We start from the raw sequence: 144,179 nt of genomic DNA on the forward strand, positions 1-144,179 counted from the left end.
TGTCCAAGCAATTTCAATTACGTACGGGCTATTCGTGGATGCAAAATCACTACCTTGAATGAATGTAAATATCCTTTCCTTATTTTTGTGAGATATACATTGACTTGTTTGGTAAGACCCAAGTCAAAGGAGCTTATTTTTTCAAAATTAATTACATTTTCAAAACCTAAAGTTAGAGGTTTACTTGTCCAATATCTCTGATTACTACTGTTCTAAAAATTCCATCTCTGACCAGGAAAACATTTCAGAGATCTCTTAACACAAGCTGATTTTGGGGTAAAGTGAACAGGATCACATTTAGCCTGTCAATAAAAGCAAATAAACACTTTGGCAGAGAATAACTCTGTGCTGAAAATTGTGAGTGGCAGTGCTGTTATTGAAAATAAAATAATGTGAAATCTGATTTCACTTGTGTGTCAACTGTGTTTCTATATTTATATCACAGTATTTTTTTTTCCCTAAGCCAATTTAAAATACTTTGGATTTCATTATAATGGAACTTTCTTATTTTTCACATTTCTAGTATCTTCCAAAGAAACAAATAATTCAGTTGGAGTTTGGAGTATGCATTTTAAAATGGTATTTGAAATGGAAAGTAGGGTATATATTTATTTAGATTCATGAGTAAATGTCCAAATACCATGTTATTTGAATTGTTGCCAAGATAATTTTGTTTTAATTATATAATAAAGTTAAAGAGATATTTAATGAGATAATAGATAATTTTTTTTAAATCTCTGTTTTCTCACTGTAGCTTAAGCTTAGAAAACGTATTATCTGCTTTTTAACTACCTCTAATGGTAGATTAAAAGCATGAATAATTTTCCTTCATGATGGTTTTATTTAGTTTAAGGAGTATTTCCATTTCTTCTTCTTTTCTTTTCTTTCTTTTTTTTTTTGTGTCTCCTTAAAGGAAAGACAATTATATAATTACCCAATTATATATATTTTTAAAAGCTAATTAAATATTTCATACTTCTGGGGCGCCTGGGTGGCACAGCGGTTAAGCGTCTGCCTTCGGCTCAGGGTGTGATCCCAGCGTTATGGGATCGAGCCCCACATCAGGCTCCTCCGCTATGAGCCTGCTTCTTCCTCTCCCACTCCCCCTACTTGTGTTCCCTCTCTCGCTGGCTGTCTCTATCTCTGTCAAATAAATAAATAAAATCTTTAAAAAAAATATTTCATACTTCTATTTCAAATGACACAAAAATGATATTTTACTTTCTTTTTTAATAACTTCAACATGTTTGCAAAAGAAAAGCATGAGAGAGAAAGAAATTAAAACTCCCATATATTTAAATCTCACATGTTAGTAAAGTCTTTTTAGATGGAAAAAGTAATTTTATTTTTATAGACATGAACTGATGAAGAACACTGAAATGAAAAAACGGAAATGAACAGATTTGCTGCAAAAATTTTAGAACAAACATTTTCCCTGTTGGGGGAAAAGAAAGATAGCGTTCTTTACTTCGTAAATACAACTTTTTTTTCTTAATTATCTACCTGTCGAATTTATATGTTGAAATATTTATTTCATTAGATGGAAGAGATTATTTGATCATCATATCCTGATGCCTCCACTGAAGTAAGCATGAAATAATCATTTGTTTCTTTGAACTCAAACAGTGAATCCCTCTGTGAACCAAGTCAATTCTTCTTAGTAGATTACTGTAAATTACTTTTAACTGTGCACATCTATTGAATTATAAGGCAATGATTCAGAGAAAATGAGCATTTTAAAAAGTTTTATGATGTTTGTTACAAACATTTTCAGAATTCATCGTTTGGCATGATAAAATAAATTTTTACTGAAAATGTTGTATTTTCCTATCAGCCTTTTAATTATAAAGTAATTCCAGTGAGAAAAATAATTTAAAGGCAACTCACTTATTCAGGACACACAATCCTTCTCAGTCCTGTTGCCTCAATTATCTTACTTTAGTACCTTCAATATGGAAATTTTTTCTACTTATTTGCTTTAAGTTGCCTCCCCCAGAAGAATGTAAGCATCTAAGTGTTGACAGGAAATGTTCTTAATTCAACACTTTATTACCATCACCTTGTTAGGTTCCTAGAACACAGTGGGTTGTCAATAATGTGTTTCATTTTTTAAAAATGGATGAACAAGTGAATGAATGAATGAATGAATGAATGAATGAAAGATTATATGAGAATAGTCGTTGATAGTCCTTATGTCTGACTTAAGAAATTCAAGAAGACTTCTCAGCTAACATAAAATTAAGGGCCCAGAAATTAAGATTTTTGAGAGGAAGAGAGTTTCATTTGGTCTTACAATGAAGATGTTTCCCTCATCTTAGTATTATCAAGAGATATGTGCATATGGAATTATGAGCTACTTTCTTAGCCCATTTTTGAAGCATATTATTTATCTCATTTTCCTATATGCTACTGTGATACTTGCTCCAATCAGGAAAAAAAAAAAAAAAAAAACCTGACGGACAGAAGGTCTGACTGTTATTTATCTCAATACCTTTCTTGCCAATCCTCAACTCTCATCAACCTCAACTCTAAGGATTAGATGGTGACAAAAGGAGCTTCCCTGAATAGGTTTTCAGCATAATTTGTATAATTTGTTCTGTCACTAAGCATTATTTTAAACCTCAGGTCCTGGTTTGTGAGTATAAAAGGGGATTATTTCTCTTTCTGATTTTGAGACACGACCAATGCTGAAAGATTGGTTGGAGCAAAATGCTATTACCCCTGCCATGAAATAAAATGGTATCTGGAAGCACCTCCTGATTCAGAAGAGCTTGCTGGGTGTTTTATGTCCTCTCCTAAAATTCATGTAAATCCTTAAAATCCTTTCTTTTAAAAGAATACAACTGGTACATGTTAGTAAAACAGTAATGTCTTCGGTCTTAAACTGTCTTATACAGAAAAATGGGCCCAAAAGGTGTCCTGCTGGAAAAATATAACCAAATCCCAAAGGTCTAATGGTTAGGCAAAAGTATAAGTTAATTTTAAAGTATTTGCAATTGTCTCACATGGAACAAACTGGAATTCCACGTTAAATATATCCAATATATTTCATCCATGGCATATTCATGAAGAAAAAAAATCTAGTTAAAGAGCTATTCCTCCATCCATTCAATTCACAGATGTTTTATTGGATGCCTCTTATGTATGATGTACACTTCAGAACACAGAGAAAGAATGTTGAATAAAATATACACATTTTTACCTCTCTTCAAACTTACAATCAAGCTGAGGAGACAGATAATTAATAAAGGGGGAAAAAAAACTACAAGGAATTTTCCATGCAGTCATTAGTTCTACAATGAACCTAAAAATATGGGATATGGTAACTGCAAGGTGGAAAGACTTCTCTTAGGTGGTGATATTTATCAGAGACCAACATAATAAAGAGTTATCTACGAAAATATGTGGGGGAGGTACATTCCTAGATGAGGTTACAGCTAGTGCAAAAAAACCTTACCGCAGAAATCAGTTTTTCTCTTTCTGGAAGGGAATGGAGTAAATATGCTGGAATACACTAGTGAGTGAGAAGAAAAGTAGTAGAAGGTAAGTCTGGAAAAATAATCAGGGAGCAAATGGCTCTATGTGTGACAGAAGCACTTCTAATAACTCAGGAAGCCTAGCTGCTCAATCCTGCCAAGAGTGAAAAACTGTTCGGTTTTCTTTATCTCTCATTTCAAGGAAAGCATGGCTTTCTGGGAGAATCTGGCTGGGGAGTACTAGTTTGAGAACCAAGAGAAAGAAAATGATTACAGCTAATTGTCCTTATTCATACCATCTCTGAGGAGAGTGGTTGGGGACCAAACCTATGGTAACATGGAGAGTCAGTCTGAATTGGAACACTTGCTGTATTCTGAAGTTTTTCTATATTGGAAGAATCATAACCTGACAGGAATTCTGACACTTTTAGGAACTACCTTATTCCATAGTTTTAGGTAAAACTGGGGACTCCATTCTCTTGTGTTTTGTTTGAGTAATGAGTGCAAAATAAACAAGCATGTGTTTTAAATTTGAATGTCAGAACTGTTCAATTTTTACAGCCTACAAGGTCAGATAAAATTTTCCTCTGTCATTTGGTTATGAAGGAAAGCAGGATATGTCACTCCAATATTTGCCTGTTTGACATAAAACTTATTTTGAGCTGAATGCAATTAAGGAGCAGTAAATGCAGAGAAAGCTCCTTCTTTTCTGCCTAAAGGCAGGAAATAAATTCTCCTTTTCCTGGAGACAGACTCTTATCAGCCCGGAGCCTGCACCGGAGGAATCTCCAAACAAACCTTGTTAGACTAACCTTTATCTCTCTAGTTACTTCACCATTTACTACCCCAGCCCAAACTTCTTTGTCTTGTCAATTCTTCAAAAATTTATTGTCTCTTTGTGTAAGAGGCATAAAAGCTTCCTGATCTGGTCATTTCTCCAGGTCTTCATTATCTTGTGATGTACATGTAAAAATTTAATAAAATCTGTATGCTTTTCTTCTGTTAATCTGTCTTTATCAGATTAATGTTCAGATGCAGCCAGGGACCCTAAGAGGGCTGAGGAAAACTTCTTCTGCCCCTACAGATACTGGGTCCTTTTACTGAATTCTGTACAAAACCTGATTGAATCCCTTTGCAATCTCATGAAGGGGCCAGTCCATAGAATACCAGAGCCAAATTGTACACCAATGAGAGAGATGCATTTTTCCTATGACTCCTATATTAGTATCTGAATAATTTGAGATAGGAAGGGATCCAGTAAAATGTTCTATATTTCCACCATTCTTTACTGAAATTCATGTAAATCAGTGTAACAATATGCATTAAAAAGTTTGTAGTCAGGTTGGCTGAGAAGCAAACAAGAATAAGTACTTACTCTCTCTGTAAATTAGAACTTCAGTTTTCACTTCATGGCAGCAGCAGGGTAAATTAAATGAGTTAATATCTAGATATCTAAAATATTTAGACTATGTTCTATTACATAAAAAAATGCTAAAATGTTTGCTTTGAAAATAGCATCAAATTGGAAAAACATCACTACGTGAGTTATCAGAATACCATGTAGAAATTTCAAAGTAGGATTCCAAAGGCTTTTAATTTACAAAGAGATAATAAATTAATCAAGTGTGTAGAGATTGAGAAAAGGTTTTGTAAGAAGGGTGTCTTTGGGGAAACACTGTGCTATGATTCCCAATCTATACGGGGAGGGAGTAATTACCTCTAATAAAGCACTATCCTCCTTTCAGACTTAGTGAGTGGGGCATTAAAGACCACTGGAAAGAATCATTTATATCCCTCCTAAAATTTGGGCATGTATCTGCCTTGAAATTTGGGAGGACAAGCTTTGGAGTGGTGTTTGGTACATAGTTGACTTCTAACCAAGAGACAATGTAAAGTTGCCTATGATAGCATAACATAAGGGGCTTATAATATGGGCTAGACTGCACGATTTTGAGAGCTGGTTAAGCAGTTAATGTACTACTCATGTTTTGCAATGGTGTCAGGTCGAGAGAGGAAAGCTACGAGAACAACCGCAACCAGTGAGGACAAATAGAATCTTCATCTGGCTCTCATGACGTCTCTAATTTCTACATGATAAACTGGAGCTCCTCCCTACGAAACTGCAAGAATGCTGGCTGAGGATTTCAAGTTGTTGAAGGAGGACGTCTACTGGCGCTAAAGGAGCTGCAATTTGAGATGCTAGCCCAAGCCAATAGAGTGAGTTTCTAGATCAGGACAACAAATGCAAGTTGCAACAATGTCTGTTCTTACTTCAACCTTCACAGCATAATAATGGATGCTATTTCACCTCTGTCATCCAAATGTCAAGAACATTTATCTTATAGTCAACCCCAGCCCAGAACTATACAGGGAAAGATATTTTTGAAAATCAAATTTCAAGTTAATTAAGCTGACATGGTACAAAGCCATCATAGGACCTGCACTAGTGCATAAGGCTGAACTCCCTTTTAACGGTGGGTCAGAGCATTTGCTTCTTGGAGTATTATCACCCTTCTCATTTGCTTTGGTTTTTAGTGAAAATTTCCTAGTGAGAGAGGAACTACAGAGCTAAAGGAAAATCTGCCACACTTCACTCAGTGAAAGCAGATGAAAACATTTGAGCCATGGGCTGTTTGGGAAATTGTGGGTGTCACTTTTTGAATGCAAATTGATGTCTCAATTACGAGATTGGACACATATAATCAGCAAATTGATGCTGTGTGTTTGAACTACAACGTGACCATTATTATTAAAACTTTATTATTACTTTAGAATAATGAAAAATTTATGGGAATGTCCAAATTCTTCATTAAGCTAGAGGGAAGTTATCATTCCCTCCCAAAAAAAAATTTAAAGGCAGCATGAAGTCAAAAATAAAGTTTCTCCTGTATTACATTTAAATAAAGCATACTTAATGCAAACATTTTATCTGAATAAAAATTAAATAATGTTAGCATTATATTTTCTAACTCACCATTTGCTACTGACCAATATCTAGATTATCAATAACCATTTCAGGCTTTCAAACAATTTTAGAATGAATATTGAAGACTCACAATTGCTTCCCTTACTTCAACCATTGGTGTAGTCTTCTTCACTTTTGAGTGCATTGAAAGACTGGTAGAGAAGCTTCCAAAACCTACAGATTACCTGTTGCTAACAGAGGATATTTACAATTCTATCTTCCGTTTTGAACCTCCTTAGCTGAGGTTATTATTGGATCTGCAAGCAGTGAATTGCAGATAAAAGAGACAATTTTTACATAAAAAAGATGACAAAAAAGAACTTACTTTTCTAATACCTGGATTATCAAAAATTGGTGGTTATTTTAAAAATACTCTAAATTAATTAAGGACTAGTAAAATATCTAAAGCCTTAAACAACTTAGAACACAGGTTTTTTTTTTTTTCCACTTTGTAAAGTATATATCCAATAAAGTTCTGAGGTTAGAACTGCTATTCTGGCAATAAAGACTGATTCTGGAATAAAACTACTTGATAATTAAATCTGGAGAATTATGTTGTAAAGGTTTAGCTAATTACTAAGAAATGTATTTTTCCCTCTACATAGCAAGTTTAGTGGATTTTTTTTAACTGAGACCCAACAAAGTCTCTCCTCCTCATAACAGATACTAAAACCTATGCTAAACAGATGCTTATAAGATACTAAGAAGAAACACAGAATAATGCAATCCCACTTTCATTAATATGATCTCCTTTATAACTGTTTAGAAGTAGTAATTTATCCTGTTATTTAATAAGTCTAAGTCTTTGTTCTGCTTAATTTTGTAACCATGTTTTATTGGATAATTTTTCCAAGATAACACAAAGGTTTGGGTTGTCAAATATAACTCAACGTAAATAATAGATTTTACCCAGCACCAAATTCCAATAATAATTCAAGAAGTCAAGGGATTTGTTGTAGACTTTATAAGCAAATGCCATTTGAAGATGAAATTTTTTTTTCCCTTCTTTGAGAAGTCCAAGCCCATCAGACGAAAGCCCATAAAATGCCCTTTCCTTCTACAATAGGATGCATTTGGTTTTGGATTTACCTTATAAGTTTCTTTCTATAAAAATATGGGAATCACTAAAGAGCCATTTCAGTTATTAGGCATCTCTGCTTTATAACCCATTTGTTAGTTTGCATGACTAGCCCCCATTCCCTAGCCACCTATGTCCTCTATAATTCCAATTCCACATATATTTAAACAAGCAGTCTTAACATACTTTATGTATATATTGCTAAAAACATCATAAGATAAGAATTTTCCACTCATTAATATCATTAGTAAGTTTACCGGAAGGTCTAGCAGTAGCATGTTTGTAAGGAAGTCTGATTAGAACTTTCATTTTTCTAAGGCATTCCATAGAGCAAATTTTTGTCATTTTTTTGCTTAAGTGAAAATTTGATATTTGCAAGTTATCACACATGCTTAAACAGAGTTCTTCCAGCATAGATCTTATTTATTCATTTGTTTGCTTTATTATGGTGAAATCACATAAGATAACATTTACCATTTTAATAAATTTTAAGTGTACAGTTCAGAGGCATTAAATATATTCTCATTACTATGCAACCACTAACATCGTCCATCTCTAGAACTCTTTTCATCTCTCAAAGCTGAAACTCTATGCATTAAACAATAACTTCCCATTGTCCCTTCTCTCTCATTCTTCTCCACCTCCGGCAACCACCATCCTACTTTCTGTCTCTATGAGTTTGTCTCTTCTGTTTATTCTGGTAGCCCAAATAGGTAGAATCGTAACACATTTTCCCTTCAGTGTTTGGCTTATCTCACTTAGCATTATGTCCTTAAGTTTCATCCATGTTTTAGCACAGATCAGAATTTCATTCCTTTTTAAGGCTGAATATTGTTCACCATATGCAAATACCACATTTTGCTTATTTATTCATATGTCTATGGACATCTGGGCTGTTTCCACATTTTGACTATTTTGAATAATGATGCTATGAATTTGGGTGTACACATATCTGTTCAAGTCTCTGCTTTCAATTCTTTTGAGTATATACCCAGAAGTTGAACTGATTGACCATATGATAATTTTATGTTTAATTTTTTAAGGAACCATCACATTGTTTTTCCTCAGTGGCTGCACTATTTTATTTTCTTTCTTTATTTATTTTTAAGATTTTATTTATTTATTTGAGAGAGAGAGAAAGAGAGAGCATGAGAGGGGGGAGGGTCAGAGGGATAAGCAGACTCCCTGCTGAGCACAGAGCCCGATGTGGAACTCGATCCTGGGACTCCAGGATCATGACCCAAGCTGAAGGCAGTCTCTTAACTGACTGACCCACCCAGGCATCCCGTGCACTACTTTATTTTCCACTAGCAGGGCAAAGTTTTAATTTCTCCACATTCTTTCCAACATTTGTTAGTTTCTCAGGTTTTTTTGTTTGCTTGTTTTGCTTTTTTTTTTTTTTTTTATAATTGCCATTCTAAGTAGTATCTCCGTGTACTTTTGGTTTGTAATTTCTTAATGATTAGTGATGTTGAGCATCTTTTGATCTGTTTCATGGCCATTCATGTATCTTCTCTGAAGAAATATCTACTCGATATCTTTACCCATTTTTAACTGGGTCATTTCTTCATTGTTGAGTTGTAGGAGTGTTCACATATTCTAGATATGTAAAGATATTCTGGGTACCTAAAATCCTTCATCAGAGAGATGATTTGTAAATATTTTCTCCAATAGGTTGCCTTTTTCTCTGATGCACAAAACCTTTTAATTTTGATGTAATCCAACTTCTCTGTTTTTCTCTTGTTGCCTGTACTTTGAATATCACATCCTAGAAATCATTGCCAAATCCAATGTCATGAAGCTTTTAGACCACAATTTGGATAAGCTAACAGGAGTAACATATTCAATTATTTTTCAATATTATTACATTTACAGAAGCCATGGATTTCTTCAGACAAGAATTGTTAATGAGCAAATTTTAATACTGAATATACCTACAGACAGTGATGTCTGTGGAGATCTTCACTATAATACCATCAGGAAAGGCAATATTAATAGTAATAGGCTCTTGTTAGATTGTTTTAAAGGTGTTATGTGGTAGCATAAGGATGTATTCTTTTTTTTAAAAAAAAAGGTTTTATTTATTTATTTGAGAGAGAGAGAATGAGAGAGAGATAGAGAGCATGGGGGGGGAGGGTCAGAGGAAGAAGCAGACTCCTCGCTGAGCAGGGAGTCTGATGCAGAACTCGATCCCAGGACTCAATCCCAGGACTCCAGGATCATAACCTGAGGTGAATGCAGTTGCTTAACCAACTGAGCCACCCAGGCGCCCAGATGTATTCTTTATTATCTTCAACAAACCTACATTTGTCTAGCATCCTTCTAAATTATTTGCTAAATTCACATATGCCATGGCTTTATTTCCTTGAACAGGAATTAACTTGAATAAAATGTAATTACAAACCTAATTTGAGTGACATTCTACAAAATACCCGGCCATTACTCCTCAAAACTTTCAAGGTCATAAAAAACAAGTAAATTTTGGGAACCTCTCATATACCAGATTAGAGTAAGGAGACATGATAATTAAATGTAATGTGATATTCTGCATGGAATCTTGGAACAGAAAAAACAAAACAAAACAAAACAAAAAAACATTTGTGGAGAAGATAGTGAAATCCAAATAAAATCTGGATTTCTCTCAGTAATAATGTACCAAAGCTGGTTTCTTTGTTGTTGTGCACCGTGATTATGTTAGATGTTAACAAGGGAAAATGAGGGAAGGGTATATGGAAACTCTCTCTATTACCTTTGCCACTTTTCTGTAAATCTAAAACTATAATCAAAGACAAGTTTATTATTTTTAAACCTTTACATATATATACTTTATTGATGCTTATATAATCATAAAAAATTAAACATTTTAGTAAAATTATTATTAATTTTGGCAGAGGTTTCTTCCCCATTGTGTGTTTGAAAATACCAGTCCATATAACTAGTTATCTCAATTGCTCAGCTTGGCATAGAGTCCATAAATGGTTTATCTTGTAGAATATATAAGCAATATTATTTAAAGCTAGACATTCTAAAATATATTGTTGAAACTTTATTTTGAATGAGGAACATTTAGATTGAAAATTAGCTTGAACCTTTTTCTATTATGAAGTGTAATGTTACTGGGGCTCTGCGATATGAGGCAAGGTTTTTGTGGCTTCTGTGGTTGAATGCTTGCTTGCTCAAGCAGATCAAAGGCAATATATTCTGAGAAATCTTTTGAGTAGAGGAAGGATTAATTTCCTTACAGGCACATACATCTGTTAAACAACTCAACTTTCACAGAATGCTATCATCCCACCTTCACCAACTTCAGTTCTGTAATTCATTCAAGGGTTCTTACCTGTCTTCAAGTAACAATATAGTATAGGTGCACCAAGCCCAAAAGCTATCTGTACATCATTTTCTAGACTAAATACTGATTAATCAAACTCCAATAAGTAACGCAGGACATACATCACATAGATATACATATACATAGACATTTTTTTTCTATACAAGAGGTTGTACACAATAAGATTATCTAGAACTAAATTAAAAATAGAAGGGGATGGGTGTTGCTAAAAGTTCAGTGGTGGAGGAAACAACTCTATTTAGGAAGGAATGATTGGATGACCTACCATTTTCCCCCATTTGTGTATGTACTTAGTACGCTGCTGGTTTATGTTAGGTTAGTAGAGAAATACTCATGCAGGCTGAATTTTACACCCAGCCTCTATATATGCATATCCCTTGCCTCCCAGATTTCCTTTTCTGTTTTTGTTTTTGTTTTCTGAGTGGCATTTGATGCAATGTTATTAGCAATGAAAGTAACCACTGCATATTTCATAAGAATTTTGTCGAAGATTGTTTTATCTGTCAGGGTATTGTTTATGAATAGTTGTAGTTTGTAATGTCTTTGTACTTATCCACTGGTCATTACGACTGTGTATGTAGCTAAACAGGTTTGTTTTTGTTGTTGTTGTTTTGCACAACATCACATGAAGCTAAATTGCATCCCATTCAATAAAATCACATTGTGCATTTCAATCCTTCTCCAACCTGCAGTTTATATCTCGACTTTACCTTTTCAACTTATTTCCTCTCATTTTTAAATTTTGTTATCCTGTTTTGCATTTATTTTCCTGCTTCAAAATAACCCTAGGCTCAGTCTGAATCTTTTCTAAGAGAAATGCAGGTTTTTAATTAAGCTTAAACAGTATAAACTCTAGAGATCCGACATCTTCCCTCCTTGTGAAAGCATCTTTTCCCACGTAGTTGTTAAAAGGCTTCTGTTATCTGAATAAATCAAGAAACCTATAGAGGTTCATGAAATGTTTATGAAAACAAGAGCATTTATATATAGACTCACGCAAAGCTGTCAATTTTGTTCTTTTTTAAAAAATAGCACGTTTTAACCTTTGAATGAGAGGTAACAATTTTAGGATTTTCTAAGCAGATGTAGTCTAGTAAGTATTACCTCTCAAAGCAGAGGTAAATTTTTTGAGTGTAGGGATGAACATGGAAATGTCTCTTCTTTGGTAGACTTTGGCCCAAGAGTTAGCACAGTTAGCTAGCTAGTGTCAGAGTTAGTAGCCTTCTTAAAGACAGAAACCATGGATCTGATAGAATTGAGCTTTTCATAAGCCAGTCAAAAATGGCTAGCCTTACTCACAGCCTAATTATTCTGTTTATGTTTATTTGTTTTGTTGTTTTGTGTGTGTGGTGTTGCGTATGTTTATTTTGAGCTTGATATTGAAGAGCATGGCTAGATATTTTCAAAAATCCCTAAGATAACCTAAAACTCTGATTACAAGAACAGATAACACTTTTTACCTAAGAGTTCTATGCTCTGATGCACTACTTCTTAATGTCAGAAAGAGGGATTAGTTTCAGATTGATCATTTCTATTGTGGGGCCTTGTGCAGAGAATATTCTCAGATATTCATTTTGTTAATCCTCTGACTTTTTGTCTTTAAGAGCTCTTTGTTATTTATATTGATCTTATAAATCTTTCTATGACATTCGCTTAAAAATACTCAAAATGAATTTATTGTTCCAACCTTGTACATTGCAGAGATTTAAGAGGTTCTCAACATTTCATTAAAACTGCTTACCACATACTTATATCTGACATATCCATAATTTAAAATAATAAAAGAATACAATTGTTAGCCATAAATAGTATAAATTCTGGGGCACATCAGAAAAGGTGATTATTTTTTCTAGATCATTTTGTCTATGACTTTTGGCATTTCCCTTAAAATTTATTCTAGATAAGAGAAATCATATGAAAGAAAACACGTGTTACTATAATCCAGAAGTCATAACTGAATTCTGATTGGTTAGATAAGTGCTCATGGATTTACAGATGTGTCTGGTCTGGTTCTAGTAAGATATCCTATGTATACTTGGGTAAAAAAAGGAAAGGAGTTTAATTTCTATCAGGAGGGGAAGATTTTTAAAAAAACATGGACACTACAAGAGATAATAAATGAACTGCCTGATTAGGATAGAAGGTACCAGGCAGGCGAGCTAACTAACCATAAAACTTTATGCAAATAGACACTGCATGAAAAAGTTCACAAGGCTCACTATCTAGATTCTGACCTCAGGCTCCTCTCAGCCCTTCAGAATATATGTCAACATAAAAGGAGCATGAATATTAATTTCGTATGGATTCCTTCAGGTCATTGACACAGAGCAAGAATAACATTACACGTTTTCTCCCAAGAAGCAGTGTTGAACTACTATTCATGCTATCCTCAATATTAAATGTCTGGGTTGGAGAGAATACAAATATACAAAAATGTGATTGGAGAGGTTGGCAATATCTTTTCAGTGATTTAACTTTCTTTTATTTCACTTGTCTATTTTCTTTCTTTCACAGATCACTCATAGAAATGAGTAATAAGGGCAATGAGCAAGAATTTGGGGTGACTGTCAACATGGAAACTCGGACGCTATATCTCCTGAGGTTTCCTGATTTTTTCTTTCCTATTAATACTTATCCAAATATAAGTTTCTTTTGATATTTTATCTCCCCAAAGTTGATTTTCTTCTTCATATTTCTCTTAGGAAACTGTGTGGGATATAACTGGCCCTCAAACTCCCTAGTTCTTGCATCTCAGAATGTGCGATATTAACAATTTTTGGGTCTCTGATTTGGAGTTCGACTCTAGAAAAAACAGGAAATATTCCATCCAGTAGCCTACAATAATAGAAATATGGGAGGTAAAATGCAGAAATTTAAATGTAGTAACTATAAGGATTATATTCTGCTGAATATTCAGCTGCTTCTATTGAAAACATTGAGTTGTGAAAAATCACTTGGACAATTCTATGAAATAATATCCTACTACAGTTTTATTGACATATAATTTTTTAAATTTATTTATTTATTTATTTATTTATTTATTTGAGAAAGAGAGAGAGCTAAGGGGAGGAGCAGAGGGGGAGAAGTAGAGGGAGAAAGAATCCCAAGCAGAGTCTGCACTGAGCACAAAGTCCCATGAGCACCCGATCTTACAACCCTGAGACCGTGACCTGAGCCAAGACCATGACCTGAGGTGAAACCAAGAGTTGGATGCTTAATGAACTGAGCCACCCAGGCACCCTGACATATAATTTCTTAATCTAAAAAGAATGTCATATATTTTTTCATACATTTTTGTCTTAGGATATGTCTCAAAAATGAATTATGAGATTTGATACTATCATTTCTTCACTGCTCTGTCTAAAAACAAAGACAAAGGCTTACTGTAGGCACAATAAAAACTGGATGAATTCGAGAATGAATGAGTGAATGAATGACCACCATCCCATAGTGTGAAGTCTGCAGGAAGCAGATGAATAACTAGGCAAATGCAATTTTGTGTTACACATGTACACACTTAGTAAGTTGAGGGTTCTGTGGGAGTAAAGGAGGACAATTAATGCACACTATCAGATTAAAGAATATTAGTTAGTAATACAGGTGAAAAAAGAGTGTGTTTGGGAGGACAGGTGCTTTCAAGACAGAGATCTTTGCAAAAGTACTTAAGTGAGTTAATTTAAAACATTTTCTAGAAACTAAGCATTGACAAAGAGTGTTAAAAAAAGAAACTAAAAAATAAACAGGATCTAGGACATCATGACACCTTTCTATGCAATCTTCACCAGCTCATTGAACATATGTTGATGTTCCTTGGGTGTGATTAGAAGTTTATAGGAAAGCCAGAAGAACATGATGTCATGTTAAAAGATGGGATGTTGAGTACTTCTGAGAGGTGAATTAAGGACTGATGGTGATCATTATACACATCCACAGACTTTTAATAGCCTTCAAAGTAATTTTCCAGTGTCTTAATGGTGTGCCATTAAGATGTCCACACTTATATGGTAGTGAATTGAGATTAAGTATGTGGAAAGTAAGTGAAAACAGCTCATGCATGCATGTTTCAAAAAGTTTTAGTGGGACAGAGATAAAAGAACAAGCAGAGAACAGAAACAAACATAAGATCAAAGGACAGCTATCTTGTTTTTCTATTAGTTGGTTTTACAAAAGAGATGTGAACTGTTCATGTTTAAAATAATATTGGAAAGAGTCCTTAGAGATGGCAAATGGTACCATAAAACAAAGACAGAGAAATAGAAGCAAGTAGGAACATGATCCAATTAAGAGTTATTTGGATTAGACTGAGAGAAACCACCTGTTCTATTGTGAAAATAGTATCAGTGAGAAGTACCCAAACATGGGCAGGTAAGCTCATCAGTAAGTAGGTTGGTAGTAAAAATGGGTATGCCTGTCTGTGTCTGTGTTGCTTTTATATAGCTTCTCCTTTTGTTTTGAGGAAAAAATGCAAAGTTGCTGCTGAAAGATAAATATGGGGCGGGAGAGGTTTGGGTGAAATAAAAGATGTACAATAACCTGTGTGGAGCATAAGAGAGATGAGCACACTGAGTGATTTTCTCTAACAATTCTCTGCAGGTTGGGCGTAGGTAAGGGAATGTGATAAAGAGTTAACATCCAAAATAGATAATGAACTTATACAACTCAACACCAAAAAAATCTGATTAAAAATGGGCAACCTGGGGGCGCCTGTGTGGCACAGCGGTTAAGCGTCTGCCTCCGGCTCAGGGCGTGATCCCGGCATTCTGGGATCGAGCCCCACATCAGGCTCCTCCGCTATGAGCCTGCTTCTTCCTCTCCCACTCCCCCTGCCTGTGTTCCCTCTCTCGCTGGCTCTCTCTATCTCTGTCGAATAAATAAATAAAATCTTTAAAAAAAAAATGGGCAACTTGAATAGACATTTTTCCAAGAAAGATATACAGATGGGCAACAAACACACGAAAAGATGCTCAACACCGCTCACTGTCAGGGAAATGCAAATCAAAACCACAATGAGATATCATCTTAAAACTTCAGAATGACTAAAATCAAAAACACAAGAAATAACAAGTGTTGGCAAGGATGTGGTGAAGAAAGGACCATTGCTCATTGTTGGTGGGAGTGCAAATTGCTACAGCCATTGTGGAAAAGAGTGTGGAGGTTCCTCAAAAAATTAAAAATAGAATTATCATATGATCTAATAATTCTGCTATTAGGTATTTATCTAAAGAAAATGAAAATACTAATTCAAAAAGATACATGCACTCCTATGTTTATTGCAAGGGCTAATTACAAGAGCCAAGATATGGAAGCAACCCAAGTGTCCATCCATGGATAAATGAAGAAGTGGTATATATATCCAATGGGATATTATTCAGCCATAAAAAAGAATGAGATCTTGCCATTTGCAACAAAGTAGGTAGATTTGTAATTGGAATATTGCCAAAAAGGTAGAAAAACAGTAGTGCAAGTTGGTTTCAAGAAAGAGATTAGCTAGAATTTGGCTGGAAAATAATCTGATAGAGGAAAACAAAATTGTCAAGGGAAGGAGACTGGTAAAGGAACAGATCATTCCCAGGCAATTAAAAAAATTGATGAGGTGGGTCCAATGAGAGAGAGTAAATGTATGTGCAATTTCTGTGGAAGAGTTTATGTGGTAAAATTTAGTGTCTCTGAGGATAATGTATTGAGTCATCACACGTATCAAAAATAATGAGGTTAAATATCAATTACCCATGTGGCTGCTGAAGGGACCCTGAGTTTGAGATATGAATAGTATAGTGTGTCATCTTTTAAAAGTTGTGGATGTATAAGGAATTAGTAGTGGAAATCCAGCTTATGGTGGAGAGAGTATAACCACTATGGGGTGAGAGGTGGGAAACATGTTTAACCAGGAAAAATTTTGATTTGGTCAGTGAACAAGAGATAGAGGGAGATTTACTTGATTTTATCTTTACATCTTGTACAGTGATTTCAAACAATAGGGAACGTGTCTTCTGAAAAAGATTTTATTTAAATTCATAATACCGAATACACTATTGTTAAAGATATATTTTTAGAAAGCAAATAAGTGATTACTTTTTAAATTTTTATGCATACAAGTTTTTGCATAGTTAACTCTCTACTGTATCACACAGTGTAGAATAGGAAGAAGCGTTTGAAATACAAGTAATGGTGTTGATCCCAGTAAGGATTTTAGTATCTCACAGACTAAAATAAAATAGCAGAATTTGGAGTAAAAGAGACATTAAGAAAGGATTGTTTCATTTACTCTTTCTCTATCAGGTATAAATCCGATTTAGAATTCTTAGTTGTTGATGCCTAAAGTAATATGCCTGCTAGGTATCCTGGGAATCAATCAAAGTTTCTACTGTCCTTGGAAAGATAATGACCCAACTATGAATATTTAAAAGATAACAGAAGTCAATATACCTGTCTTTAATTCTTTTTCTTTTTAAATCTGCACATTTTTTTCATGCTTAGAGAAAAACTGGAAAATCTGAGTGTAACTTATGTAAAACATTCTAAATTCTAGCATATTTTTGCTTTCAAAGTTTTGTACCAAACCAACTAACTGCTAGACAGGTGAAAACTGTATTTGGCAATGAAGAAAATTTACACTTAAGAAGATATGTGTTGACATTATCATTTTATGAACAATGCATTTTTATTTCCAGGTTTTGAATCACATTCACAGTACATTCATGTTTTTGTTTTGTATACTTTTTTTTTAATCTAGAGAATATTTGGTATGTTTTCAAAAATAATATTTTACTTTATCTTCAACCACTTAAACTAATGTGAGACACCTTATTCCTTTATTCATTTTGTGGAAACTGCTACATATTCCTACTGTATTGCTTTGCTCACCTGAACACAATAAATTATTAATATTGTAGAGAAAAGTTCTCTCCATTACATTCTATTGAATTATATGGAAAATCATGAAATTATAATTATGAAAATATTGTGAAATCAAAAACTATTGATTTAGATTAAAATTCATAATCTAAAGTAGCATGTATAAATATTTTAATAATGTATTATTCTTTTCAGTATAGTGTTTTAATGTTTCATAAATAACAGTAAATTTTGGTTAAATCACAAGCATACCATTTTTTGACATCTTTAAAAGTAGGGAATTATCTGCAGAAATTCATGCTTCTCTTATATGAATAAAGCAAGATGGTTAGGTCAAAATGCCAGGTAAAATTCAGTTTATTTGACCATATGAGAAGGCAGTTATATTTAGCTTTAGGTATTCTGCCAGTTGATTTTCTGTGGCTGTGTTTTTCCCTTCAGCTGTACATTTGTGGATGTAACAAGGGCAATTTGGGAGGGTAGGCAGCTAATGAAAAAAAACACCCACATATCTTATCTTTCTGAAGTTAAACTAGCAAACTGATTTTTTCTCACTTTCATTTTAATTCAAATTATATAATAAAATATTTTGAATTCTCTGTCACAAATCATGAAATATATGGCAGCTTGATTTAGGGATACCACAAACACAGTAGCTGAGGTCTTTCCATGTCAGACAGAGGAAAGGTCTATACCTCCCTCTTCTCTTTCAATCCATTTGGTATACATATGCAGATAAACACAGGAATTAAAACATACAGTTTCTATTAAGGATCTTGACCTTGTTAACCGAGTGGCAAACCTAGAAGATGGCGTAGAGTAGAGCTAAACCGGTAAGCTCTGAACATTGACAGCCAGGCAGTTCCAACAGTTCTGAACTAAGAACCGTGGGCACGTTTTTTAACCACCTGGTACTTTATCTGTAAAATGGATGGAATCTTACTTGAACTTTCCTCAAAAAGGTGATATGAGGATGAAACAATTCATATGTTATTTATAACAGTACCTGACATATAAGAAGCAGTTGCTGACAGTGAGTGATTATTATTTTCTTAATTAGCTAGCTTGATGTAGAAAGTAAAGTACCACTGTCAGGCCTCAATGTGAATCAGAATCGCATATGATTTCAGAACTACCATTTTTAGTTAACTGTAACTCTTATTCACAGGAGGCTGAAGTGAACTCATCAGTTAGATCAAATGAGGAAATCGGTAAATTCATTCAAAAGGGAAAAAAATTAGTTGAAACTTATGTGGTGTTCCAAAGTCATAAAAAAGTTACTTCACTTTACTTCTTTTGGTTCTTTTTTTTAGAGAGGGAGAGGGGGGTGGGAGAGACAGAGGGAGAGAGGGTCTTAAGCAGACTCTGCGCCGAGCTTGATCTCACAACCCTGCAATCATGACCCAAGCCGAAATCAAGAGTCGGACACTTAACCAACTGAGTCACCCAGGCACTCCCTTTCCTCTACTTCTTGAAAGCTATGTAGACTCTTTGAAAAGATATCCTAGGTCACTAAATTTTATTCATTTTTTAAATCCCAAATAGGTAAAAAAATGTAAATAATTTACAAGTTAACAGCACAAGCAGAAAAAAAGGTCAGCTTCAAAATACTACTTCTCTATCATTATAATACAGAGTATTTCCTGAAAGTCCAAAATTAGAGACAAAAGAAGAAAAAAAGATAAAAGCATAAGTTCTTAATATTCTTGTCTAAACTATACGTCTGTGTGTGTATGAATTTGACATGTTTTACCAATATTTCCTATAAAAATAACATATGTCCAATGAAATAAATAATTCCATTGTTCATTCTATTTTAACAGAAATTCCAGGAAGTACATCACTGTACCCTGAAACTAATCCTCTCCTATATAATCTGGTTCCTTTGCCTGCATATAATCCCACTTGATATTTTCAATTTTTTCTTTGCAAAATGTTTACCCTATTTCTTTTCTAATATGTATAGGTGTGCTGTCTTAAAAAATCAATGTGTGTGTGTGTGTGTGTGTGTGTGTGTGTGTGTGTTTAAATATATATATTCACCTGCCTTTGGTAGCCTCTAGTTACCATCCTACTTATTTGTCATCATTCAAAATCAAATTCCTGAGAGTGTGTAACTGTAACTGCTGCTTCTACTTCTTAAGAGCCTGTCAGTGTCACATCAGGGATCTATGATCACTAATCAGCAATTTTATCAAATCCAACAATATTATATAAGCCTTTCCTCCCTCAACTCCTCATAGCACTTTACTTGATTATTTAGAATTCAGTATTTAAGAGGCTGACTTTGGCAGATAATAGTCTTTAACTTACACTCTGTGCAAATTTAGGAATGTTACACAGTCACTCAAGATACACACCCATCATTTCTAAAGAAAAAATAATTCATACCACATAGAGTTTTAAGAAATAATGAAAATTTTCCAATTACTGGAAAACATTAAATGCTTAATAAATTGAAGCCATTATAATTATTGTGGTTATTGTTAATGTTATTATTGACCATATCATTTACCTTTGAAATTTTTCCTTTGGCTTTTGTGATGCTATTTTCCCCTCAACTCTTAATTTATAGTTTTCTCAGAACAATCTTTATGCCTATCACACTATGTCTGTGCTAGATATTTTCTTGTGATCTTTCCAGATTCATTCTTGATTATTCTTGAATCAGCTCTGTGGCCTGGAGCTCTGACTTTAATTGATAGCCTCAATGGTCTCCCTGACATCTGGCTATTAATTGGGTTTAAGTAGGTTAGGATATTTATTCTTTTGCTTGCCCCACACCCATCAGATGACTACATGTTTACTGTGTCCCTCCTGCTACCAAAGGTCAAGCTTGATGGGCAGCCCTATTCCCAAAGAAACTTCTTCCCTTTTTTCTTCAGGTCTATGGCAGCAGAATTCCCTACTATTAATTATTGTCCCGGGGGAATTATTTCTTGTAGTTTTCATAGTTCTCCCTACACTTTTAAATGCCTCCTTTCTTAAGCAATCCTGTTAACTATTTAATGTGTTCTTTCCATGAGAACTCTGACACATCGGAAAATTGGTACCAGAATGGCATAGAAAATAGACCTCCAGACGAAGTGTTGGATCAGTCGTCTGGGAGTGCCATCTATAATCTACAGTTGGCTGATTTCATGCGTAAATTCATGGCTGTCTGGAGTAAGGGAGGTTGGATGCTGGAATCATTTTGCCTTTTCTTAGGGAAAGAAGTAAAAGACTTAGATGAAAATGTTGGGGCATCTGGCTGGCTCAGTTAGTGAAGTATGCAACTCTTGATCCCAGGGTTGTGAGCTCAAAAGCCCCATGTTGGGTGTAAAGTTACTTATAAGTAAAATCTTAAAAAAAAAAAAAAAGGAAACGTTGAAATGGAACTATGATACTACCTCCTAATATAACCTCCGGATGGCCTGGTGGTTATACTCTCTACTTTTTGTTAAGGAATTCATTGGAGAGGTAGCTACCAACTTTGCTGGAGAGATCTATGGTGGAAGGTATTCTAAAGGTGGAAGGTATTCAGAAGGTATTCAGAAATGAAGGTGGATGAATCCACAGAAAGGTTGTATTCCCAATTTTAATGGAAATATTGGGATTGGGGTCGAAGCCAGGTTTTATGCTTACCCAGCAAAGATATGGGAACTTAATTATAGCAAATGAGAGAATAAAAGTAGTTCTCATAGTGTTTTAGGTAGCAGGGATCTGATAATGGCTATTTAATAATGGAGACCGTATGAGTGAAATGAATGGGCAGCCAAGATCTTGTCTGATATACATGATCAGAAAGTTTCTAAGTCTGGAGAGCAGAAAACAATAGGACATCATGCACTGGATATAATCTGACCTATCCAATCATAAGGCTGAACATGTGGAGCATTTCTATTATAAAACAGACTTGGCAAAAATTAAACCAGACTTTAAGACAAATTCTATGAGCAAAGGTTAAAACGAGTACTGTGCTGGTAGTGTTCAATAACTAGTTTCCCAGCTGGAGGTGGTGAGAAGCCCTAACTAATAGTATTTGTTAATTTCCATAAGAGAATACTTGTATTTGGTCAATACTTGGAGACAAGAAGGGATGTACAGAATTGCTCCAAGGAAGCCTGTGCAAGGCAGCTCCAGCCTATCACTTGATCAGATTCATATCATGCATGCTAAACTTGGCCTTTTGGTGGTTTCCCATTACCAGTTAACAGAGGACTAGCTTACAGAGTGATGGAAGTGTTCAATAATCAAATATATCAGGGGTTGGCAAACTACGGCCTGTGGACTAAATCTGCTATACCATCTGTTTGTGTAAATTAGGTTTTATTGGAACATGGCCACATTTGTTTAGATAATCTTTATGGCTGCTTTTGTGCTCAGACCCACAGAGATAGGTAGTTGCAGAGAAACCATATGAACCACAAAGCTTAAAATACTATCTGGCCCCTTACAGAAAAGATTTGCTAATTCCCAAAGTAGGTTAAAAACAAAACGAAACAAAACAGAATTGTTTTAAAGTTTTGTAGATGACATTCAGCCTTTTTATCCTGCTGCTTCAGCCTTGACCAAAGGTTCTATGGACAAATTTGTCATCTTGGCAGAAATGGAGCTATGCATGTGTTGGTCAAGATCTTGCTGAGTGTCCAGTTGCCCTAAAACATTGGCTAACACTTAGCCCCTCGTGTCACACTATTCCTAAAGCGCCTGGACGATAGATGGATTATGCTGGATCATGAACAGGGCAGCAGTTTGTCCTCCAAAACCTCCTGACTTTGGATGCAGATTTGCCTCCCTTGCCTGCAGTGTGTCTGTCATCACCACCATCATTTTTGGAATTATAAAATACCAACCGAAGATCTTTTTTATGGAGACGGTAGTGGGACAAGGTACTCAAGCATAAGGATTTAATTTTTCTCATCACTATAAAGCAGTTGGTTTGATAGAAGAGCAGAATGTTCTACTAAAGGTTTTATTATTGTCTCATTTAAAAGACACCTGGAAAGCTTTCACTGTGTGCCTGAAACCATAGGCCAGTATGTGTTGTCATAGCTCCATGGTCAGACTGCACGGGTGTGAACCATGAAGTGAATTTGAGAGTGGCTGTCCTCATTAGGACACCAAATAATCCACTGAATAAATGTTTGCTTCCTGCCCCACAACCTTTGGTTCAGTAGATGTGAAGATCTTATTATAAAGGGAAGAATGCAACTATTAGCCCATACATATTGCTTTGTTTTCCTGTTACATTGGATCTTAACTCTGTTTTCTAACTTCAAACAACAAATAGAAAGTTCGTTACCAAATGATAGATCCCAATTTCCAAGGAGAGTTTAATTGATCTCGTGTATAAAAGTAAGGAGGACTAAGTCTGAAAGCCAGATTATTCAGTGAGAAACCTCTGAAGAGTCACTAGTCTAACAGTCCTAGTTAAAGTGCAGCTATCCAAGAAACACAAGATGCTGAAGTTTCAGATCTCACAGAAATAAAGGATTAAGTCACAACTTCTCCTATTCCATTCTGCTAAAGTACTGGCAGAATTTAAGGAGAGATAGAAAGGAAGAAGTTATCATTATCAATTTATACTTTGTGTCCAGATACAGAAACAGGTACCAGGACAGCTCTATTTCATTTATTTCCTTTTCCTCTCTTGTCTCCAATGGTTTATGTGAACATCACTGGCGATGAACATTTTAAGACTGAAGAGTGAGTGTGAATTGATCGATATCACCATGCAACATCTGAGTCTGTACATGCTCTGTATTAGGGGAAAAATGGTTTACCTTGGCACAGCACAATAACTGGTAGAACTCACCCATGCTGGATTATTTCCATTTGAATCTTCATAATGATGCTCCAGTTTTCTTTCCTCCAACTGCTATGTCCAGGAAAGGTAAGTTTTCTGGATTTCATCGATGAGTTTCCATGCCCCCTAGTTTCCATGTGAGTTTGCCCAATATAATTATTGGCAGATCAGAAAGTGGAAAGAAAATAAGACTGCTACAATCTTCTCTATGCCAGATTGTTATGCATTGAGAGACCCAATTTTGTAATGTTTCCAAATTCTTGTAATTTCTCTCTCCCTGATAGAGCTAACAGAATTCTGCTTTTGACAGCTTCTTAGTTTCCTTTAGTTACATAAGATATGTCAAAGGGCTAGAAAAAAATTTTAGGTAAATAAAAAAGGATATTTTAATATAAATTGTATAGCTCTACTTTGTTTCAGATACTATGGAAATTCTTATGGTGGCCATCAGTGACAAAATTGTCATAGTTCCTGCCCTCACTGATCTGACCAGCTATTACACAAGACAGACTTTAAATAAGTCAAAACCATGCTATGTGAGGAGCTGATTACATAGAATAAACATGGAGTTAGAGACCTAGTTATGAGGTCACTGCAATAGTCCCAGCAAGAATTTTTGTGTAAAAAAACAAGCATACTGGCTAATATTGGTATTGTTTTACAATGTCCTGGAAAGTGCAATAAGATAAAAAATGTATAAATATTGAAAATGAGACAGAGTTATTATATTCAGGTGATATGCTTGGCTACAAAGAAAATATTAAAATTGAATTCAGTAAGGAAGTCAGTTACTATCTGAATAACTTTCTTTTTTATGGAAAACAAAGAGGTACTACAGTTACAATGTACTATTCACCACAGCAAAGATGGATGCAGGACAAAGGAAAGGGAGCTCTGCTCTGGTGAGAAGGGCTGCATAAGGCTGAAGCCTTTACAGGAACAGCTATGGTCTAAACTGTGGGCTTGCGTAGGAAAAGCAGGAGTGAGGATTTTGTATGTTTTACTTAGAGGAAATGGCATATATAGGAGAACCACTTGACTCAATAATAATAAAAAAAAAAGTTCTCTGATTAGAATTTCCATTATAAATGATTAATTCTTCTCAAATGATTTTGTAAGTGAAATCATATTTAGATCGAAATCTCTAACCCAGGTCAATCACCTTCCATAGTTATATTGATTTAGGTTAAAATATCAGTTAAGCTATTTGCCCTTGGGCATTTGACTAAATTCTCTGATCCAATCTCCTACATGGTATCTTATCACCTTTTGTGGTGATTAGAAATGTGAAGTGTAAATAAGAGTACTTACATAGAATAGCTAGCATAGTGTTAGAAATTCACAAAGTGCTTTCTATATGTTTATTTCATCTTTTCCTTCATAAGCTTCATGAAGAGACCTAAATGAGAGACCTAAATGCCCACCAAAGCCTGTGCTTTTCATCACAGTGTTTCTCCAGAATGCAATTACTCAACCAGCAACTATGTTCCCCAGATCTTCTTCCATCTAGTTGGAGCCATGTTAGAAGTGCTTGCCAGTGGAATATTGACATACCACTGCATGGAAATGCTATTCTATACAGGCATGCTAAAAATCAGTATGCTGAGCTTCCAGTTTTAGCTCCAACATGTTGGATCTTGGAAGTTGTCATTCCTGGACTCACAACAACAGCAACAAAAAAGATGAACAAACTCAAATCAATGACTTTTCTTGGATCCCCTAGAGAATTGTGGTCACAAAGCACATGGAAATCCCAAAATCTGGAGAGAGAGGTGAATTCAGATAATTGCAGCCAGACTATTCTTGCCAAGAACGGAAGATGTTGGAGCCACAAACTAGAACAAATGCTTGAACAATAACACTGATAAATTCTAGAAGTGGAATGTAGACTATTAGGAGATTGGGGAGCTCTGGGGATCACAGTTTTAAAGATTCCCACACTTCTACAGGTTTATTTCCAAGAACTCAACAAAGTTCTCAAGATGAATCCCCAAGAAAAACCCTATTAATTTCTGGCAGGGTGATGGAAAAGTAACTGCTTTGGAATTGCCTAGAGCATTCTGTATAAAAGAGACATAATCAGGGGCGCCTGGGTGGCACAGTGGTTAAGCGTCTGCCTTTGGCTCAGGGCGTGATCCTGGCGTTATGGGATCAAGCCCCACATCAGGCTCCTCTGCTATGAGCCTGCTTCTTCCTCTCCCACTCCTCCTGCTTGTGTTCCCTCTCTTGCTGGCTGTCTCTATCTCTGTCGAATAAATAAATAAAATCTTTAAAAAAAAAAAAAAGAGAGAGACCTAATCAGTCAGGAAAAATACTCAGAGGCTTATCGGAGTTAGCAAAGGAGAAATTACCCAACTCTGCTCCCTCTAAACTTTTTGTCTCACCCAAGGTAGGGAGGCAGGGTAAGTTGCTTCTGAAGGTCACACACAGGAACAAAGCCCCACTAAAATACTGCAACGTAATCATAACATTACAGAATGCTTCTATGTCCCCTACACCTTACTACCAAATCAACAAAGTTCAACTTTAATAATGGAAAAAGATGCAAGGCACTGACTTCATTTAAGGAGGCGTTCTTAGGAAAGCCCTAGACAAGAAAGGAGACAAACAAAGGACATTAGAGGAATTTTGAAGCCTCTGGCATCTACAGCTAGAGCAAACATTAACCCCAGGCATACTCCTAGTCAGATAAACTTAAAACCTTATGCTAAAAAGTCTTTAACCTCAATTGCTATTAGCAAAATACATTATGCTCAACTTTAAACAAAAATTTATAAGGCAGTCCAAAAGACAAAAAAAAAAAAAAAGATCTGAAGAGAAAAGGAATCATATTCATATGTGGCATATGTTTTGGGATTATTGGATAGGAAATTTTAGATAACTCTAATTAATATGTTAAGGATTTTAATGGAAAAATTATCCAACATGTAAGAGTATGTGGATAATGTAAGCTGTTAAGGGAATGAAAAAAGCCACAGACTGGGAGAAAAATCATTAAAACACATATAAAATAAAGGACTTGTATCCAAACCAAAGAACTCTTAAAACTCAACAATAAAACAATAAACAAAAACTTAAAAGTTCTGAAGAAGACAAAGATTTAAAAAGATATGAACCAAAGAAGATACGCAGATGGCAAATGGACATTCAAAAAGATGTATGATATTTTTCATTAGCAAAATACAGATTAGAACAACAACAGAGATACTACTATACACCTAACAGAAAGGCTGAACTAGAAAAGCTGACAATACCAAATGAGAGTAAGTATGCAGAGCAACAGTAACTTGTTTCCTGGAGGCAGGAATACAAAATGGTACATCCACTTCAGAAAGTAATTCAGTGATTTTTTTACAAAGTATATAGTTTTGCCATAGGATCCATCAACCATAATGCTTGGCATTAACCCAACTGATTTTAAAAATTATGTCTATACAAAAACCTGCATGTCAATATTTTTCACAATTGCAATTTATTCACAATTGCCAAAAACTACACACAATCAAGGTGTGCTTCCATAGGTGAATGGATGAGCAAACTATGATTACTTCCATGCAATGGAATATTTTTCTGTAATGAAAAGAATTGATTTATGAAGTCACATAAAGACATGGATGGACCTTAAACGTATATTGTTAGATGAAAGAAACCAGTCTGAAAAAAGGTCAGTGAAGAGAAGTAAAAAGGTCACACAGTAAAAAGGTCAGTGAAGAGAAGGGAGTTGATTATGTGAAACACAGGGGATTTTTAGCATGGTGAAACTATTCTGTGTAATAATGTAATTGTGGATAAATTATACCACATGTTTGTCAAAGCTCTAGGTCTTTACAACACAAAGTATAAACCTTAATAAATGCACATAAAAAATCATTTTGGAAGTTGTATGATCTCAGAATAGAAAGCAAAACAATCTAACTCTATTACAGATATACAGAACAATCTCCTGAACGGAGTGGGCAAGAGGCAGGAAGGTGCTAACTGGCAGACCTAAGAAACTTTAAAAAAGAATGGATTCTGTAAGACTGAGGAAAAATAAATCAATCAATAGCAATAAAAAAGTGCATAAGCACGGTCCTTTTCTTGATAAAGTTGCTTCTTGTCAGGGTGCAGGTGAACAGGTCTAGTACTGGTACACATGTGTACTGAAAGTGAACAGTCCAATAAGTACATGGGAGCCAGATTTCTTACTGTTGACGTGGAAGTTCACAGACAAACATAAGAAGGAGGCTTGAAAGATCAATGTGGTAATGGAGTAAAATTGAGAGACCAGTATACACTCGTTTTTAGCTTACTTAGACACAGTTATAGAAATATATTTAAATATGTGTTTATACAGAGGCTAAATGCATGTACATTTCCTTGCTTTGTCAGTTCACAGGGTCTAAAAGCAAGATCCTAGTAGCAATCGGCACACCTAGAATCAAAATCTTGGTTTCTAATGCTATTCTCCAATAAAACAAACAAGCAAGCCAACAAGCAACCCACTGCTCTTAGGAGAAATGACCAATACTAAGACAGGCAGGAAATATACAAGAAGAACCTAAATATTTGGCACTACAAGTATTGTTTATAGTGCCAGAAAGCAACAAAGTGCTAAATAAATAAATAAACAAAAATAAATACAAAACTTACTTGATGGAAATATATAAAAGGGACACAGCAGGAGTCTGCTAAAAGAACACCCAATGGCCAAAGCTGGAAAATTTGAGTAACAAAATTAATAAAGAAGTAATGGATTAGGGGCGCCTGGGTGGCACAGCGGGTAGGCGTCTGCCTTCGGCTCAGGGCGTGATCCCGGCGTTATGGGATCGAGCCCCACATCAGGCTCCTCCGCTATGAGCCTGCTTCTTCCTCTCCCACTCCCCCTGCTTGTGTTCCCTCTCTCGCTGGCTGTCTCTATCTCTGTCAAATAAATAAATAAAATCTTAAAAAAAAAAAAGAAGTAATGGATTATTACCCAAAGGATAAGATAAATATCCATTAGTTCATATTGATATATAAATAATTGGATAAATATATGTGGGAGAACAGACAAATCTCTTTCATGCAGAAGAATTATAAATAATTTATGTAGATATCCTGTCTTCAAGAAGAACAAATATAAACCTCCATTCCATAAATGTGAGCTGCACTAAGTTACTTCCCTCCAAAGAGTAAAAATGGAAAAGGAAAAACAGGGTAACTTCACAGTGGAGAAACCTGACAAATATTACCTCAGCCAGGAGATTAAGGTCAATATAAGCAGTGATAAATCATGTTGATAGTAGATACTCCTGATAGGACATGATGAGATAGACTTTTACCTCTCTGGTCTTACACCTTAAAATCCATAACCTCAGTCTAATCAGAAGAACAACATCATCTAAATTACAATAAAGTAATATTCTATAAAATACCTGACTAGTCAAGGTCATCAAACACAAGATCCTGAGAGACCGTCAGAGCCAAGAACAGCCTAAAGAAAACACGCATATAAATGTAATGTCGTCTCCTGTGTGGGAACAGAAAAAAAGACATTAGATAACCTGAATAAAGTATGACTTTGGTTTATAATAATGTATCAGTATTGGTTCATTAGTTGTAACAAATCCCATACTAACATGAAGTGTTGGTAGAGGAAACTGGGCACCGGGTATATGGGAACCCTCTGTACTATCAATTTTTCTGTAAAACTAAAACTCTTCTAAAGGTAAATGTACTTAAAACAACAACAGAAACAGTGTGTCTAATGCTGTTAACCCTGTTAGTTAAAAGAGATCTTCGAAGGTCTGTGAATCGCAAAACAGAAGGAACCTCAGTCCCTGAATCACCGTACAGGCATCCTGCAGGAATCTTTTTTGCAAACGTGTAATGAAACATTGTATTATTACATCAACATGAAATAATGTCTATTGTGTTATGCCATGACAATCTGGGAATTTATTTGTTCTAGCAGCTAAAATCACCCTATGAGATACAATCTTATTATGATGTTCACTTTAATATATCTGGCTTCCTGCATGTCTGGTTTTAGGCTGCAGATACTAAAAGGCAAGAATATATCCAATAACTGAGTAAATGTATCTGGATGTAAAAGATAAAAATATAAATTTGGGATTTATTTGATCTTTCAAAAAATAAAATTGAGCCAGTTTTCTAAATTTGGTTGGCACTGTGTGCTAGTCACTGAGGATATAGTGATGAACAGAGAAAATATCTGCTCTTACCATTAGTATAGCAAAGTCATCTGGAAAAAGGGAAAAGAATATGGGGCCAGAGGGAAAGGAAAAGAGGAAAAGGAGGAGAGAACTGATGTTGGAAAAGAGAACAAGGGCCCCAGGGGAATCTTATCATGGGTAATCCTTGAACAGGAGAAAGTACGAAAGTAAAATCTAAAAGACCCTTTTCATCGTATTTCTTCCACAAACTCCCTGCGTCAATTTCAAAATGCAAAAACAATGATGTTCTGAAGTAGAAAAGCTTTAAATAAAATCAAGGAATATTTAAATATTTATTTCCTTAAGATTTTTTGCACATGTTGGCATATCTATAACTTCTAGAAGGAAGATATATGTTGAATGGTAGTATACGAGGCGAAAGGAGGAAAATAATAATTCATCTTTAATTTACATGGGTGGGTCTCCCATAACATAGGCTTTAAATACCTGTGTCCAAAAGACGAATAGTGAAATACCTCCTAGGAAGAATATGACATGTTTTCACAATCATTTTAAGTAGGTACATATCAGGGAAAGAAAATAGACACCATTTCTACACAGTTGTGGGGTTTTTTCAGCTAATAGGGAAAAAAACCTAATTTCTTCTAACTAGAGCCATATTTCATATTAGGCAAACATGTAAAACAATTTGTCTGTAATATCTCATTAATTGATAAAGGTTAGTTTTTTTAAGGAAATCACACTGTGACCAATAACTAACTTGAAAATTAAATAAAATAGAATATATTAGTATATGAGGAAAATGAGATATGATAGGATGATTAAGCCACATGTGAAAAATGAACTTTAACCCCCTTCCTATGTGAGCTTTTGTTCTTCATGACAGGTGACTACATAAGAAAGGCTGTTTGTTTATAAAGACACATTTTTATGCAGTCTTTGTTATACTTAATCTCTTAAGAGATACTTTAAAAATGGGAATCCTTATGTTATCGGAGACTATTCATGGAGCTGTTAAAGTAAAACAAGAAAATACTACTTAAGTTCAGATTTCTTAGGAACTTGTTTTAAGGAGAAAATAACTGAGTGAACTTTTTTTTAATTGCTTTCGTGAGCCTTTCATACAGACAGTGTCTCTGAGTAAGTTCAGATAAATTTCCCAGAAAAAGAGAAGAATGACCTTACACAATCAAGAAAATGAATAATTTTAAAAATTTATAAGCTAAAATATGACAGTAATTTTCTCAAGCAGTCAGGCACATTGCCCTCTTATATTACCGGGCCCAATGAATTATGAATGTTGGCTGAATAAAAAGCCGGAGGGTGACAACAGCGCCACGTTTTGTCATTTGCACTTACAGAATGTCTACGGCCATAGCAGGATTTCCAAATCTTACCATTACCACCGGCTGCTAAGGACATTGGGAAATATATGACGCGTACTTCGGGGGTGGGGAAGATGAAATACTAATTGCTAACTATGATAATGAGTCTAAAACATGTAGACAAGTTAGTTTTTTGAACTACACGAGCAGCCAAGCTCCTCAAACACCCACTGTCTTAACCTATCTGAACACAGAAGCAAAAATCAAAATGAAAAGGCACTTTTCAGCATACATCTCAGCTGCAGGAATTATGAGTGGGAAGAACAGGTGTTCTGAGAGATTCTACAATGCTTCTGTTGCTAAGGAGACCACTTTCATCAGTTCAGAAAGGCTGATAACCTGGACTTTTGCTGCCAAATTGGTATCAACAAAGGTTGGAACTGATATAAACATGCATGCACAGATGAAAAGGACATAGGTAGTTTTAAAAATAACTCAATGATAAGGTTGCATTGAGAGATAACTGGTAAAATATTTGTACATTAAATGAGGATAGTTGCATAATTGCTAAATAATTTGAAGCAGATTAATCTGAGCACATAATTCCAAAGTAAAAGTATAAAAATAGAGAAAATGCATTTATGTCCATGATCTCAGTGGAAACAGTGTTAATGGAACTAATGACATGTATGTCTTAATAATTACACAATAAAGCTCAAGTTATTTTTTACATGAAGTTATATAAAATAGAGAAAAGTGAATACTAGATAATTTTATCAGACATTAATAAATACTAATTATAATTTCTTGTGCACGTGGTATATGAGACAAAGATGCATCTATCAATGATGTGATATAACTGGTACTGTAAGGAGAAAATATGATTAATATGGCAATGACTCCCACAAAGATTTTATGCAAATATAATGTTTATAAAAGTATTACAATCATCTTTGTTGGACCATTGAACTGTTGCTTGAATGATGCAGCTTTGCACTTTTCTTTATAGCACCAAGTAACACAAAATGTATCAGAAATTAGAAAAAAACAGAAAGTAGCAAGTATGAGAGAAAAAAAATCTTTCCTCCTCAGGTTTGACTAGTGCAAGATTTACCCTTAAAATATCAAGGAATATTATCAAAATTTTAATATTTGGAGTCTAATAGCAAAGTATGATTATATTGTATTATATTGGATTGTAATGTACTATATTATATCATCTTTTTTGTAGAAAGAGACATTGCATTTTTTACTTTGTGCTATTTTTATCATAAAGTCATTTGTTTTAGAAAATAGTTATATAACTTTGGCAAAGTTTGACAGAGCTGGCACATCTGCAGACAATGGTATGATTTGATATTTATAAAGTATCAAATTTTCTAGAAATATATGTTTCTAGTTTCCATGGAAATTGAGTAATCACTAGAGCTGATTTTTATTTATCTTCTTTTACTGGAATCGAATGATGTTATTTATAGGGCTGTTTTTTTAAAAGTCCGTGACAGTTAACTCTTCAATTAACCGTTTTATAAAACTAAAAGCCCTTTGACCATTTATAAAGTCAACACATATATTTTAAGCCTATATCTGCAAAAAAATAAAAAATCCCATATTTAATTTAAATGCTCAAGTGTAAAGGCACCTGGGTGGCTCAGTCGTTAAGCGTCTGCCTTTGGCTCAGGGTGTGATCCCAGAGTCCTGGGATCGAGCCCCACATCGGGCTCCCTGCTCTGCTGGGAGCCTGCTTCTTCCTCACCCACTCCCCCTGCTTGTGTTCCCTTTCTCTCTGGCTGTCTCTCTCTCTGTCAAATAAATAAATAAAATCTTTAAAAAAAAAGAAACCAACGTAAAATATTTACAATTAGATGAAGGAATTTGAGGAATATAAGTGAACTCTTTGTATAATTTTTATAAGCCTAAATTACTTTTAAGTAAAGTTTTAAAACATTGATGTTGACTGCAAAGAGCTCTCCAAAACTTTAGACATAAAACGAGAGGGTAACTGGATGAACTTTACAAAATCTTACTGGGGTGTACAAACAGACACAGGCAAGAATAATTTGCTCCCTGGAAAAATGTATCTCTGATTTGTTATTTGTTTTTAAATAACATTTCAGACACTGAAATCATTTGATAATTTTGAAATTACCTAATAGAAAATATAATCTGAAATATTACAGTGTATTACAAATAATGCATTAATGAGGTTTGTATCTATTACCAAGTTCATTTCAGCATGCCTTTGACTGACTGATGATAAAGGTTACACCCTCAACTTCTGCTTTAGACAAGCTTCACTACCAAACTGATTCTCTAATAAATGAGTCCATCTTTGACACATGCTCATCCTATCTTTATTTTTTATACTCATGGTCTTAATTTTTTGAAAATTAGATCTTAATGTAATAAATCTTTCATTAGTTAAGTCACTGTAAACCCATTTTAAGTCTTATCTTTTTTATACATATTTTGACTAAGGAAGAAATTATCATTGAAAATACAGTATTTCAATCTTCATTGATGTGTTACGAATACCTTCAAAGTGGGGCAACAGGAGTGCTGAATTTTTAAAATTAATTTACTTGCCTTTTTCATTCCTCCTCAACTGTTGTCAAAGGATGAAATGCAACTGATGAAGAGGTCTTTGTGAGCCAATAATATCTGTAAGAAATATTGAAGAAAATGTGCTTTTATATCATACAGACCCAGTGTTATGTCAACCTATAGTTGAAATAGATTTCAAAAGTACAATGGTCTTCATGGGGATGCATATTAATGCATTTATTTTAATTGAAACCTTATAAATATTCTCCCCCAAATTTCCTCTCCTGAGAAACTATTACAACTCTGTCAAGGTGCCATGTATTCTTCCTTACTGTAGTATGCCTAATAAACTTACTTTTATTTGTGTATTGTATTTTCTGGTGGAGTTTTGGAGAGTCAATGCGTGACATTCTCTGGAGGTCCCATTGAGATCCAGTCAAGATCTCCTTACTGCCATCATTTCAAAAGGATCTGTTGTTCCTCAGACAGTGCAGATGAAGTGGAATGAAAGTCACACATTGGGTTTCATTTGCAATATGGAATTCCAAAATGCTTAGTTCCTTTTATCTCCTAGGAAATAGGAACTTTTAAAATAATTATTTGATTCAATGACCATACTTAAAAATTTTTTATGCTGGGAAAAATCTACCTTGTTTCTAACAATACTACCATCTGTCTGCTTTTTCTAATCATTTTCTTTTTTTTTTTTTAAGATTTTATTTATTTATTTGACAGAGACAGCCAGTGAGAGAGGGACACAAGCAGGGGGAGTGGGAAACGAAGAAGCAGGCTCACAGCAGAGGAGCCTGATGTGGGGCTCGATCCCATAACGCCGGGATCATGCCCTGAGCCGAAGGCAGACGTTTAACTGCTGTGCCACCCAGGCACCCCTCTAATCGTTTTCTGTTATGAGTTTAGGAGGACAGAAATGGGAGGAGGATCAGCAGAGGGCTGGCAGTCCATCCTTGGACCATCCCCAAGCACTGCTGAGATCCTAAGATCTCTTTGGATCAGTATTCTTTGTACAAACTTTGCTTTGAATCAACATTTCAAAAACATATAGACACTTTCTTTAGTGGTATCACTTATTTCCATGAGAACTGCTTTATGTAGTTTCCCCGGCCCAGCTCCAGAGTTCATTGGATGCTCTGTGTGCAATGACATCTTTAGCCAGATTCTGGAGACATGAGGTTGCACAAGCACACTTCTCTTTAATAATATCACAGTTCTGGTATGCATACCTTTCTGATAGGCATAATTCCACCAGGCAAAATCTGAAAATGCAATGGATATTTGGGGGGAATTTTTTATTTTTCATTCGAGAGATGACTTAGAACTGAGAAAATGGGATAAAACTCTCTTAAGATCCTCTTTATCCACTCTAAAACAGAGACCACATTGATCAACATAAGAAATGTCCTCTTTTTTTTTTTTCATTTCTTTACCTTGGAATACATTTCTGTACCTTTGTTTTCTATTAATCATACAGCTGATGAAACTGTAAAGGCACATGCTATTGTTTAAACCAGCTGTAATTTCTTTATCTCTCTCATTTTTTAATTATTTGCCAATTTTAGTTTTGTCATCTTCACTGAGAAATAACTGAAATGTGATGTAACTTTAAGATGTGCAACATGCTGATTTTATATATTTGTGTATTGCCAAATGACTACCAACATAGCATAAGCTCTCTCTTTCATCTTATCACACAATTACTAATTCTTTTTTTTATGAGAACATTTAAATCTACTCTCTTAACAAGTTTCAAATATATAATACAGTGTTGTTAGCTATAATTACCATGCCGTACATTAGACTTGTTAATATTATAACTGGAAGTTGATACACTTTGGCCAATATCTCCCCATGTCTCCCTCAGTCCTCACTAAGTACTCTATTCTCTGTTTCTCTGATTTTGGCTTTTTAAGCTTCTGTATATAAGTGATATCACATAGTATTTGCCCTCACGACTTATTTCACCCACCATAATGCCTTCAAGTTTCATTCAAGTTGTTGCAAATGACAGGATTTCCTTCTTTCTCATGGTTAAATATGTGTGTGTGTGTGTGTGTGTGTGTGTGTGTGTGTGTGTGTGGCAGCTTTTTCATTAATTCATCCATTGGCAGACACTTAGGATGTCACCATTGGTCATTGTAAATAATGCTACTATATGGGGATGCAGATATCTCTCTGAGATTCTGTTTTTATTTCTTATGAATATACCAAAAAGTGGAATTGCTGGGTCATATGATAGTTCTATTTTTCATTTTTTTGAGGAATCTCCATACTTTTTTCCATAATAAATGAAATAATTTACATTCCCACCAAAAGGGCACAAGTTTTCCTTTTCTCCACACCCTCATCAACACTTGTTATCTCTTGTCTTTTTGATGATAGCCATTCTAATAGAAGTGAGGTGACATCTCATTGTGGTTTTGATTTGCATGTACCTGATGATTAGTGATATTCAGTGTCTTTTCACATATCTTTTATATGTCTTCTCTGGAAAAATGTCTATTAAGTTTCATTGCCCATTTTTAATCAGGTTGTTGGGGGGGGCTTTGCTACTGAGTTGTATGAGTTCTTTACATATTTTAGATATTAACCCCTTATCAGATATATAATGTACAAATATTTTCCTCCATTCCATAAATTGTCTTTTCATTTTGTTCATTATTTCTCTTGATGTATAGAAGCTTTTCAGTGTGATGTAGTCCTCCCCCCCCCTTTTTTTTTTTGCTTTCATTGCTTTTGTCTTTGATGTCATATCCAGGAAATCAATCCCAAGACCAATGTCAAGTAGCTTTGCTCCTATGTTTTCTTCTAGGAGTTTTACAGTTGCAGGTTTATATTTAAGTCTTTAATCTATTTCAATTTCATTTTTGTGAGTTGTGTAAGATAAGAGTACAATTTAATTCTGCATATGGTTGTACATTTTTTCCCAGCACCATTTATTGAAGAGATTATATTTTCCTCATTGAATATGCTTGGCTCCCATTGTAAAATATCAGTTGACTGTATATGTAAGGGTTTATTTCTGGGCTCTTGATCTGTTCTATTGGTCTATGTGTCTCTTTTATGCCAGTACTATATTGTTTTGGTTACTGTAGCTTTGTAATGTAGTTTGAAACCTGGAAGTACGATGCCTTCAGCTTCATCAGGATTATTTTAGCTTTGAGATGTTTTGTGGCTCCATAAAAATTTTAGGATTTTTTTTTCTATTTCTATAAAAAATGTCATTTGAATTTTGATAAGGATTGCACTGACTCTAAAAGTGGCTTTGGGTAATATGGCTGTTTTCACCAAAGTCTTATAGTTTTCAGTATAAATTTTACACTTCCAAACACACTTTATACCCCAGGGAACTAAAAGAAGAAAAACAAACTAAGCCCAATGTTAGCAAAAGGAAGAGAATAACAAATATCAGAGTAGAAATGAATGAAATAGAGATCATAGACATAACAGAAAAGATCAATGAAACAAAGAACTCATTTTTTGAAAAGATTATCAAAATTGAAAAAACCCTTATTAGACTGAGGAAAAAAGGGAGAGGACTCAAATAAATAAAATCAGAAATGAAGAGAAAAGAGGAGAAATTACACATGATACCACAAAAATACAAAGCATCCTGAAAGACTACTATGAACAATCATATGCCAACAAACTGGATAACCTAGAAGAAAGGGATAAATTTGTAGAAACATACAACCTACCAAGACTGAATCATGAAGAAATAGAAAATCCAAACAGAAAAACAGTAAAAGGATAGATCAGTAATTGACAACCTTCCAACACAGCAAAGTCCAGATTTCACGAGTGAATTCTACCAAACATCTAAAGAATTAATTCCAATATTTTTCCAAATTCCTGTAAAAAAATGAAGATGAGGGAATACTCCCAGTATCATTTTACGAGGCCAGCATTACCCTGATACTAAAGCCTGACAAGGACACCATTTGAAAAGAAAATTATAGGCCAATATCCCTGATAAATACAGATGAAAAATTATCAACAGAATATTAGCAAACTGAATTGAACAGCACAAAGCAAGGATCATACATCATGATCAGTGGGATTTATCCACAAATTAATAAATGTGATGCACCACATTAATAGAATGAAAGACAATTATATAGTCATCTAAATAGAGGCAGAAAATGCATTTAACAAAATACAACATCCTTTTATGATTAAAAAAGAAAAAAACACTTAACAAATTGAGTACAGAAGTAACATACCTCAACACAATAAAAGCCATATATGACACACTCACAGCCAAAATCATATTCTACTCAATAGTGAAAGATTAAAAGCTTTTCCTCTATGGTCAGGAACAAGACAAGGACACCCATTCTCACCACTTCTATACAGCATAGTACTGGAAATCCTAGCCAGAGTAATAAAGCAAGAAAATGAAATAAAATGCAACCGAATAGAAAAGAAAGTACTAAAATTTTCTTTGTTTGCAGATGATATGATCTTATATAGAGAAAATATTAAAGACTGCACAAAAACTGCTAGAACAAATTAACAAATTTGGTAAGGTGGTGGGATACAAAATCAACACACAGAAAACTGTTGTTTTTCCATATACTAAGAGCAAAACATTAGAAAAAGAAAAAAGAAAACAAAGTCATCCACAGTAACATCAAAAACAGTAATACTTACAATTAAATTTAACCAAGGAAGTGTAAAATCTAGTTCTGTGTTGCCAAAATGCATCCTTCTAAAAAAAAAGCCCTCTCCCTTGATTGCACAGGGAATTAGCTTTTCACGGTGGTAATTTTATATATGTCTAAACTAAATTCCAGATACTTCTTCCTTGTTTTTTTGCAATTCTTTTCTTTTTATTTTGGTTTCTTTTGAGAAACTTTGGAGATTAAATAACATAAAAATATTTTTCCATCATTATATGCATACTTTGGGAATATCTAGTGTGGATAAACAATCTATATTTTCTAAAAAGTTTAAAAAGCAATTTTTCCATCATTTTCCCTTTTGGAACCATACCTTAGAAGAAAAATGTTCTTAATAAAGAATTGGTAATGGGCTTTTTTCCTAGGTAAGAAGAAAAAGTAGATGCATAGAGCATTTGGTATGAATTAAAGAATTTTAAGAATTCTTGATATAAGAATATGGAGTTTTATTTTTGTTAAGAGTCCAGTCAGTATTTCTGATAGACAATTTTTCTAACAAATTTGAATAATTTAATTTTAGTTTTAAAATGTTTCATGTCTTCTAATAAATTATAGTCATTTAGAATTATTTTAATTTCATTGTATGCACATATTTGATAAAGCAGAAGCAAATATTTTAACTTATTTTATCTAGTATAATCATAGTTACAGATCTGTGCACATCTAAACAAACACCACACCCATACACACACTGGCATGTTAAGGTTAAATAGCATATTAAAATTAAAACAAAGACAATAACTAGTAAAAAATAATTTAAATATATGAATTTGAAGTCACAATGCAAATGTTAAATGTTAGATAAAATCATCTATACTTGCCTAGGTTTATCTTGCTTTCAAATAATGGATTCAAGAGAAATAGTAAATTACCTTTTTAAAAATAAAATTAGTTTAATGTTAATGGATTATTCACATAAAGAAAGCTTATGAAAATTGCAGATTATTACAGGGAAGAATCCAAAAAGTAAATTTAAAATTTGTATTGTTACAAATGATCAAGGTTTTCGTGCTCAAAAACAGCAATTTATTTTAATCACTAAATTATTCTGTTAGTGCTCCAAACACCTGGCATACTCCTGATTTATTTAGACCAAAATTTCCTTATTAAAAAACCTTGCTAATTATTATTTTTGCTAGTTTCTGTTTATATTTGAAATTTGCCAGGAACTATTTCTTGCCCTTAGGTATGAAAAAATAAAGTTATTTTTCAACTTTTAATGTTTGTAGCCTCCTGGGAAGCTATACATTATCATTTACCAAGGCCAAAATGAATCAGCAAAACCTAGAAGTATTGGTTCTATTTCTGACCCAGGCACAAATTGTACAACTGCTTCATTAAAAAACAAACAAACAAACAAACAAACAAAAAACCAAAATGGAGCATTCCAAATACAAAGATAAGGAAAGGAAAAAACCTCCCTGGTTCCCATAAGCTTAAAATCATACAGCTCTGCATACACTAGAAGCCTAAGATAAGGTCTACAACTTTCTGAAATGTCCTAATGATTTGTACCTTTTGATGCAAAAAATGTGTATAACCATACACCGAATGTTCCTTTGCCTGAGCACTTTGTGAAGATTGTGTATTCTGGGCAGCTTTCCTAAACTGAGCTGGAATAAAACTTCCTTTCTTTTAGAAGTTCTAAAAGGTTCGTTCAGTTGGTATCAACAGGTACTTTGCCATTTGTTCTGATCTTGTCTCCTCACAGGCCTTCTTGACTTTGCCTATGACAAATTAATTCCCTAGATTTTGAATAATTAAATATTTATTGACTACTGATTCCACTCCAGATCGAATAAGCCCACTACCGCCCATCTTTCTTGCTGATTATAACTAAAATCTCTGGACAAAATTTAAATAACTCCATGAAAATTTATAAAAGTAAGCCTAAGTCAGCAGATGGGGAGGAGGATGAAAACTTAAAGAAGTAACTCCTACAGAGGGGAGTATCTGGTTTTAGTTTGTTTCCACTTTGGTTTTGTTACTTATTTTCCCAGCACTCTGGGGTAAGATTGTAGCAGGGCTGTGTTGCACAGCAAAGCCCAAAGGAAACATTGATTTTGGCCAGGGAACTAAGGAAACTGCTGCTGTGCTCTGGACAGTTTATGGAGAATCTCCCTTTTTTTTTTTTTCTTTTAAATTTAAATCATGTTGGGATTTCCTGGATTTGTCACCATTCTATATAAAGAGAGATTCCTTCACTTTTTGAAAGGAAGAATAAAAGAAGTAATTGTTCAGCATTCTCCAAATTTTAATTAACTCAAATTTAATGTGGTGCTCTTTCATTCTTCAAATTTAAGGAAAAAATTATCAATATATTTAAATGACTGTCATTTTTAGAAACGTAGTCATATTCATGTGCAAGAAGCAATACAAGGAATTTGCTTGGATGCCTGCAAAGCTGATCACTTCCAAAAAGTTGTCTCAGTTGAAGCCACTAAACCTGAGGTTACTGTGTCTGATCCCACAAACTCCTGAGGATGATGGCTTTGCTTTCAACTGTGACATCTTACTCGGCTGAAACTTTCTTTCACTGGCAGATTTTAACCCGAAGTCAAACAGGGGAGGGAAATCTGAGAAATATAGTTCTCTGCTTTAGATGAAAGTGATTATGATTCTCTATTCTAATTTATTTAAACATTAAGAGTAATATAGTACATCAGTGCTTCACCAGGGAAAGCCCTTCCACCAAAGATGACTTCCCATTAGTTGGAATTTATCATGAACAAGCTGATGACTTCCTTAAAAATAATTCAAGGCAATTAAATTTTTATGGTATTTTTATCCATTGTAGGTATGTATTACACCAAAAATGAAACTATTATGCAACAATTTCATACAACTGGTGAGCTAGAAATATGACTAAACAAAACAAGCTTTTTTTTTTCTAAAAACAGATTAGTTCTTAACTCTTCTGCATTGTAATTCATTAAAACCACAACTATAATTTTAATAATTATATTGTTACTTAAATCAAACTATAATTTAAACATTTAGGATTGTCACTGAAATATACATATATTATATTACATTATATATATGTATTTCCTCCAAAATGTATATGCATATATTATACACATATATTACATATACACATATATTACATATATACTACATATTCCTCCAAATCAAGTCCTTAGGCACAAGAATTGGTAAGCCTCCATAACTGGTTATTTTCTCTTTTCCCTTTTATTTAAATGAGATACATATGTATATTTTATATATATATATGTAAATACATACATATATAATATAGTCTTTGCACTTTTCAAAACAGTAATATAATTTGACTATCTCTGTAAGTCAGTACATATAGACATACCAAAATTCTTGAATGTCAAAATCTGTATTCAGTATTCTATTACTAACATATTTGAATTAATGGAACTAATCCTTTTTTGGATAGGCACTGGGGTTGATTTGTTCTTTTTTTTAAATGTTATAGAGTACATACTGATAAATACATCTATATGTATTTGGCTTAATTTACAGATTACTAATGAATAAAATTTTTCATTGAATGGAGTCTCAAATTAAGGCAAACTATGGAATTTAAATGTGAGCACATTTCTAATAGTTATATATTTACCTTGCACTCTATAAATAGAGAAACCAGGAACGTAAACAAATATAAGACTTAGCAAAGATAGAATAAAAATAAAAATAAACATAAAAACTAAGAGCTAACATTTTTATTGTGCTCACTCAATGACTAATATTCTCTAGGTGCTTACATCTTTACATATATCAGCTCAATTAATTCTCACAAGAAACCTATAAAATAGGCATGTTATTATTATCTTCAATTATAGAGGACAAAACCGAGGTACAGAGTGAAGCTGAACCAAATACTAGTCATGGTAGCATTACTTATAGTCACAGTTATGGCAGCAGCTGACAATTATACCGTACTTATGTGCCAGGCATTGTTTTGATAACTTCACTCAGTTACTCAATAACAGACAATCTGTTCAGTTAATCAGAATCACTGAGATGAAAATGATTATTATGATTACATTACAGGGAAATAACTGAGGCCCCATCCTACACATGCTTTTAGGTGATATCTACCAGGATATGGATCAATTACCATGTATTACTCACATCATCAGCATTATCATTCAGAGAAGACATATATTCACTCATTTATTTAATAAATATTTCCTAAACACTTACAGTACATGTAACCATTTTTGGGTGGGACTTTTGAACTACTTTCTCTTCATTCTATATAAAAAGTTTGTAGGAAGGTGTATTAAAATTTTATACCAATTTAATCACTTCTATGTAGATTATATACAACTTTAGAAGTCTATATATTTTTTAAATTATCCATATTACTTTATTTATAGATATGTATATTAATTATGCAGTTGTGTGTGTGTATATATATATGCAGTTTATTGTGTAATATAAAAATCACAACTATCAGTGCTATAGATTCTTTCTTTCTGAAATATATAAGGCTAAAAGAGATATAATTTTCTCAATTTCAGTTCTTTCTCTTTTATCAGTCTTATAGAAATTCCTTATGAAGAGATACACAATATACCTTACGTTTGAATCCACTAATTTAATCTATTCTGGAAAAGAGGAAAAATGGCTTGGTTATCTATGTTGTGAATACATTAGAATATTTTTATCACTAGGCAAAATCAGACTAAGGAAAATTCATAGTAAAATGAATTTTGTTGATCTCAATGGTAAATTATCTTACATAGGATTAGGTTTTCTTAAAAGCAAATGCTAAATTTGTGTCAAAGAAATTAATTTATTTGAGAAGAAAAAGATAGTCAAGGTATTTATGACATGAAAATGTGATAAAATAATAACAGACTGATGTGTAAAAGAGAATTTAGGCATACAAAGAAAGTATCTTCAACCATATGTTTGTGTAAAGAAGCCAGAATATCATTCAAATTATTTTAAATATGAGGAAGGTATTATATTTAAAACAAGGATTTCATATTTCCATTACATTTAATTCAATAAACTTTTTATTACTATTTACCAAATATTATGAGTTACTTGGTGAATAAAAAATTATACCTATTTAAGATGCTTAAATCTAGAGAAAAATATGATTACATGAGAAAATTACAAGATAATTTCAATGCAATTGTGTAAATTTTAAGAAAGTAAAAGGAATAAAATAGCTAGAGAAGATGTAACTCACCCAACTTGCTGTGTTGTTTTATTTTCTTTTTTTTTTTAATTTTAATTTCAGTATAGTTAACATAACAGTGTCATATTAGTTTCAGGTGTACAGTATAGTGACTGAGCAAGCATTGGTTTTAATAGCTAACAGGTAGATGTTTGTCATATGCCATATGGTTAGATGAACTGCCTATACTCTTTTCTTGTCCAATGTGAATCCTCCTGTGAATCGTTGTTACTATTATGATTGCTATTTTGTAATATCCTTATTTTGTAGAGAGGACTATAAGGATTTCCTGGCTTGATGTCTTTTCCACAATTTCACAGCCTGTGAATAGTGGGGCAGGGATTTTAAACAGTCATCAAACCACAGATATTGTAGAGATGACACCTGACCCAAATCTGAAGAATGAATAATAATTACTTAGTGTGCAGAGTGGTAGAATTGTTGGTTCTGTTGATTGTGTTGATGGTGATGCTGACAGTGTATTGTGGGTGTAATAAAGATAGCACATAGAGAATAAAATAGAGAGAAATTTCAGGAAATGGATAAAGATAAATTAGCAAAGCATGTGCAACAAAGTAAACACATTTTTTACTTGAACATGAAATTACTGTAAGAAGATCAGGTTAGAAAGCTGAGCAGTTAGTAGATAAGGTAGATAATCTTTGATACGGAGAGCAGAGAAGGCTCCAGTATAAATTCTAAGAAACTTGATATTTTCCTGAAAAATACGGGAAATAACTAAAGAGCATGAAGAAAAGTAGTGGAACAGTCATATCTGTGATATTTACAGCTCATTCTGATCACCATATGAAGAACAGGTATTTAATTTATTGAGATATAATTTACACACATTAAAATGCATCTGAATGTAGAAACTTGCATAACTAACTCCATAACCCTAAATGTTTCCGCATGTTCCTTTGTAATCCAACTTACCCATCTTCAGCCTCAAATTATCAATTATTTCCCTTAAAAGGAGCAAGATAAATGCATCTGCATGATCTTGGAACATCTGTCATTTTGGTGCCCATTGTGGAATGCCAGGGGGACATGTCAATTGTTTTCACCAACTTAGAGAGACCGTAGAACTCTGGTGTTTCTACTGAGATCAGAAAAGAAGAAAGGAAAGGAAAGGAAAGAAAAAAGAAAAGAAAAGAAAAGAAAAGAAAAGAAAAGAAAAGAAAAGAAAAGAAAAGAAAAGAAAGAAGGAAAGAAAGAAAGAAAGAAAGAAAGAAAGAAAGAAAGAAAGAAAGGAAGGAAGGAAGGAAGGAAGGAAGGAAGGAAGGAAGGAAGGAAGGGAGGAAGGGAGGAAGGAAGGAAGAAAGAAAAAGAAAAGAAAGAGAAAAAAGAAAAGACACAAAAGTGAAATTTTGGAATTATTAAAGATCAAGGAAAAATTAACTCTAAATTTCAGATGCTTAATTTATAGAGATGTTTTCAAAATGTAAGAACATAACTAGTGAGATTAGCTTTATGAACCAATTTGGAGCTGAAAAAAGCACACATGTATATATGATAGAATCTGTAATTTATTGTATTGGTTTCTTAATTTATTATACTTGACTCATTGAAATTTAATAGGCAAAATTTAGTTATTTATTATTTCAGTTATTTATTATTTCAAGAACTAGTGATAAAAAGAAGTGCCTCTAATGCCTTCATCAGATGGTCTACCTAGGTCAATATACACATTGCACGGGAACTTCAAAATGCTCAAGTTTAGTTAAATATCAGCAATGAATAATTTCATAGGCAATGATCAACTTGCTAATTGTTCCCTTATAATTCCATCTAAATTATTCTGTTCTGAAAGAAATTATGTAGAATCAACTACTTGTAAATCTTGTTCTCATTTATGAATTTCTTTTGTTTTCCTATAATGGAATAGAGTAAAGCTATGAAGTCATAGGTGTTTAATTTTAATATACATTAAAATTTTATAGCACATGATGGCATTCTTCTTATGTATTTTTACATTTCCCAGAAATGACTCAGTGGTATTATTTTTAGTGTGCCCATAAATATCTAATGAACACATTCGATGAACCATTAAGAAAAAAGTATTTATGTCCTGCTGCCCCAATAGCTTTTTATCAAAAAATAATGAAATGAAAAATTGATAGTCCAATAGGAGTTGATACAAAATTAGAATGCACAATACACTGTCAATTCACATGAAAAAAATAATAATTAATGTAAAATGCCACTACATGACAATTTGATTGCATTGATCCTATTCATATGACTACTAGTCTAAAAGCCCAGAAATGACAGTTATGCTTTGTAAAAGGTGAATATATTCTAAATCAAATCTCAGAACATGAAGAAACATCATAGATCAATGTTGTTTCAGAGAAACTCCTTTGATGATAGAAATGTGCTGTAATTCTGGATTGTCTAACATGATAGGCACTAGTTATAGGTGGCTATTGAGCATTTAAAGTGTGATTACCATGACTAAGGAATTGGCTTCTAAATTTGAATTAAGTAAAATTCAACTTTAAATAGTTGCGTGTGGCTAGTGGCTACTGTATTGGACAGAACAGTCTTAGACTGATAATAGGAGTTATTTCCACATTGCAAAATTATCCATAGCAGGGATTAATAACTGTGATGAGGGCCAAATTAATAGGATTTTTCATTTGACACAAGATAATGATCTGATTCCTCTTAACTTAAGCACCCAAGAGAAACTTGGAAAATATTTTACAGAGATTTTTTACAAGTCTTTGTAATTCATTCATATGACGAGAAATTTTCCTTTTTGAAAATGATATTGAAATTACTTGCATTAATATAATTGCCTAGCAATCTTAACTGAGAACTGAACCCACCCTTCCTACCACTTTGACTCCTCTTGACTTTTTCCCTAGACATTCTTGGTCAAGAATAAGGATAAAGACCAGAAATTAGATTTTGTATTTGATTCAGGGGAAATTCTGTAAGCCAATATACTTTGCCCATTTTGGCAAATAGCTCTCCTAAAAGGAAAAGTTTTGCTCACCTGAGCAAGCAGTTTGATTATCAGAAAACTCAAGACCATTTCCTGTCTTTGCCTATAATCCTAAACTTTTATGTCAAAATGTTTCTAGACCCAGTCAGTATCTCACATTGAAAGACTTGTTTTAAACCAGCTGGACGGGAGCAGACCCTAAAAGTTCTGCAAATATCTTTTGCTGACCTCCCCCTTCTGAGATTTACTAAGCTCTGTCAAGGCCTTTTTCATCATACCTGTGTTGGACCAATAATTGGTTTGTTTGATCAAGAACCTTTCTGGTTACCTTTACAGGGAGTCACCATTGCACAGAGATCTTCATAGGAATTCCTAGTTAAGAACAGTTAAAATTCACACTTTGTTCTTTCTGGAAAGGAATAGAGAGAAGTTGCTAAAGCCCAAATTCAAAGTTAGCCTCCTTTTATTTTGCTTTCCTTCTCTGTAAAATGAGAATATTCATAGTACCAATACCACATGGTTGTTACCAGTTTTGAATAAATTGATTCATAAGGTTCACTTAATTTCCTCCCATATAGGTCCCCCTCAAGAGACATTGATCACTTTTAGTATTTATGCCAAGAAAGAAATAGCTTATGAAATTTTAATATTCTCCCAATAGAATAAAAAATATTATTAAATGTTCTGATGAAGCAGGGTTTATATATTACAATATAATATAAATTTATATATTATAATAAATATATAATAATATAATAATTATATTTATATAATATAAACTCAAAGTTAAATAGAACCTTTCTATTCCTAGGAATAGAAAGACTACTTAACTCTGCGTTTCAGCTCTGTGCTCCAGTCCAGATAACCAGAAAACTATGCATTTGTGACTTTAGACACTGGCCCAGTGCATAGTAATGGCCCTAGGGAATTCACGGGAGGAGAGGTAGTTGGAATAATGCAGGATTAAACATGGCACCTTAGTCCCACAATGACAAAACTCTTCCTTTTTCAGAAAATTATTGCATGTACCATGTATCACAGGGTTCTTCCATCAGAGAAGAATAGTATTGGCCAATACCACATTCAAATTCATATATAGGTTATTAGTAAAATGTTGAAAATAAATGGGGAAAACTGTGGAATGAACATGCTAAAGACTGGAACTGATTATCTATACTGACAAATGAGAATACATTTTAGTTAACATTTGCCAATTATGGGAAACCCAAATTCAACTTACTCAACACCTATATTAAATCCTTTAAGCCTATAAATTAGCTCCCTGGGACACATGATTCCAGGAAAGTTTAACAGAAGCATCTATAATTGATGTGTTAGCAGCCTCGGTATGCCAGAGAGTACATTTAGGTGTCACTGGGCTGTTTGAGCACTGCTGGCGATGAACAAATTAACCAGCTGCAGATCCTATGGAGTTTCACAGAGTCTATTTTAAGTTTTCATATACTTTGAGAAGACTTAGGAAGAATGTATGAGATTAAGAAATTATACAGATAATGGTAACACATTTTATAATGCAAGAAACACCATCACTTATTCAACTATTTTTATCTATCGATATAAGCTCTTTGTCACCATAGAAACTCATAATAACATTAATCATTTTAAGCTTAGCAATTGCCTACATAATAACAGATATTAACAACAGACTCTAACTCGACTTAATATTATTAGAGCGGCAAAATATTTAATTTTTCAGGAATAGGTAGTCTCTAGTTTGGATACAAACATAATGCAGATTAAATATAAGCACTATGGAAAGGTAAATGAACCCAGAATAAATTAATCCAAAGCTTATGCACTTATACTTGCTTTTTCACAAATTAACATATAGAGGCCTTATTATTATTGCAGTACTGAAATATATTTATCATGGTCTAAAGAAAAAATCTTACCTAGCTAACATGAACATGAAAACAATATAATTCTAACAGTTCACTATTAGAGGTAATTTTGTAAAAACATTGCTTCTGTTAATCTTTGGAACTGATGAAGAATTTTTCACAGATGAAAGAAATTTTTTTAAAAATTGATTTATTATATTTCCAGAAAATATCAACTGCAAAAAAATACTGACAGTGTTTGAAGAAAAAGCAACAGAACGGCAAGATATACTTCTCTTTAAATTAAAATAGTTGAACTATAATCAATGAAGCCTCTCAAAACCCTAAATATTGTATCTTCCATCCCTGTAATTATTCCATAAAACATTGCATCAATTGGAAAATTTCAATATTTATTAAAAACTTTATCTCTGAATATTTTCATATTACTTTCAGGGAATAATCCCTAGCAATTTGTTTTACCAAATATATATTTTTATAGAATGTTAATTTTTTTAAATAAGTAGAAAACAAACAAATTTAATAAACATACATTTTAATATATTAAATAACAATCAAACCTATTTGGGTGCCTTTGTTAGATGTCCACTTGGCTTGACCAAACTGCATTTCCCAGAAATCTCTTTCTTGCTAATTTCCCATGGGAATGGGTCATAGGAGAGATTCTTGTGCATGGTATTTGGAAGACAAGTGAAGCAACAGCCATTTTGTAGATCCGATATATTGCTACTTATCTACTTGTTTATTTTATTAGCATGACACAGCTACTGGCCCTGCAAGTAGACCACCTTTTCCGGGATCTGCCTTCAGTTTCTTTTCGCCCAGCTATGTGTGTCAGCTCTATGGTTGATACAAGACACCCCATAAATCAAGGCAAGATGCAATGAACTGACATCAGTGTCAGCTTGTCCCTATGGGCTCCAGCTCCTGTTTGTGGGCTCAGACTTGTTCTTGCTCTTATTTACTGTGGCTAGGGCTAGAGTGTGGCAAATGAGGCACATAGGGCACACAATTTAAGGACACATTCACTGTCAGGGTCACATAAGTGCAGGTGTAATATTTCTTTCAAATATTTCTTTCCAAATATGGTCTCTAATAAAAAATAAAATTTATCAAATTAAATGAAGCAGCATGTAACATTATGATGATAAACTGGGTGAAATGATATACCACAATATAATAAAATATTGTTGACTTATTCTAGATTTGAAATGTTGAGAATGCTATTAACACTTACTTGTTTTTAAATTCAACATATTAATGATAGTAAGTGATCAATGTATTATACCTAATAAATAAAACTTCATGTTTTTATTAAATTATATCCATGGAAGACCTCTGACCATTTAAATGAAAATTACTGCACTTTCTTAACAGTATTTTAATTTTGGGGGGGTAGGTAGTTTTATCTGACACTATTGCCAAAGCCCACCAATAAAAAGCAATCAAGTGTGAAAGATCCCAATTTTGCTGTGAGTGCTCAGATCCTGCAAGAGCCTAAACCCATATCATTGTACTGTTTGACATACTGCACAGGATTATTACAAGAGCTGGTGTGAGGAACAACATTCTCTTATTTAATTCTTTCCACCATGAATCTCAGACCTATTTTGCTTCAGAATTTGAAGAATACTGGGCCTGTTTAGCTATAGACTTAAATGAGTTAAGCCCCACACCCCAAACTGTATTTGGAAATAGGGCCTGTGATCAGGTGATAAAGGTTAAATGAGGTCATAAAATTGGAGCCCTAATCCTATAGGGACAGTGCCCTTATAAGAAGAAAAAGGGACACCAGAACACTCTCTCTTCACCATATGAGGACACAGTAAGAAAGCAGCCATTTGCATGCCAGGAAGAGGATCTTCATCATGAAAAGAATCTGTCAGTACTCGGATCTTGGGCCACCCAGTCTCCAGAATTGTGAAAAATAAGTATTAAATCACCCAGTCTAGGTATTCCATCACAGCAGCCTGAGCAGACTAAGACAGTCCCCTTATCTCCCTTTCCTTAAAACACTTATTTAACGTTAACTTGTAATTGCAAATTCATTCTCAGCTCTTCTAAAATGTAGTAACTCCTTCTAGAAGTCACTTGCCAGTTTTAAGCCGAGGGAATGTCTTTCTCAAGAATCTGGGAAACATCTCTTTGAAATGTAAACATTGTAGGAGATAGCTTCCCTATCTTCCAGTCTCCTTAGAAGGGCGGAGTCTAATTTCAGTGTGCAACTTGCTCCCAGTTGTAAAACCACCTCCTGTCATGAAGATATTGAAAGTTTACTTTACTGCTTGGGAAGGGTCAATGAGCATACACAGGTTGTCTACAATTTCCCCCATCCCAGCTCTTAAAATTCTCCAGTGTTTTGTTTCATTGGCGTTGAGTTCACTCCCTCTCCCCAATTTCAATAATCTCTTGAGTATAGCCTTTCTTGCCTGTTTGACTTTGTGTCAAGTGTTATTCCTAACAATACTGTTGGACAAAGTCATGAAGAGGACATGACCACTAAATGACACAAGAGTAGGACCCAAACAATGGAAGGCTCCTCACTCCTTTCCTTGTCCTTGGAATTTTTGTTCTGTCCACTGTTCCCAGAGTGGGAGCTATTTTCCAAATGCAGCCTTAGGGGACCAAACATGTTTCGAGAGCATCTGGATGGTATACATGACTGAAGCCCATTAAAGTCTCTATATAAACTTTTTAAATTCTCATGGGCAGGTGTGAAGATCTACTCATCTTGCAGCTGCCCAACACAAGCCTGGCATGGAAGTTCTGTTGCTTTTTAAACCTGCCATGTACCAATCTGGAATGGCCTGTCCATATCTTCGTCTCTACTTGCTCTCCACGTCCAGGGGCCAGTCTCAGCTTTTACCTGGGAAAATCCTGAGGTTTTAAACCAACAATTGTCTAAAAGTATTTTTCAAGTAATTTCTGAAGTCTCTAATGACTCCCTGACTTCATTGTGTGTAAGTCTCAATTTATGTCCAATTAAGATTTGTGAAATCTCCTATCCTTTAGGCTATTTAAAATCCATTCTCAGATCTGAGATATCCAGGAAGTTTCAATCCTTCCTCAGACATTTCCTCCCCCAGTCACTGTCTCTATCCAAGTTTTGGCTATTAAATGACCATCTAAATGATGTTCTCTCGATTTTATAAATTCAGAAGACCAGGATTACAAACTCCCAGGAGAATTCAGCATTCGTCTGACTTTTTTCCCCTTTAGTCTCATGAGTTTGAAAGTTTTTTTGGCAATATATTTCAAATCTTCCTGTGACAAGGTGTTGAAGTCAGCATACCATAAATCATTGACCTTAAAAACGTATGCTGGGGATAGAAAGAGGATTATTATTTTGAATTAAAATTCCATCCTGGAGGTAGGAGTAAACGTGGGGGAAAAGCTGGTCCTTAGAGATGGCAGTTTCTAAGAATAGAGCTGTCTGAATTTTTTTTGTTTGTTTTCATATGTTTCACTAGTCTGCACCAGAAAAAAATCATTTAGAAAAGGCATTTTGGAGTCTAATTAGGTTTTGATTTTTCCACATACCAATCAAAAAAGGCTGACTGTTAAATGTTAGATATTTTGTTGCCTTTTTGTTCTAAGGCATCTATTAGACAGTCTAAGTCATATCAGAAGTTCCTCAAAATGGCATCGCAGCGCTAAGTTATTGTTGGTAAAAGTGTGCAATTTCAAAAGATAGAAAAGCTATTTAGGACGATGATGAGAGTATATGTATAAAGATGAGTTTGCCTCGGTAGGGGTGAGGACTCAACCGAGAAAACCCTGTGAAAACTGAGACAGTTGGAAAAAGATATGTTGCTTTTATATCTCGTGTGTCTCTATCCTAACCAAATACCAGCTGCCACCATCAGTGAGCCTTACTCACTGCCACTTCATAGGAGATGGAATAATCAAATCAATTCTCAGGGAAACAACAAGAAGAAAAAAAGAGTCCATATAAGGTCCTGAGTAGTGACCCAAAGCAAATTTGTCTAAGGCACACAAGTATATTGAGACAGTCTACATATTGGTCTTTGGGGCTATTTCACATTCTTAGACTTATTAAGCATATTCTCCTACCAGTTGTCGCTTTCCCATTTTAGCAACAACATAAAATTCACAAATATAAAAGGGAAACAATAATAGATAATAAAGATATATAGGCAGATGTCATTAAGAAATACATAAGAATCTGATTATATTTCTAAATTATATGCTTAATCTAAGGAATAAAAATAACAAGGTTATTTTATATTTTAACATTATATAAACATAAAATATTATATATTTTAACAAGGTTAAAGAAAAACTTAAAAACTCAATACTTTCTGGCCATAGCAGGCTGGATTTGTTGCACATAACTATCATAGAAAAAAGTGAAATATAAGAAAAATTAGTGATTATTATTTCACAACATTTAAAAGTTAACAAATTGGGGATGAACAAATTGGGGTGCTCAGTCCATACAGCATGCAACTCTTGATCTCAGGGTGGTGAGTTTGAGCCCCATGTTGGGTATTGAAGTTACTTAAAAATAAAATCTTAAAAAAATAATTATAAAAAAAAGATCAGCAAATCTAATGATAATTTTGTTACATTTGCTCTTTAATGGTAACTTACACCCACCAATGGGTCATTTAATTTTTGGTGATTTTAAAAAGAATAATATATACCTTCCAAAGTATATTTAAAAGTTTCCAAAGCTTTTGCCTGAAGCTTGGGCTAGAGCTGAAATTTGAGCACATTTAGCTTGTCTTTTAACTCACGAGACAGTTGAAGAATTCCTAAAAATTTTCCTCTACCCTTAGAACACTATTTTGGTTACTGGATGATAAGAAGAAATCTATAAAAACGAGGAGGTTGGATTCATATCTAATCTTCAGATATCTGGGCAGTCACATATCATCTCTAGTATAAGATTGGGTGGAGCCAATAGAAATGATATGTAGATTGGGAACGTTCCTCATCCCATTTCTGGCAAACCTCGGTTACTGATTATTTCAACAAGGAAAAGGACAAATCTTATTCACTACAATGTGATTCTTTGTCTTTTAGAAATTGTGAGTGCACCATCACATTAATAAATCCTCAGTTCAAGCAACATAAACTCCCAACACTGCTTTATATGATTTCCTACTATATTTTTGTCCAACTATTACTAAGGATAAAAATCAAAGTAGATAACTGAAGTATACAAAATTTCACACCAAAATCTCATTTTTACATTAATTTTGAGATAATCATAAATTATCTAAAAGAAAATTATTAAGAATGTGAAATTGTCTCTGGAAACAGTTTTTTTTGATGTGCCATCTAAACAAATTAAGATCATTGTCCTTGTATCTTCAGCACATTTGATATCTTTAGGGAAAACTGATAATTTCAAAAATAATGTGTGCATTAATTGATTACATAGTTTGACAGACTTAAAAATATTGGAGATCTTCAGAGAGAAAATTTTTGCAGGCAGTCGTTACATGAAATATTTGGAATTTAATTTTGGGTTTTTTATTATTGTTGCTTTTTTTTTTTTTTTTACATTTTGGAAGCCAAACATAATTATATTAATTGTTATAAGTAGAGAGTTTTCTTAGTGTAGTAATGTACCATTTTATTGTCCCTTTGATGATGTTTTTATACTTTATAATTTTAGCAAATTTTGCATATTCATTAGTACTTACCTTAAAATACTCTGGTACTATAGTAACATTTTATCTGCCCTTTCTGTGTTACTGTTAATTCTATAGTAGTAAACGATTCAGAAATAATACTTTAATTCATGATTTATTTGTGAACAATTATTAGATAATATTGTTATTTTTACTATCGCTACTACCTTCTATGTGAAAAGCCTTCATTGGACAATAATTGTTAGGTCTTTAAGTGTGAAATACTAAACATAAATACATTGATTGGATTTAATAGCTTGAAGTGATATCCTAGAGAAAGATAGTGTTAAAGCAAAAATTATTTTTACAAGTCTCCATTAACTTATTATGTTTAAACTTAACAAGTGTAAATAAAATAGGTCTTTTAGTAATATCTAATATTTAAGGCATGCTAGATGGAAAGGCACTATTGACTGTCCTTCTCTGTGCCCAGGGAAACGTGATACATAGATCTGCTTAGGTGTGTGCTGTGTATGTGTATAGGGTTGGTCAAACGGCTTGTGAACTTTGTTTGGCTTAAGCTTGAAATGGGTTTTATTTTCCCCAAGTGCTGAAAACTGGTTATTTACAGTAACATGTGCCACTATCATCTGTTTTATCATACATATGATAAATATCATATATATGTGATATCTGTCTATATTTCTACGTATATATTTATTATCTACCGATTGATCTATCTACCATCATCTGTCTATAGGGAGGAATGTCCTAAATTGAGCTCTTGATATCATCTCATCACTGATCCTGGGATTTATTCATGAATTAATAATATATAAATTCACATTTTTTTCTTTCTTAACTATTTTCCTAGTTAATTGTCAATTTTACCTTCTCCACACCTCTCCATTTTGTTCTCTAACAGTTATTGCCAAGTTTACCATCTTAATTAACCTCATCATCTCAAGTTGAGGCTCTTTTTATAATCTGCTAACAAGTCAACTTGCAATACTCTTACCTTTAATCTATTTTTCACATTACCAACAGAGGTCTATTTTTGCATCATGTATCAATGATAAAGCTTAAAACTCTTAGTGTGCTTACATGGATATATAATGTCAGGTCCCATTTGATCCCATATTTCCTTAATTTCACATTTTATGCTCTAGTCACATTACTTATCTTTTTTTGCTAATATAACATTTCTCTAAAGCTAGTGAATAAATTCAGCAGGGCCCCACTACTTCTATTTTTAATGTGCTATGTAGTTTCACACTTCTGTATCTTGGCTTATGCTATTTCATGTGGCTTGGATAGCTTTATCCACTGGTATTCCCTCTTGAACAAAAATCCTATAAATTCAAGCTGTGAAAATATTTGAATATCTCGACAGTATTTGATCTTCTGTACATCCACTACACTGTGTTCTATTCCCAATTGTGGCATTCCCTACTGCATTTTACTTGCTAATTTCTTGTTGCCTCCATTTTCTGAGATACCTTAGAGTTGGTAGGTAAGTTTAATCCATCATTACAGGTGCACATCCTAGACACTTATATACTAAATACCCAAATATATGTTTTCTTAAGTATAAAAATTAGACAATTGTTGAACAAGAATACATTCACGTACAAATTATTTCACATAACCATATATGACGCACCTCTGGAATATAACCCTTTTAAACTAACAGTGTAGTTGAATGTATAAAGTATATCATTGTAGTTATACTTCTTTTTATAAGGGCTTCGTATTTAACAGCAAGATGGAAAGTGCTCCTTCCTACTTTCTGATTCTATATACAATATTTCTATAAATTCCTCTTCTCTCATTAAACTGCTTAATAAACTATAAACCGATTGGCAGAAAGAAGAAATTGATTAGCCGTATGACTATATATATCTTCATGTTCAAGAAGTTAGTATCACAAAAAACAAACAAATAAAAAAAGAAATTAGTATTACTATGTTAAATCTTTTTTTCCCACTTTTTAATATTGCTAAAATTGTCTAACAGTCAATGGCCTTTGAAACTGCTATCAGCTCACTGTGTGCCAGCTTAGCTGTTATTCTTGGTGGTGTAACTGCCCAACTTAAGTTCCAAACAATTTAGTCAACAAACTAAGAAACAGTGAAAGCAGATACATGAGTCCTAGTTGTTGTGTGAAAACATTCACTTGCCGGAAACATGGATTAAGCAGAACAAGTATCAAAACATAAAAATGGATGTCAACAGCTTGGAAAAATATTGAAGATTTTGGAAGAAAATCCTCAAACAGAAAACACTCCTTTAAAAAAAAATCTGTATTCTCAGAACCTTTTATTGGAAAGAGATAATACTGAGTGGAAAGAAATATGTATTATCTATTGCTTTGATTTAAAAAAGTGATTTGGAAAATTTAGACCCTGTCAAGGAGTTTTAAAAACACCTTAACCAGATTATTTTTTGTTATCCATACCTCACATTTTAAAATGATATATTTTCAATACTTATAGCTAAATAAACCAAAAATACCTTCTTAATATGAATAATTATTTTTATATGAATATTTGTTTAAATCAATGATATTTTGCGATGGATAATATATGGTGACAGTACCAAAAGCTTATTAAGCACTTATGCTATTCATTGTGGCTATAGTCCGGACTATAATTGACACTACTAATAGTTACTTAAGCTTAAAGTCACATATTTTTTTACTACAAGTAATATATAAAACACACACTTGCACAAACCAACACACACACACACACACACACACACACACACACACACACATAATTTAAACCTTATTTTGGAAAGGATTTGGTTGAAGATGATAGTTTTTTATTGCAGTTTTATACCTATCTCTTTGTTCTTTAATTTCCAGAATTAATATTTACCCTTAAAAAATTGCCCTTCAGACTCAATGTTTATTCTCATAATTGTCTTTCCAAATTCTAATAGCAAAATCAAATATTTTGGGTAGTTTGATTTTCATTTTTCCCAATTTTAGTGACACATGACAGGTTTTGTGTGTTTTTTTACTATTTTTTTTTAAATCCCTATTGATTCCCATGTGTTTTTGGAAGATTTTTTTTTTTTTTCAAAGATTCCATCCATTCATTCGACAGAGACAGAGACAGCCAGCGAGGGAGGGAGCACAAGCAGGGGGAGTGGGAGAGGAAGAAGCAGGCTCATAGCGGAGGAGCCTGATGTGGGGCTCGATTCCAGAACGCCAGGATCACGCCCTGAGCCGAAAGCAGACGCTTAACCCCTGTGCCACCCAGGCGCCCCTGGAAGATTTTCTTTTTAATCAGAATCTATCTCATGACTTTTCTTTTTTTTTTTTCTGTTCACTTGTAGGTAGAAATACTACCTACAAAATTTCGGCATATACTATCAGGTAAATGCCATGACCACTTATGATAGACTTTCATGAGTATTTTGGGTTTTTTATAGCAGTTCATCTATTTATATATATTGGCAAATTTTTGTAAAATAGGTCTCTATTTGAATGAATATATCATAGAAAAATATATACTTTATAGTAAATAAATGAGAACCTCCATTTTACAAGTGAGAAATATTAATTTGGGGATGCCTGGTTGGCTCAGTTGGTTATGTGTCTGCTTTTGTCTCAGGTCATGGGATCGAGCCCCACATCAAACTCCCTACTTGGTGGGGAGTCTGCTTCTGCCTCTCCCTCTGCCTGCTGCTCCCCCTGCTTGTGCTCTCTCTCTCTTTCTCTGTCAAATAAATAAATAAAATCTTTAAAAAAAAAAAGAAAAGAAAAGAAAAAAGAAATATTAATTTAAAATTTTAACTTAAAATTTTAATGTTTTATATCATTATCTTCAGCTAATGCAGTATATCATGCCCACAGATTTCAGAGGAAACCCTCTGGTATTTTTTACCTCAGTTTTTTTTTTTATTTTTTTTATTGCTTCAAAATTAGCAGCAGTTCACTCCTCAGTTGCAGCAGAGACTGCCTATTTGTTCTCCAATCCACTTTTTAAGAAACATCAGGACAGAGCCAGATTTTATTTCCTTCTGTCCCTGAAGGTAGCTGTGGGCTGTGACTAGGTTGTGGCAAACAGAATGTTACCAGAAATCTGCACAGGTTACTTCTAGGTCTACACCTAAATACTTCCCATACATGATTGTCCATCTTTTTTTTTTTTTTTTTTTTTTTTTTTTACCCAACATACTGGCTGAACTCAGAGGATTCAGAGTTCTAAAGCAGGGCCTGGGTTTCTGAATAGCCATTTGCAAAGCCATCCACTCACCAGGAAAACCCATTTTGGACCTCACATAAGTAAGAAGAAAAGAAACTCTTGTTACACTAAATCGATGGATTTGGGGGTTAAATTATTTTAAAAAAATATTTTTTTTTCCTAACATAAATAGTACATTGTCATCCTAAATTTTTCACCCTTACAGAATTATGTGTCCCTTCAATCTTCCCCTTGTTTCTTGCCGCTCACCAAACGTATGGCAAAGAAATAAGCTAATTCAGTTTGGACTCATTCAACAGGGACTCTAATAGGAAACTAAAGGGCAACAAATCTAGAATAAATTTAAAATGCAATATTTAAAATTATGCTACTTTATGAAATTTTAAAATATATGACATTTATAGTCTGGCTCTAGACTCCTTAGCTGGTATAATTCCCCAGTCACATGGGTAGTTCTATGTAACATGGATGGTTAAGTCTAAATAACAATGTCATTCAATCATGGTCAAATGAAAGTCAAGTAGCACTGTTCTTTTATTTAGTCGTATTGTCAGGCTCTCCAAGAACTTCATTTCTTGTCTTCTCGTTGACCATGAGGACATTACTGATTTTTCTTCTGGCTCGTGGTAGAGCTGTATTTCTGCTCAGCCACTGACATTCTTTGCCGAATTATTTTCTGACCTTCTTCACAACTGATTCCAGCTATAGTCATACTAAATTTTACATGACCTGGAGATTCTTCCCCCAGATTTTTAAATGTGACCTGAATATTATAATTGCAATAATTAGAGCATTTTTATACAAAGCAGAACCCTTACATATACCATGTAAATGCAACAATGGGCACATTGTGATGGCTAATTTTATGTATCAAACGGACTGGACCACAGAGCTACCCCAGGTATTTGGTTAACTATCACGCTGGGTGTTTCTGTAAGGGTGTTCTGGATGTGATTAACATTCAAATTGGCATCTTAAAGCAACTTGCTCTCCATAATATGAATGGCCTCATCTAATCAGTTGAAGGTCTGAACAGAAAAACAAACAAAAAACCTGACCTTACCCGAAGAAGGGATACTTTTTCCTGCCTAACAGCCTTCAAACTGTGTCAGCAGCTTTTTTCTTAACTTCAAATTTGAACTGAAATATTCACTCCTCCTGTATCTCGAGTCCGCTGGCCTCTGGACTAGAAATACACCATTGGCTTTCCTAGTTTTCTGGCCTTCAGTCTTGGTTAGGCTACACTATCAGCTATTCTGGATCTCCAGCTTGCTAACTTACTCCACAGATCTCAGGATTTGCTGGTTTCCATACTCATGTGAGCCAATCCCTTCAATTTCTTATAATATACCGCTCTCTCTTTCTACTCTCTCTCACTCTCTCTCTCTCACACACACACTCTCTCTCTCTGTTTGTTCTGTTTCTCGGAAGAATCCCAAGTAATACACTGTTATAACAGTATTCCTTGGAAGAACAACTAGAAAACATAAAATGCAAACAGCACACAACTTTTTGCAAAGGCAGCTATTTATAGAAACAGACAGTGAGATTATCTGAATTCAGATTATTTATCAGCAGAATAATAATGAAGATAATATAGTTTTCTTACTAAAATATTAAAATTATTGTGAAGATCTAAGAGATTTTTGGCTAGTGGGGAAAATCAGGCACTTCACTAATTAGTCATAAGCAAAGAAAACTATTTTTTTGTCTTGTAAGAAAAAAAACAAAAGAAAGTAAAACACTCTTTAAAAATATCATTGATTGCCATATGCTGCTTAATTTTTTATTACAAAATCTCACCAAGTTAAATGTGAAACTCACCTGAAAAATCCATCCCTGCAAAAAGTAAATCTGTTTTATTTTTATTCAACCATTTGACAAGTATTAATTTAGTGTCTAGTAAATGTTGGATATTGAGATTATAACAACGTGTAAAACATAGGACCTGGGTTCAAGGGTACTTAAAATTTGGTGAAGTAAAGTCATACAGGTTTGCCCCCACTATCCAAAAGTAGAATGTTCTATGAAAACTTTCCTAAGCAGAAATGGAGTAAAACAAAGAGTATCCCCGCTTTCCAAAAGTCCACATTACACTATTCCACTTTTTAAAAAAAGATTTATTTTTTTTTATTTTTAGAGAGAGAGCATGAGTGGGAGGAGCAGAGGGAGAGTGAGAGAATCTAGAGCAGACTCCACACACAGCCTGTAGCCAAGAGCCCCGATTCCGAGCTCCATCCCACGACCCTGAGATCGTGACTTGAGCCAAAATCTAGAGTCAGAAGTTCAACCTTTGAGCAACCCAGGCACCCCTACACTACTTCGCTTTTGTTAAAGACCTGCATTAGTTAGATTTCATAAAAGCAAAAATCCTCTTTGGATTTCTTTCAGTCAGCAAAAACAGGTACTAATGTAGGTTTTTTGTAGAAGTGGTGTAATGCGAATTTTTCAAAAAGTGGGGGATACTTTTTTTAAAAAAACTTAATAGTAAAAGTGCAGAGATGGTGCAATTCCAAAACATTAGAGTGACATACAAATAAAGAGGTTAACTCTTCTAGTCTTGGAAAAGAGATTAAGAGAGGTTAAGGAAGAGTCTCTGAAAGGCAAATGTACTTGAGTAGAGTTGATTAGAATAAATCATCTTTGGTTTGGTACACCAAGTGTCAGAGTATAGGAGATCAGAAAAACAGTAACATAACAAAATACAGAGACTTTAAAAACCATGTTATGTTTGGGAGATTGTAAGTTGTGCCAAAGAGTATAGGTTTGAGAGAGATGTTAGTTGCAGGGGACAAGGTCAAAACGTAGGCATCATTTAAGATTTTTGTATTCTATATATTGGAACCCTATTTTTTTTGTTTGTTTGTTTTTACCTATCCATCCACTCTGATCCTTTGTTCTCCCTGAATACAATGTTGTTTCAGTCAACAAATGGAAATCATAGGCTACAGGATGGCTGGTTTCTTCCCTATATATATGAATGTGTTCCATACCTTTGGGTTTAGGCATTAGTATGGATTATTATACTGGCCAATCATATTTTTAAAAAGATTTTACTTATTTATTGACAGAGAGAGAAAGAGAGCTGGACCCTTTTTATTCCTTTAAATTTTGTATCATCTTGATAAAAGTTTACAATGATTTTGGATACTATGTTTGGTTTTCCATCCTATTCACTGAAACTCTCTAAACTGTTGCTACGCATTTAGTTGCTTTGTAACAATAACATGGGCCTGGTTCCTGATACCAATGTTCTGATTTAGCAGAAATAGCAACAATGGCGACAAAATTCTCAATGGATTCATACAACAGAAGGTTTTTGTTTTGTTCTGTTGTTTTTTATTCATACATCATGTCAAATGTAAGTTGGCACGGGACTCTGGCAAACCTACCCTTCTGGGACACTGGATGATAGAGCACTTACTAGCTGTTTACTGTATCACATGGGACATAACAACCTCCCCCATATAGAAGTAGAAGAATGGAGTGGTTAATGATAACTAAAGATTTCCCTGACTATTTTTGGAGTTGAAAAACATTTTTTTTTTTTTTTTTTTTTTTTTTTTTTTGCCGGAACCTTTCATGTAGCTTAGGTAATTTAGAGCAGGAGAGGGTCTGTGTTTCTGTTTTAACAGGAATCTTGTATACTTTATTGAAAAATAAAATGATTTTGTTGTTTTTTTTATGCTCTTATTTGTTGATGAATTTAAATATTATCTTCATTTCTGCACATCTAGGAATTTTCCCCCATTGATTTATAGTATTTCTTATATTTTTTATGGTATGCTATATGCATGTTTCATTATCTCCTAATTATAAATTTGTGTTTCCTTTCAAGTTCTTATATGTTTTATTTTATTATTATTATTATTTTTACTATCTAAGTATACTGGTTGGGATCTAGAAAATAAGGTTATAGTGGCAATTCCTTCTTCTTCTTTGAAATGATCAGTTTTATACTATTTTATCCACTCAAAGTATTACCTTTGGGAGTGCATGTATCCACGCAAAGATATCTGTTCCAACTTCCAACCTTACTGCCTCCAGATAGTTGATTCTTGTATTTTCAATCCATGCCTAATTCAAATTCAACAATATAGACCACAGGGATCAGCAAAAACCCAGAAGGAAATGATACTTTCAGTGATACTTATGTCTCTAGACTAGTCATTTTCCTTATGGCACTTTTTGACATTATAGGGATAGCCTTGTTTTATTTTCTTATCATTGAGGTTTGATTTTTTTTTCTTAATATATTTCTTCTTAATATATTTCTGAATATAATCCATAGACAGAAGAGTAATTTTCAAATATATTCTCTTATTCTATGACTCTTAGGGTTTTTTTTTTAATAATTTTTATTTTGTTATATTAGTGTTTTGTTTTTTTTAAGTAGACTCCACTCCCAGCTTGAACTCACATCCCTGAGATCAAAACCTGAGCTGAGGGGGGACCTGGGTGGCTCAGAGAGTTAAGCATCTGCCTCTTGACTTCAGCTCAGGTCATGATTTCAAGATTGTGAGATCGAACCCTGTGTTGGGCTCTACATGCTAGGCATGGAGAAAGACCTGAGCTGAGATCAAGAATCAACATTGATGCTTAACCAACTGAACCACTCAGGCACCATTATGACTCTTAATTTTTATAATGCTTTTTGAAGAGCAAACTTTTTTAATATTGATAAAGTCTAATTTGTTATGATTTTTTAAAATTGTATTTTCAGTGTCATATCTAAACATTTTTCAACTATCCTCAGGGCACAAATGTTTTCTTCCCATGTTCTAGAAAATTTGTGGTTTTAACTTTTATATTTAGGAGAATGAGTTATTTTTAGTTATTTTTTTTTTATAGTTCTGGGGTTTTTTTATTTGAATATTCAGAATATTCCAAACTATCTTTTGTTTCCTGTTGAGTTGAATTCCATTGAATTTTAATCAATTAACAAATATGGGTAGTGTTATTTCTGGGGTTTCTGTTTTTTTATTGCTTTATATGCCTATACCTTTTCCAACTACATTATTGTGATCAATTAAACTGTAATGTAGGTCTGGGCATCAGATATTACAATGTGAAATTTCCAACTCTGTTCTTTTCCAACATTGTTTTGGATAAAGTAATTCACTGTCACTCCCAGAAGTAGGTTTTTGTTTTGAGGGAGAGATGAGGAGAATAATTGGGGTTCATTCCCCTACCATGGTAGCCAGTATTCACCCTGCCCTCAGAGCCTGCACCAAGAGTGACAATTTCTTAGGACTCTTGCAATATTGTGTGTGTGTGTGTGTGTGTGTATGTGTGTGTGTGTGTGTGTGTGTGTGTGTGATATCACCTGGTATTGTCCTTCGAGAAAGACCTGAAAGAGAGTGGAAATTTTCCGAGTATGTAGGGCATTAAAATCTTGTATATTTTTCTGGGTACTCTTACTGATTAATTAAATGTTTTTCCAGAATTCTTACTGGTGTCTGGTCACCTTGTGACCTCAGTTCTTTGATGGATAATGAAAATTTGAATTTTCCAATTGACCAGTGTTCCTAATCTTTCTCTCCCTCCGTGTGTGTGTGTGTGTGTGTGTGTGTGTGTGTGTGTTGGTTTCCTTTTGTTGCTGTTCTCATAAGAGTGAGAGGGATGCTGTTTTAAGCTTTTTACATCCTGCACGGAAGCCGAAAGTCATACACACAGCTCCTTACCCATATTTTGGAGATTTTCAGCATACTGCTAAATGGCGTAAGTCTCCACCCAACATGTATTTTCTTCTTATTTGGGCTGATTTTCTCAAGACTCCTTCTAAGACTAATAATAACAATACTATTGAGAGGCAAGGGACTAGAGGTAGAAAAGTTTGTAAGGAGCCCAGATAAGAAAAATTTTATCTTAATCAACAATATGGCAATACAGTTGGAAAGAAATAGTGGGTTCGAGAGGCAGAAGGGAATTAGTTTAATGATTTGTTTAATTCTGAAATATTTAAGTAGACAGTGAGAAATGTGCTCATGTTTTTTTCTGTGTGTAATTATGAAGAGTATGAAAATATAAGTTTTGGAATAAGTTTTGGAAAGAAAGTAAATAATAAATATTATTTGAGCTCTTTTTATGCACTGACTATTGTTTTTCAAATATATTATTTTAGTTAATAGTTACAATTTCCTTTAAGATACATTTTATTTATTTATTTATTTATTTATTTATTTATTTATTTATTTATTTATTTGACAGAGACAGCCAGTGAGAGAGGGAACACAAGCAGGGGGAGTGGGAGAGGAAGAAGCAGGCTCCCAGCGGAGTAGTCTGACGTGGGGCTCGATCCCAGAACGCTGGGATCACGCCCTGAGCCGAAGGCAGACGCTTAATGACTGCGACACCCAGGTGCCCCTAAGATATGTATAATTTTGATACACTTTCATGCATGAGGAAATGCAGTCTTGATGAAACTGAGTAATATGGAGATGATGTGGCAGAGCAGAGAACATAGTGTAAGCCAGGGTTTCTAAACCTTGACCCTATGAACATTATAGGGCCAGATAATTTTTGTGAGGAGCTGTCCTGTGCCTTGAAGGATTCCTGGCTTCCACTCATTAGATGCTAGTAGCAACTATCCCTCCCATTCAACTGTGACAACTAAAAATATCTCTAAATATTGTTAAAAGTCCCCCAGGGAAGGAAAGATTTGTCCCATTTTGAGAACTATCCATCTAATCTCCCTAACTTCAAATCTTGTGCTGTTAACCAGCATTATATATTGCCTCCTGGAGTTCAATATTGATCTTTGATTTTGACATTAATCAATTACAAATTTTATAATGACACTAGCTAAATGAAGGCAATAGTGCAACATAGCTTATAATTATTACCAGAATTTAGGGAAAATAAGTGAAATTCTCTTGGTCTGATGGTAATTTTAATATCTCTAGCATATGCCTAATTAGTGATGGTAAAGAATTTCACCTAACCCATTTTGTTTCATATTAGATTTTATTGGCACAATTAAGCTGCTCTTTAAAATCCATAAAAGTCCATCTGTTTGTAGTTTAGAGACAGGAACATCTTTCTCAAGGTCATTTTATGAATTGATAATTAACCTTCTAAATATAGATACTTCTTTCTGAAGGTCTTTTGCTATATCTAATTAAATGAAAACAGCTACATTCATATCTCCCACAAGAAATGTGGCTTACGTTTATATTAACATTTATGATTTAAATGATGCTTCCTGGGGCGCCTGGGTGGCACAGTGGTTAAGCATCTGCCTTCGGCTCAGGGCGTGATCCCGGCGTTGTGGGATCGAGCCCCACATCAGGCTCCTCTGCTATGAGCCTGCTTCTTCCTCTCCCACTCCCTCTGCTTGTGTTCCCTCTCTCGCTGGCTGTCTCTATCTCTGTCGAATAAATAAATAAAATCTTTAAAAAAATAAATAAATAAATGATGCTTCCTTGGTTTTCCTCAAAATAAAATGGTGGATGGAAACAGCATCTGTTATGATGCCAATGAAAGTATTTGTACCTATATTTTTAATAAGCTTTTATTAAGCATAAAATTGGTCTGGATCAAGATCTATAGGTTCCAAAGAGATCACAGAGAAAAATATTGAATTGGAAAGACAAAAGCTAACAAATGCTGAACATGAAAACATGAAAAGAAAGTCACTGGCTTATTGATAACATGGAATCTCAAGTTGGTTTAACATTGATAAACTGGAACACTAATATTATATACTATTGAGAAAAAAAGCCAATAGGCACAGGTTAAAGAAAGATTAATTGGGATGCGTGTGGAAGTCTTGTTAATTGAACAACATAGTGAAGTAGATTACCATGCAGGAATTAAAATGAAGATACCAAGTAATAAATGTGTTACTGTTTGGCTGGTAAGTAATAAAGCAAAAGTCTAGTTACTGGAGAATTGAAAGAATACAGTGAAAATATGATGGGCCATAATATAAAGAATTCACTTTATTCTTTTGAAGTTTTAAAGTTGAACAGCCTTTATATTCAGGTGGCTCTATATATTCTAATTTAAGGTTCAAAAAAATTGATAATTGTAAGAACTTGAAGAGCTTAAACTAGAGTTTCCTCATTGATAAATCGTGATGTCCATATCTATATTGCAAGATTTCCATGAGAATTAAAAAGATTTATTGTCCTTACTCAAGGCCAGTTTTGGCCTTTGTTCGGTGGGGGCAGGGGGTTGGGGAAAATGATGTCTAATTGCACTAATAATAAGTGTTCAAGACAAAGGATATAAGTAATGCGTTATATTTTCTTAACTACTTGTCAGGTGAGTATGGGTAGATGTAAATTATTAAGTATATGTTGACAATATAATTTATACTTTAAACTAAGAAACATTTTTAATTCTTTTAAGAAAAATAAATAAAATATAGAAAGAATATTATAATTCACCAACAATTATTAATGCATGTCCAGTTTGCTCCATCTATATTCCTACCTAATTTCCCTTCCCTGTCCCCAAATTAAAGTAAAACAAATACAAGTGGGAGAATTATTTTATTTATATGTCTCCAAGAACAAAATGTAGCCTCAATAAAATTATCACATCAAAAAAATAAATATTTCAAAATAAGTAATTATAGAGTCATTGTTCAAATGACACAGATTGTATTATAAATCCATTTCTTAATTTCTTTTTTAAAAACAGTCTGAAGACAAATCTAAGATCTGTGCATATATTTAGATTATATGACTCTCAAGTGTTTCTTTTTATGGACATTTTCTTTTTCTCTTTCATGCTTACCTCTACTCAACTCCTATTATGATTATTACTTATCCAAACATGTATCTTTTCTTATTTTTTTAAGTTAAATTTTGTATGATTCTGAGAAGTTTTACAGATGTTAACATTCACTTTAAATTCATTTTTTTCTAGGTTTACTTACAGTCCTTTCTAGTCATGTTTTAAAATTGTTTTTTATTGTAATGAGGGATTTTCTTTATAATTCTTTTAATATGCTTTTATTTGCATACATGAAAACTATCAGTTTTATGATGTATATTTCATTACTATTACTTTAGTAAGTTTTCTTTTTTTATTGTAGTTTTCCTTGATTTATTCAGACTATCACATCATCTATAGTATTTATTCTTTTCTCTCAAATTCTATGGTGTTTTTCTCTTGTCTAACTGCATTGACAAATATTTCCCACATTGTTTTAAAGAGCAGTGAAAAACAGGGGGCATTATATATTTGATTTTAGCAGAAAAGGTTTTTATGTTTCTCCATTAAATAGATCGTTAGCTAAAACCATATTATTCCATCAATTATTATTTTATTTAATACTTTTACCATAAATGGATACTTCAATTTTTATAATTTATGAAGATTATCATGTAACTCTTCTTATATTATGATGATGGCTTATATTAAAACAGTTAATATTTTCGAAGCCCTTGGATCTCTTAGGTGGTGGAAACTCCATTTGGTCATGATTTTTAATTTTCTTACTCTTTCAATGTGCTATCGATTTGTGTTTGTATCTTTATTTATTTTTTATGAATTTATATTCATAACTGATCATTGGTATATGGTTTTTTTGGAGTAGTTTTTGACAACTTGGGGAAAGAATTTTATCATTTCATAAAACTAATTTGGAAGTTTCCCTTGTTTTCCTGTGCTTTGAAATAGATAAAATCGCATTGGAATTAACAGTTTTATAAAGGTTTTGTAATACTTCAGAGAGCTAATTTGGCCACAACTAATAATTATGTCGGTTCTGTACCACAGTAACTAAGACATATGATAAAATTAATAATATGCAAATACAAAATCCTATGATTCAATTTCTAATGAACTGATCATATATATGTACAATCTTGTGTATAATTTTCTTCAAAATGACCACTTTGGAAATATATAAGTGCTGTTTTATAATTTCTTGTTAAAGTGCTATTTAAGGGGTGTCTGGGTGGCTCAGTAGGTTAAGTGTCTGCCTTCAGCTCAGGTCATGATTCCAGGGTCCTGGGATCAAGCCCCACATCGGGCTTCCTGCTCAGCAGGGACCCTGCTTCTCCCTCTCCCTCTGCCTCCCTGCTTGTGCTCTCTCTCTCTCTCGATTTGTCAACTAAATAAATAAAATCTTAAAAAAATAAAATAAAATAAATAATAAGGTGCCATGTAAGTAATTTTGGAATTGCATGGAAAAATATGTTTTATGCTATTTTAAAAATATGCCAATCTATTTATATACATAATACATTTAAGTTAATGGATTTCTCTAAATTATTTATAATTAATTCCATTATTTCTTTCATTTATTCATGGATGCTTACATTAATTCTACACTCTTTACTAGTGTTATGTTATGGTCATGTGATAAGAACAGTTAGGATATTTAATGAAATTTATATTTTCTTTTTCCTGCTTTGGAGAAACAAAGTATCATGATACAAATTTACAGGCAACTCTATAGCTCCTAAGAGTTGGTGAAAAACATAATCATACTGTATTTCAAGCATCATATATTAATGAAATGATCCTCAGAAATGTTAATAATTTAAGCAACTTCGCCTATGGGATGTTCTGCTGACACAAAGTTCAATACTCTGGGAAAGGATAATACTATATCTTTTAGATTTTTAGCCTGAAATTGAATATGTATAAAACCTTCTTATTTTCAATAATATATTGGAGGAATACTCTCAAGGTATTTAAATGTGATTGCAAACTCAGGAGTGAAGAAATCATGGTTCTTAAATTTATTTGGCTTGGGTTATAATAAAAGCTCCATCAATCTTAATTACTCTGAAGACTTTGGCCAAGGTATTTAACCTTTTCAAACTTTTGATTTCCAATCATGAAAAAGGTGACCCTAGCGAAAACTAGTTTATGGAACTGGTGTAAGAAATAAACACCTACCTCTTAGTAAGTAGTCAAGTGTTTGCTATATTTTTTCTTAATAAAAAAGGCAAATAACTGATAAAATTTAAGCTCTGTATTCTAAAACCTATCAAAACACAGGGATTTTTTTTTCTTCAGGTGAATTCTACAAATGCAATTGATACTTACCAAATTGTCAACAACAGATTTTTACCTTGGGCACATTTCCTAGATCAGATGGCCCATTTGACACAATTCTCTGAGGCAGATATTTGAGGGGAAGATCTAAAAAAATACACTTTGAAAGTGTGCAGCCCTAGTCATATCTGAGTTTGTGATGAATATCTGGGGTGGATACAAACCATGCTTTTTTCTCTCCTTTTCTCTCTCCTTTTTTTCTCTCTTTCTTCCTGATTTTTAAGGTAACTGAGGCAGGAATTCTCCACTGCCTGCCTCCTCATTCCCACCATGAGGCCCCTCATTTACCCACCTGCTATGGGGCTTATTCTCCAGCTATACATCCATATAAGAGATAAGGGAGAGAATAAGGACAATATTAATTCATTATGGAGATTTTTTTTAATATAACTTTCATCCTTACATAGGAAACAAGTTTTTCTGTCCAGCTATAGAAGAAATATGGTGATATTTTTATTCCCATTTGAAGAATATATTGATTAAATGAACTTCTAATTAATCAGAATTCATTAGGGAGGAGTAATAATTAATTAGGTTCCCCTGAACCTCCTACAGTGTAGAAATTAATTAAATAACAAATTAAAAACTGCTTTTTCACATTTTCAATGTGGTATTACCACTTTGTAATTTTTCAGTAAATTACTTTCTTCTTCTGTAAATTACTATTGCTTCTGTAATGCACCTTGTGTACAACTGAACACCTCCACAGCAAATTTCTAAATACCTCTTAATTTAATCTCCATTACAGACAAAAGTACTTATTTCCCACAGGATATGTATTGTTTTTCCTCTCAAATTTATATATTGAATATTTTAAATGATTGTGCCAACTTTATTAAATCTAAGTTTTTGTTTTTTTTTTCTCATTTTAGGAGCTAATATTAAAAAAGTATGTCTGCTAATTATTTTGCATAGTAGCAAAATTTGTACTAGAGTACATAAATGTACTACATGTAGGTTATTATAGTAGACATACAGATTTATTGATGATATTACACAATTATGGTAAGAGATTTATGATGTGTAAAAAAAAGAGAATATGGGCTATGGAGTTAGAATAACACATTTCCAACTCTGCTCTGTCACTGACTATACAGATTTATGAAGACCAATCACCAAGTCTTCATACAACTACTTCTACTTTGATTCCGTAGGGTTAATAATCAATTACTTAATGGTCTGCTGTCTGTGTGTCTCTCTTGAAATAACACTGTATCCCAGGGGCACCTGGGTGGCTCAGCTGGTTAAGCATCCGCTTTCGGGTCTGATTGTGACCCTGAGGTCCTGGGATTGAGCCCCGCCTTGAGCTCCTGTTTCTCCCTCTCCCTCTACCCTCCCCACTGCTTGTCTCTCTCTCGCTCTCTATCTTTCTCTCCCAAATAAACATATAAATAAAATCTTGCAAAAAAAAAAAAAAAGAACACTGTATCCTGCCATAGAATTCCAATATTTAAACTGTCAAAAATGAAAATCTGCTTTTTTTTTTAGATAGTAGCATTTTGTCTGTGCTGTGTAGAAATTAGTTTGTAATTGGATTTGAGAGAACCATTTTTTTCTCTACATAAATTACCTAAAAATACAGAAAACATAAATTATAAGAAAATAATAGGTTCAGGACAGTCTCTCCTAATCTATCACTTACCATATAGGCATCAGACTACAAATTGAATTACTAAACAAAACCTGATTTAACATTAGATAAGCTCCTTCCATACTGTAGGCCCCTGACCTAGCTTTTCTTAGTGTATTTACTTTTAAAAACCAGTTGAAAATTCATTCTTTGCCCCTTTGAGATGTAAATCTTTTTGAAACCTTCTTGCCAGTTCTACAGTCCAGAACTGCCTTTTTAAAGGACCTGGATTCTATCCCTTCAAAATATAGTCATCAAGGAAAATAATGCCCCCTCCCAAGCCCCCAGGATTTTTCTTTTCTACTCACCTATGATACCCAGGAAGGAAGGAAAAAATGCTCACCAGCCAGAAACTAGATGACTCTCACACTTCATACCCTGAATACAAAAATTCCAAATGGCAGAGTTTTTATACGTTGGTAAAAGCTAAAATTTATCTTTTAAATTGTTTTATGGTCAAGCAAGAAATTAGAGCCTAGTGATACCAAGTACAAGAGAGCAAACCTTGGGGTGCCTCGGTGGCTCAGTCAGTTAAGCGTCTGACTCCTGATTTCAGCTCAGGTCATGATCTCAGGGTTGTGGGATCAAGCCGTGTGTCAGGCTCCCCTGCTGGGCATGGAGCCTGGTTAAGATTCTCTCTCTTTGTCTCCTGTACCCCTACCCCCTCTCAAAAAAAAAGAAAAGAAAAAAGAGAGCAAACCTTATACTCTGCAGGAGTGGGGGAGATGGATCTTTAAATCTTAATTTATCTAATTATAAAAAGCCATTTGAAAGTCTTGCTAAAACCTATCAGTTACTTAAAAGTGTGAATTAGTCTAGTAAAATATTAAGTATACATTATATTTAGACTTTTTTTTCTCCTAAATAGAGACATTCAGCATTGGAGGGGGTTAATTCTTGATTAGTAAACATTTGCCATGTCTCTGCAGCAAAAATATTACTCCAGATAAGCAAATTAAGCCATTATTTTTATTAATCAGTACAGCATGGATATAGTAGACAATAAAACTTAAAATGTGCTCGAATTCCTAAAACAAATCAAGCAACTTCAAAGAAACTTTGAGTTTATGGAGCACTTATTTATGCTTTTGGGGAGTACGGTTTCACCTTCCTCTTCCATTAGTTGGAAATTAATACATTAGTTTATCCAATAAATATATACCGGGTGCATATAACTTGACACAATGAACATACTCTTGACTCTCCAATGGTAAACAAAATATATACTCTTGATGCTCATGGTCCTTGTAATTTAGAGGAGACCAAGAATAATTTATTGATTACACACATAAATATTTTCAAACAGTAAGCTTTAGGAAAGAAAGGAATGTAGGGTCTATGATAGAAAGTAAGGAGTGGAGCGATCTGTGTAGATAAAGTGAGTAGGTGAAGGCTACAGGGTTGTCTATCACACTCTGAAGTGTCAACCGCCTTTCTTTTATAACTTCTCTTCCACATTGTTTTAGTTCCTTTTTGAATTCTACTCTCCTTGCCTGGAAAATCACTGCAGATAATTTTTTTTTCCAGAAATGTATATAGCTCTAATGATAACCTGGGGCCTTTCACATGCCTTTGTATCCTCATTGTAAGAATGATAACAAAAACACCAACTAGAAGAAAAACAATTTTTACTCATGTGCTGGGAATAAAATTATAAAACTATAATAAAAATAACATTTGACAAATAAAACAGAATAGAAACTCTTCCCATTCTTGTGGTATTTATTACTGTTTATGAGTCTGAGGCCAATAAATTTTGAACTGACTGAAGAAACTCTCCTCCTACCCCGAATACTTACAGGATATATTCTTCATTCTTAGAGTTTAACACTTACCCTGATGATGTTCAGACTATACTGGGCTCCCTTTGGATACCACTCAAATTCTGTCAACACTGCTAGCCAATTTTAAATGGACTGATTCAGAGCAGATTTCACCTGTTTCACGGGATCACCCTGCCAGTGTCTGGCCTTTGTGCCTCTTGCTTCCAGACTTAGGGCCTTACCACATGGCACAAGAGCCATTTACAGGTGAACTCTCTAAATGCCGCACTTGACCAATGAGGGACCCTGGACAATGGATCAGTGTTCCCCTTTATTAGGCCCACCCCTGCTCAAAGTTCTGTGATTCATTTTGGAGGCTCCACAGAATGTCTCACAGGATTAAACATCACTTGTCAAGTTGGAGACCAACTTCTTAAACCATCCTCCATACCTAATTCTTGAATTTATCTTTTTATCTTTGCTCTCGTCCTGTCCCACTTCTGTATCGCTCATTCCTGCTCCCTAATACTACTGAGAAATAAGCTAACTAACCTTTGATTCAAGTTCTACTTTGAGGGAAGGAAGGGCAGTCATTGGTCAAGAGAAGTTCTCACTTTAGAAAAGCATTTTAAATTCAAAAACACCAAGAATTTCCCCTAAGAAATTTCGATCACTTATATTTTATGATTGCTTCTTTTCAATTGTTTTGGAGACTCCTCTGCCACCATCACTGGTTAGCATCCTGCATCATGATAAATTTTACTCATTGCTACAGAAGGCAACATCTGTTTAGACCAATGATTAGCTACAAACAAAATGGCTTGTTGGGTGAATGGTTCTTCAAATCTAAAAGGGAAGCCAAATTAGTGCGAGCATTCTCTTCTTATTCCTCCTCTCTGCTAGTTTTTCTCCTTTGTCATCATGCTTTGTTGAAAGTAATCCTACCTTCTAGCCTTGTTACATTTCTCTGTTACTATGATCACTATGGTTTAAGAGAAACTCCAGTTTAGCCCAGGTATTGAACCATCTTATTTTGTTGTCATTGCTAATAGGCTTAGCACTGCAAGATCTGTTTGTTAGTAGAAACTACATCTTCCGTATTCTACTGTGATTTTAATATCATTTTTCCTACTCTCATACCTAGCTCCTTTTTAGCAACTAGAATATCTCTGAAGTTGCTGAGCAAGTTTGTACTCACTTGGATCAAAGAATCATTGCAGAACAAGGGTCAGAGAGGCACAAGTGCCCATCTTACTAATTAGGACCCAGCACTTGGACCTGTCCGTATTTGCTAAGCACTGCTCTAAGTCCTTTGCATGCATAATTCTTGCACCAATTAATAATATAAGCTTCATTTACACATGAGGAAACTGAGGCACAATAAACTTAAATCATGTGCCTCCATGTCACATAGTAAATGAAAAGTGGATCCTTGAATTGAACAACACAGTCTGAATTCTGCATTCAAATACACTCTGATTCCAGAGCTTATGTTCACTACATTTCAGTATCTTTCCTCATGATCACCTTGGTCACTACTTGAGGGCTTTTTGTGTTCCAGACACAATTTGTAACAAATAAGACAATTTATAACAAAATAATTTATACAAAATTGCTGATGTCTTCTCTGTATCAGGAAATACATGAGACACTGAGAAAGATGGGGTAAATGTCTCTACACTAATGTTCACTTAGGAACTATGTAACTATTCGGTTTACTCCTGACCATCTCCACCGTCGCTACTTTAGCCCATTATCATGTGTCACTCATTTTACTGATAACAATAAGCCAACCAGACTACATGCTACCATGTGCCAACTCTCCCATTAATTTTCCAACCTGCAAAGATTTTTTTAATCAAATGTAATGCACACACAATTTCATTAGTCCTCTGAAATTATGTCATGCCTTCTTATTTTTGTCTTTAGAATAGAGTCAGATTTTTCTTACCATGGCCCATAAGACCTTCAATATAGATCTTGTCTCTGTCTTTAAACTAATGTATCAACATTCTTACTCTCAGGTTCTACCTTTTACCATAGTAAACTTATTCAAATTCTGTTTCATGCTCTGCCAAATCCTGGGTCTTGGCACATACTTTTCTTTTAGTGGACTGTGAACGTTATCAGAGCAGGGATTAGGTATATTTCTAAAACAAAGTACTGAGATGCCTGCCACATATTAGTACTTGTGAATATTTATTACCTGAGAGAATAAATGCCTAACAGCTAAACTCTCCCTTCTTATTCCTTCACTCAGGGTTTAGCTTATATGTTACTTACTCCAGAAAGCTTTAAGTCTCTTGCCCTAGAAGAATCACACATACCTAGAAAGGCCTTGTATTCAAGAAAACCTAGTATTTTATTTTGTTCTTTTTTCCCCTCACTTTGTGTACTTTTTACTTTTTAATATATAAAGTGTATTTTAACTGGCTGGATATCAAATGAAAATGTCAACTAGTGACCCCAGTGTCAATACGTAAACATGGGATAGTAGGATGTATTGATCCAGGCTGATGTGTCCCTTGTCTACAAGGGGTGACCTTTGTCAGGCCTGTGGACCAGTGCCACATGGATGTTTGTTCAATACTGTCCCATCTTTCAGCTTTTCAAAGCAGGCTGGGAATACAGATGTTCTCTCTAATATCAATTTTTAAATGTTGACAATTTGTTCAAATTTTAAATAATTTTAGGCCAGTTTCCCAGTTTATAACTTCCAATGAAATTATACTAGATCCTAAATATTCCTTCACGTTTGATTCCAGTTGCTCCCTTATGTAGCTGTGCCATGTGGAATATTGCCTAGTATTCAATTCTCCCTTTTTCCTCCTGCTAGACTGAAAGCTCTATGAGGCCAGGAGGATAAATAGACAGGTATCACTGATATAGATGACAGATGTATATGTGGATAGTTAAAAATGAAGATATAGTCACAAATTTAGATTCAGTGCATAGTCAACAGCCTAGAAATAGTAGATCCTTGATAAAGGACTCTTAAAAAATTAGTTAAAATTTGTATTCTAGCCCATCAATCTTAAAAACATTGTAAATCGATTATATATAAAGTATTGGTAGAAGGCCTTGAAATCTAGTAAACTGAGTAATACTTATTGCCAATTCTACAAAATGTATACTTTCCACACAAAATGCAATAGTTCTAATAATATTTACAACTGTCAATGTGTTATTTACTATCCTCTTTAGGCTATGCAAATATAAAATAATACAAAAGCTACTCATCCCCTCTCCCCCTACTCTTAAACGAATGAACACCCCCCTTTTTAAAACAAGATTTTTAAATTCATTTTTTGACAGAGAGACAGAGAGAGAGAGAACACAGCAGGGGGAGTGGGAGAGGGAGAAGCAGGCTCCCTGCAGAGCAGGGAGCCTGATGCGAGGCTGGATCCCAGGACCCTGGAATCATGACCTGAGCCGAAGGCAGACGCTTTAACAACTGAGCCACCCAGGCGCCCCTGAATTAACCACTTTGAATGTTTTTTTTAAAAGATGTTATTTATTTATTTGAGACAGAGAGCATGAGAGACACGGAGGGGCAGAAGGACAAGACTCCCCGCTGAGCGCAGAAGCTGACTCAGGGCTCGATCCCAGAACCCCAAGATCGTGACCCGAGCTAAAGTCAGATACCAAACAAACTGAGCCACCCAGGTGCCCCTATCACTTTGAATCTTTAGCTTATTTATTTCAGTCTATTTTTGCAAGAGTTAAATTTATAATTTTATTTATAAACCTTATTCTAACATTATTATAATATTATAAATATTGGGGAAAATGCAAAGGATCAGTAAAACAAAATTGTGAATTATAGAAGGGTTGTTTTCTCACAATTTTTAAAAAAAGGTTTATTTATTTATTTATTTATTTATTTATTTATTTATTTATTTTAGGGAAAGAGAGAGAGAGCGAGAGCAGTGGGGAGGGGCGGAGGGAGAGAGAGTCTCAAGCAGACTCTGCACTAAGCATGGAGCCTGAGATGGGACTGGATCTCATGATGCTGAGATCATAACCTGAGCTGAAACAAGAGTTGGTGGCTGAACCAACTGAGCCACCCATGCACCCCTGTTTTCTCATGATTTAAATCATGTCTTCTACATACATGTTAAGTATCTCCTCCTAACCAATATTCTAGCTATTTGGTTCTCCTTGGTTAAACAGATGTTTCATTAGCTGCTACTGTGGGGAAGGAAATTCACTCTTTTATACCATGAAGTGCCATTATATTTTCATTTCTGTTTAAGGAAACCTTTATATCTTCAGCTTTAATCAGTAAAAAATTATTTCCAGGCAAAGATGTTGAGAATCTCTTCTATTGCCCTCCTATTGAAGAACACATAATGGGAGAGAAGAAATAGACTTAAAGAAATAGACTCAGCCCAGATATAGAGAAAGATGTGACTTGAATAAGTGAACTGCAACAAACATAGAAAAGAGGTCTACCTACCTCCACAGAAGACATTGACAGGACTTCACTAGGATAATTTTGACTAGTTGATTTAGGATAATCTGAAAATAATATATTTCCTGATTCAAGGGCATGACTCTGCACAGAATACACTGGAGTTCAGAATGACTTAGGACATCAAAATAGGTAGTCAAATTCACTTGAAAGAGAAAAGGAAATTTATCATGGGCTAAAATGGAAACTGCTTGGCCATGTTGCTTAATTGCTCCATAGTTTTTTCTTTCTAGGAAAGGGAAACATTTATAAGGAATTTTACCATATATTATTTATAATTATGTTATTTGTATGTGAATATAAAAGAATCTTAAATATTTCCCATATCACCAAATAATTCCAGACATCGCACACATTTTATTATTTTTTTTAAAGATTTTATTTATTTATGTGACATAGAGACAGCCAGCGAGAGAGGGAACACAGCAGGCGAGTGAGAGAGGAAGAAGCAGGCTGCCAGCGGAGGAGCCCGATGTGGGACTCGATCCTGGAAGGCCGGGATCACGCCCTGAGCCAAAGGCAGACGCTTTAACGACCATCGCACACATTTTAATCCAAATGCCCAAGATACAGAATTCCAACCCCCAAATCAGAATTTAACTGATTATTACAGTAGACAAGCAGTCAAGAAACGTAAAATGCATAAACTTTACAAAAGTCTTGCTTGATGAAGCTAATATATATTTATTTAAGCTGCATTTCACTAATTCACATAATTGTTGAATAAAGTGTTTTTATGTGATTTTCAATGTTGTTTGGGCATAACTGAACAACTGGGAAAATCTGGAATGAATATTTTCAAGTAATAAAGAAAATATATACTATTAGGCATTATCTGTGTGTATAGAGACCCCCTGCTCTTAAAAAATATTTCAAGAAATTGGTCCTGTTCTGTTAAAGCCAAGGCCTAGTTCACAACTTGTTATCAAATGGTATAAGGTAAAACTACTAAGTAATTTAAGAAAGGGAAAAAAAATTATTCAGTAAAATCATCAGGGGGATTTAACCTGGACAGCAACTCGTGTAATTACTTTTATGACTTTTGGATAGAAAATCAGAAGTACCTTTGCTATTATAACATCTGTTTCCAGGCTAGTTTTATAAAGTTCACAACCTCTGGATTATATTTTATTGGAAAGGCAATATGGTTTCAAGAGCAATAACTACTATTAATAATAATACTTTCTCTAGAGGTTGATACAGAACCATAATAGCAAAAGCAATACAACATATTTTGATGTATTTTTTTCCCATTAGAGTTTCTTGCATTGACAATAAAAAGCTGATATGTAAAAATTTGGGATTTATTTATTTATTTTTGTGTTTCATAATGAAGCCACTCTCTCTTTGAATGCAATAATTGCTCATTTACCCATTAAGGATAAGAATAGATCTCTAACAATAGTAGATCTCTGACATCTTGACATAGCAGGTAACAGGCTATCTCTAGGCAGTACTATAAAGTTGAAAATGTTTTCAGTCTTTTCTTATGTTTCAAAATTGAACATGTTAAATTCTGTATTTAGGCAGTTAGAAAAACATAACTGTGATACTGATATAATCTGGAACTATTTTAATCTAAAATTTAGTGAATAATTTTAATACATGTCTTCATATTAAGCAATTATTTATATAGGGGAGATGCAAGGCAAATCAGTTTTACCTGAAAGTGTTTATTTATTTTTTTTAAGATTTTATTTATTTATGTGACAGAGAGACAGCCAGCGAGAGAGGGGACACAGCAGGCAAGTGAGAGAGGAAGAAGCAGGCTCCCAGCGGTGGAGCCTGATGTGGGACTTGATCCCGGAACGCAGGGATCGCTTTAATGACTGCGCTACCCAGGCGCCCCTACCTGAAAGTGTTTATAAATGTACAGGTTGGCCTCATCCCAAACCGAAGATTGGCCATCTGAATATAATCTGGTCCTTCCTACTATGGCACCTTTCTTAATTAAGAAATGTTTTTTTTAGACAATACCATCCGATTTTTCAAAGGGATGTGAGTAAAGAATAAGGTACGTGTGTGTGTGATATTATCTTTTATTCTACAATATTTAATTACTCTACTCATGCAAATTTACACAATAGAAGCATTTTAAAATATTGAAGTTGAGAATATAAAGTAGAATTTAGTTAAAAACATTGCAAATAAAATTCATCAATTTAATAATTTCACCCAATTAGTGTGGTGTCATCTAGCCATCTCAAAACTTCAGTCTTCTGTTATCTTTGATGAGCCCAACTTTGTCCCACTCTGAAATAGTGACATTAACTTGTACTTCTCAGAGACGATAAAAGACACTGGATAGAAAAGAACTACTTTCCGGTCACCAGGCTTATTATACATTTTCTTGAATCCCCTTTGTCTCTAACACATCTATCTGGTTTATAATTCTCAAATATTCCTGCCTTCTCAGAGTGAGATGCCCGTTTTTGAATTATCAACTGTCTTCTACCATTCCTGTCTTAATGAGATCCTTCCCATGAACAGCTAATTATGCACACGTCTCTTCATCTTCAAATAATACTTTGTACATAAAATCCCCTCGCTGTACTATTGCTTTTCTTTTCTTACCTTTATTGGTAAAAAATTAGTAGACTTTTTATGTAAATTGTTCCTATGCATTATTTGAGTCTGTGGACCATGTCGTCACACCTCAAGTATTCTCATCCCTTGCATTTCATGATATCAAATTCCCTTGGTTTTGTCCAAAACCATTTCTTTTTTTTTTTTTTTAAGATTTTATTTATTTATTCGACAGAGATAGAGACAGCCAGCTAGAGAGGGAACACAAGCAGGGGGAGTGAAGAAGCAGGCTCATAGCAGAGGAGCCTGATGTGGGGCTTGATCCCATAATGCCGGGATCACGCCCTGAGCTGAAAGCAGAGGCTTAACCGCTGTGCCACCCAGGCGCCCCCCAAAACCATTTCTTTTGATCTTCTTTGCAGGCTCTATTTTCTTCTTGTTTTGTTTTTATATTTAAATGTCTTCAGAATCTTATTTTCTCTCTCCCCAATCCCTCTCCAAGCAAGCTCATTCAATAGCACACTTCCAATTGTCAACATAAGAGAAGACAATTGACATCAGTTGAGCTTCAATTTAGATTGCTCCCTTAAGCTGCATATCCTCATATATGACAGTTATCTGGACATTTTCACTTATATGTCCAACAAGTACCTAAAATCAGGTTGTTCACAACTTAACAAAATTTAAAATTTTCTTGCTTTTTGTGTTTCTTTTCTCAAAAAAAAGAAAGCACAATAAATCTCATTTTCTAAGGCAGAAAATCAGATTCTTCCATGACTCTTTTGTCTATGCTTCACTTATTAACCACATCCAATCATTTAAAAGTGCCTTAAATTATATGCCTATAGTACCCTTTCAAACTACGTATATTTCCACCATTCCCCATGTTCCTAGACTTTGCTGCCATTATCTCTTCCCTGCTCAATGGGATTACTCTGCCTTCCAATTATTTTTTTCATTTTTAAACAAATGTTCTCCAATCCATTTATATACAGCAGCCAGGCAAGCTTACAACTTGCCATTTCTTACCGAGACATTATTTAAATTTCCTCTACTCATTCATTTGAACAAATATTTACTGAGCACCTACTACATGACAGTCTCATTCCTACCTGCTGATCATACAGTGATCAACAAAATAAATAAGGTACATTACACTGAGCTCCCAAGTGAGACCTGGTTGAGAGTAAAATATTGAAGTTGAGAATTAAAGGTGCCAGCAAAAAGATGAGGATAAAGGGAGGATTGAGGATACAGGACAAAAAAAATTGAAGTGTTTTACATAAGAAAGATCATCTTGGGGCGCCTGGGTGGCACAGTGGTTGATCGTCTGCCTTCGGCTCGGGGCGTGATCCCGGCGTTGCGGGATCGAGTCCCACATCAGGCTCTTCCGCTATGAGCCTGCTTCTTCCTCTCCCACTCCCCCTGCTTGTGTTCCCTCTCTCGCTGGCTGTCTCTCTCTGTCGAATGGATGAATAAAATCTTAAAAAAAAAAAAAAGAAAGATCATCTTGACTCTGAGAAATTGAAAGATCATTGTGGTTGCAATATGGTAAGTTGATGAGCAGCGTAAATAAATGAAGCTTGAAAGGAAGACAGGTTCAATTGCCTTTCATATTGATAAAACTGTAAAGTACTCGATGACTTTAAGCAGGTAACTATTAGCGTATATTTATATATTTTTAAAAAGCTCATACCTTTTGCTGTGTAGGAGAAAGGAGAAGTCAAGAGGCCAGGTAGGAAGCTACTGCAGTAGACCAGGCAGGGAAGAGATCATTTGTCATAGACGACAGAAGTGACAGATATGTTTTACATGTATTTTTGATAGAACAGCCTGATCTCTTGCCATCTCTTCACTCTCTAGTCACCCAATTTATCCTGTAGTCATAGACTTTATTCAAGTCCTAGAAAGTACTCTTTTCTTTCACTTGTCACATTTTTTTCTTTACTTGGACACTTAAAACTCTCCACTTAGACCATACTTCGTCTGGGAAGCACCCTGTGCTTCCATACTATCTTGTGCTCACAATAAGATAGCCCTAATCACCCTTCATCACATTGCCTGTAGACCTCTTCACTTTATAGTAAGTTCTATATGGGTGAACCAACGGCCATGCAGAATTTGTTCCATGTGGTATCTCTACCATTTAATAGATTCCCTAGCACAAGGCAGATATGCAATAAATATTTGTTGAGTGTGTTAATAAAGTTCCCCTTTACTCTCCTACCCTCAATAAACCTATCAACTCACCTATTTGATTTAGTAGCATTTAATGTTCGTCATTTAAAGTCAAAATATTGTCTGGAACTAGAGATGATTTTTTCTTTCCTTTTAAGTAATACTTTTAAGAATTAAAGTACAACAGATATTTTAATGGTAAAAGCTTACTTTAATTTGGTGCCTGAGGTAAATGGAAGTAATTTACACCAAAGGTAAATTAGAGATAATTATTTGCCTTTAAAAAGAAGTATTTTTAGATGAACCAAGTAATAAATGACTATGATGTATCAAAAACTGCACTATTTATTATGAAAAAATGAAGACGAATACACCACAACCTTTGCTCTCAATTAGCTTTAAATCTATTTGGGAAACCAAAATTAGGGACAAAATAGTAAATAGAAGAACTATTAAGCAGATCCTAAATTAAATGCCACCCTGGTGAAAAAATAGATAATCACAGGAATACATATAAAGATGAAAGAACTTATTTCACAGTTGACAGAGAAGGCTTTATTTTTTGTCTTGACCATGACATTCAAGATTGGAACAGAAGAATGGAAGGTGGGAAAAAGGTAAATTGTCCCTTGGGGACAAAAATGGATAATTAAATTAGCATGCTGTCTGAAGCATTGTTTAAAAGCAATATTGGCTGGAGTTAAATGAACTTTTTGATGTGAATCAAAATATGTTTTGACAAATACAAAAGAGCAATATCATCGTGGGTCTAGCTGATGAGGAAGAGCACTTTAGATTTTCTATCAGAGGCAATGAAGTACCATAAGTTTCATTAGGGACGTTTATTTTTTTCTCTGCTGGACAATGGTTACATATCGGGTAGACTAGAAAAGAAACAAGAAATACCCATCCTGGATCATAATAATGGATAGGAAAAATAATAACACAAGATATTTTATAATGAAAGTATACAAAGCATTTAATGAAATATAGCATATTCAAGTACGTATATTGAAACTACATTGAACATTTTGCTCCTACAACCAAGGCTTCAGGAGTGTGGCATATTTTATCTTTAGTTTTCTTGGGAGGAAAGACAAAAATGCATTCCAGGTTTAAAACTGATGATCAGCACATGCAGAAGAATGAAACTGGACCATTTTCTTACACCATACGCAAAAATAGACTCAAAATGGATGTGAGACAGGAATCCATCAAAATCCTAGAGGAGAACACAAGCAGCAATCTCTGTGACCTGGGCTGCAGCAACTTCTTGCTAGACAGTCTCCAAAGGCAAGGGAAACAAAGGCAAAAATGAACTGTTGGGACTTCACCAAGACAAAAGCCTTTGCACAGCATAGCAAAGAGTCGACAAAACCAAAAGACAGCTGACAGAATAGGAGAAGATATTTGCAGATGTCCTCTCAGATAAAGGGCCAGTATCCAAAATCTATAAAGAACTTATCAAACTCAACACCCAAAGAACAAATAATTCAATCAAGAAATGGGCAGAAGACATGAACAGACATTTCTCCAAAGAAGACATACAAATGGCCAACAGACACATGAAAAAATGCTCAACATCACTTAGCATCAGCGAAATAGAAATCAAAACCACAATGAGATACCACCTCACACCAGTCGGAATGGCTAAAATTATACAAGTCAGGAACTGACAGATGTTGGCAAGGATGTGGTGAAAGGAGAACCCTCTTACGCTGTTGGTGGGAATGCAAGCTGGTACAGCCACTCTGGAAAACGGTATGGAGGTTCCTCAAAAAGTTAAAAATAGAGCTACCCTATGACCCAGCAATTGTACTACTACATATTTACCCCAAAGATACAAATGTAGTGACCCAAAGGGGCACCTGCACCCCAATGTTTATAGCAGCAATGTCCACAATAGCCCAACTATGAAAAGAGCCCCCCACACACATACACACACACACACACACACACACACACACACACACACACAATGGAATACTACTCAGCCATCAAAAAAATGAAATGTTGCCATTTACAAGGATGTGGATGGAACTCTTAGAAGGTATTATGCTAAGCGAAATAAGTCAATCTGAGAAAGACAAATATATATATGTGTATGTATATATATACACATATATATACATATCACTTTTTTTTAAAGACCTTATTTATTTATTTGAGAGAAAGAGAGAGAGCATGCATGAGCAGGCAGAGGGGCAGAGGGAGAAGCAAACTCCCCACTGAGCAGGAAGCCCAATGCAGGGCTCCATCCCAAGACTGGAATCATGCCCTGAGCTGAAGGCAGATGCTTAGCCATCTGAGTTACCCAGGCGCACTTACATATACCACTTCATCCATTCATCAGTCAATGGACATCTGGGCTTTTCCCATATTTTGGCTATTGTGGACATTGCTGCTATAAACATTGGGATGCATGTGTCCCTTTGAATCACTATTTTTGTATCCTTTGGATAAATGTCTAGTAGTGCACCCCTTTCTCTGCATCCTCTCCATCATCTGTTGATTCTATTTTTGATTTGGAGGGGGGGAGAAGAGCCATAATGTTTTCCTTAGCAGCTGAACCATTTTACATTTCCACCAGCAGTTCAGCAGTATTGATTTCTCCATATCCTTGCCTATACTTATCTTCTGTTTTGCTTTGTTTTGTTATAGTACACATTCTAATGGGCAATGAGTGTGAAGTGATATTCCCAGGTGTTTTTTTTTTTTAATATCTCCCAGTTCTTTCGAGACTTTCAAATGTACTCCATACAGATCAGAAATGACAAAGAGGGTAGAAAAACAGACGTAGACATTGCAAATTATAAGAACACCCCCATTTTGACATTTACAAATCTCATGGGCTATTTTCTTCATTGGGTTTCCTCCAAGTGTTTCTGTTTTTATCTAAATTAGCTTTTATTTTGATAATTTCTTCCATATTTCTTATTTTGTCAATTTCTGCTTTCTTGTGGTAATATATGCATAACATAAAACATTACCATTTTAATTATTTTATAGACACAGTTCCATAGCATTAAGTACATTCACATTTCTGTGCAAGTATTATTTTTAATATTATTAAAAAACAATGCAAAAGCGCTGAAAAATAATATAATTATAAAATGAAAACTAATCTTACTATCTCCACCACTCCTTTCCCCTCACACATCTTAGCCCTAATCCTCTTTTTCCACCATATTTAAAAATTTATATTTCAATATCTTTTAGTGGCTAGCTAACCTTATAACCAAAGTTCTATATTCACAAATACCTATTAGTTCTTCATTAAAGAAGAGAATTATTATGAAAAACCCATGAAAATCTAATCAATTAATTCAGTTTTTCCCTAAAGTAAATTACTTTTAATGTTTTGTAACTTCCTTTTCTCTGATCATGTGTGTCTGTGCTTGTATTTTTAATATTTATGTTATTATACTTTTTGGGTATGATAACTCCAATGTGTGGTGGGATGGTGGTCAGAGGGGCTTCCCCAAACCAACAATTCTTGGGACACCAGCAGAGTGTCAGGACCAACTCAATTCTGACACTATCTACCCGGAGACTACATCTGAATCCACAGGTTAAAGGTTCAGTCCCACAAGACTGTCCCCACTTACTTTATAGGCCAGGCACAAGCCCAGGTTATTAACTGTACTTCTGACCCAGCTGGCTATACACCAGAGGTTCCCAGAACCCCTGTCTTGGGTTTGATTAATTTGCTAAAACAGCTTATAGAACTCAGAAGAACATTTTACTAATTAGATCACTGGTTCATCATAAAAGGATATAACTCAAGAACATCCAGAGGAAAGAGATGCATAGGGCAAGGTATAGGGAAAAGAACATGGATGGGGCGCCTGGATGGCTCAGTCGTTAAGCGTCTGCCTTCGGCTCAAGTCATGATCCCAGGGTCCTGGGATTGAGCCCTGCGTGGTCGTGCTCTCTGCTCAGCAGGGAGCCTACTTCTCCCTCTCCCACTTCCCCTGCTTGTGTTCCCTCTCTCACTATCTCTCTCTGTGTCAAATAAATAAATAAATAAAATCTTGAAAAAAAAAAAAAGAACATGGAGTTTTCATTCCTTCTTCATGGGTGTCACTCTCTCCAAGTCTTCATGTGTTCACCAAACCAGTAGCTCTCTGAACCCAATCCTTTTAAGTTTTATGGAGGCTTCATCACACTGGCATGGTTGATTAATTGCTGTTGGCAAATGATTCAATTTCCAGCCCCTCTTTGCTCCCCAGAAATCTGGGGATGCGACTGAAAGTTCCAACCCTGTAATCCCATGGTTGGGTGTCCTGGCAACAATGGATCCCCACCCTTTGGTCCAAAAGCCACCTCATTAACATAGCAAAAGATCTACTAGGTCTCAGGAAATTCCAAGGGTTTTAGGAGCTCTGTACCAGAAATGGGAGGAAGACCAAATACGTGTTTCTTATTATAACACACAATATCAAAATACTATATTCCTACTTGCTTTTCTTTTACCTAATTATTTAAAATAACTCCATATTTTTAGAGGAAAATAAACAAGAATTAATTGTTCTCACATTAGTAGATGCAAAAATGTTTGCAATTTTTTCATTAAAAGATATAAAAAGGATATCTTTCCACATACACTATCATGGGCATTTTGGTTTTTACATTAAAAGGACAGTGTAATGAAATGGTAAAGAATCTAGATGCCCTGAGTCTAATCTATCTGCTACTGATTGGCTCTATGAACAAAGGTAAACTGCTCTAATCTCTGTTTTCTCATTCATAAAATGAGGCAATGCTAGTAAATATTTCATGATATGATTCTGAGAGTTAAATACTTTGTAAAAGCACATATCTCAGATTAGTTTTGGCCCAGAGTAAACATCCAATTAATGATGACTATTATTATTATTGTTACTTCTATAGATTTCTGTAAGTTGAATTGAGAAATTAAGTGGTAAATTATGTAAAATGTTAATAATTTACAAATACTTCTAAAAGTTTTCTTTAAGTTATACCACTATACACTCCTATACAAATCACACAATAAAAATGCTAATTTTCTTGCACTGTATATCAGGACTGTTGTTATTTTTTGCCAAGCTTATGAGAAAAAGTGAGGTTCCATTTTTTATTTGAGTTGCAACTTTCTGTTCACCAATGATGATAAGCATCTGTCTTTTTAAATTGACACTTTAAAGTGATTTTATAGATTTCCTCTTTATAGATTTGGGAGATGGTTTTATTTTTTCTGTATCAAACAGGTTTATAAGAACTTTTTCTTATTTCTGCTTATTTCCAATTTTTCTTTTAAGTAGGTTGCAAATATTTCCATCCCCACCCCCCATTTTGTCATTCTTTTTAGACTTAGTCTACTGTGTCTTATCTATATTTTATGGTAACTTTCAGGTTTGTGTCCCCCATAATGATCTTGCTGACTGTTTACCACCACCATTTTCAACCACCATCTCTCTCTTTCTGTTCCCCATTTTAAAGATGGTGAAACTAGATGGCTTCAATTTCTTTTCTGGCACTTTGAATAAGGCTGTGATGTCTGCACCTGCAGCAGCTAATGACTATGATGCAAGAGGCGTAAGGAAAATGTCACAAAAACCAGAGATGTTCTGATACTAGGTTCTGAAACAATTTTGTTTCCTCCACTCATATCATTATGTGATAAAAAATTATCACTCATTTTTTTTTTTTAGATTTTATTTATTTACTTAGAGAGTGAGAGAGCACAAGCAGGGGGAGCAGCAGAGGGAGAGGGAGAAGCAGGCTCCCCTCCAAGCAGGGAGCCCAATTTGGGGCTTGATCCCAGGACCCTGGGATCATGACCTGAACCAAAGGCAGACACTTAACTAACTGAGCCACCCAGGCATCCCTATCACTCATCTTTGAAGAATTACAATTTTCACTTCTATTTACTTGAGTTTAAAATGATTTTAAACAATCTAACTTGAAATATTTTCTTTTAACAATGCTTTCTCTAGATTATAAAAATTTCTGCTAAATATTTTTCTAATATTTAAAAGCTTTTATTTGAGTTTGTGATAATTTTGGTCATGCTTCTCTTTTTTAAAAAAAAGACTCATTTATTTATTTGAGAGAGAGAGAGAGCGTGCGCACGCACAACTGCATGTGCAAGCGGGGGAAGGGGCAGAAGGACAGGGAGAGAAAGAGAAGCAGACTCCACACTGAGTCCAGAGCCAACAGCGAGGGAGATCTCAGGATCTGGAGATCATCCTTCTCTTTTTTTTTTTTTTTTTTTCATCCTTCTCTTTTTAATTCAACTGGCAATTATTAGTTCATAGGAGAGGAGAACCCAGCTACATTCTTCTTCTGAATGTACAGACAACTTTCTAAGCAAAGTTTAATCCTTGTCTGATTTGTTCAATCTGCAAATTTGAGATGTCACCTTTGATGTATATTAAAATTCCATACACAGTAAATATGCCTTTTTTATTCCAACAATTTGTATGATCTATAATTCTAGCTTTCATAAAATCACAAGATTTCAATCGTACCTTTGTAGTATGTCTTATCTAGTATGGCAAGATCTCCTCCATATTTTCTTTTCTGTATTTGTCTTTGATATTCACCTTGGACTCTGGGCTTAGAAGGTTTGTTTAAGAGTGTTAGTTGGTATATTCATGAATTTTTTTATTTGGATAAATTTAATAATTACATCACATATATACTGAAAATAACACAATCATCATATATATATATCCATTCATTAACTCATATTTTCATTAATTCACAAGTAGATATTTACTATTTTTTCTATATGTATTATTATGCACACAGAGAATACTGAGATATTCAAGACAAACAATTCTACTCTGTTTCAAGATACTCATTATGGAATGAAATAAACTGCAACAGAGGCACACACACACATGCACACTTACTTATTTAATATAGTGGTAAGAAAGATACCAGCTATAAAATAGAGATGCATGATATAATAAAGATTTGGAACAAGTGGCAATTTTTGGTAGTAATGTCAGGGAATAGTTTGAGGACATGATATTTGATCCGAAATTTCATGGATGACAAAGAGCCGGCTACGTAAAGATCTGAGTCAACTTTAATGGTCATTAGTCTAAAAAAATTCTTTAACTTCTACTTATAGTTATGAAAGATGAGCTTATATCAGAATGACCCTCTAAACTGATTATATAAACAGCATAAAATGCATGAAACAGCTGCTTCAAGTCATGGAAGAGCAATCAAGGAGGCAGGATTTTAGGATTTGGTTTTGGCAGTAGGAAAGAGGGTTTGTGCAGTCACTCCCCCCTCCCACCACTGCATTAGCTGATTCATAGGTATGTGAGGCTCAGACGCTGAGAAACAAGCAGTAATTCAGAAGAGTTCAGCTGTGGGTGAGGGGAAGAGAGAGGATCTGGACTTCAGTTTTCCGACGACAGCCAGTAGAATGATCCAATCTGAAAGAAAGATACTGTCAGGAATGTGTGCCACATTTTTGGCTTACTTTTCCATTCAAAGCATTTTCCAGATCTTATGCTATACAGGACAAAAGGCAAATAAGTCAAGCAGAAAATAGAAAATGGAGTCAAAAATGAAAGCAGATCTTGAACAATCTTATTGTACTAGGAAACAAAAATTGGAATTCAAGAACCTCCAATCAATAGGAGCCACAGTATACACCCTAGATTTGTAGGTGACAGGCCTAAAACGATATACCCCCAAACTATAGACAAAAGAGACTTAGAACAACCTCCATGAAGATTGAAACCCTTCTCTAAGACATCCCAAACCATGATTAGACCAAAGTGAATGGCCTTATTCCACTTTACTCCAGCTGCTGGCAGGGTTAAAGAAAAAATGATTCAGACACTTGTTAAAAACTGGAAGGCAGTTTTTATTCAAAGAGACGGCAATGGGGGTTTGTAGTATGAAAGAGAGATTGAGTTCTGAATACAATAAGGAAAATGTGGGAATTTATAGCCAAAAACAGAATGAGAAGGGATCATTGGATGGAAAATTAATAAAAGGGACAACAAGGTAAGGGAGGATTCTGGCTAAACTGACTGACAGGATTCTTGCTAAAATTGGCCTCCAGAAGGTCAGAGATAGAAACCCAAGGTTGGGACTGGTCAAGTAGAGAGCTCAGAGGATCCTGACTAAAGTTTGGTCAAAGAGGAAATCTTTGTCACCAGAAAATGGGGTAAATATTTCCTAGAAAGAGAGAAATTCATATAGAGCCTCTACCTTGCTTCTGTACATAGTACAAAAGTTAACAAATGAAACCGATGAGAAAAATTAAAAAGAAAAAGACAAAAATTGGAAAGGAGACACAGAACCAAGGCAATTTCAGATATTGATGCTATGTCAAAAACTTTAAATTTCAGTGATTTATATTCCCCAAAAACAGATGACAAAAAGGAAAATATCATAAAAATATCAAAATAAATAAAAAGATGAAATGGAAATACTAGATTTGAAAATTATAATTAAAATTAAGAATTCAACATGTCAAATTCAGTCAGAAAGAAGATTAGTGGCCTCGATGGCACATCAGTAGAAAACATCCACACCGAAACACAGACAACCAGAAATGGGTGGAAAACACGGAAAAAGAAGTGAGAGACATACAGAGTATTGTGGAAGTTCTAATGTATGTAGCATTGCCATTTCCAAAGGATAAGAGGGACAGAATGGAGAAAATGTATTTGAAAAAACACTGGCTGAGACATTTTCAAAATTGGTGAAACACATTAATCTTCATGTTTAAGAAGCTCTGTATGCCTTTCAGAATATGAATTCCCAGGAAATTTTTAGCTGGAGACATTATCATTAGATTGTATAATGCCAAAAACAAAAATTGAACTCAAAGACAGTTAGTGGAAACCACAACAACAGATTACTTTTAAAAAGTCAGTAGTGAGACAGGCAAATGACTTAGACAAAAATCTGGAAAACTATGCAGAACGAAACAAAATCTTGAATGAGCAGTAAGAACAAAAGAGCTAATTTAGATTTCTGTATTCAGCTAATACGATTTATAATGAAGGCCAAAAACTGTGCTAATATAAACAAAACCTGATAGACGTTCTAATTCTGAGCCTCATTCTAAGCATATACATTTGCAAACTAAAAAAAAAAAAAAAACAAAACTCTGTTTTTATGTATATTATTATCAACAGTCCAAATCTAGATTCAACCCATATTTTCATCAATATTGTAACAGCTACATGGCGGATAGTTATACAATGTCACCTTCTGTGTTTACGCTGATCCTGGCTGAGTTCAGCTGGAGAGGTTATCTCTATTTCACATTTTTCAAATCTTTCTTCTCCAAGATAGCTCATGCAGGTATGTTTTTCTCATGTCAATAGAAGACTACATACAAGTGCTTTTCAAACCATTGTCAGGACCACAGCCAAAGTAAGTAATATGCCTGAGTCAAACACTTTTTGGTAAGAGCAACTACAAAGATACCCATCGGACGGGATGATAAAAACGGGGTTAAATGAATTGAGTCTGTAAAATAATCTGGTTTTCTGTAATTCTTTTTTTTTCTTTTATTTATAAAACTCTAATTCCCTGATTAGCTGTAGGTATAGAAGAATTGTGGTTATAACGGATGTAGATAAATTCAAATCTGTATCCTTTTGTGAAGCATTACAAAATATTTTATAATCTTACCCATGATCTTCACAACTTTATCATCATTACTGACCTCAGTAATAAAGTATGATGTAAAAATTCCTTAAATACTTAAATCGTAGATATTTAAATACCATGCCCACCATTTCCCCTGTCTACTGGAAAAATGACAGATTCCTAATCTTATCTACATCCAATCTCAGTTAATCTGTTTGAATTTCCTTTTACCTAGCTTTATAAATTATTCAGTCTATTGATTATACATTCTTTTGTATAATAAAATTTTTACTAAACTTTTTGCATCAACATAGAAACATCAATTTTTTTCTCTCTTGTGTGTTTTTGTGTTTGTATGAATGTGAGGTGTATTTGTTCATATATCTCCAGTCCAGAACCTCATTAACATTTACAGATGTTAGATCCAATCATATTGAAATCTCGAGGTGAAGGTCCCTCCAGCTCTTAAAGAACTCTACCTACAAAACTCATTTCAGTATCTATTACCACATACTTGCTGTTGCTATTTTTTAAATCCTGTTTTGACATCACAACCCATCAAATTTCCTAAGTTAGAGAACTTAAATTAATTACTGCCTCCTTCTTCTCTTCATCCAATGAATTGTTGAAACCTATCAGTTTAATTGACAAGAATTAAGAAAAGATACCCATTCTTTCCTGATAACTCTTTGTTCAATTAATGATCTTATTACCCAGCTTGCTACTGGAGCCCTATATTCAACTTGCTATCTCAATGTGTTCTTCAAATTGATTCCAACGTGATCTTTCCAAGACACCAGTTTTGTCATATTTTTGAAGTCTAATCTCTATTAATATAAAACAACCCATTACTTAGACTCTGCAGTCACTTAACATCTTTCCTATCTCACTACCTCTAGATAACACTGATTCCAAATTGTTTTATTAGGTGGCACTCTTTGCACTCACATTACCCATAAAATAACCCTATCTGCATAAATTCACCTATTCCTCATTGGAAAGTAAGTAATTTTATGTGTGGAAGGGGGAGTAGTAATAGGAAGAGACAAAGAAGTAGAAGAAGAATGAGAAGGAGAAAGACAGGAAGAAGGAGAGGAGCAAGGGAAGAAGGAGGGGAGAAAACAAAACAATGGCCAGCAAAGAAGTTTTGTCTTAACCACTCTTACTTTCTTAGCACCTTACACAAAGCCTAAAGTAGAACCATGCTAGAACCATGCTTTGGATTGTCCGTTATCTATTTGGCACCTTCGCTATTGTCTATTTAAGTTACTTCTGCATTCCCAAGGGGAATATATCAATTCCATCTTCCAGAATTTCAATCACTTGTTTCCAGGTTAAAGAAGAGAAACTCTTGCAGGATTGGAAAGGTAGACAAAAGGAAAAACTGTTATTCTCTGAAGTAATTGTTGCTAGATGTGGGGACATATTAAGTTCTACAAACACTTTGCAGGGTACCATTTTCTTGCTGGAAACAAACATTCACTGAGAGCTTTCTCAAAAAATATTGAGAACTGCATTATTTTCTAAAAAAAATATGTTAGGCTAAGGTTTTCAGAGTCTGGTTGTATGACCTGGATGCTGCTATTTTCTTAACTTTCCTTGATGCATGACTTGAGATATTTCCTTCACACGTGCTTTCTCTAAACTGTACATTAATTCTTGCAAAGTTTTTCTTAACCACTATTCCTATACTATATATAGAACAGTGGAGGATTTAGTTTTTCTTTTTGAGCTTAACTGGTACAAATAATTTCTCAAATAAATTCTTTTACATTGAACTAAACTATCCTGATCTTATCAAATTTTTGGAATTATTGTATTTGATGTTTATGCATGATTAATCCAGAGATGGTAAAGATCTGAAGGTATGTATGTATGTGTATGTGGATAGAGTTTAGATTAGATAGATGACAGATACATGATAGATAGATGATAGATGGATGGATAGATAGATAATCTTAAATTTTACTTCCTAATTGGACATTAAAAACAATAATTTAAATTATTTTAGTCCATAGCTAAATTGAAAAATTCATAAAAATCACATATTTAATAATTATTTAATAGTTATTGCCATTTTATATTTAGACATCATAGCTCCATAATTTATGATGAATATAACATTGTACAACCTTTTTATTAAGCATAAACTTCCAACAAGTAGTATATTACAAAGTATAATAAAATTTAACATGTAAGTTTGGTAATTCCTGAAGTTTTATATTTTGAGCACTTCAATTTTACTATCACTATGACTATTGGCTGGACACTTACTCATTCACACTTTATTACCAATAATCCTTCTTCAGATATAGCTAAGTGTAATGGGCAAAATAATGACCCCACCCCTCCACTATGATGTCCGTATCTTTTTTGTGTGTTTTTAATCTCTGGAACCAGTGAATGTGTTAGGTTACATGACAAAAAGAATTAAAATTGAAGATGGAATTACGGTTGTTAATCAGCTGACCTGGAAATGGTGCAATTATCCTGAATTATTGAAGTAGTCCCAATGTAAGCACAAGGAGCCTTAAAAATGCACAAGAGATACAGGAGAGAGAGACAGAGTTAAAGAGATGGCAGCATGAGAAAGACTTGATCTGATTTTGTTGGGTTTGAATATAGAAGAATGGAACCACAAACCACAAATTGCCTGGGCTCCTAAAATCTGAAAAATAAACATCCCGTACTTTCCCCAGGAGAATCCAGAGGGAATACAGCCCTCTCTAAACCTTGACTTTAACCCAGTTAGACTTATTTGACACTTTTGGCTTCCAGAACTTTAAGGTAATCAATTCATGTTGTTTTAAACTACGAAGTTTGTTGTAACTTGTTACAGCAGAAATAGGAAACTACTAAAATGGGATTTATTCAGAGTGCATAAAATCATATACGGGTGCCACCAATAACATTGAAGTGCTTTCTAAAATCACTAAGTATTCAAGACACATAAGATACTGGTCAATGAAAGGCATAATAAAACCTAATACGTTGCCCTTTACATTAAACATTTTTTCCTAATGTGCATAGATTGTTAATGAAAACCTGACTAATATTGCAAGATGAAATTGGGTTTAGTATGAGTGGAAAAGACATTTGACTTTAAAATTGTATACTTCTACTTTAGTGTATTGCCAGAAAAATAAATTAGCATTCACTTCCTTCAAAGTCATGTATCTTTTTAAAAAACTAAGTAAAAACAGTTATTTTAAATGGATTAATCTTTTTATTATGTGCCCCAAATTAACACATCTTATTACTAAAGTTGATATGTATTTCACTAAATTATTGAGATACTATCATTAAATTCCCATTTTCATCATGTTATATGTGTGTGTTTAACCAAACTGAGACATAATCGTAAAAACTAATCTATGTCCATTGACGAACATTTGGTTACATAATCAAATTTGTAATTATAGAAAAAGAAGTATATGAATGAAAGAAATGGTATATGATTATGGGTGCATTCAGCTTGGAAAAGCAAAGTGGTGGAAAGCAATATGAAACACTTGCATTATAATGGAGGTTTTTTTTTCTCTCTTCTCAGGTTACTTCATTACAACAGTATAAGTACATTAGTACATTAGAGGCATATTCAATTCATTAGACCATGCCAAAAATGATAAAAATTAAAATAAAGAGCCAACTGGAAATAGGGCTCTATATAACTTAAAAGTAAATGTCTCCACAAATTTTATCTCATACATTTCTAATTTAACCAATTTCCAGGATCTTTAAAAAAATGCATCCATGAATTTACAGAAAGAAAAATGTCTAATCTCTATATTAACCTTCAAAATACCACTTTTATGATTATTGTTGTAACTGTTATCTCTATTGTTATTAAATAGTATCAGATAAAATATAGCTTCTTTGCAATATGTGATTTAGTAAAGCAAACCACACAAAATTCATTCGGACATAGCCTCAGAGCTCTAAAATAATACATTTTCAAGATAAGTGAACTCTCCAAACATACCTGTCTTAGGTATGATTTTGTCCTTTCATGTATTTCTTAGGCAAGCAATTTCATGAAAACATTTCATTTCAGTACTCCTGAAACTGCTGTGAACAAAATGCAAACTCTCTAATTAAGGCCCTTTATCTAAGCTCTCATCACTCTCCCTTCTCAAACTCTGCACTTCAACCAGTAAGTTATGGGAACCCCAATGTATTGGGGAACCCCACTTATACCTCTTACTTTATGTACATGCCATTCCCCTTTGCCTATTAAATGACTGAACATCACTTACATACATTCTTTTTATTTATTCATTCATTCATTCATTCATTCATTCATTCATTCATTTATTTAACAGAGAGAGAGACAGCCAGCGAAGAGAGGGAACACAGGCGGGGGAGTGTGAGAAAAACAAGCAGGCTCCCAGCGGAGGAGCCTGATGTGGGGTTCGATCCCAGGATTCCAGGACCACACCCTCAGCCAAAGGCAAACGCTTAAAGACTGAGCCACCCAGGCGCCCCTCACTTACATACATTCTTAATCTGATTCTACTTAGATCAAATTTCTTCCTGGCACTGTATTCATGATTCTATTTTTTCCTATGTCTTTATGTTTAGTCACAACAAAATCTACTAATTCTAATTCTGTCTTAAATCTGGTAGGAAATCCTATCCCTGATCCTAGGGATGCAATCCCTAATTTCAATGTAGTCTTCCTTAAAACTGAACCAAAATATTGGCATTACTTTATGACTGAATATTTTAGATAAAAAAGAGCATATACATTTTATTTGATAGTTTTTTTTACTTTTTATTTTTAAAGATTTTATTTATTTATTTGACAGAGAGAGAGACAGCCAGCGAGAGAGGGAACACAAGCAGGGGCAGTGGGAGAGGAAGAAGCAGGTTCCCAGTGGAAGAGCCTGATGTGGGGCTCGATCCCAGAATGCCGGGATCACGCCCTGAGCCAAAGGCATGCACTTAACGACTGAGCCAACCATGCGCCCCTATTTATTTGATAGTCTTAATAAAATTTATTTTCACAGTTATGAAAGAGTGTTGGCAGAATTGTCATTAATGCTTTGAATATTTAAAATTCTACTTCAAAGAAATTTTCAGAAATTTCTGCCTTAATCTGGCCTTAATCATACAAGTTTTCTCATGCAAGGAAAGATATATTAGGATTGAGACAAGACCATGTACAATTTTCTAAGATACATATTTTATCTTACTACTTTAACTAAAGCAATATTATCTGTACGTACAACTTTCCTAATATGTTCTACAGTACAAGCACATTCTTGTGGGATCTTGAAGCATAGGACACATGCTTAAAAGGTGAATAAAAGAATTGGGTGAATTTATACTTACTAGACAAGATTGAGGGGAATTTAATGAGTAGCTAGGGAGGATCAGACCGAATTCCATTTTCATTCTATCACATATTAGAAATTTTTTATATTAAAACTTACAGACTATTTCTGTCTAGATTTTCCACCTTATGTTATCTTAGCCTCCATGATTTCTTCATAATTAATATTAAGAAAATTCTTAAATAAAACAAAAACAATAAACAAAGAATAATGGCAGAAACAAAACCTAACCAACAGAAAATGCCAAATGAATGGTATTTTATCTCAGGGGCAAGACAGAAGACAAGAAACTAGGTGACTATCATTTTACACCACTCTTGTCAAAGATGGAAAGTGATCCTCCTAATTCCTTTCTTTTTCTCTTCCTCCCTTCCTACCTCCTTACCTCCCTCCCTTTCTCCCTCCCTCCTTTCCTCCCTTCGTTTTTCCCTTCTACAAACAGTTAAACACCTGTTGAATTAGAAAACTGTTTTGAAATATACAATGGAACAGAGTGTTAGGAGGCCAACACAATCAAGTAAGCAAGCAGAATTATGCAATAAGGAAGTCCCATCAGAAGAGTCAAACCATAGGAACAGGTACCGCATGTAAAGACTGTTACAGAAAAACAGGAATCTGCAGGAGACAAAACTTCCTAGGAGCTTGTTTTGGAATAAGACACTATTTACTTTGACATGGAAATTTAAACAGAGAATCTAAGATGGGAGGACAGAATCCATAATTGAAAAATTTTGTTCTTCCTAAAGCATTGTTTAATTTCATGGATGATTGAAATTTTTCATTTCAAAATACATTCAATTCTCCAAGAAATTTACTTGTCTATAAAATGCCCAGTTCTGTTAACATGGACAGAGATCCACAAAGGTTGGTTACATATATAATAATTAAAACAAAGGTAATTTTAGTTTGCTTAAAGATGGATGATTCCATTTATGAGACTATGAGCACCCTTGTAATTGAGAACAAAGCAATATGTATTTCTGACAATTCTAAGGGCGTTTTAATAAGATTTGTTTCACTTCATTAACATTAGCATTTTTTCTTAAAGCTGAAATTTAATAAAAGAATTAACAGGGGCACCTGGGTGGCACAGGGTTAGGCATCTGCCTTTGGCTCAGGGCGTGATCCTGGCATTATGGGATCAAGCCCCACATCAGGCTCTTCTGCTGTGAGCCTGCTTCTTCCTCTCCCACTCCCCCTGCTTGTGTTCCCTCTCTCGCTGGCTGTCTCTATCTCTGTCAAATAAATGAATAAAATCTTAAAAAAAAAAAGAATTAACAGCTTTTGTTTCATGTACACATATAATGTGATTAACCATACACTCAAAATATTACCTAATTTTACTGAACTTTTATTCCAATACTTCATGTTTACCATGTAATGATCACATCATAGGTAGGAATGATTAAAATTGTTAGGATTGCATACTAGAAATATGATTTTTGTTGTATTTTCCCACATTTTAGCTTCTACACAAGAAACACACATAGTCCTTCAGGGATATACAGAAGAATTTGACTTGCAGGAAATAATCTTGTATTTAGTTATGTGTCTCTTCATTTTCTTTTTTTTTAGGTAAATTTTTAGTTGAACTAAAATATGCATTAAGAAGTACATAAATCTTGGGGTGCCTGGGTGGCTCAGTCACTAAAGTGTCTGGTTCTTGGTTTCGGCTCAGGTCATGATCTCAGGGGTTCGTGAGATGGAGCCCTGAATCTGGCCCCACACACAGTGGGAAGTCTGCTTGCGATTCTTTCCCTCTGCCCTTCCCCCACTCATGGGAGAGCACGTGTGCACACACACTCTCTCTCTAAAATAAATAAATAAATATTTTAAAAAGTACATAGATCTTATGTGTAAAGACTGATGAATTGTCACAAAGTAGCACACATAATGTTACTATTATGTAGATAAAAAAAATTAGAATATTACCAGAACCACAAAAACACTTTGGGAGGTTTCTCTAAACACCATCCTAACTCTGGGTAACAGGCATTCTTCTGATATTTATCACCAGATTACTTTTGCCTTTTCACTACATATAAATGCAGTCACACAGTGTACACTTTTATGTATCTAGCAGTTTTTATACATTTCTATGACGTGAAATTCTTTTTCCTTAGCTCATTTTTTATTGCTGAATATCAATTGTTTGGCCACCAAATAATTTATCTATAAACCTAATGATAAGCATTTAGCTGCTTCTAGGTTGTTTATTAAAAATAATGATGCCAGGGTCTTTAATCCTTATGTCTTTTAATGCATATATATACACATTTTTGTTGACTATATTTCTAAACGTAAAACTGCTAGAACTTAGAGTGTGCATGTACTCAAGTCTAGTATACATTGCTGAAGAGTTTTCTCAGGTGTTTCTACCAATATAGGCTCTCATCTGCTGTGTATATTTCCTGATACTCTACTTCTTCAGTGGCGATTCTGAGTTCCCATCTTTAGAAACAGTAACCACTTTGGTGGGAGCATTTCTCTTTGGCTTTATTTGCTTAACCTGTATACAAATAAAGATGTGCAACTTGCCATTTCCTTATTGGTTATTTGAACACTACTGTGAAGTGCTCATTCACACTTTTCCTTTTTTTCTCACATTTTCCTCTTGGTTGGTCTTTTACTGGTCTTGATTTCTTGGAATAAATGTAAATTGGGTTTTTGTGGGGTGGGTGGAGAGCCAGGCATCCTGTATATACATAAATATTAGAACCTTGTTGATTATGTGCACATTGAATATTATCTCTAACACCAATACATACATTTTCAGTCTCCTGATGATTCCTTTAGATTAATAAATATTCTTAATTTAATGTAATCCAATCTGCCAATCATTTATATTATGATTCAAAGCATTTTGTATCCTGTTTTACAAAATTTTAACTTATACCAAGTCATAACAGTATTTTTCTATCTTAACTTCTATAAGTTTCATTTTCCACATTTAGATATACAGAATATATTGAATTTATTTTTATATATGCTTTGAGATAGAAGTCAAGTTTCACTTTTTTCTTCACTTATGTATCCAGTTAATCTCATACTATTAATTGAAAAATCTATCCTTCCCTGAAAATTTTATAATGTTACCTGTTACAAATTCAGTGAACATATATGAAGGAGATAGTTCTAAACTGTTTGCTCTGTTTCATTGTTTTTATCCTTGTGCCTACATGGTACTGTCAAATTTATATTAGCCTCATAATGATTTTTATGGCTGATCATGTTATTCTTCCAAATTTATTCTTTCTTAAGTGGTTTTCCTATTTTCAGGTTTTTCTACATACAGTATTTCAAAATCAGGTCACCAGTTAACATATATACACACACACCTACTGGATGGTGATTGCATTTACTCTCTAATATAAATAGAGCAATAATTAACATCCTCAGATTATTGAGTCTTCCAATACATAAGCACAATATATTCATATATTTATACAGTTCTTATATTTCTCTCAACAATTTTGTGCGCATGTGTATGTGTGTAGATGTCTTACAGTGCTACATTTATGTAATTTTGTGTATAACACTGTGAATGGTATTATTTGTAACATTTTTATTTTGCATTTACTGCTTTCATGTAGACAAACAATTGGTGTTTGCATATCAATTCTGCAGCATGCTGAATTCTTTCATCAATTGCAGGAGTTTATCCAAAGATTCTTAGGTCTTCTTCTTCTTCTTCTTCTTTTTTTTAAGACTTTATTTATTTGTTAGAGAGAGAGAGAGCACAAGCAGGAGGAGCAGCAAGCAGAGGAAGAAGCAGGCTCTCCACTGAGCAAGGAGCCTGATGCAGGACTCATTCCAGGACGGTGGCATCATGACCTGAGCTGAAGGCAGACACTTAACCCACTGAGCCACCCAGGCGTGCCTTGGATCTTCTAAATACACAGTTATCGCCCCTGCAAATAATGACAATTTTATTTCTTTATTCATTTCCAATAATTTATATTTCTTATTATTTCTTTATTACGTTGGCCAAGTTCTCCAGTACAACTGGGAAGAGACAAGCCAGTCTCATTCTGGAATGAGAATATGGTTCTGACTTTGGCTGTGCATTTTCAATATCACTAGATACTTTAATCAATTTTTTTCACACTTTTAAAATGTGTAAGATTAGGAGGTGCTTTAGAATTTACATGGTAGAAAGAAATGTAGGGAATTACTGCCATATAGTATGTCTCAATATATAACTTTTTCTGAAAAAATATTCCACACCATTATATCTGTATGCTGATGTAGAAAAAAAAGTTTAATGAATCCTGTGAAAGGAGATCATCTCTTGAAATTAGAGATTTATAGTACCCTAAAAGCCTGTGGTAGGGACAAAGAAATTGATTTTGTATTAAGACTTCAAGTTAGCCATCTTTTAAACTTATGGTTGATTTAACTAATGAAAAACAACCTTAAAGAGAATTGGGGATTATAAGAGATAGTATTCCTCTGGTGGAAAGATGAAAAAAGCTAACAATCTGTTACTGATTATTTTAACTTAAAAAAATGTAACGACTTAAAACTTGTCTTTGCTTAAAGAAAAATGTATCATTTAACTGTTTTGTTACCCAGCTGTTTAATACTTCAGTTTCCACAAAGTGGAAACATTTTTATACAAATGAGTTTTCTATGATTAAATAAAAATACCACATACACACACTTCCTTCCTCTTTTTTTTAAAGATCTTATTTATTTATTTATTTATTTATTTATTTATTTATTTTTCTAAAGATCTTATTTACTTATGTGACAGAGAGAGAGTGCGCAGAAGCAGGGGGAGCGGGAGAAGCAGGCTCCACACTGAGCAGGGAGCCCGACATGGGGCTCCACCCCAGAATGAAGATACTCAACCAGAGCTGAAGGCAGACGCTTAACCAATTGAGCCACCCAGGTGCCCCCATTTCCTTCCCCTTAATAGTCAAGTTCTACAGTCTTCTCAGCGCTTGTTGTTATTGTTGTTAATGTGTTGATTTTAATTGTAAATCTACCATTTATCTCGGAATAAATGTAAATTGGGTTTTTGTGGGGTGGGTGGGGAGCCAGGCATCCATGAACATTGGGATTTGCCTGTTGGGTGGTGTGACCCAGATTCCCTACAGAGGCGTCCAATACATTAGCACAGATTCCCTACAGAGGCGTCTGGGGAGAGATGAAGGGCCTCAGCACCCGGGGTCCCCAGGCGTTTCTCATCCCAGGAGTCTCTTGCCTTTCCTGAACCCTGTTCAATTCATAAGATTCTGGGAGATGGCCTCCGTCTGGGAGGAGTGACTGCAACATTCTGGCCTAATTTTACAGTTCTCTGAGCTGCCCCTGGTCCCTGCTGCTCAGCTCATCCCAGCTCACTCTCTCCTTGCCCCTCCATCAGGACCTCTCGAGAGCCAGGCTTTGATATTTTACTATTAATTGTGATGTTGCTACAGGATACTTGGGAGACAACCCTTTATCCGATTAGGACACTACTCCTTCTATACCTAAAGATTTTCTTTAAATCATGAATGCCTGTCAAACGTTATCAAATGATTTTTCTTCACCTGTTGATATTAGACTGTACACCTTCACCCCCTACTTTGTTGTTGTTAAATGTGGTGATTTTAAAACTGGAAATACACTTTGATATCCTGAATAAATACAAGTTGCTCTTTTTATAGTACGATTTTTTTAAATTACTGTATTTGAATTGCTGATTTTTTTTAAAGATTTTATTTATTTATTTGACAGAGAGAGACAGCCGGCGAGAGATGGAACAAAAGCAGGTGGAGCGGGAGAGGAAGAAGCAGGCTCCTAGCGGAGGAGCCTGATGTGGGGCTCGATCCCAGAACACCAGGATCACGCCCTGAGCAGAAGACAGACACTTAACGACTGCGCTACCCAGGCGCCCCTGAATTGCTGATATTTTTTATTCGAGTACTTTGTTTCAAATTTTAGTTTCTTGGAATATCCTGTCAGTTTTTGACATCAAAGTTATGTTGGCTTCACATATTAAGTTGGGAAGAGTACCTTATTTTTCTGCTCGATGGTGTAAAATCAGTATAATTTATTATTTAAATATTTGGAAAAATATTTTCTGGATTTTCTTTTAGGGAAAATTTTCAATGTAAATACAGGAGTATGCAGATTTGTTTTTATTGTATTATAATACCATAATGGAAAGTTTTAACCATTTTAAAATGTACAATTCAGTGGCAGTAAGTATATTTTCAATGCTTTATAACCACTTCGACTATCTATTTCATTTAATCACCCCGAAAGGAAACCCTATAATCCATTAAGCAGTCCCTCCCCATTCAATTCTTTCCAAGCCTCTGTCAGCCACTAATATGCTTTTGTTTCTGTGGATTTGCTTATTATGAATATAAATGGGTTCAGTGTACAATATGTCACCTTTTGTGATGGGCATATATCACTTGACATGTTTTTAAAGATTATCTGTGTTGTAGCATGTATAAGTACAAAATTTCTTTTTTAGGGCTGAATGCTATTGGATTATATAGCTAAAAGGCACTTGGTTTATCTATGTATCAATTGATGAATATTTAAGTTGCTTCTACCTTTACCTATTGTGAATAGTGCTTCTATAAATTTTCACATACACGTTTGTGTTTGACTAACTGATTTCCGTTATTTTGGGTTTATTCACACAATGAAATTGCTATGACATATGGTAATTCTATGTTTTGTTTGGTTTTTTAAAGATTTTACTTATTTATTTGACAGAGAGAGAGACAGCCAGCGAGAGAGGGAACACAAGCAGGGGGAGTGGGAGAGGAAGAAGCAGGCTCCCAGCAGAGGAGCCTGATGTGGGGCTCGATCCCACGACCCTGGGATCACGCCCCGAGCCAAAGGCAGATCCCTAACGACTGAGCCACCCAGGCGCCCCTATGGTAATTCTATGTTAATCTTACTGAGGATTCGCCAGTCTGAACCATTTTAATATATTCCCACTAGCAATGTGAGAGAGTTCCTATGTCATATTTTTGCATTTATTATTTTCCTTTTTATTTTCTAATTTTTTTTATTATAGTTGTCCTAGTAGGTGTGAAGTGGTACCTCAATGTGATTTTGATTTGCATGGCCCTAAAAGCTAATGACATTAAGGATCTTTCCATGTACATATTGGCCATTTGTATATCTTCTTGGAGAACTGTTTAGTCCTTTACATTTTTTTTTGTAAATTGTGGCTTGTTTTTTTTGCTTTTGAGTTATAAAAATTTGTTTAGATTCTTGGATGTATAGATTCACATTTTTCATCTGACTTATGTGTGTCTTCGTTATTTCCCACTATCTTGTAGGAATTTATCATCATATTAATATTTTCAAAGATCTAAATTTTGGCTCTGTTGAGATTTAGTGTGTTTACAAGCTTTAATGTTTTGTATTTTTACTATTACTTAGTTAATATATTTTATTAATATCCTTGATATTATTTTCTCTGACCTGGTGGTTGTTTAGAAGTGTTTAATTATCCAGCAATGGATCTGTAGCTTTATTCTATTGTAATGAGAGGAGATATTTTATCTTATGATCAATCCTTAAACAGTGTTTTAGTCTTGTTTATAGCAAAGCATACTTTCAGTTTTGGTAAATGTGAGATAATAGAAAAATATACAATGGTCTCTGCCGGTTTCCAACACAGAACTCTTAAAACCCTCAGAAATTCTTGGGTGATAAGAGCTCTAGGAGCGTCTTTGTTCTATTGTTTGGTCTTTGAGCCTGGTTCCTGACATAGGGCTTCTGAAAATCTTATAATTTCCTGGGTGACAGGAGTGTCTTTTGTTCTAGCAAGGCAACTCTGAGTGAGCCCCTGGATGGCTCCTGGAAGAGAGCCGGTCACCAGAAAAAGTCATAATTAGGTTAAAATTTTCAGCCCTGGCTTTTATTCTCTTGGGAAGAAAGAAGGGCTGAAAATGGAGTTAATGATTCATCATTTTCACAGGATGAAGCCCTCATAAAATTCTTGAAGTAAGGGGTTTGGAGAGTTTCTAGGTGGGGAAAAATATTCATACAGGAGCGGGATGTGCCCCAACTCCAAGGGGCAGAAGCTCCTGTGCTCCAGACCCTCCCTGATCTTGCCCTAGCATCTCTTCATCTGGCTGTTTTTTGCATCCTTTATCATATCTTTTAATAAACTGGTAAGTGTTGCTGTTTCAACCAGTGTTTCTATACCATTTTTCATTGTTACTCCCTTAAAGCCTTTTTATAGCCCTTTTAATCCTAATCAACACCCTATAAAATTTGAATACCACAGATACAATGCATCCCTGTTTACATATTGCTTCATACATAGAAAGAATAAGATTCTTGCTTCAAGAACAAATTTTCTGCAAGAAAGTATGGTCTAAACAATGAAAGGTTTACAATCTTTAAACTTTTTTCTTTTGAGGGTAAGTAGGGAGAAGAGATATTTTAGCACTTAGATATGTAGATTATTTCCAAAATAGCTTAACACTCAACCACCTAGTTTTATCAAAATTAATTTTCCCTGAAGTAGGCACTGTTCCCCAGCTACAGGTAGTTCCTTGCCTAGCACAGCAGTGTCGGACCATGAAAATGGCCAACAAAGCAATTTTAAGCGTCTGACTCGTTTTTGGTTTTGTTTTAAGATTTTATTTATTTATTTGAGAGACAGAGTGAGCGGTGGGGAGTGGGGGGGAGGTGCAGAAGGAGAGGGAAAAGCAGATTCCCCACTGAGCAGGGAGCCTGATGTGGGGCTTGATCCCCGGACCCTGAGATCATGACCTGACCCAAAGGTAGACGCCTAAGCGACTGAGCCACCCAGGCGCCCCAGGCATCTGACTCTTGATCTCAGCTCAGGTCTTGATTTCAGGGTTGTGGGTTCAAGCCCCCCATTGTGCTTCTTGCTGGGTATGAAGCCTACTTAAACAGAGTATTTAATAATCAATGGGAAAATGATTGTTCTGTGACCTTTAAAAATCTGTCAAAATATTAAAAACTCTCACTGCCAGTTGTAAGTGTAAAATAAAATGAAAAAAATTGTAAAAAGAAAAAAGAAAACAGAAAACAAAGAAAAAAAAAACCCAAAAAACCAAAACCAAAAATTGGCAAATGTAAACAAATGTTTCCCTGAGTTGTGTGAGCTCCTTTAGCAAATTAGAACTTGAAAAAGGTCTGGTGGGAACCACCAATTTAAACCTAAATTGAACAGATGTTGCAGGCAACCTAGGGACCTACTACTTGCAATTGGCTTCTGAAGTGTAGTGGGGAGCAGTCTTGTGGGACTGAGCCCTTAATCTGTGGGATCTGACTCTATCTGCAAGTAAATAGTGTCAGAATTGAGTTAAATTATAGGACACCCAGCTGTATCATGGAGAATTGCTTGTGTGGGGACAAATCTCAACATATTTGGTGACCAGAAATAAAGTGTTCTGTAGAAAGGTAAAGGAGACACACAGCAGGGAAACACAGTAAGGAAGAACTACTTTTTGTTTGTTTTTGTATTATTTTGTTCCAACTTAGGAAAAGAGAAACGAGAGTTTTTTCAACGACTATTCAATGTGTCTTTCAATTTAACGTATAATCTGTAGATGCTGAGTATTCTATAAAATATTATGTAAATTAAGAGATGCCGTTTATATTGCTATGGATTGAATGCTTGTATTCCCCCCAAATCGATACGTTGAAACTCTAACTCCCAATGTGTTTGTATCATTAGGTTTAGATGAGATCATTAGTGTGGTACCCTCACGATGGGATCAGTGACCTTATAGGAAGAAACCAGAGCGCTTTCTTTCTCTTTCTTTCTTTCTTTCTTTCTTTCTTTCTTTCTTTCTTTCTTTCTTTCTTTCTGTCTTTTTCTTTCTTTCTTTCTTTCTTTCTTTCTTTCTTTCTTTCTTTCTTTCTTTTTCTTTTCTTTCTTTTTCTTTCTTTCTTCTTTTTCTTTCTTTCTCTTTCTTTCTTTCTTTCTTTTTTTTCTTCTTTCTTTCTTCTTTCCTTCCCTCCTTCTTCCCTCCCTCCCTTTCCTTCCTTCCTTCCTTCCTTCCTTCCTTCCTTCCTTCCTTCTTTCCTTTCCTTTCCTTTCCTTTCCTTTCCTTTCCTTTCGTCTTTCTTTCTTTCTCTCTCTCTTTCCCTCTCTATATGAGGTGAGGATACAGGAAGAAGGCAGCCAACTGTAAGAGAGTTTTTAGCAGGAAACAAATCAGCAGGCACCTTTATCTTGGGCTTCCTAGCTTATACAGCTATGAAAGATAATTTTTTTGTGTAAGTCACCAGATTATGCTATTCTGTTGAGGCATCCCAAACCAAGACAAATATTTTATATTCTTAAAGACTTTTTTGATGCTTCTTTCAGTTAATGAGATCTGCCTATTTGTCATTTTATGATCATTTTAGGCTGTATGAATTTAGAAGCATTATTTCCAAGTGTATCCAAATAAATATTTTGAATTGAACCTAAGTTGTATAGGCTATGATTTGCTCCCACTCTCCCATTTTATCATTACTGATTGATTCTCACTCAAAATCCTCATCCTGTTACTACAGGAAAAGTTTGATCAATTGAATCTGCTGTTGACACGGTAATGGATGTATTCTGTGTGACTAAAAGATATTCTCTAATCTCAGCTTTAAAGAAAGATTTCTTAAGTGATGTGATACTATTATATTAAAAAATAGTCTGCATGTAATAAAGCTACAGAGAAAACATAAATATCTCATATTCATGTGAAATACTTTAACGACTAAAGAAACAGATTAACAGGCACCTGGTATACTCATTTTATCATTACAACTGAGTAGGACAGCAAACAAGCTGCTATAAATGTGAACTTCCTACCGATTTTTTTAAAGATTATTACCGATGATTTTAACTATTTCCATGCAATTGTCCCATATGGCACTTTGATTTGTACCTGTTTTTGATGTAGCATGTGTAACTTCTTACATTAGATAAAAAAGCTATATTAAAAGAAGAAAGATTTTTCGATGCTAAATGCTCTGTGGGCACTTCCATTTTATTTTATTTTATTTTATTATTAATGGCTGAGGTAGCTACATAGTCGCACTTGACTTAAAACTTAGTTAAAAAAGATGTGAGTATGCTGTATATGAAAGGATTCTGAATACTCAGTCTACCATCCATCTGTACAACATGGTGAATTAGAAACTATGCTCAAGAGATCTTTACCCTGCCTACAGGCATTCATTCAAGTAGCCACTGAACCAGTGTCAGAGAGCCTTTCATTCAGGCACACATCTTGGCTAGACTATTCAATTTCCACAAGAGAAGGTCAACTCTATTCCAAGCTTCACTGTCTGTTAGCACATATAGGTCAATATTTATCTGGCAGCATAGAATTGCTTTATTCCAATTACTTGCCAGGGAATACAATCTCAAATTCCCTTCTGCCCGATATCTATCAAAGGCCCTTCTGAGAGAAGACTATTTGTGGAGTGTTCCTTCAAGGCTGTTCTGTTTATCAGTTTTTCCACATAATCTGAAATCTACTGTTTAATAGTTCAGACATTCACAAAAGTGAGTAATTGCATCATGCCATATTTTTCTGATTCCTCCCCAAATAATCAGTTATTGAATTATGCATTTGTGTATATCCATTGCCATTAAAATAAACAACCGTCCGTGTTATTTATAGTAGGATTCAATGAGGGATATTTTCTTTGAAGAAAGTTCTTTCTTGTTTTTTGGTTTTTTTTTTATTAGGATTGCTTGTATTTCTTTCTTTCTTTTTTTTTTTTTTAAGATTTTATTTATTTATTTGACAGAGATAGAGACAACCAGCGAGAGAGGGAACACAAGCAGGGGGAGTGGGAGAGGAAGAAGCAGGCTCATAGCGGAGGAGCCTGATGTGGGGCTCGATCCCACAACGCCGGGATCACGCCCCGAGCTGAAGGCAGACGCCCAACTGCTGTGCCACCCAGGCGCCCCAGGATTGCTTGTATTTCTGAGCAAGTAGATTTGCTTTGATCTTATGGACTTTGTATATTGTTACACAGACCAGGTTTCTCAGTTCTGTCTTGCTGCTAGAAAACTAAAGACTGCATTGAAGCTTATCCTTGGCAAGTATATAACCATTTTACACACACATTTTATGTTACCTTATTCTTCAAATCATTTAATATGTTTCTTTGTTTTACTCTTTTTTCAATGAACTCAAACAAACTTTATACACCACCAAATGTTACTTTCAATTATTTCTGGAACAAACTATAACAGAAACAAATTCATAAATAAGTAGAATAAGTAAATATTATAACAAATGCTATTTCAGTTTTAGCTGGAAATGACTCTATAGGTTTATTTTGTGCTAGTAATATTTGTAAAAAATTTTGTTCAAGGTTTGAGTCTTGAAAATCTTTTATTATATTAAGACTAAATCATAACAGAAGAAAGTGATTCATAATACTGTAAAGCCCTTGTTTCAAAACACATTTGTTTTTTCTTCTCATGATCCAATAATTTGAGATACATTATCTCAGGCAGACAGGAAATTTAACCAGATATTTTTTTTGCCAGATTCCATTAAGACGGAGAGCACTACTCTGAAGATGTTTCTTTTGTAAATTCAACATTTGGTTTTATATCTAAACATATCCTGAATAGTAACCACTGTTTGATGATAATTTTATTTTGAAGTTGCTGTAGCATAATTCATTATATATGGATTTTTAAATATCCTTTTATTTTAGTTAAGAGATAATAATTTTTAATATAAGCTATTATGTCCTGAGTTTGTCAGTTTGGTGAATGTGATATTTGAACTTCATAAAAGATGGGTAATGATATTCAAGATAGATTTTTTAATCATCTCTAAAAATAAGAATATTATCTAAGAATTTTGCTAAATTTCCTTATAACTCTTTTCCAAATCTTATCCGCATCTTTGATAGCTACATTTATAGTTCACTTTAAATATAATTTTTAATTTAAATATATATATTAAGAATATATACATCTACATATATTGTATATATATATCCATATAAATAAACAGATAATATAATATAGAAATAGAACTAGTGTGGAGTTATAAAATACGTGAAAAAAAAACTAAGAAGAGTGAGAGAAGCATTTAAATATCAAATGACAGGGCTCTTTACCTTTATAATTGTTTAATAGTGAGACCCAATGACTTCACTACCACTTTATATGTATATATGCTTATATGTATGTTTCCATACATATTATACATAGTATATTTGTGTGTGTGTGTGTGTATATATATCTTCATATGCACATATGTACTTCTAAAGTATTTTAAATGTATGTCAGTTCTATTACTACACCCTCTTCATTTGTATTACAAAATCTTATACTGCATAATCTTTGATTTCAATTTATTAGTATTTGAATCAATAAGATTTATCTAGTAAGGGATAGCATAGCATTGTAATCTTTTAGTAGCAGAAAATTAAAGACTAAATCATTGAATATTTTATAATCATTAGTGACTTCTGATTTCTCTTATATATTATACTTATAATACATTTTATACTTGATTTTCAATAAATGGTTATACACTATGTATTTTCTGGCATGATTTTAAACAGTGGAAAAAGGCATAATCTGTATAAATTGTTCTCCATTTTTTGTTTGCAAAGAACTCTTAGAGAAAAAAAAAAAACCACAGTTTAAAACTAGTATCCTTTCCAAGTAAAAGCTTAACAGTCTTTCACTAATCTATGATTATTTTTTTTAGAGCATATCTGGTTTGGAAAATCCCTCATTTCAGATAGATTATTAAATAGCAAGCAAAACCAAGAATACTCGAGAAAGTATCTGGTTTGTAAAATAGATCTGGGGTATTAATTCGGAAATATTATATGAGCACTTTATGAAACTATTCTGGGTCAGCATCATCATTCCGTTATAACACATTAAAATGCCACCTTCTATGATAAAAAGCCTATTTTCAGGTGAAAAATAAACAATGTCTCTGAAAATGTCTTCTCTAGAAAGTAGGAAAATCTACTTGAAGAACACGATACTCTTAGCAGTATTAAATTGCCAATGGTTGCAATATTAAAACTGCAGGGAAACGCACCATCAAAGTGCAGCCCTTTGCTGATGGAAAGAGGTCATTTAACTACTAAATTCTGAGTTTGGCCACTTCATTTCCAACTAAGTGAAAGCAAGTTCTAAAAGTTACCATCAATTTCTTTCTGTTAAAAAAAAATATGGATCTCAACAGCTGGTATGGGTCTGTGAGATCAGAAGAAGGCACACAAATCCTAAATACATCTCTTTCAAGCAGCAGGGAGAGAAGTAGGACTTGTCAACAATGGTTGAGCCCCTCAGGTCACTGCCCTACAGAAAAGGAGCCAGTGGCTCTCAGCACCAGCACAGCCTCTTCGATGCCCACTGATCCTACATGATAGGCTCTTCAGCTTATTGAGGTAAAAAAAATACAGGTGTAACTCAGACTTTTATTAAGGGAAACAGTAATAAAGCAAATTCTAAGCATAGGAATCTCAAGAGGAAAAGGCAGATATTTTGGTGTCATTTATTAACTTACTAATTTATTGATAAATTTATGATAAAAAGGTGATAACTGCACAGTTATATAAATGGATACAGAAATGCATACATAAATAGATTTGTAACAATTCTTGTTCTTAGAGATAGACAGCCAAGTAATTACTGAGAAATGAATGACTGAAAAATAAGACTGACTTACGGAATATCACTTGGTAAGCAATCCACAGGTTTTATTCCTAAAAGAGACTAAATATTTCTTTGAGTAACTTTGTGATCTCAGCTGTTTATAAATTTACTTACTCTATACAGGAGTAAGAATGGTTACAAAAATATGCAGGCTGTGGTAGCACACTTCCCACTAACATTTGTGGGAACTAAGCAAAAGTACAAATGGAAGCGTATATACATATGCATTGATATTTAAAAGTTATGAACTAAGCTTTGTTCAACCTCTAAATATAGCAGCATGAAGAGAGCCAGACATCAGACTCTCAGCCAACACATCTTCTGTTCCTACTCGTGGCTCTGTTCTGCACCAACAGGGGCTGCACACATATACAGTGAACGCTCTAAACCCCATGTCCAGTCTCTGTCCAACCCTCTGCAAGCAGCTACTCCTTGTCAGCCACTTGGGTCTAATGATGCAAACACTGTTTGGAAAATGCATATCCCACAAGATGGACTCAGGGTAAAGTCTGCACAGGCCTTAAAAATGGACTTGAGATCATTTGGGAAGGAAATCCCATAGTTCTGGGTACTTGGAAAGTGGATTAAAAGGCATATGTGAGCCATGGATGTTCATATCCCCTTTGTTCTATAGAGTCCTCCCTTCGAACAGAAGAGATAATCGCAATGGGGCTCTTTTAAAGGGCAAGACCCAGGACACATGTGCTTGGGTCTAAGGCAGATATGGAAAATAAGGCAAAGGAAAAAATAAAACTGAACAAATCAGGAAAAACAGCATAAACAGAAATTAAGAGTAGAAAACATGATGAAGCCAGAAGTGACATGAGTGAAAAACTTAGAAATTTGGGGTTAAAGTTCTAGGAAGGAAAGAAAATATAAGATATACATTATCCATTGTTCAATAGATACAATTTTTTATATAATGGGACAACGGGATCATAGGAGTAGGGATTTTTTTTCTCTTGGTTCCTCATAAATGAGATATGATGAAATATGGTGAACAATGTCTGTAACAACAGTTTTACAGTGAGTACTACAATTATATTCACGTTTTTTCTAATTCATACCTTTCAGATTTGCTTATCTATGGCAAAAAAAAAATCGGAATAATGCAATTCAGATTCAAAGATTTCTGGTTACATTATTTTCTCTAATTCTCCCTTACAAATCAGCCACTAGCTGCTGCATGCAGCACGGTGAAACTCTACTGGAATTCAGTGAACCCCAAAGGCCCAGGGGAATTATGGTAGTGAGGATCAGATCTAAGCCCAGAACCCTTTCATATTTGCGCTTTGCCCTAACCCTGCCGTTTATGTAGGCATAGCCACAACAGTTCCTCCACACATAAATAATAAATTCCTTTCTAGACATTGTTTGCCATTGGCATCCATAATGGTTTTGAGAACTAAAGAAGACTCTTCAGAAAGATTGAGAGTATGTGAAAATAAATATTATTTGAAGGTCTTAATTATACCTAATACCTCCCTCACCCCTGGGACAGAAATATTTTAAAAATGTATTTAATGCATTTTTTTGGTTCTTCTAGACCATAAAATCCAGTTGAAACCGTAATATTTATGCAGTTGAAACTGAACACAAAATGCTCCTAATATGATTACACTCAGACCCAGAACAGACATTGAATTAAACTCTGGTTCACTGTTAGTAACTGCCCAACATTAGACAAGTTGTGTCCCTCTCTATTCTTGAACATTAATATCTGTAACAGAGGGATTGATATCTATTTTATAGGGCTGTATTACTTAGAATAGTTCCAGGAATGCACTAAGCAGTATATGAATAATGATTTCATATTTTAGTATTGTCTAATGATAAAGCTGTAGTTGAGCAATGATAAAAGCAACAGTATTATAATAATAAAAAATAAACCTTATGAAATTTGGAAATGAAATCAGGATTATAAAGAACAACAACAAAATCTGCACTGATATAGCTCTAAAACTATGCAGGCATTTCTCTAGTATAAGCAACTTAGATATGAAAATTCAGTATTATGAGTCCACCCCGACAATTTATTGTGCTGTTTTGTTATAGAGACTGATTTTGGGCAGCAGCTCTTTCTGCCCACAGGTCCTGTCCCTGTGCTTTAATAAACCACAAATTTTGCACCAAAAAAAAAAAAAAAAGACTGATTTTGCCCATGTGGTCTTATAGTGGGTTGAATAGTGGCCCCAAACAGTATATCCGAGTCCTAACCCCTGGTATCTGAATATGTGACTTTATTTGAAAATAAGGTATTTGCAGATGTAATCAAGCTAAAGATCTCTAGATCCTAAGTCCAATGATAGTTTCCTTATAAAAGACAGAAAAGACACAAGGACACGTAAGAGTAAAGTCATGTTAAAACAGAGGCAGAGATTGGAGTGATGTGTCTATAAGCCACCAGATTTTTCGCAGTCACCAAATACTAGGAGCAAGGCATGGAACAGATTCTCACTCAGAGCCTCTGGAAAGAACCAACATTACTAACACCTTGACTTCAGACTTTTGGCCACCAGACCTGTGAGAAAATAAGTTGTTTTAACCCATCAAGTTTGTCATAATTTGTTATGGTGGCCCTAAGGAAACTAAGACAGGTCTCTCTTCTATATCTGCTATTTTGGTGTCTCTTTTAAGCTTAAAATTTCAATCCTGCATATATAATTAATGTCAACTGTTTACTTACATTAATCTCTTTACAGAATTGCCTTTTTAAGAGTGATGTCAGTGTCTCTGATGCACTTTGATCAAATTATAGTAACCAAGATTGCTAGAAACTCTTCACTTACAAAATGATGACCTTCTTTCCTGAATTGTTTCTTAAGAAGCATATCATCTGGCATGACTTCTATCATGAAATAGTATCGTCTGTCACGACTCTTGTCATGAAATGATCTAGCTGAATGTGGACCTTTATTTGGTGGCAGCATACAAAAATAGGCATTTGTTCTTAATCAGTGTCAGAATATCCTAAGGAGGAGAAATGCTGATGCTGTCTTATTTCTAATTAGGTGAAAACACACACAATTAACCACTTTAGTTGGTTTCATGGGGGAAGAGAAATTACAAAGGAAATTCAAATTCTGCTAATTTTCATCAAGTCATTCCTCAGGTGAACCTCTAAGAGACTGGTGATTACAATTATGTTATAAATGAAAACTCAACAATGAGCTGTTTTTAAGAAGGCTTTTGTTTCAATCTCATCTTCAACTACGATCCTGTTAGAATAAATAGTATAATATGGATTTCCTACAGAAGCATGTAATGGATTAGCTTTTGAGTAACTATAGTACTATTTTGGCTGTTTGGCTTTTTGTGTTTTTGTTTTGTTGTTGCTGGTTTTTTTTGGCAGAGGATATAGATCTAAGAAGTTCACCTCAGTATCATTTCTCTTAAAAATAAATTACATGATTCAGTGCTAAATCACTAGAGATACCCACTTAATTATGAAAATTATCATAATGAAATATGTGTATTCTAAGGATTTCTTTCTTTTTTGCCAAGTTTTCTTAAAGCAAACTATGCTTGCATTTATTTCCTAATTTGTTCCATTTGCCCACTGAAAGATGCACAAAGATACGCACAAAGGTTTATTAATGACTGCTTCATACAATTATTTGTACATACTGGGATGGCTAACACAAAATATGTGTTATTGGAATTACCTGTTTTTTATAATCCAGTATCATTCTTTTCCCTATAATGAGTAAAATAATTTGATAATACGTATACCCAGGAATACCATATACACATTAGGACATTTATCAATACTATCTTAGAAAATAAAGCTATATAGTACAGCAATTTATCAAAATAGCACCTCTGCTCTACTTCCTCCTTCTCATTTTGTTCTTACCTACTTTTGGGCATGTGTCATGGGGGGAGATATTTTGGAATTTCAAGTAAGTAGATCATGAAATGAGATTCTATCAATAGTCTCAATGTATTTTATCCTCTATGATAAAAGTGATTCTCTGCTTATATGGAGAACAATGCTTACATATGACCAGTATTGAGACTCTCAGCCACCTTAAGCATAGACAAAATGGTATGAATAGAATAAAATATCTTTGGTTAATTTGCCCTTTTTGAGAGCTAGAGGAAATCTGACCCAAATTTAGTAGAGACAAGTTTCCAAGACATCAGTTCAAACAGAAGGCTTCAACTCATTGTAGTCCTATTCACACTTTTAAAAGGCTGCGGGGATAACAGCAAACCACAGGCAGTATGCTTCCACACAGTTGGCAGGGAAAGGTCTGAAAGAACACATGCTGTCCCCATCTCGCCCACTAGATTTCTGTTGCCAGCTTGGTGTAAGTTCTCTGGTCATTCAGCATTGATTTAACTCCGAGTTCTGTCACACAGAAGCCAATCAGGAGTGATTGTTAAATTGTCTCACTTCTAAAACGGACACTGAGCCTGAAATAAGTCCAATGTCCACTCAATGTCTCACCTTGAAAGTGTGGAAAGAAAGGGTCAAAAGAAATAGCAAACCTTTTTAGTCAATTGGAGCAAATAGCCACATTTGAAATACTTGAAACCTTTGAGATTAGTTTATTAGGAAAAGAAATTTAGCTTAAAATATTTTTAGTTAGAGTGGTCTCAATCCAACCATTACTGTGTTTCGTCTTGCTCATACTATGTAGTTAGGTTATGTGATAATGTCAGGCTATACTATATAAAAACAACAACAAAAACTTGTATATGTGTAAATTATTGATCCTTCCATTCTTAGACAACAATCAACTTTATCTTAATCAGTTTACTTATGTCATGCCAAGATAATTCCAGATTGTGTCCAATAAAAGTTTATTTATTGCATTTATGCATTTTTTACATACAACCATTATTTTGACTTTTTAATAAGTCAAGAAAAGTATGAACACTTTGTCGATATTTATTTCAGGTTCAGATTATATCTGGACCCCATAAAAATAAATGTAAAAGTGATTTTTTTCTCACCTGTTACTGGAAGATACTTAAGTTGTAACTATTTTAATAAATAATTTGTGTGGTGTTTCTTAAGCAGTCTTTGTCACGATTATGGAAGAAGATGGCAAGATTCTCTTCCCATTGACACCTTGCCGACATCTTTTACAGACAATCATCCCAGGAACCTGGAACACCTAAGCTATAGACTGAATGTTTGTGCACACAACCACCACCGCTTCCCCGCCCCCCAAATTTATATGTTAGAACCTAATTCCAAATGTGGGGATGTTTGGATGTTTGGCCTTTGTGATTAGGTCATGAGGATGGAGGCCTCATGAATGAGATTGTGCCCTTACAAAAGAAACCCTAGAAAGCTTCCTTGCCCCTTCAACCATGTGAAGATACAGTGAAAAGACGTCCACCTGTGAACCAGGATACAGGCCCTCAGCATATACCAAATCTACCTGTGTCTGACCTGGGACTTCCCAGACCCAGAACTGTGAAAAATAAATTTCTGTTCTTTATAAGTCACCCAGTCTGTAATATTCCCTTAGGGTAGCCCAAACAGATTAAGACAATATCATATCCCTTGCACTATGATTCAACACCTTTAGACTCTATTGCCATACACGTTCTCCAGATTTGGGGCAACATAAATTGGCAAAACCTTGCAATTTTTTTTTTCCTGTTTGTAACAATTCTTCACCAATTACACTTTGTACTTTACTTATGTGTCCAGCTGAGACTTCAATCTGATGATAGATCTAGGAACAATGAGAGATGGTAGGAGTAGGTCCTCAGAACCGCCAGCAGTTCTTTGCAGGGCAGTGATCTCAGGGCGACTATTACAAATTCTTCAGGAAAGGGAAGATCAGTGTCCTCAGAAAGAGAGAAGGGATGCTCTATTGACAAAGAAGGCTTTGGGGGTTCTAGGGGCTCAAGCTTTGCATTCATTAGAATTTTCCCTTATATGGCCCCTTACATATGTATAGCAGAACAGGAAGACATAAAGGGAAAGAGAAGAAATGTTCGGACGCACATTGGCATAGCTAGGAAAGTATGATAAGACAGGATGATCAAGAGATTCAAGGAGGAGAGAGTGAGCAACAATGTTGCGCTGCTGTAGAAAGGCTACCACCTCAAGAACTCCCTGCCCAGGGTCCTCTCTGCTCCATTTTAAAGCTCCCCGGTACTCCCACGTTCCTCATGACTCCAGTCACTCTCCTCTAAATACCTTCCGATTCTCTGTGACCTTCCTAAATCATGCCAAACAGAAGTAAATGTAGCTCTGTGTCACCGCATGTGGTATAAATTAAACGAGAAAAAGATTATCAGCAGCGAGATCAAGAGCAAGACACACAGACTTGCTGAGATGTAGTTCACTCATCTTTAAAGGGTGTTAATAATTTCTAACAGTATCTTGAAGATTATTGCAGGAAATACACGTAAAATTCAATCTTTTAAAAATACAAGCATTAAAATATAAACTATTGCTATTATTATGCCAAAAGGAACAGAAATTATCTTTGTGCAGCCACAGCGCATTGATGACTCATATTTAGCACAATGTTTACTAAAACCAGTCCGTCTTTCTTAGTCCTTTGTTAACTCACAGCTTAATTTAGTCTTTTGTACTTTCAAAATTGTTTCTTTAAAGAATTTCAGACACTAAAATATTTTCTGTGTACCTGGTAATAAGACTTGGTATCATCAGAATCATGTTATATAGATTACTTTTGTGCAGGTATCATCATTTTAACAGTACCACTCAATATATCCAATGAACCCATAAAATGGTTGGATCAAATTTAAGGAAAAAAAAAATCTCAAACTTGTAGAAACCATTCCCTCCTAATAACATTAATGCCTCATCACTACTCACAGTGTAAACTCCAGCAGTTACAATTATATTTGATTTTTCTATCATTCAACTAAATATCTGCATTATTCAAGGAAGTAAGAGAATTTACAAAATGTATTTAGGAAAATATATGCAGATAATTTTGACCTACTCATTTGGTAATGGTTTTTTTTTTCTCATATTGTGAAAAGGAAAGGGTACAGTGTTTATTTGACTGTAAAATGTATTTCATGGTAGAATTAAGAATTATTTGCATAAAGGGCAATGCTTTGATAATTGATTTCTTGTTGAAAAGAAACATAAGAAAAAGACAAGAAATCATTCCAAGTAGTAAGGTTATTTGTAAAGTACGTAAGAAGATGACAAAAGAACAGATGCAAGTAGTTAAGAAGTGAATTTTTTATAGGAAATAAAAAGAAGCAAACCTTGCATTCTATTTATTTTCAAGTTATACAAAGTAGCAAGCTGAAAATATTTTGAAGAATGGAAAATAACTATGTATTTGTGTGTGTATGTGTGTGAATATGTTTGTATGTGTGCATGTATGTTTGAAATGAGTTATTTCTTAATAACAAAGAATTGTGGGATTTTTTTTAAATAATGAAAAGTTTCCTTCTTCTGCTTGTAACTACTTCCTTTCCATGTAAGCCTTATTTTGTATTACATTTGCCCATACATCAATCCTAGGTTACCCCTTGTCTGTCTTAATTTATCATAATTGATTGATACTGAAGACTTTAGGAGGCAATTATTTAACTGTGATTGACTGGGAACATTTAACTTTATTGAAAAGAAACAGCAGGAGGAAAATGGAGGAAACAGTAAATGTGCTCATTTGTAAGAAAAAGACTTCAGACACAGTTTGGCTCCTTGTGCTGAATAAAGACTTATTGAGATTAAGTTGACATAATTAATTAAATAGAAATTTTACATCCTTTCTTGTAAAATGGAATTAGAAATGAAGATCTTCTTTGAAATTTAATAAGATATGAATGTGTTCAGAGACTCCATAATGAAATACACACAAATGGAATAAAAATCAGCAAGATAATCATATTTTAAAGTCATTTCAGAAATATTTACTTCTGAGACATATTACCTTTGAAAAACTTAATCAACAGAATAGACATTACATATTATGTATTTCATATATATAAGTATAGTCAGAGAAGTTCTCATAACCATTCACTGATAAGAACCTTTAGGTTCAAAGAAACAAAATCATAGCATTAGCAAATGGTTGGTCTGCCAGTTCACCCAGGTTTTCACACTTTAGATCCTGTTTCATTGTTGCTGTTTTTCTTCAACATTTCTTTTCCATTATGCTCCTTTTGCTCTCCTCAAAATATAGCTGAAGTGCTGATTCTTCTGATAAAAACTTATGAGCAGACTACTGAAAATGTAGGGAAGGAAAAATAATTTTCCCTCTACCCTTCTAGATTTTTGGCTGAAACCCACTACCCCTTGTAATAAAAGATTAACAGGAGAAAAACAAACAGAATTTTAATAACATGTATACCTTCTATATACATGGAAAATTACACAGGAAAACCAGGTAACTCCCTGAAGGGGCCCAAGCTGCCACCTTAAATACCATCTTTAGCTAAAGACAAAAGAAGATATTGGGGTGGGAAGTCAGTTATGGGAGGTTACCAGAAAAAGCAAAAGGGTAAAGTAAAAAGGCGTAAGGTTGTTATGCAGATTTAAATCCAGATTTAAATTGTTGCCTTCTCCAGTTAGAAGAGTTTCTAGAGATTTAGTCATTCTTCTTTTCTAGTTAGAGACACCCTTACATACTGGATTTCCCGTAGAAATGTAAATGTCTCCTACTAAGGGAAACTTTCACTTGGTTTTCAGAGCTACTCCTTGTCTGCTATTTCTTAAAAATAACCAGCTCAACATAATCCTTATGCAAAAAAAAAAAAAAAAAAAAAAGACATATTTTGGGGTGGCAAATTCTGCTTCCCTTCAAAAATAATGAGCCAACAGCTAAATCCCTGATTAAAAAAAATACTTCTATAAGAATTGAAATAAAGCTACCTTTCATAACCTAGTTGGTAGATAAACAAAAATTGGGAGAAAAAGGCAGATTGCATGCATTCGTATTTTACGTCTGTTTGAATAGCTAATTTAATTTGGAGATCTCCCCATTCCAAACCCTTTAAAATATCACTTTCTAGCAATTTCTATCAAAATTTACTTGAAATATCAGATATTAAAGGGAAGCTAATAATGGGGTTGTTGATAATGTTAAAAAAGAAACAGGCCCAAAATGGAGTCTCTTATGTTAAGCTCCCCTGAGACTTAATACCTAACCTAATCGGAGTTTTAGCCTCTCCCAGGAGCGGAATTTTAAACCAGTGGAATTTCCTGATCAGTACATCCATGCAAATTGACAAATTTTTTAGAATCTCCGAAGTAAGAAAGAAAATTTTATTTGAGCCCAAGTTAGGACAGCTGCCCAGGAAACATTCTCTTCACGGGGAAGAAAGTGTCCAGCGTATGAACAGTCTTTTAGGGTTATATACTTTTTTACATCGTGTAAAAGCTCAAAAGGTTATAGATTAGCATATATGCAGGAATCACAAGTTTCATAGTAAGGAAATGCAGGGAGTAGGAGCATTGATCGATATCTCAAGGACAAGATGGTTTTCTTTTAGGCACTCATTCACAAAGCAGATGTACAATGCATGCGTGGCAAGCCATAAATTAGGCTTTCGGCTTGAACAAAGTTTATATAGAGTCATGTTGACTTAGAAAGAAATCTAAAATGTCTTCCCTTTTATATGAGGCCTTTGGAGAATTTTTCTCTCATCAAGCATTAGTGAGAGAATCTACAGGTAAGATCCCCTGCCCTTCCCTCTAAGAGAAAAGGTGACCTTGCCTGAAACAATCCTTTCTTTCCTTTTGCTGGTAACTTCCTGTCTTGCCCTGTTTCTGTCTACAAAAGCCTTTCGTTTACAGCTTCTCCAAACTCCCTTCTATCTGGTTGGTGGAATGATGGGATGCTGCCCAATTCATGAATCGTTGAATAAAGTCAACGAGATCTTTATATTTACTCAGCTGATTTTTCTTTTTTAACTGTGAGTTCACTAATTACAGTATGTATGTTTAAAAATTGTAAAGAAAAAAAATCTTAAAAGTTTGCATTACTTACTAGCCAAATCATAAGTTATAAATCTTGATTATACTGAGAAGCCGAGGACCCAGAGAAAACACAACAGGCAGAGGAGGAAGGACCAACAGGAAGATTGTTTCAATACATCATTTAATCATTTCCCTATCTTTGAATATACACTTCCTTTGTTCTTTCATATTTTAATTTTCTAAATCTCTTCTTAGGTTTGAAACCCATGTTGACTGTCACCCTTATATTTTTCCTTAATTACTCTTTTTTCCAGATAGCTCAGTCATTCCAATATTTCTGCAAACAATGCCAACGTTAATCTCCTGTAAGTAGGAAATAATGCAACCATGTTGTAGGGATACCATTAGACCACTGAGTTCATAATACATTTAATACGGTTACATAGAAGTTATGAATACAATCACACACCAGCATGGCAGGGTTATGTACTGGTATATATGATGAAAAGAATTACACAAATACCAATGTTAGCATTAAATAAGGAAATAAATTAAGAGTAGAAGGTTTTAGGACTGAACACACTGACAGTTTTGCATTCATGAGCAATCCTGGTTTGCTTTCCCAGTATCATCACTCACCAGAGTCTGTAAATGTGGCATTTTGATGAAGGTTGTCTTTATGTGATTGGTTGCTTTCATTTTTTAGATGTTTGAAACAGTCTAAGAAACAAAATAATATATCAAACGGTGCAAGAGAAAATGAATTCAGGAACTTTATGCATAGTATTTTGAATGATGAAGGCAAACTTGCAAAAAAAATTATGCTAGCTAATATATAGTCAGCTAATAAAAAAGAAATAATTCCCCAAATCAAAGTGATATTTAGAGACATAAAATAATATTAATATATGCATCTATTTGGTCAATGAATGTTAGTTTTTATTACCTTGTCTCCTAAAATAGAATCTTATTCACCAAGGCACATGTTTCCTCTCCATGCTGTACACATTTAGCAAAATCTTTGCAAACAAAAAATAATGTTAAATATTATCAAGCTTTGAATAATTTTTTAAGTAGCCATTTGTAACAATTGTGTGCACATGTTCAGTAACGCTTGCTATCTGAACCGAGTTACACATTCTGGTTTTTAGTATAAATCAAATGAATTACATCGTTATTTTAATGTGTCTATCTTGAAATAGTCCCTTAGAAACATTCTTCCAAATTTGTAATTTTGATGAAGGTGTATAAAAATTTCTGATTGTCAAATTCTTACTGTAATTTAAAGATCAAAAAAGATCTTAAAAGTCATGTTGTAGCACTGTTTTCTAAATGATGAAATTAGTGAGTCGCAAAAAAAACTGGTGACTCTCCTACTGTCTCATAGTTTATAGTATAAATATCTAGTCAAAATAAGGGGGAAATCTACTTTGTCAGCTAGACAAAATGACAAGACAAAATGAAAAAAAAAACTGTCTTCTCTTGAAAGTCTTATCTGCACAAACAAATCCTTATTCTTTTTGTAGGCCCAAAGAATGTTGAAATTTTGCAAACTGAAAAATGCACGGTCCTTATATCATTCTCAGATAAAAAGTGATTAATTTGTAACTTATTGGCTAAAATTTATTAAATTTACCATAAAGTGGATAAAATTAATTGAATGGTAATTTTTAAGAATTCTGAGAATGCCCCGAAATCATTTGGATTTCTTACACTGAAGAGTGTCAGTCAGGCCATGGTGTTTAGAGAGCTCCAAGTGTACAGGTGCTGTGTCTCTGCTTATGGATATTATATTAACTGCCTTTAAATTTTTCCAGTTTTCGTTGAAGAACATCCATTTCATAATTATATGTGTGAAATGTTAATCTAGTTGTGTATTTCTTAATATGTAAGGCACACCTATAAAATATTGGAAAAACAAAACAAAAATTTTTAAGTGTGCAAACAGAAAATTCACTCCATATCTTTTACTCTTACATACATCTATCATAAAACTACAGAGTAGAATGGTGGTTGCCAGGAGCTGAGAGATGGGGGTCCTAGGGAGGTGCTGGTGAGAAGGTACAAACTTGAAGTAATAAGATCAGTAAGTTCTGGGGATCTGAGTTGCAACATGGTAATTATAGTTAATGATACTAGATTGCGTACTTGAAATCTGCCAAGAGTAACCCTTAAGTCTTCTCACCACACGCATGCATGTGCGCGCACACACACACACAAAGTCGCTATGAAGAGATGAATGTGTTAACTAACTTAGTTGTGGTCATCATTTCACAATGTACACTTACATTGAATCACCACATTGTACAACTTAAAGTAAAACATGTTGTACAACAGTATGTACAATATACATATATGTAATTTTTATTTGTCAATCATACCTCAGTAGAGCTGGGGAAAAAAGTAAACACATAAAACTTTTCTGAGAAAATCAAGTACAATAACATGTGTAAAGAGTTGCTTTAGCAATGCAAACATCTGCTATGTTAGCTAAGAAACTAGGCATAATTTAACCAAATCCTTAGCAAACCTCCCATACGGTCCTATTTCACTAGGGTCTCTTTCATACCTGCCCTATTCATTGTGTATAATTAGCCAAGAAGGAAAGGATGACAGTAGTACCAGCCCTAATTTTCTCTAATTTCTGTGTGTGTTTATAATTTGTACTTTCCCCACATTTATTCAGATTATTTCTTTCCAAAAGATTTCCTAAAGCTCAACTGAGCACGGTTTATAAGCAGTCCTTCCAGAAAATACGCTTACTTAATCTTTCTTGGTAAAAATTACACCAAGTGAAGTAACTAAACTAAGCATTTGATAGAAACAACTGTAGAGGGAGAGAGAGAATGTTAGAGAGGTATTTCCACAGTAAGAGCTATGGAAAACTTTAAAGCCCTAAATTCAGTGGTTTAAATCAAGTGGAGTGATACTAATCTCTATGGCCTGCAGATTGGCTTCCAATTAACCGTGTTAGGCTAACCTCCAGCCTCCAGCCTCTGGCCTTCAGTTTCAGGCTGCAGACCAGGTTCCAGGTTACTTTTGGGACCAGCAGCAGTAGCAGAGAGCTGGGCTGCTGCATGGTCTCCACACCTCCTTCTGAAGGCCCAAGCTGAGACACGTCTGTCCTTCTTACAGCAGGTCACTGGAATATAATACAGCAAATGCAACACTGCAAATATATTTTATATTTCTCTCATTGTTTACTGTAGTTACAAGGATATATATTCCAGTTTCACTTTTCCGAGTAACAAATTTGGATTTCTAGGACATCTGTTAGAAAAAAATATAATTTTTGTTTCTTAAACTCTTCTAACATTTTAGCTGTGGGAGTGACTTTTCAAAATTTAATATGAGAAGGCAAGATGCAACTTTTTTTCTTCCTGTGAAAGGAGGATAATGTTTAAAAGAGAAACCTTGCCTAAACTATGCTTTTTTATTGAATACTTTTAAGCTAAGCTAAAATAACACTCTCATAAGTGAGAGTTTATTATTCACCAATAGATGTAAAACAAATTTCGCAAAATAACAAGCATGGAGGATGTCTATTTAGAATGTAATTAATTTGATTTTACAGAATTAGAGAAACATCTCAAGTTTGTGCAAAGTACACACAGGAACATACATATTAAAGATGTAACTGGAGAAAGCATTACTTAAACTTGATCGTTTTTGACACTTACTTGAGTCTTTGAGAATATTTTGCTGTTGTGATAGATTCTTACCAGAGAATGCCCCAATCTCTTCTTCCTTCTCTTACCTTACCTGAGTAGTGCCCTTCCTAACTGATCTTTCCTGACCACATCTTTTCAAATCAAATTATAAGAGGACATTTACACAACGATGTTTAGCAGTTTTAACGCAGTTTTGCTATTTCCTTAATAAGAATGTTCATGTAATATCCAAGTAACTTAGTATCTAAGCATTAAGCTCTCTTTAGTTTGAAAGAAGAAAATATTTTACTTCTCAATAAGGACCAATTAAATTTAGCAAATATAAAGTACAAAAAGTCTCAGTGAAGCACATGTCTTGGGAAAGGACCACAAGAATATATTATACTTTATGGTTTATAAGCTTGGCTGCTAATAAGAATCACCTGGGAAGCTTGTTAATAATGCAGATTCCCAAGATGCAACCCAGACTTAATGAAGCAGAATCTCCAGAGAAAGGGCATGGGAATTCTGTTTTTTAATAAGTGTCTCAAATGAGTTGTATTATCTGATGATTATGTTTGAAACTCAAGTTCAAGGCTAGAAGTGCTGCATGACTAACAATCATAAATGGGAGTCCCCCAGTTGTGCTAAGACATGTCGTTTTCATGGTAGATGAAGAATCACTGATATATTTTAATTATGAATAAATGAGCAAACATGTATCAGGAAGATAACTCTGACAGCAATGAGATAAATGGCAGCTGAGGCAATGAATGACCTTTATGACCGAGATGTCCAGTGAGGAGGACATATAATAGGATTGACTGTGGCACTTATAAAAGAAGGGAAGGCTTTAAAAGATATGAGGAAGTTGTCTTAATCCAACTTATTGATTAAATATCTATTGTAGCATTTTGCTCAGGCTGCCATCACAAAATACCAGGTGACTGGCTTAAAACACGGAAACTTTTTTTCTCACAGTTTTAGAGACTAGAAGTCCAAGATCAAGGTGTCTGCAAATTTGGTTTCTCTCTCTCTCTTTTTTTTATTTCATTTCTCTTGAGGCTTCTCTCCTTGGATTGCAGATGGCCATCTCCTTGCAGCCTCCTCCCATGATGTTTCCTCTGTGTACTCACATAACTCTGGTGTCTCTTTGTGTGTCCAAAGTTCTTCTTGTAAGAACACTGGTCACATTGTACAAGGACCCACCCAAAGGGCCTTATTTTAATGTAACCACATACTAAAAGGCTTTATCTCCAAACACAGTCACATTCTGGATTACCGGAGTTCACACTTCAACACATGAATCTTGGAAGATATAACTGAGCCCATAACATGATGATTCTGACCACTGAGTAGGTGCTGATGCCCTTCTTTAAGATAAGGAATACATATAAATACAAGCAGTATGGAGAGTAAGGTCTATTTGAACATGGCATGTTTGAAATGCTTATGGTAAATTAAAGCAAAGATGCAGACAGACAATATATGAAGCACATGGAGCGTGAATGTATGTGTGCGCATGTGTGTTCATACAGGTTGGCTATATATAATAATGTTACTAAATTTGAAAATGTAAGCTGTGGGAAAATTGGATAACAAATAGTTCTCACAGTTTTACTTCAGAATATCCAGAATTATTATAATGGATTAACTTAGAACTAATTCCTTTTTTCCCCTTCCATCCATATTAGTTGTGCAACCAACAACTTTAAACCCCACTCCCCTTGGTGAGAAAGGCTTCACTGCATGCTTCATTAGTTTAAGCTCAGGCATTACTTAGCCTTTCTAATTCTCTGCTTTGTGTTGTTCTTTATGTGAGCTGGATGAAAAATCGAGCAGTTCATTAGGTATTTCTGAACTGGTACAGTCTCCATTGTCTTGATTGTCTTTTCTGTAGAGAAACTGATGTCTAAGCTATTAGACACATTTCAAAATTTCTACCTTTTTTTTGTAATTAATCCTCCTTTATGTGATTTAGTAAGATTAGTTATTTCATTCAACTAGAATGTTCAATTAGAACATGAAAGACCATGTATTACAAACAGCTTTCAATATGATTTACTGTTACAGAGGCATACTTACATGAGATGATAAGATGTCAATAAAAAAATAAATGAATCAAAAATATTTTAGACCTCAACCTACGACAGAATCATACAAAGCAATATTAAACAGAAAGAATTCAGGAAAATCTCTTAAGAGAAATCATGTCCAGTGATTTTTTTTTCTTCCTAGATGTATAAGAAAGTCGTCAGGATTTTATGAGTTCCCAGTTTTTAGAGGAATTCCAGCAATGCAAATCTGCACTAATGCTATACTGTTTTAAAAGAATATCTCCTTACACATGGATCCTAACTTATTTATAGAAGCAGTCTATTGCCTTCAATTTACTATGTTCTATGTTTTTGGTGAAAACTAACACAATAACAGTAAGTGATTTTTAGAAGAAAACTTTTAGTAAAAGACAGTGAAATACCCCTTTTCTAAGGATTTTACATTATTTCTGATTTTCTTTTCTTGAAAAGAAATATCAATAATATTATCTACATTATTATACCAAAAAAGTCTAATACATTACTCAGTTTATGTAAATCTAGATGGAAAATATATCTATATCTCACATATATATAATTGCTATCACAAATGTTGATTATGTGTGTGTGTTATTATTTCCTTTGAAAATACTCTTTCTATAATACTTAAAATTCCAATTTCATTTATGAAGAATACTGTATTTTTGATGACACAGACTTTTGGACAAGAGCAATCCAAATAAGTATAACAACATTATAAGAATTTATTATGATATTAATGGAAATAGCATTTGTATATTCATATTCATATCTTTCCCATGAAAGAGTTTAACAATTAATTATCAAAATGGGGGGGGAGCTCTAAGACTTCAAGGGTACCGTACACATGTTTTGTCATGATTCATCCTAGACCATCTGCATGATGACAATAGTTCAGTAAAAAATATGCTCATGTGTTTCTTCAATTCTGTCCACCTCTTCCCGCAAACTGTTTTTCACTTCCCACTGATGATGATTATATTTACTTACATAAATATGGTAGAAAAGATCATTGTGTCTTTCCAGCTGCTATTACCTGGAAACTGGTCCTCAATTACAGCTCTCATCAGTTTAGGGCCACCTCCCTATGTCTAGTGAGCCAGGTCTCTCTCTATATCCTTTTGAATAAATGTATTTTTTTCTTTTCTTTTCTCTTTCTTTCCTTCTTTCTTTCTTTCTTTTGTACTGAAGTATAGTTGGCACACAATGTTATGTTCGTTTCAGGTGTACAACAAAATATATATTTTTTCTTACTGTTCAGTTAGTATTCTCCCTCATTCTTACACAACAGAAGACCCATCCATAGAGTATAATTTTAAGCAGTGGCACAAATGCACATTCTTGAGCTACTGAGTTGCCCAGTACCTGGACACATTGTCTGTATGGTTGTCTCCAAGACTGCTGCATTCTAACTGAATACAAACTCATGCATTTTAGATATTCGTGTGTGTGTGTGTGTGTGTGTGTGTGTGTGTTTTCTGGGTGTTGTTGTGTTAACATGTAGAGGAGCAAAATGTAAGCTGCTTATACTAACAAATAGATATCTGGTGTAACCGTTGTTTTATTCAGTGTTAGATGTGCACACACAAACTGATGTTCAGAAAGGCTCAGTAACACACTCGTGATTTAATCCATGATTCCTTTTCTCAGTAGACCACAATGTCCCTAAGAAAGGCAAAGTTTCGGGGCGCCTGGGTGGCACAGCGGTTAAGCGTCTGCCTTCGGCTCAGGGCGTGATCCCAGTGTTGTGGGATCGAGCCCCATATCAGGCTCCTCTGCTATGAGCCTGCTTCTTCCTCTCCCACTCCCCCTGTTTGTGTTCCCTCTCTCGCTGGCTGTCTCTATCTCTGTCAAATAAATAAATAAAATCTTTAAAAAAAAAAAAAGAAAGGCAAAGTTTCTTTGCTGACAGAAGTTAATATGATCCAGAATCTTATTTTTAGTAGTCTGGGGATATCATCTAATGCTATTTATGTATTGATTATCTTGAGCATGATGTTATTTGGGATGACTCTATTAGTTCTAGACCAGACCTATATGTAGGCTATTGTTAAAACTAATCTCTCTTTTTTAATAAGATTCCATATATGTTCCAAAGTTTCAATAAACATAAACTATGCATATCAACTTTACATAGATCCAATCCAATTTAATTTAATTGGAAACTAATCTTTGCATTAATTTACAAAAAGTTTCATAGTTATTCACTACTTATTTCTAATTTGTAGGGTACTATAATTACTTTTGTTCTCTAAAAATCTGATGATAATAAGGGTTTACTTTGACCAAAACATTCTTTTTTTCTTTTTTTCTATTTTTTAAAAATTTTAGTTTCTATTTAATTTGAATATATACTAATAATTCCCAAAAAATTCCTCCAAGTATGCCACTGTCTGATTTCCAGACTCATGTAATGAATTGGCTTTTTGATATCTCCACCCATGTATCTACAATGCTTTTTCAACTTAACATGCATAAAATAGAAATCCTCTTTTTGCCATCACCACTGTATTATTGTAGGGGAATAATAATAATAATAATAATAATAATAATAATAATAATAATAATAATATAATTTCTTCTACCCTTCTAGGTACATGACTGACACCCCCCTGTAAAGAAAGACAGAAGTTTAATAACATGTATATCTCCTGCATATGTGGGAGATAACCAAAAAACTAAGTAATCCCCCCCAAAGGCAACTGCAGCTACCTTGAATACCATATCCATCTAAAGATGAAAGACATTTGGGGCAAGCTAGTTTGAGGGGGCAAAGCAGAGCAAAGAGGATGAAGTTATTAGGCAAATTTAGGTCATTGCCTTCTCCACTGATTAAGAGTTTCTAGACATACTTTGGGGTGCAAGTTCTTCTCCCCTTCATCACTGAACAGGCTCTTCTCTCCAGCTTAACAAGCTGGTAAATGGCAACATTATTCACTCACTTGTTCAAGACAAAACTTGGGATTCAACTTTGATTTATTTTCCCCACACATCTCACTTCACGTTATGTATAAAGCCTATCTGCTTTACATTAAAATAAATCCAAACGTGACCAATTGTGTTCTGTCATAGACACATTAATATTTTTATGCTTTGATAATGAGATCTTTTATTTTCTCATTATGTTTTTCATCATAAGGACAAGTCTGGACTACCCTGCTGGAGTTTCAGAGTTTACCTGTAGCATAACTAAGACCTAGCCCTGGCAAGACCACCCTAGACCAGTCAGCCTATCAACTAACTATACAAATCCAGCTGAGATCAGTGAGCCTGTACCAGTTAATAACAGCATCCTAGACAACCCATAGACTTGTGGGGAAAGCTGACTGTTTTTTGCCGTGACATTATGTTTTTTGTTTTTGTTTTTCCACAGTGATGCAAGATAATTTAATGTGAGCAGAGCTATTCTACAAATTTTAACAGATCCTTAAATTAGTGCTTTATTACAGTGCAGTAATTGATTATCATACTGATTATACATTTTAGATATCTGAAAACTAAGATTAGTTACAGCACACATCGGTGTGAAATTATAGATAGCATATCTTTTTTTAGTCCAATTTTTAAGAATTCTTTGTGAAACTTCAATAACCCACTTTTGGCCATTTAAATAATAACACAGTGTTAAAGCCTATTGTTTTGAAAAAAAAATAACTGTTAGTTTCAGAAGTAGTGCTCCAAAAATTGAATTAATATATACCCAATTGATGGCTTTTGAAGTAAAATCTATTTAAAGTGTTTCAAATGTAAATACCTTTCTTGGTAAGTGGATTATGCACCTCATCACTTAGTACCCAACCATCAATTCCACTTTCATCCTTTGAACAGTAATGCCATTTATGACATATCAGCAAGCTTGCACTGGGGTAGTAGGTTGGATGAGAGTCATCTATACTTACTGTCAAAAGCAGCAGCAAAACTCTTGCATCTGTGGAAATAAATTCACTTCCAATAGGAAACTATAAATCTCTCCAAAATAGGCTTTTACAAAAGAATGAAAAAACAGTCCAGCATCATATTGCTATATTAATTATGAATGTTTATAATAATTAGTCCAACTTCACGTGGTTAAGGGTCATCTGGGTACAGTCCAGGTAACTTTTGACGATAGTATAACAAAAGTAGAAACATATCTTGACAAGAAAGAGGTAGGCAAACAGTAAGAGGATTAAAGTACTAGTTTACTAGTACTAGTACTAAACATTTTGACTGTCAAAGAGAGATTATGATTCTCCTAAGTATTGTATTGGGTTCTATGCACCAGGGTAGGAAGACAGAATAGTGTGGTAGTTAAACTCAAACCTAAATACTTATTAATGCAGTAATTTCCAAGAGCACTGGAAACAAAGATATGGACTGTGCTAATAACTGAAATTACTAGAAGAAATATTTAGGATTTTAGTCCAAGTGACTCTGGAAGTTTATACACTAAGTGACCTATTTAGTGATATAAGCAAGTTGTTTTATATCCTGAAAATGCAATATAAAATCTCTATAAAAGGAGAAGATGAAATGCTGGAAATGTATCTATTTTCCCCTTTAGATTTTTTATGGCAAATAAAATCTTTCAAGCAGGCCTGGAAAAAAAGATCTCTGGAAAGACTGGAGTGAAATTTTTGTCATACAGTGAAGGGAATTCAAAATACAAGACATTTAAGGAAAGGTGAATGGAGAAATTGTACACAGGACTCAACAAAAACAACGCTGATGAGAATAGAAAGAAGGGGGAAATTTTGAGATAATTAGAGTATATCCCTCTATAATTTGCTTTTCACAGGGAAGCAAGGTGCGTGCTTTCAAAACATGAGTCAGATCAAGACACTCAACTATTCTAAACCTTTCAATGTGCTCCCGCTCACTTAGAGTAAAAGCCAAAACCATTACCTTTAATGACATTTCTGATTTCATTGTCAACTACCCTGTTCATCACTTATCTTTTCCCAGCCATACTGCTTTTGTTGCTTTTCCTCAAATCCACTCAGCACTGTTTGTTGTGGGACCTTTACATTCTTTCTTTCCTATGCCTGAAAGGCTCTTCATGCATCTTCAGGACCCACTCCCTTACTTCCCGTCCTTACTCAAATTTTACCCTCTTGATGAGTCCGATTCTGACCACCTCAATTGAAACTGCATCCCACAAATGTTTCCTTTCTAATACTCTTTAATCTGCTTTATTTATTTCCACAGCAAATACCTCCTTTCAACATATGCTTATATGTACTATCATTGTCTAGCTAAAGCAACTAGTAAAGCACTTTTCTCAGAGTATTCACCATCTCAATATCTGTTGAATTGAATTGTTTCAACAGAAAGAATGCAAGGCTAAATGGTCATAGTGGTGGGAATAAATATAGATTTATCAAAGGAATAAGGAACACCTCATTCAATGGAAGAATAGTAAAGATATAACAGAAGTATAAAAAATCATATTACCTTATTAATGCAGCCAACAAAAAATATCACATTGAAGATGGTTAGTGACAGTCTTTCACAGAATATAAAATGTGATCTAACCTGAGTATTTCTGCTTGGAAGATGACATTTTTGGGGAGGGGTAGAAATTTACTGGGACTAAAATAGAAAGCTATTTATGCCATCACTAGCTATTGCCTAGTGTTACATATCATATTGGGAAAAACATAATACAGTTAAAAGGAACCAAATATTCAACTTTAGACAATGAATATTTAGGTAGGAATTACACGGGTTTATATCATGTTCATGTGTATGTGTATTCAGTGAGTGTGTTTGAGTGCATATTTGTATGTACATATGCCTATGTATGTCTGAGTGTAATACACAAATAAAGGAACTACACGAAAGGTGGCAAATAAAGGGTGCCTGGCTGGCTCAGTCCATATAGCATGCAACTCTTCATCTCTGGGGTCATAACTTTGAGCCCCATATTGGGTGTAGAGATGGCAAATGTTAGATTTGGAAAAATTTTTAAATTTTTCCAAAAGGTCGAGTTTATAAAGAACATGCAAAAACACCCTGGAGATACAATTTTGACCTTATCAAAAACAGGTAAAAGTGAAATTTGAAGGCAGGGATGCTGTGAAGCCAGGTAACAGGTGGGTGTGAAAACAATACTTTGTGACCCAGTATGTGGTCTTTTCTGGAGAAAGTTTCATGTGTGTTCAAGAAGAATAAGTATTCTGTTATTTTAGGGTGGAATGTTCTGTATAAACTATGAAGTCCATCTGGTCCAATGTGTCATTCAAAGCTCTTGTTTCTTTGTTGATCATCTGCTTCGATGATCTATTGCTGAGAGTGGAGTGTCGAGGTCTCCTACTATTAAAGTGTTGTTATCAATATGCTTCTTTATTTTGGTTAACAGTTGGCTTATGTAGTTGGCTGCTCCCATGTTGGGGGTATAGATATTTACAATTGTTAGATCTTCTTGTTGGATAGATCCTTTAAGAATGATATAGTGTCCCTCTATCTCTTCCTACAGTCTTTAGCTTAAAATCTAATTTGTCTGATATGAGAATTGCTACCCCAGCTTTCTTTTGAGGTCCATTGGCATGAAAACTGGTTCTCCATCCCCTCACTTTCAGTCTGGATGTATATTTAGGTTCAAAATGAGTATCTTGTAGACAGCATATGGATGGGTCATGTCCTTTTATCCAATCTGCAACACTGTGCCGTTTCATAGGAACATTTAGGCCATTCATGTTGAGAGTGACTATTGAACGATATGATTTTAGTGTCATCATGTTGCCTGTGAAGTCCCTGTTTCTATAGATTGTCTCTGTAAATTTCTGGTCTATATTACTCCTGGGGTCTTTCTTCGTTCATAGAACCTCCCTTAATATTTCTTGCAGGGCCTGCTTGGTGGTCACATATTCTTTCAGTTTCTGCTGGTGTTGGAAGCTCCTTGTCTCTCCATCCATTCCGAATGACAGCCTTGCTGGATAAAGTATTCTTGGCTGCATATTCTTCTCATTTGGAACACTTAATATGTCTTGCCAGCTCTTTCTGGCTTGCCAGGTCTCTGTGGACAGGTCTGACATTATTCTGATGTTCCTCCCTCTGTAGGTGAGAAATCTCTTCCCCTTAGCTGCTTTCAGGATTGTTTCCTTGGATCTAAGATTTGTGAGTTGTACTATTATATGTCTGGGTGTTGATCTATTCTCACATTGATCTTGGGAGGGGTCCTCTCTGGCTCTTGGACCTGAATGCTTGTTTCCTTCCCCATGTTAGAGAAGTTCTCAGCTACAATTTGCTCAAATATATCTTCTAGACCTCTCTCTCTCTCCACCCCCTTAGGGGTCCCAATAATTCTGACACTGGAACATTTTGTGGCATCATTAATCTCTCTCAGTCTGATCTCTTGGGCTTTAATCTGTTTTTCCCAGGCCTCCTTGGTTTCCTTCTTTTCTATCATCTTATCTTCTAGCTCACTAATTCATTCTTCTACCTCATTTACCCTGACAGTCAGAGTATCCCATTTAGACTGCATTTCACTCATAGCATTTTTAAGTTCCACCTGATTAGATCATATTTCTGCCCTTAGAGATTCTATATTGTCTGATACCAAAAAATTGAGATTATTCCCTGCATATTTTCAGACCACAATGCTTTGAAACTGGAACTCAATCACAAGAAAAAAAAAAAATGGAAGGAATTCAAACACTTGGAAGCTAAAAACCATCTTGCTAAAGAATGTTTGGGTCAACCAGAAAATTAAAGAAGAACTTAAACAATTCATGGAAACCAATGAGAATGAAAATACATCAGTCCAAAACCTATGAGATACTGCAAAGCCGGTCCGAAGGGGGAAATACATAGCCATCCAAGCCTCACTCAAAAAAGTAGAAAAATCCCGAATGCACAAGCTACCTTACACCTAAAGGAACGGGAGAAAGAACAGCAAATAAAACCTAAAGCAAGCAGGAGAAGAGAAATAATAAAGATTAGAGCAGAGATCAATGAAATAGAAACCAGAAAAAAGTAGAGTAGATCAATGAAACTAGAAGCTTGTTCTTTTTTTTTTTTTTTTTTAAGATTTTGTTTATTTATTTGACACAGAGAGAGACAGCCAGCGAGAGAGGGAACACAAGCAGGGGGAGTGGGAGAAGAAGAAGCAGGCTCCCAGTGGAGCAGCCTGATGCGGGGCTCGATCCCAGAACGCCAGGATCACGCCCTGAGCCAAAGGCAGACTCTTAACAACTGAGCCACCCAGGTGCCCCAGAAGCTTGTTCTTTGAAAGAATTCATAAGAGCAATAAACCTCTGGCCAGACTTATCCAAATGAAAAGAGAAAGAACCCAAATTAATAAAATTATGAATGAAAGGGGAGAGATCACAACTAACACCAAAGAAATGGAAACAATTATTAAAAATTATTAGCAGCAACTATATGCCAATAAATTAAGTAACCTGGAAAAAATGGATGCCTTCCTAGAAACCTATCAACTACCAGGACTGAAACAGGAAGAAACTGATAATCTGAATAGACCAATGACCAGTAACAAAATTGAAGCAGTAATCAAAAACCTCCCAAAAAACAAGAGCCCAGGGCCAGATGGATTCCCAGGGGAATTCTACCAAACATTTAAAAAATAATGCCTAGTCTCCTGAAGCTGTTTCAAAAAATAGTAACAGAAGGGAAAACTTCCAAACTCATTCGATGAGGCCAGCATTACCTTGATCCCAAACCAGGCAAAGACCCCATCAAAAAGGAGAAATACAGACCAATATCCCTGATGAATATGGATGCCAAAATTCTCAACAAGATTTTAGCCAATAGAATCCAACAGTACATTACAAAGATTATCCATCATGACCAGGCAGGATTTATTCCAGGGATGCAAAGGTGGTTCAACATTCACAAACCAACCAATGTGATAGAACACACTAATAAAAGAAAAGACAAGAACCATATGATCCTCTCAAATGATGCAGAAAAAGCATTTGACAAAATACAGCATCCTTTCCTGAATAAACTCTTCAGAGTGAAGGGATAGAGGGAACATTCTTCATTTTCATAAAAACCATCTATGAAAAGCCCAGAGTGAATATCATTCTCAATGGGGAAAAGCTGAGAGCTTTTCCCTTAACATCAGGAACATGACAATGATGTCCACTCCTGCCACTATTGTTCAACATAGTACCATCATCAGCACTCAGACAACAAAAAGAAATAAAAGGTTTTCAAATTGGAAAAGAGGAATTCAAACTCTCTCTCTTCACAGATGACATGATACTTTATGTGGAAAACCCAAAAGACTCCACCCCCAAATTACTAGAACTCATAGAGCAATTCAGTAATGTGGCAGGATACAAAATCAATGCACAGAAATCAGTTGCTTTTCTATACACTAACAATGTAACTGTAGAAAGAGAAATTAGGGAATCAATTCCATTTACAATAGCACCAGAAACCATAAGATACATAGTAATAAACCTAACCAAAAAGGTAAAGGATCTATACTCTACAAACTACAGAACATTTATGGAAGAAATTGAAGAAGACACAAAAAGATGGAAAAACATTCCATGCTCATGGATTAGAAGAATGTTAAATGTCTATACTGCCCAGAGCAATCCATACTTTCAACACCATCCCTATCAAAATACCATTGGCATTTTTCAAAGAGTTGGAACAAACAATCCTAAAATTTGTATGGAACCAGAAAAGACCTGGACCACCAAGGAAATGTTGAAAAAGAAAAACAAAGCTGGGGGCATCACATTGCCTGATTTCATGCTATATTACAAAGCTATGATCACAAGACAGCATGGTATTGGCACCAAAACAGACACATAGATCAATAGGACAGAATAGACAGCCCAGAAATGGACCCTCAACTCTATGGTCAACTAATCTTCAACAAATCAGGAAAAAATATCCAATGGAAAAAAAGACAGTCTCTTCAATAAATTGTGCTGGGAATATTGGACAGCTATACACAGAAGAATGAAACTCGACCATTCTCTTACACTATACACAAACATAAACTCTAAATGGATGAAAGACCTCAGTGTGAGACAGGAACCCAACAAAATCCTAGAGGAGAACATAGGCAGTAAACTCTTTGACATTGGCCACAGCAACTTCTTTCATGACAGTCTCCAAAGACAAGGGAAACAAAGGCAAAAATGAACTTTGGGACTTCAAGATAAAAAGCTTCTGCACAGCAAAGGAAACAGTCAACAAAACTAAGAGGCAACCCACAGAATGGGAGAAGATATTTGCAAATAACTTTACAGATAAAGGGCTGGTATCCAAGATCTATAAAGAACTTTTCAAACTCAACACGCAAAAAACAAATAAGTCAAAAAATGGGCAGAAGACATGAACAGACACTTTTCCGAAAAAGACATACAAATGGCTAACTGACACATGAAAAAATGTTCATTATCATTAGCCCTCAGAGAAATTCAAATCAAAACCACATTGAGATATCACCTTACACCAGTTAGAATAGCAAAAATTAACAAGGCAGGAAACAACAAATGTTGGAGAGGAAGTGGAGAAAGGGGAACCAACCCTCTTACGCTTACACTTTTCCAAAGTGGCAAGCTGGTACAGCCACTTTGGAAAACTATATGGAGGTTCCTCAAAATGTTAAAAATAGAGTTACCCTATGGCCCAGCAATTGCACTACTGGGTATTTATCCCAAAGATACAGATGTAGTGAAAAGAAGGGACACATCCACCCCAATGTTCATAGCAGCTATGTCCACAATAGCCAAACTGTGGAGGGAGCCGAGATGCCCTTCAACAGACGAATGGATAAAGACGATGGAATGGAATTTTACTCAGTCATCAGAAAGGATGAATACATACCATTTGCATCAACATGGATGGAACTGGAAGGGATTACGCTAAGTAAAATAAGGCAAGCAGAGAAAGACAATTATCATATGGTTTCACTTATATGTGGAACATAAGGAATAGCACGGAGGACATTAGGGGAAGGAAAGGTAAACTGAAGGAAGGGAAATCAGAGGGGGAGACAAACCATAAGAGACTATGGACTCCGGGAAACAATCTGAGGGTTTCAGAAGGGAGGTGGTTGGGGGGATGGGTTAGCACGGTGATGGATATTAAGGAGGGCACGTGCTGTAATGAGCACTGGATGTTATACGCAAATAATGAATCATGGAACATTACATCAAAAACTAATATACTGTATGGTGACTAACATAACATAATAAAAAAGAAAGAAAGAAAACTATTAGGGTTAATGTAGAGCATGAAATCAGCCATAATCCGGGCTTGCTAAAATGTAACACAGAGGCCGCTAAGGGCAGGGAAGGTTTTGGAAAAGGGCATTGGCCTTCGGAATGTCAAGGCCTAGTTGACCACTCTGCCATTGCAATGCGGCTGGGCGTTGCCTTCCCAAAACTTTCCTAGCCCAGTCGCCCTGTGATCTAAGAGATGCAGGCATTGTCCCTCAGGCTGTGTTTAGCAGACTTTGTAGAACACGCCCAAATTTGCACACCGTATGTTTCCCATAAACAGATCCTCCCAGTTTTCAATAAGACCCCTTGTCAATATCATATGCTTGAGAAACAGTGATAAGGAGTTGTGAGTATCCTGAAGGACCAATAAAAACAGGAGCAAAGAAGCCTGAAGGGTTTTCATCTCTGAGCGTTGACCCCTGTGACCTTCGCCTTTATTTCACTGCAAAGTTTGGAGTAATCTTTTACCTGTCGGTGCAGGGATTGTTGGCCATTCCCGGCAAGTGGTGACCCCAACGTGACCATCTTGCAACGGGCACCGTATGGACCCTCCCCCCCCCCCAAAAAAACAAGAAGTCTGTGCGCAGTAAAGTTGGCATCTGCTCAAAGCCGAGTTCGGGAAGTTTCAGGCTTGGATATTTTTATTAAACTTTTATTAAAAGTTCTCTAAGAACTCCAGATATGGGGTAAAGCCTCTCTCTCTAACAGAGACAGTATGTTAGGTTTTAAAGCAACTCTTAAAGGCTACCATTGCTATTATAAAGGAGAAACAGTTCTTCAAGGTGAGCAGGACCTCTGTAACAGAGGACCCACTTCAGGGTTTGTCAGAGGTTGTTACCGAACAGAGGTTCCCTCACTGAGAAACTTTAGATTTAGGAGTATGGGAGAGAATTGGAAAGAACTTGAAACATTGCCATAAACAAAGTAAAAGGTATCCTTCCCTTCCTACGTGGGGTCTAGTCAGGTCTGCCCTGGCCCCTTTACATACTGAGGACATCTCAGACATCTTTAAAGAAATATAAGGGGAACCCATGACTCCTTCAGCTCCCGAAATTAGCTCTTCAGCTTCTCAGATTGGACCCAGCAAGGAGGAAGAGCACCCTCCTCCCCCCCAAACTAGGATATTCTACCACTTTCTCTCCTCAGACACCCACTTAATCGAATTACTGGGAGCTACATCTGGGAAGCAATACTTAACAGGGAAACGTTTCCTAGGGGAGTAGGCTGTAAAGACTATATGTGCTGGAATGTTGCTTAGACCATGATGGATTTCTATTATTTAAGCTACAAAATTGGGTAATTTCCCCTTGTAAAACTTGGTAGTGTTTTCCATGGGTTAAAAACGGAAGGTTCTTCAAGGCAAGGTAAATTAAGATGTGACATTCACGGCACAACCTTCAAGGCACGGTTTTTCGGTCCACACACCCCGGCACCCATCATAGTTGGGAATGCGAATGGGAAGCAGAGCAGAGGGCTGGCCTCCCTCCTACAGGGGCCTGTATCAATGGCGGTGGTTATAGCAATTTTGTCCGGGGGATGCCCTGGGTCGCTTTGACACCAGGAACCTCTGACATATATACTGCTTGGGACACACCTGGGAGTCGGGGATTTTCTAGGTAATGAACCTTCTCTTTTCTTCAGTCCCCAAGGATTCTGCCTTGGGGTGCCTTTTAACCCACTGGAAACAATTCAGATGGCAAAATTTTTTAGGAAAAGATTGATACCCTGTAACGCTGCAGGGCCTCAGTCGGTTCTATCAGATCCTCTGCAGTAGGAAAAGGTAAATGGACCTAGGGTACCCGTTGCTCATACCTAGGCCTTCATTGCTCTAATCTAAGGGGCTTGCAGAATTGGTTTGCCACTAGTAAACTTCCTCCTGACCTACTGGATAATTATCTAAATAGGACGTTTCCTCCGAGTAAACCCAGGTTACTGGAGGAAACACAGGCCATCCCAAAGGGGATTCTTGATACTCTCCTCTCTCTCACTGCTTTTCTAATAGAAGTGGGGGCTTCTCCCTCATTTCCCGGGTTAGTGGCTATAACCAGTTAGTCTACCTTGGGACGAGGACTTTATGGAATATTCCCAAGCAGCTGCCAAAACTCCCTTTGTTTTGGGGAAATTCCCTGTTCTCTGGCCTGACATGGACTACTTATCCCTCCTTGTTGGCAGGAAAATATGGCATCTGCTCCTCTGTTGGAGCCGATGAGTTCTAGAACTGGGAACCCTTTCTCTGCCTTGTGGCAGCACTTTCCATCTTCTATCTCCCATTCTCCCTTTTCTTTTCTGCACCACCTTGGGTGTGACCTGAATAACTGGCTTCTAAACATCTTCAGCACCTCAGGCCCCGTGGCTCCTCCTACCCTTACCATCAAGGAGCAAGAAGAGCACCCCCTGGACCTACCACCACCCACTTTACATTTCCCCGCTAGTGTCTCGGGCAAAAACTGACAATGGGGAGCAAACGGACTTTTATTTATTTATTTATTTATTTATTTATTTATTTAGTCACCATACAGTACATCCCTGGTTTTTGATGTAAAGTTCCATGATTCATTAGTTGCATATAACACCCAGTGCACCATGCAATACGTGCCCTCCTTACTACCCATCACCAGCCTATCCCATTCCCCCACCCCCCTCCCCTCTGAAGGCCTCAGTTTGTTTCTCAGAGTCCATAGTCTCTATTGCTTCATTCCCCCTTCTGATTACCCCCCCTTTCTTTATCCCTTTCTTCCCCTACCGATCTTCCTACTTCTTATGTTCCATAGATGAGACACTTTTAAAAGAGGATCCACATAGAACATAATTCGGTATTTTAACCAAGTCTATTAGTTTAATTTAGACCTGTCAAGGTTATCAGCATTAAACGTGAAACCTGTTCTACCGAGATTTACTAAAAGGTCAAGTACGCTCATGTTATCTCTCTTGCAATTTGTTGGCAAATTTGCCATCTAAAGAATTCCTGATGTAACTTTCACTTCACAATTGGTTGCTACTTAGTCTTCATTGGAGACTAAGATCTCTAAGAGTGCAAAATTCGGCAACTCTGTATGTAGAAAAGGAGGAGATACATAAGAAAGATAAAAGGAATGGGAATTTCATCCTTGTTTTGTAGAAGAAGGTAATTTCGTCCTAAATCAGAATGGTTATTTGGAAAGAAATGGCTTGGGACAAAATCTGAATGCAAAACAAAGCTGTAGGTTTGTGAAGGGAAATCTTTGGAAGGAATTTTAGGTGTGGTCAGGACAGACTGAGTTTAAAAATAAAGGGTTTTTAAAGGTATAGTGATATAAGATGGAAATTCTCTCTGTTCAAAAGACTAAAGTTCCTTGAATCGCTGGCCTGCTCTTGATTTAAAAAAAAAGGTAAACAAAGCTTTTTTTTCTCTTTAATCTGCCCAGCAAACCAGTTTCTGTTTTGCCTTTATTGAGTCTTGGATGGTCCCTAATCCTATTTAGGCATGTGCTTTAAACCTTTCTGAGGTTTTAACAAACTTTCTCAAGATTTAAATCAAGAACAAAGTCTCATTGACTAATTAGGCTTGTTTGGTATGTTACCTCTTGGTATAAGGTTATCACTCGATATTCTGGCTATTGATATGTTTCATGTGTTACAGAAATAACTGAGTTTCCGTGTCAAATTGCATCATAAAGATTTTTCATTAGATCATTAAATATCCATTTCTGAGTTTTTGTCATAACTGTTCTTATTCTCTTACAAAATGAGGTTCATTTTTAAGAAAATTCATATAAGGGACTTAGGACAAATACAGGTTTTTGATATCTGTAAAAATTTCCAGAACTAAAGCTGCATTCAGATTAAACAAGAATTAGTAACATGGGACTAAATGAACTAAAAGATTATTAGTTTTGTGACTCTTAAAGCATTGCTGATTTCTGTTTGCTCTTCCAGATTAAGGAATTTTAAGATATCAGTGACTTACAGAAACGTGATAAAATAGTCATTTGTAAACAAAGCATTTATGTACATCAGTACTTGGGGCCCCTCAGTATTTGGTCTGGTGTACTGAATATGATGAATTATGTGAACAACAAGCTGCTTATAATCACTTAACAGGAGTTCTGTAGTGGCTAATATGCTTCAGGGGGGAAGGTTCATACGTAGATGTGGGACAACTTATGGACCCTTGAGTCTTTGAACAATGCTCTCTTTGTGCAAAACGAGCTTGGGAACGGATCCCTGATCAAGGCAGTCCTCAAGGCTCTTCTGCCTTAATAAAGGCAGATCCCTTTAGCGATCCCCAAGATCCCTTTATCGAATCCATCAAATTACAGCAAGCTATTTGGAGACAGTCACCATCAGACTATTACTGAGAGAGCACATCCTTAAAATGTATGATTCAAAAAAAGGAGGGAGGGGAAGATATGGGTCCTATAGCACAATTATAGAAAGCATTGCTTGCTCTAAATCTTTTTAAATTAAATGCTGATTTTGAAACTCTTGCCAAAGAAAAACATTTTAAACTGTATTCCCCACCAATAACATGAGCCCAAGTATTCTGGGAGGACCCAAACATGGGCCTCTGACAGGCACCAGTGGAACTCATAACATGACAGCAAGGTTAGTGTTTCCACTCAGGATGGGACCAGTGTGGATCCCTGCTAGAAATGTTAAACACTACCGTGGCCTGACATGGTCAGAATCCAGTCAGTCCCTCAGATGAGTCACCTGAATCTAGAAGAAAAACAGCTGCCCTTCATGCACCTCCCCGATACCCACAAGGCCAAATTCATGACCTGGGGAGACCTCAAGAAGATGACCCAGAAAGCCGAGAGATTCTACAACAAACTGGCAAACTCTCTACTCCTGAAAACATGTTCTCGGCTGAGGGTATCTGCGCTTAACACCAGTTCCCCATGGTATGTGTTCTTGTCTGTCTTCTGCTGTTGCCAAGGTGCTTCGAGTTCTTTTACTGGGCCTGTTATAAATCCCTCCTCTGGGAAACCTGTGGGTGGGTGCCCCTTCTCCTATTTTCAACAATGCCACTATGCCTGTTAAATCTTACCAGAGGTTCGGAAGAATCCAAATCTATTAGCCTTCAGAATCAGGCAGCGTATCTGGCAGTATCTGACATCAGAAGACCCAAGCGCTTCCTGGGCCTGCTCATGGCGGGCATTACTGCAGCAGTTTGCCTCTTTTTCTCACTCGGTTCAGACTGCTGCCTTTGTGGACCAGCTGGCTATTTTATACCACAGGGGAATTTCAACTTCAACAAACTATCGATCAGAAAATACTAGGACGTCTTCAACTGATGGAAGCTGCTATTGAATATCTTGGGGAAAAACAAGAAGCCTTAGACAATATTGGCAAAGCGTCTTACGTGACTGGGCTCACAGATCCATCTGTGTTACCCCATGCCCTGGAATCAGTCTATACATGTTGGGAACAGATAAACACACATGGATCATTCCATGATAATTTAACTCTTGACGTTCAGTGGCTGAAGAATCAGATAGATCCTCGTCTCATTGATGGCAGTAGAAAATCATAAGCTTCGTTAAGAAAATCCGCAGTGGCTTAACCCTGCCACACGGTTCTCTTTACAAAATGGGGATTCGTAGGAGTTACTATTGTAATAATAATTACTGTTTTTCTTCTCATCATAGTCTGCAAATTTGGAATAAATGCCCTATCCACCGCCAGAGATGTGAAGCATATCTACACAGCGTAACGGTCTCAAGAACTACTTGCTACCGCTTTAAAGAAACAAAAAGAGGGAGATGTTCCGGTTAATGGAGAGCATGAAATCAGCCATAATACCTGGCTTGCTACAATGTAACACGGAGGCCGCTGAGGGCCAGGAAGGTTTCGGAGAAGAGCGTAGGCCTTTGGAATGCCGAGGCCTACGTGACCACTCTGCCGTTGCAATGCCGCTGGGAGTTGCCTTTCCAAAACTTTCCTAGCCCAAACAGTCGCCTGTGATCTAAGAAATGTAGGCATTGTCCTTCAGGCTATGTTTGCAGATCTCATAGAAAACGCCCAAATTAGCATATCGTATGTTTCCTGTAAACAGATCCTTGCAGTTTTCAGTAAGACCCCTTGTCAACATCATGTGCTTGAGATACAGTGACGAGGATTTGTAATTATCCCGAAGGACCAATAAAAGTGGGAGCAAAGAAGCGCAAAGGGTCTTTGTCTCTGAGCATTGGCC

Source organism: Ursus americanus, chromosome 15 (genome assembly GCF_024610735.1).
Source record: "Ursus americanus isolate L20-20 chromosome 15, mUrsAme1.1.p, whole genome shotgun sequence".
In the NCBI taxonomy this organism is placed as follows: Eukaryota; Metazoa; Chordata; class Mammalia; order Carnivora; family Ursidae; genus Ursus; species Ursus americanus.